General features: G+C 44.0%; 5 protein-coding genes across 7 annotated transcripts; 3 read left to right on the top strand and 2 right to left on the bottom strand.

The window, feature by feature from the left end:
- Positions 1 to 3,383: 3,383 nt before the first annotated feature.
- Positions 3,384 to 90,327, bottom strand: RGSL1 (regulator of G protein signaling like 1). Its single transcript, XM_074322193.1, has 24 exons — positions 90,216 to 90,327; positions 78,085 to 78,227; positions 46,976 to 47,102; positions 42,803 to 42,885; positions 40,520 to 40,594; positions 39,137 to 39,266; positions 36,171 to 36,275; positions 35,012 to 35,173; positions 33,004 to 33,971; positions 30,333 to 30,395; positions 29,687 to 29,909; positions 26,626 to 26,733; positions 23,917 to 24,022; positions 21,017 to 21,210; positions 19,502 to 19,619; positions 18,967 to 19,084; positions 16,407 to 16,536; positions 14,727 to 14,901; positions 11,925 to 12,063; positions 11,560 to 11,684; positions 9,219 to 9,334; positions 7,430 to 7,522; positions 6,314 to 6,380; positions 3,384 to 5,413 (listed from the first exon to the last, which is right to left on the bottom strand). The coding sequence occupies exons 3-24, from the start codon at positions 46,995 to 46,997 to the stop codon at positions 5,377 to 5,379; spliced, it is 3,357 nt and encodes a 1,118-aa protein (XP_074178294.1). The 5' UTR covers positions 46,998 to 47,102; positions 78,085 to 78,227; positions 90,216 to 90,327; the 3' UTR covers positions 3,384 to 5,376.
- LOC109449451 (transmembrane epididymal protein 1) lies at positions 52,690 to 53,448 on the bottom strand. The gene is given in 1 exon segment (XM_019735758.2): positions 52,690 to 53,448. A coding segment is annotated over 1 exon segment (759 nt).
- Positions 71,900 to 74,232, top strand: LOC109449389 (transmembrane epididymal protein 1). The gene has a single exon (XM_074322199.1). It carries the CDS (start codon positions 73,152 to 73,154, stop codon positions 74,055 to 74,057), a length of 906 nt encoding a protein of 301 aa, XP_074178300.1. The 5' UTR covers positions 71,900 to 73,151; the 3' UTR covers positions 74,058 to 74,232.
- Positions 81,457 to 83,062, top strand: LOC141569351 (transmembrane epididymal protein 1A-like). Its single transcript, XM_074322252.1, has one exon. It carries the CDS (start codon positions 82,007 to 82,009, stop codon positions 82,910 to 82,912), a length of 906 nt encoding a protein of 301 aa, XP_074178353.1. The 5' UTR covers positions 81,457 to 82,006; the 3' UTR covers positions 82,913 to 83,062.
- GLUL (glutamate-ammonia ligase) lies at positions 89,783 to 99,093 on the top strand. Of its 3 annotated transcripts, XM_019735502.2 has the most exons (8): positions 89,921 to 90,066; positions 90,990 to 91,131; positions 92,557 to 92,735; positions 94,056 to 94,217; positions 95,791 to 95,937; positions 96,336 to 96,463; positions 96,643 to 96,842; positions 97,386 to 99,093. In XM_019735502.2, the coding sequence occupies exons 3-8, from the start codon at positions 92,570 to 92,572 to the stop codon at positions 97,702 to 97,704; spliced, it is 1,122 nt and encodes a 373-aa protein (XP_019591061.1). In that variant the 5' UTR covers positions 89,921 to 90,066; positions 90,990 to 91,131; positions 92,557 to 92,569; the 3' UTR covers positions 97,705 to 99,093. The 3 variants fall into 3 exon arrangements, with proteins under 3 accessions (XP_019590979.1, XP_019591061.1, XP_074178293.1); XM_019735420.2 differs by lacking the exon at positions 90,990 to 91,131 and having other exon boundaries at positions 89,783 to 90,066; XM_074322192.1 differs by lacking the exons at positions 89,921 to 90,066; positions 90,990 to 91,131 and adding an exon at positions 91,775 to 91,993.
- Positions 99,094 to 112,884: the final 13,791 nt, after the last annotated feature.

Below are 112,884 nucleotides of genomic sequence, written 5' to 3'. Positions count from 1 at the left end.
CCAATATTCGCAAATGAGAGAATAGACAATATAAATAGGTCTATATCTGCTAAAGAGATTGAATCAATAATTAATAACCTTTCAAAACAGAAATCATAGGCCCAGATGGATTCCCTGTTGAATTCTACCAATCATTTAAGGAATGTGGTTTTCTTTTCTTGTTATATCTTTGCCTGGCTTTGGTATTAGGGTAATGCTGGCCTCATAGAATGAGTTAAGAAACATTCCCTCTGATTTTATCCTCTGAAAGAGATCGTAGAGAACTGGTATACTCTCTTCCTTAAATGTTTGGTAGAATTCAACAGTGAACAACTCTGGGCCTGGATGATTTCTGGAAGGTTATTAATTATTGGGAAAACCAGAAAGAGAGGAAAGGAAGAAAAGAATTATTTGACACAATAATGACTGGGAATTTCCCCCAAATTAATGCTAGACACCAAACCATAGATCCGGGACGCTTAGAAAACACCAAAAAGAATAACTGCCACATCTATTCAAACCGCAGAATATTACATTAAAATTACAACTAAATTATAGAACAATCAACCTGGAGAATCGTCTGAAGTCTACCTGAACAGGAGTTTTATAACTAAGGATATAAAGAAGAAGCCACGTGGAGCCTGGTAGAAGCGGCAGAGATGCTAAACAGGCTGGCCCTAAACCTCCGTGTGCTGGTTGAGAATTGGGAGGGATATCTCAGCCACAGATGTTCCCCGGAGGAACAGGGGACCACAGCCACAAACCGGTCTCCCAGTCTGGAGTACTGGTGCCGGGAAGAGGAGCCCCCACAACTGGCTGTGAAAAACAGTGGGGATTCCGACCAGCCTGGTGGGACAGAAGGCTACGGGAAACCAAGGCATCCTCTTAAATGGCCCGCACACAGACTCTCTCACTTGCAGGCACTTACCTTGGGCTCCAGCAGCAGGACAGTCACTCAGGGGGTGTCAGAGACATACAGGGGGCAGACTGAGGTGTGTGGCTTTGAAGCGAGACCGGGAGGACTATTGCCATTTTCCCTGTGAGAGGTCCTCTTGTGTGGTAGGCAGGCAGGCAGGCGCCATCTTTCCTGTGTTGGGCCCTCCCCCACGTGGCCTAATCTGAATCCGATTGGCCTGGTGAGCTCTGCTTCCTGCTGACTCACTGGGACCCCATCCAACATTAGAAGCACATTCTCTGAGAGCAGCCAGCCCCTACGTATACATAAGGAATTAAATAGATGTGTGGCTATCCTGGCCACTATCCCCCTCCTCCACACACATACACATGAATCATTTATCTTGTTGGGAGACATTCGTTCAGAATTTCCTCAGGAATTAACTGTTCAACTATACCACACCTGGTCTGGCACTTCCTTCATGGTTTAGGAAGTTTAGGGGAAAGGTAGACAGAAGGGCAGCAACTAATGTTCCCGCCCCCAACTCTGTGCCTGGCCCTGTGCCATGCACTTGGCCCACATTGTCTCAAGTTAGTCTCCAAACAACCCTACGAGTGCGATATTCTCGTGTCTATGTCACACACAAGGGTGTTGGGACTCAGCCAGGTTAAGTCGTTTGCTGATGCTCACCGAGTTACTAAAGAGTAGAGAGGGGATTTAACAGCAGCCTGTGTCATGGAAAAACTTGGCAGCTTGGCCTGGTCAGGCGAGGGCCCACGTGTCAGAGCCTCTGCATGAGACCAACTTGTCCTTGGTCTTCTTCCAGGAAGGGAAGTATGACTTCCACTAATCTCTTAAATTGGAAAGTCAAGAGATTAGGAACTCTTTGGGAGCCACATATTGTGTCCCTGTGCCTTTTTCTTTAAGAAGAAAACAGGAGGCTCGGGAATTGTGAATATGGACATCCTTTATTCTAGCTAATGACCTGCAGGCCTCGCTGAGGTGTAGGGATGGGAACTGGTGCCCTGAGGTGCTACACATGATCCAACCCCTCCTCTGTGGTGACACTGGATCAGTCGGAGGCACTCACGAGGGACAGACATCTTTTCATACTTCTGTAGAAAAGAGGGGAGATTTCATGTCACTCCCTGACATACGTAACTGGAAAAGTTCCTGAAGGTGGAAGGCAGAGCTCTCTGTCTCTCTTGGTCTGTTTTCCTCTGCCTCTCTATAGCACTCTTTAGTCTGAATGGGTTGTATGAGCTTCCTGAAAAAAAAAAAAAAAAAGAAAAGAAAAGTTCTTAAAGTGTCAAGCGTTATTGGAACATAAAAGAGTTTCATACGAAAAAATTTGCTGTTTCTTCTTTATTGCGCTAATCACAATTGTAATTGATGACCGATTTGATTTTCTGGTAAACAGCACTGTCTACTCGAATTGACTGTAAAGTCAGCATAACTGATTGTAAGGTCAGTGTAGTAGGCATACAATGCAAATTCTGTTTTCCCTAGCACCTAGCAGACTTCATTTACTCATGCATTCAAGGTGTATTTATGGGGCAACTCTTATCTGCATGGCACTGTGGTTGGTGTTGGAGGTACAAGAAAACTAGGACACGATCTCTGCCCTACAAAAGTATATAGTCTGGTAGGTGAGGCACATACACAAACAGGTATCTCCAAAGTGGGGAGAAAATGTGTTGCAGAAACAAAAAGGAGAGGGTGAGAGGAGAGAGAAGACAACCAAGAGGTATCTCCATTGTAATGTCTCATCACCAGGTGGAGAAGAAAGGGAAGGACATTTTAGACAATTGTGTTGCTAATACAGGGAGAGGTAAGCGATGAATCTGGAAAACCAGACATGGGGCAAATTGTCAGTGGTCTTGTATATGCCACTAAGGAGTTGAGGCTTTTTGCAATCAGGCAAAAAAAGGCTGACAGCTGGCAAGGAAACCAGACCTCAGCCCTTTGACTGTAAAGACTGAATTCCGCCAACAACCTGAATGAGCAAGGAAACGGACCCACCCTAGAGCCTCCAGAAAGGGATGTGGTCCTGCCAACACCTTGACATTAACCCGATACATCCCAGGTCAGACTTCTGACCCTCACAACTGTAAGTATTTTTGTGTTAGTCTAAGCCACTCAGTTTCTGGTCATTGTTTATAGTAGCAATAGAAAACTACTGCAGGGACCAGAGATGATCGACTTCCTTACCTGGCCCTTCTCCCTTGGTCTTTTCCTTAGATGTCAGTGGCCCCTATGGGTCTATTGTGGGGATTTCTCTTGCTCCCCTCTTGTATTTTCTGTCTAAGATAGACTCAGGACCCAAATATAAATTCAAGGGAAAAGAAAAAGCTTAAAGCAAAGATTGCAAGTTTTGTTTGACCTGCATGGTATTACAGAACTTTTTCACTTCCTCATTGTTTTTTCTTTTTCCCTTTTTTCCCCCCTTTTCCTCCCTCCCTCCTTCCTTTCTTCCCTCCTTCCTTCTTTTCCTTCCTTTTTTTTTTTTTTTTTTTACCCCAAGTAAGCAGCTCTGGCAACCCTGGGTTGACTGGCTGCCTGGAGCTAACTGTTGCTGTCCCCTCTGAGATGTGTTTTCAAATTCACCAGTCTCTACCACGCCCTTCTCCCTCACGGGTTGCTTTCCTCATTTATATTACCCGCCTGCATTTTATAGGTGATTGGTTTTGGTGACACTAGCCTAAATCTGGTGTTGGAACATCCTAGACCTGGGATCTCTGAGGTGAGAGGGTATAGGAAACCAAAGGAAGAAATCAGCAAGACTCAATAAAAGAACAGAGCTTTTATCCTATTCAGTGTGGTCCTATTAAGTATCGCGAGGCTTTTAAAATAACATGTTTGCATTGTGCTTGCATATCTGCCCATGAATCCATCCAAGGGTGAGTGTGCAGAGAGAGAACTAAGAAAGGAGCAACGATCACAGCTCCAAATGAGTCCGTTGAATGATCTTTCTTTCCCTTCAGGGGGACCCACCTACGGCAAGTCTGTAGGTCACCTTGCCTCAGTCCAAGGTGAGGGTGTTTAGGCACGAGACTCTGAGTATGTTCCTAGATCCTCACCAATCACCTTGTTGCTGGCCTAACACACTCTCTGGTCTACATGTGGGCTCTTGACCTGTTCCTTTTTGACCAAGCTCATGTTTGGTCCTTCCAGTCCAGTAATAGGGCTCTTTTCTACTCTTTTCCTGGCATCTCACGCTAGTTCCTTGCCTGGGTTTTAGGTGCTGGAATTCTGTCGCATGCCCTCTGCTCCGCCAGTTAGCTGAAGCCGTTCTGGAACCCTAGCCTCCCTACCTACTTTTGGGCCCTTCTTGTGCTGAATGCTTGCCTTGCTGGGCCTTCTCCCAGTGGCCTGAGAGGGTCCCCACACCTCATTTAAAGCCAGATTTCCTCTAGTCACCACCTTCTATGGTCATGATGGACGGGTCCCAATCACAGCCCCACCCTCATGATCTCAGAGTCCCTCATTGTGAGCCCTGGCTTAACATCACATTTTTCATTCTTTGAGAAGAGTCTAGGAAATAAAGGACATCAGCATAGCAGGAAATGGTGGCTGGAAATTTGAAAGGATTCTCCAATAAGCTTTCCAGTCTTTCCTTGTTCTGCACGCCATGGAGTCCGGGAACCAACCTCTCCTCAATTCTCTCAGGTGGAGGGTTCGTTTAGGATATTCTGACTGACTATCATTTTACTCCTGGTTTTCTTCAAAGGACAGAAAATGGGGCTAGTCATTCCAAAACTATAACACGAATTTAGGCTTTTAGGTCAAAAATGTTTCCAAAGAGTCTCTTTATCTATGAATTGGCAAATGAACGGCACTCCAGAGAACAATGATTCCTTTTGTGCATGAAAAATTGCATAGATGGTGGCCACAGAGAGAAGTAGCCAACGATTCAGAAGTGGTATATTCTAGTCCAAACTCTGCTAGCATTCTTGGGAAAGTCACTTACCTTCCGTGTGTGTCAGTCCTTCAGCTGGTTAAAAATAAACAATTTCTGACATGGTGACTCACAGGGGTCTGAGGATTTGCTGAGACAATGTATGTGAGTCATTGTCCAAATGGGAGATCCCAACATGAAGAGACCCCATCTGTCACTGCTGATAAAAAGAGCACCTTGCTTCCTAGTTTGTTTAATGCCATCTACGTACACTTGTCATAGGATTCTTTCACAACCTTGAGTCAGGGGTTCTCAAGGCCATGCTGTTACAGAGTAAGACTAGAACCAAGTCTCCTGACATGGCCACTGTGGAAAGACCATCTCTGATAGGACCCCCAGGATTGGGGAGGGCAGAGGTGTTCCCTTCATGCTTGCCACCCACATCTTACCCACTGTAGTCTGGTCCTGCCGTGTCTGGGCTGTCACCCCACTCATCTTTCCAGGGCAGATGGCACCAGAGCATTTCATTTCTGACCAGAAAAGCTTCTGACAGCGTTAGGAGGCTTCTGAGAGATGACGTGCCTCTCTTGGGGGCCTGACCAGATTACTTCTTCTCCCTTTTGGTGCTGGAGAATTTTTGTCTGAAGGAAGCGAGTAGTGGTCAGTTACCACCATGGCAAAGAGGTAACTGATGTTATACTCTCTGCTGGTGTGTTGCTGTCATTCACGTTAGGAATGGCAACAACCAAAACCAAAACCCTTTGCCTTCAGGGCAGGGTCCTTCCCATTCTTAGTCTCATCTTCTTCCCCCAAGAGCTTGTATCTTCTGAAGCTATGCATTGCCTTTCCCTACAAAGAGCTCCAAAGTACCTGGCTTGTCTTCCAGGCATCAACACTGGCCAATGATGCCTGGAAAGCTCCAAAATCCTCGGAATTACAGCAGGTCTGAGAAGGGGGGATGGCTGGTGAGGAAACCAGGCCCGCCATTCACAGAGTTTGTGATCTATAACCTTGATCTCAGCTCTTCAACCCTGCTCAGCTGTAGTTTCCATGACTCCCTAAGGATTCCCCCAGAGCCCTGACGTAACACCAGTCCTACTTTGATGCTTGTGCAGAAGTGAGTTAGGCTGAAATCAGGTTTGGACAGGCTCAAGTCCTTTCTGTTCTTAATGCCAATATCCTACCCAGCAGAAGGATACCTCTTCATTTTTCTCCATCTTATGCATCTGACCCAGAAGGCTGGAGGATTAGGGAAGCCATCAATGAAAGACCATCTGAGACACTCTTCCCCCAGCAAGAGTGTTCTACTGGAAGGTGGGTCAGGGGGCTTCAACTTCCTAAAAATGCCTGTCCTAATGGAGGTGGGTGGGGACACCCCTAGAGAAAACACCCCGACTACAGGCCTCTCTGGAAGCAGCAAGCTCAACTTCTTGGGTCTATATGCCAGGAGTGTCAGGAGGGGGAGCTAGGTCTCTGGGAAGTTTCTCCCCCCTCTCCCACTGTATGCTTGGATGAAGACGAGACTTCCAGCTCATGCCTACCCCGGGACAGGACTCAGCTGCACAGTGGAGAGGGAATGTCTTAGCTGGGTCAGGTTGCTCGATGAAGCTAAAGACAAATACAGAGAAAAACTCCATCACAACTCAGGGCACAGACACTTACCGGAGGACCTCCAGCCCAGGGAGGCCCACCCCAAGACAGCTTTCAGGGAAGGAATTGGGAAAGTGAAGGTCAAACAGAGATGCTCCAGGAAGAGGAAGGAGGCCTGGTTTGTATGCTGTAAAATTTTTGTCCTAGGAGACATTTTGTCTGGATGCAAATGTCATGACACCAACTCCATTGACCCAGGGGAGTAAAATAAGGAAATTAGGCCAGATGAACGCTAGAATCACCAGACTTTAGGGCTGTTTGGGCCCTATGGGTCAATGTTCCAGAATGGCCTCTGCATTAAGCCACAAGGGGATATATGCAAATGGGCAGGCCAGGCAAGCTGGTATTTCAGAGAAGGAGTATCCCAACATGGAAATAGAAGCTGACAAGGGGACAGAAAGGAAAGGCTTGTTGGGCGCGACCAGGAGGAAACAAGGGAACGGAATTGACTCTTAGAGGCTGAAGATGGGGAAGAAAAAGGATATAACACGTCCCCAACACGGTGTTCTAGCACCAGAGTGCTTATGACAGGCGTAAGGAGATCAGCAGCAGGACCTTCCAGGAAGCAGGAAGTACGGGTTGGAGGTCCTGTGCAATCCCGCAGGTGCCCTCATGGGGGAGGGGGAGGGGGGGAGGAAACTAACAACAGGGATATTATGATCGTCTCTTAATAAATCTCACACACCACACCTGGAAATGGGCAGAGGAGGCAGCAGAAACACAGAGAAGTTTAAGGTACCCACCTTCAAGGGGCTATAAGAGAATCAAGAAGATATGGTTATTCTAATGAGAGCTGCGCACCGACCCCTGCGAAGACAGTCAGGAGACCCGCTTTCCACCCCATCCCTGCCATTCACAAGCTGTGTGATTCTGAGCAAGTCACTTCACGTTTTGGGGATCTCAGTCTCCTCCTGGCCAATAAGGAGATTGGCTAAGCTGGCCTTAAGGTCACTCTCTAATTGAGTAGTGGGCTTTTAATATCAGTGGGGTTCCCAACTCCAACTCACAATTCTGGGCTGGACTTGCTATTACATCCCGCTGTTGAGGCTGCAGCCATTCCATACCTTTGAGCAAGGTGAATCTTAAGACGGTATAGTCTCCTGGGGAAGAAAGAAGGGGGAGCATTGAAAGCCCTTACAGCAATACTCGACAAAATAAATCTTTCTAAGTAAGCAAAGAAGGCTCCTGTTCCACACGCCTTGGATTACAGAATGCTAATGAAAGAATATTATCTAAATCCAAACCTCTGTATCTGAGATCAGGGGTCTGAGGCTGCAGAAGGGGAAGCAAGATGCTTAAGGTCCCTCAGTTCACACACGAACATAACTCTCCAGGCCTAGAACCCGAGTGGCCTGGCTTCTTAATTCAGAGTGTCCTGCGGCCTGTTTGCAACTTCTGAGACCAGAAAAGACTCGGGGTTTTACCTCCCTGGAGCTCAGCACAGGAAATGAACCAAAGGTTGGGCGTTCTTTAGCTACCACGAGGGGCATTTTCTTGCTCCTTGGAGCAAGTATCATGTGTCTGCCCTGAATGTCCACTTTCCTCTTTCTCCTCTTATTGCTCCCTCCCTCTCCCCCTACCCCTCCCTCCTAAATAAGCCCTTGCACCTGTGGCCCACATCCTTAAAGATTGCTGACGTCAGTCTGCTGATGTGACATGTCACAAGTCAGAGACAAGGATAATAAGCCATGTTGCTTGATCACAGGGGTGGCTGCTGCCAGGGAGGTGGGTGAGTTGTTTCCTACTGAGGTGAGGACCCTCTCAGAGGGGCAGGAGCTGGGCTCTACAGCCAGAGATGGATTTAGGTCTCCAGGGCCCTCATTTGTGCTCCGAGAAGGGGGTGGCATCTTTGTTTGTGAGGGATGGAGTGGGGGCAGGGGTGACCATCTGGGGACATGGACGTGAGGGTTAGGCCAGTTATGAGCTAACACAACAGAACGCTCTGCTGCATCATGGGACAGTGAGCTGCCGTTTTTAAGACTCCTGTCCTAACTCTATGTTTTATTCTGATGCCGGTTCTGTTCCCAGGTTCACAGACCTGTGCTCTTTGGTTCCCAGAACTTTCCTCTGCAGAGACCCAGGCTTACGCTCCCCAGACACTGCCCCATGCACTCTCCTCCCTCTCTTTAAATTCCTTTTCGCTCAAGTACTGATCTCAGTGTGGGTATTGGGAAAGGGCCTGGGTTTAACTGCCCTGTGCTACGAAGACATGTATGTGTTCTCAAACACACATTTATTCATTTATAAACAGTATAACGTATGATTAATAATACATTAGTAATATAAATTTCATGTAAATATAATATAAATTTCTCATAGCCACACCAACCAGAGATAGTCCTATTAACACTTTATTTTTATTTCTAAGCTTATCCTATGGTTGCATTAAAAATATATATATTTATTTACCACATTAAAATTATACTCTACATCCACTTTTTAATTTTCTCCCTTAACACTATAACACAGATGGTTTTCAAATGGTAGGGAGACAATTGGAGCAGGATCTTCCTAAAGAGCAATAAAGCAGGTCACCACCTCCATTTCCCCACCATATCCAGAGGCATCCTGGGAGGTACTGCCAGCAAGCTGTCCATGGGTGGGGCACCCTTTTGCCAGCACTGGTAGCCACAGATAAAATATACCTAATGTTTCTCTGAGGCCAAGTTAACATGATGCCCACCGCTCCAGCAAACACCCTCTGGGAAGCCTTACAGCCGGGCCTGCAGGCCCTTGCTTTCCCTTCATGAGTCTCATTTGCTAGAGAATGGGGCGGTGGGTCGTGGTGGAGCTTACCTCCGTTCCAAGGTGGGTACTTGTTTACCAGTCCAGACTTAGGAGGAGTTTTTCTGTCCTTGGACTTCTTCCCCCTGTACTGGAAGTAAGAGCGGGTTGCCTTCCAGGAGCAAAACCTGTGAGAAGAATGGCTTTTGTCACAGGCAGAAACCACCGCTGAGGGGGCTGGAACACTGAGTACAGGGAAACGGGGTCCGGACCAGCCCTCACAGAGAGTGGGGTGTCCAGCAGAGAAGACGAGAGCCCCTGGCCGCAGAATGCTGCCTGTCAGAAGCCCTTCTTCGGTGGCCTCCTCTTTATCCAGGCATGGCTCCAGGGAGGGCCTGGCACGGGCAGTACGTTGGGGCTTCCTTCGGGAATCACCAGTGAATGGAGTCTGTAAAGAATCTACCCTGGGGTGCTTGCTTGAGCATCAGACTCTGAGCTCCCTATCGAACCCCACTTGGTGCAGCCAGCGTGTCTGACTGGCCCCCTCAGGACCCAGTCTCTGGTTTCCACCCTGTCCCTTACTGAGAACATTGACCCCTTCACCTCCTTCCCATCGGCCCTCTCCTTGGAGTAGACCTGGCTCCTTACATGAACTCGCATACTTACTGCAGCCTGAGCACTGTTATACAACACTCTCCATCTCTTCCTCCCTAGTCCCTAACCCCCTGCTCCCTCAGCCTGCCCTTGGCTTGGACCCCTTGGAGGCTGGTCTTGGTTAAGACTGGATTTGTTTTCTATCCAGCCTTGGCTCTGGTGGTCTTGACTGCTGCCTTCCTTCTTCCTCCCCAAGGGGCATTCTATCAGATCACAGTTGGTTTCTCCTATTCTATTCACTGACCTGGGTCTCCCTCCTGTCACTGACCTCCCAATATGCCATGGATTCATTCTTAATGATGCTTAAGAGACCAAGAGACCTGGTATCTAATCCTGGTTTTACGACTTACGAAGTGGTACCACTTACCTAGGCAAGTCCCTTAACCACTCTGAACCTCAGTTTCCTCATCTACAAAATGGGGATAATAATACTTTGAGTCACCCACTCATAGGGTTGTTGAGAGGTTCATTTGCGGTCATAGATGTAGACATAGTTTGCACAATATAAAACTCTCTCTAAACATATAGGAGAGCAAGTCAAGAACCAGCTGCATGAGGATTAGAATTCAAAGCCTCTGTGAAGGACCCTTACACTTCCTAAACAGAGATGAGACAGAGCTGAGCGTGACTCAAGCCAGAAGCAGCATATACGTATTTCCCAGGGGTTTCTGGTCCTCCAGGAAGTTTCAGGATGAAATTCTATTTAGGTCTGGTTAGCAGAACTAGAATCAAGTCTAGAAGAAAGTGCTAGATAACATTGGGTGCTCAAAAGGCTCAACTGGTTATCTTGAACTTAGATTTTTTTTTTCATTTCTTCCAATCCTGTATTAAATAACTTATTATCTTAGGGATTTAAAAATATAGGTTGCTAATTGGTAGGCAACCTTTACACTTCTATTTAATAATAATTTTTTTGTGTGTGTGGGAGCAGGAAACCACCAAGAGCTGGAATCACAGTAATAATCTAACCTCCCCCATTAGCCTGGTCTGGGCCCATCTCAGCCAGTCATCCTGTCGTCATTATTACCCAGGGCTCTGCCATTCACCGTGTGGAGGGTCTGAGCCGGAGCCGCAGCAGACGGCAGGAGTGAATAGCCTCATGAGTCAGCTGGGAGGACCTAGGCCAGTCTCTGAGCCCAAACACTGACAGGACAGGTTAGGAATCAGTGGGCACCACTGCATTTGTCCTGCAGGTATTTTGTTTCATTTTTGGTTTTTGGCCTTGACAGTTTCCTCACCATGTTTCAGTTTGGAGTTAGTTGCCCCATTTGCTACTTTAACCTTGGGAGATATGATATAAACATCTGAATTTCTAGTGCCTCTTGAAAATCGAAATATCCAGCAACTGTGCCCTTACTGGTAATTATGGGCTCTAGGCATAACACAGCGAACCTCCTCTGGCTCACAGCCCCCACGAGGTTCCTTAAGCATGAGCGCCATTGCGTAAGCCTTGACAGAATTTCTCCCAAATGGCTGGGGTCCACCAGGACCCTTGCAGGGGAACCTACAAAAACCTAACTAGCACCTTTGTTCCTAGCAAGCCCGGGGGAGAGAGAGGTGGGAGCCAGGCATTCTGTTCCCCAGTCTTACGTGGCCTTCCACCCTAAGATTGAGTGTTCCGTGTGGGAGTGTGAGGATGGAGTACCAGTGGAACGACACACCACGGACCTGGAAACAGTGAAACCGAGGGCTGCAGGAAGGCAGAAAACTCTCTACAAAGTCCAAGGACCTCCCGGTCCTCAGGTGAGGGGAGAGTTACCTTTTCCAGAAGTACATGATGACGGGGAAGAGGGACATGATCGCCCCGTGGAAGATGCTGCGATCTAGGTTGCCCTCTGTAATGGCAGCAAGAATGGCATCCTTGTGGGACTCCGAGATGTTCACCTACCCACAGAGGGGGAGCCTGTCACTGGCAGAGGCTCCAGGGAAAGCAGAACACCACTTTGGCCCCCAAGGACCTTCAAAACCACCCCCTCCCCAGAAGGCAGAAGCTTTTTGGGGGCTGCTAGGGAAAGGACATCTGGCTGACCCAGGACTTAGGAGGTACCTGGCAACTAGCTTTCAGGGTTCTTGTGGGGGATGCTTCTTGGCACAAGGCCAGAGAGGAGCAGATGTCGCCCTTACCCTTAACTTTGGAGGGATCTCCGAGTTCAGGAAGAGCTTCAGGATGATGTTGATTTTGGCCTTCATCAGGATCACGTCATTCTCGTTGTAGGCCCGGTTGATTTGCAGCACATGAGCTGAACTCACCAAATTGTTAAATCTAAAAAGAGGCAGTGAGTAGGAAGACAGCAAAGATGAAAGCGGTGACTAAAGAGAGCAGCCAGCCCAGACCTAGTTCTGGCCTAAAAAAAAAAAAAAAAAAAAAAAAGCCAGGGCCCAATCCTGGGCCAGGTTGTTCTATTGGCAAATACGAATTGAGCCCCTAGCACGTCAGATAATATGCGAAACGTGTGTTCAAGTGTAGTTCTTCACCCCAAACTCTCTAATTTACCCCATCCTCCCTTCCTTACCCATCCTGGCCCCTGCACCAGTTTCCGGGGCTAAGGGCTGTCTTGTTCTTCCTTTCCCCTCCTGTGCGGCCTGCTCACAATTCCCACCTCTCTGCAAAGCCACACATTCCTTTTCTTCATTGATTTTCACTGTAGTGAACTGTACATGACATAACATTGACCAGTGTCACCGTTTTTAATTGTGCAGTTCAGCAGCCTTCGGTACATCCGCACTGTTGTATGATCAAAACCACGTCCTCTCCAGACCTTTCTTCATCTTCCCAAACTAAAATTCCATTAAACACTAACTCCCATTCTCCACTTCCCCCAGCCCCTGGCAACTGCCATTCTACAGTCTGTCTCCTAGCAACATATTATTTTACTAGCCATTAAATATCTGTCCATTATACCTTATCTTCATTTAAGTACACAGTTCCCTTCTCTCAGGCCATTTTAAATCTTAACCATTCAAAGTCTTCCTAATAGTGGGATACCAAGCTTTTCCTATTAAGCTCGTTTTGTATGTCCACTCGTTTATTCAATCAGCAAATATTTATTTATTAAGGGTTTACTCTGTGCAAGGCACAGTCCCAAGAGTAGGGATTCAGCAGTGAACAAAGTAAACAGTCCTGCTTTCCAGGAGCTCGCAATCAATGAGGGGAAGAGGACATATAAGTAAATAAGTGAACAATTAAATAACCGGTAGTGCTATGACGATAACAAAAGGACATGATGTAATTGGGAAGGGGGCGGGCACTGAGACTGGGAACAATGAGAAAGGACAGTCATTTGAAGACCTGAGTCCAGGGGCATCTTCCCACAAAGGCAGCAGTGAGTGCAAAATCAGTGGGCACAGGGGGAGCAGAGCCCCATAGCTGGAGCTGGGGCAAGTGGCCAGCGGCAGGAAGCGAGCTCCGAGATGCAGGTAGGGCTGCTCCTAGAGCGAGTTAGGCAACTGGAGAAAGTTTGGACTTGAATCCAGTGGCCGTGGGAAGCCACTGGAACATTTTAGGCAGGAGAGTGCTATTACCAGGTTGACACTATTAAAAGGCTGTCTGGCCGCTGTGCAGAGAACGGTTCGTAGGGGCAAGTGAGAACGTAGAGACGATGGCGACAGACTTGGAGCAGCAGGGGAGGCTGTTCATTCTGACTGGTATTGCTTTCTGCTCCCCACATGCCTCTCTTGCATTCATTTTCTTTTTTTACATCTCACTAAGCCCTACTCATTCTTCAAAATTCAGCTTAGGTTACCTGTCTCCCAAGAAGCCATACGTGAGGGCTCAGTTGTCTACATGCACTTCCTGGGCCGGACTCCACCATACCACATATCATCCCACGTCCTAATTTTATTTGTGTCTTTTCTGCTACCCCCATTTCTGCGGGATCTTGGAGGACAGAGAGCATGTCTTGGTGGTTTTTGATATCTCCAATACCAAATCCAGTGCCTGAGAATGATCCAGCAATTCGTAAGTGTTTGCGGAACTGAGCGAAGTCCTTACTTGGGCTCTTAACCCAATGCCCCTAATTGATGTGCTGAGTTACCAGGTGGTCTGCACTTCCACGAAACGCACTGACAGATGCCCCTGACTGACTGATGTTGACGCTATATATTGTGGTACCTTCTCTAGAACACGCTGACATTTCTCCAATTCCTTGGGGCAGACATTTACTGAGAGCTATTCATGTTTCTTCCCAAATATTTTTGCCTGCGGCACTTATTACTGTAATTTGTAACTTATGAAAATTGACAAAATATGAATAAGGAAAGAAAGGTATTTGTTGTTTCTGTGAAAACAAATTGGAATGCTTTGGAATGTTCCAACAAAGGCAAGTTGCTTTTTTAAAAAATTGCTGTTGAGTTAGGTGTGACAAGGCAATTTAAAAAATTGCAAAGACAAGTATAAAAATCCAGAAGGATTAAGTTGCTTTGCAGTAATCTTTACATTCTTGTTCCACTGTAGTAGATAGCATTTTGGGGATTGGTATATACAAAAAAAAATATGGGACTTCCAATTAGAGGAATGGCTTTGGCTTTACATCAAAAGTTTGACAGGTGAGTAAACGTACATTAATATCTTTCAACCTTAAAATATCTGTTTAATGTCATGCACAAACACAAAAGCTTTATTATTATAATTCTTTGCTTTAACTAAAGAACTTTGGTCCAATGATGCTACTTAAGAGGGCTTAATGAAAAATAGAAAAAAAGGATTCTATTTCCTGGGTATAAATAAGTAAGTGCATTTCAATATTGGGGATTCCAGAATACTGAAGATCTTTTAGGACCCAAAGGAAAGAATGGTGGAAACTGATACAATGATAGCATTCAGTGAGATTTTTCAGAAATCACTGTGCCACTTATAGGGCACTCCAGTCTTTGCTGGGAGGTATTAAGCATGGAAAGCCCCAAGGGGAAGGAATGATGGGAACTTACTTCTCCATTTCAGAAAAGAAATATAAATCATTGACTGCAAAATTGACAATGACAATCCTGTGGCCAAATATGCGTCGCTTTGTAAGGATTATATCTCCATTCTCCTGGTCTGCACTCCCGACATTTGAGTGACATGGGGTTTGGCGTCCTGGTATGTTTGGGGGTGCAGACATATCTGAAAGAGAAAGAGGAAGGAATTACCATCTAGCTAGGTCAGGTCACTCAAGCCTGAAGCCTTTGACTTGGGCATAACTAAAATGAAGAAAAGAAACTGTGGACCCACCTTGGGGCCTATTAAAATAGTGATTCCCCACCATTGGACTCAACCTTTCCCTTAGACTTGAAGGGCTGCTGAAAAAGCCATCTTCTCAGATGGTATGGAAACAGACATTCCAAAAAAAAAAATTGAATATTGAAAGGTGTTTTCCTGGTGCTTATCTAATAGAAATAAATGCTCGTTGTAGTTAACATAGTTGTTGCAACATTGTTGACTATATTCCTTATGCTGTACTTTATATCCGTGACTATTTTGTACCTACCAATTCGTATTTCTTAATCCCCTCACCTTTTCACCTGGCTCCCCAACCCCCCTCCCCTCTGGCAACCGTCATTTTGTTCTCTGTATCTATGAGTCTGCGTCTGGTTTGCTTATTTATTTTGTTCTTTAGATTCCACATGTGAGATCTCAAAGTGAAAGTTGGAATAACTCAAAAGTCATCAAGAGAGACGCGATTTGTCACTATCGATCCCTCCGGTCTGTCTCAGACACTTCCGTGTCTCATTAGTCTCTAGTCCACTTGGCCCTGCAGTTCCTGAATTGTACCATCCTCTTTCTTATTTTAGGGTTCTACGCAGACCTAGAAATTACTCCCCTCCTATTTTGCCCGCCTAACTTGCTTGTTCCTGAAAACTCAACTTTATGTCATTTTCTGGGAGAATTCCTCCCTGATCCTCTCCCTTGACTAACTAGGGTCTCCCTGCAACTATACTTGGGATCCTTCCTCACAATCATATAGGAACAGCAAGAACACTCGCTAATCCTATAGCACTTACTATTGCCAAGAGTAATTCTAAGACGCTTTACATGTATTAACTTGCTTAATCCTCACAACAACCCTAGGGGATAGGCACAATTATTATTTCCATTCAACAGATGAGGAAACTGAGGTACAAAGTCACTTTCAAAAGGCTCTTCAGTTAGAAAGGGGCAGATTCGAACCCAAGCACTCTGGCTGTAACATCTCTTGCACTTCTTTTGTCTTGCTCTCAAAACTGTAGGTGCCTTGATGGCAGATCCTATGCTGCATATTCACTACTGCATTCCCAGCACCCCACAAAGTGCCTGCCACATTCTCAAAAAGGGTGTTGGAATGAATGAATGAAGTAATTTAATAAATCTCTGCCATGAACAAACAACATAAGGAAAGAGTTTTGTGTAATGTGAGCTCTCACAGTGCTTTAGACTAGTCATTCCCCACCCTTTCTGGTTCCCTGAGAAGCCAGTAGGGGTCCCACCCTCTCTTGGCAGGTCTGGACTTGACTTTGCACCCAGGACCTAGGGTTCTTGCTAGACCCCAGGCGAACAGGGGCATGGCTCAAAGCAATAGCTCTGCATATCTGGGCTAATCCTTGTGACTGAAATAGCAACAGGTAAGGGGAGTAAATAGAGAAGTGACTCACTTTCTTTGTTATTGTGTAATTCCTGGTGAAGATATGCTTCAAATTCCTGGCGCTTATTGACATTAGACACAAATCTGCGGTACTTGCAAAAGCTCTTGATGAAGCTGATCATTTTCAGCCAGCCTCTCTTCTGGGGAAAGAGGGAGGGGTATGACATATTCATTAGTATAGCTGCTGTCCACTGAGAGTCCACTCTGTGCCCTAAACTTGACATTCATTACATGCAATCCTCACAACACCTCCTTTCTAAGCAAGACTTTTTAGCACCAATTTAAAGGGGAGGAAAACTCAGGTCAGAGAACTTATATAACCTTCCCCAGATTAAGCAGTTGGTGGGTAGAAGATTCCGGCTTCAACCAGGCGTGTCTGGGGCCATTGGCAATGATCTTGGTACCACGGTCTTTCAACAGTGAAGATTTGAGATGCCGTGGTTGGGAGAGGGAATGTGAGCGCTAAAAACAGGAAGAAACAGAGGGCAGAGGTAAGCGTGACTCACGAGAAGGAAATAATGGCTCAGACAGATTTTGAAATGTTGAAGAAATAAGGAAATGAGTAAAACGATTTCTAAGCATGAAAAAAAAGAAACATCATTATATGCAGACATTCATACATCACATACAAATGCATTTTATAAGTTTCTTCATCCATTTCTGCATAGATACCCAGTCACCATTCTCCAGTTTATTGACCCCTGGAGAAACCAATACTGAGAACCAGAAAGAAGCTTGTTGATCAACTAGTTTAGTTGTCTCATTCTACAGAGAGCGACCTTCAATGTGAGCGCGGCTTTAGAGAGCCAGTGGCGAAGGACAAAACCCACTGGATTCAGGATCAGACATTTTGAGTCTGAAGTTTTCAGCGAGTGCTTTAAGACATAAGATTCATTTGAAAGCATGCAGGATTTTCACTCCTCCCAAGGTGGCAAAAATTAGCTGCAGTGGCATAATTGTCATTTAACCAGATACATTTACCTGTCACACCTGAATGTCAACACATATAGCAATTTTTGTGAAAATGTAGCTGATGAAGCCTGTCATTGTCTGTAATTTTGAATACTGTTCTAACAACAAAATCATATAATATGGAACTAGTGAGATTTTGCAAGAAGAGCTCTTACAACAGAACTCACAGACTTTGCCTCATCTCCTTTAGCAATTTAGTATCTGGAGCCATTAATAATTTGGGGTGTTTTTTAATCCAGAAGGTATATAGAAACTTTTCCAGGTATTTCATCTGATTTGTTCATGCAGATGGAGTCCTATCAAAATACCTTATTTTACCTTAAGATATTTGTTGCACAGGCAGACACTGCTGGATTTAGAAATTTCGATTTCAGTTCATTAAAAACTGCAAAACCGATCTGCATCGTGTATCACTGATTCAAAATAAATCTACATGTTTATTGAAAAAAGAATAAAAAGAAACTTTGAGTCGGGAGCCTAGCTTCACCCTAATTGTGCAATTTGGGTCCATTTACTTAAGCTGTGTCTCAATGTTTCCACGTGTAAGATAGAAAAAATAGCCTTTGGGTGGTGGTGAGGGTGAGTGATGATATGTGAGAACTCATGCAGTGCTTGTCACAAAGTAGGCATTATATACATGTTGGTTTCTTTTGATCTTTTCTTACCTAAGAACAGGGAGACCTGAAATTAAAACAAAGCATCCTGGTTCTGGATGCAGTATTTTTTTTAATATGCTACATGATCATTCGTGGTACCCTGACATGGAGTTGATTTGTGCACAGAGTAAATAAAAAGGAGAAAGGACAGAGCAGCCCATTTCCCTATCTGGAGTATTGGACCAATGAGCATAATAAGTGCTATTATCAGAGATACCCGAGCAAGAGTCTTAAGAGTCAGAGCTGGGCTCAAATTTTTCTGATGGGAAGTAACTCTACAACATACTGAGCAAGGGGTTATCTAAGTGAAGCATGGCTTTTTTTCCTCAAGTCACATGAAAAGACTTTCCTGAATAACAGAGTCTTCTCTTTCTTCCCTTTCCTCTTCTCCCATGGGAGAAAGAATGAGAGCTAACCGATGAGTGTGGAAGAAAGAAATGGCCTGCTCGTAACCCTTTGCATTCTCTCTCTAACAGTTGCTTGTCTGCAGGACACATGTGCAAGGCCTGCTCTTGGTCATACAGTGAGGGGCTCACCAGGGTACATGGAGGCTAAATTGTTCCATTATGCCAGTGTCTGGGCAGGTAAATTAGTTTAATTTACATGTTAAATTAGTTTAATTTATATGTGAGGCTCATCAAACCTATTTGCCTTCAAGGCCCATCCATGTCCTCCAAACTAAGTTTCAGCGGTAAAAAAAAATCCTGACATTTTGGTCCTCCTGGGCCTGTCACACAGATAGTGAAGAGAGGGACTTCCTGAAATTCCCACTGTAACCATTTCTCTGAGACTCACGCTCCTCCTTTGTACAATGGGGTTTTAAAACCCTACCCCAAAGGGTAGTTGTTTTGGTGATTGCATAAGCTACCAGCGTTAACGATTCTGTAGGATCTACAATGCCCGCCCAGGCAATGGCTGTCTGGCCCCGTCTTCCTCACCAACCTGGGATTGCTGTAAGTGCGTGGCTGCCGCCTTCGAGAGATTCCTGGGCAAAGCTTGTGCTTCAGGCTGAGCCTCCTGAGTGGAAGAAGCTGGGAACAGTGCCTGGTAATCTTTAAACCTGCCGGAAGGAGACCAAGAGCATCAAACAAGGCAAACACCTGGCACATAAAAAGGAACAGTCCCAGCAAACCTAGCTTGGCTTTTGGAGGAAGTGGAAGTGGGACTTGGGGAATGGGGAGATACTCAAAAACACCCTGCTTACCATTTCAATCCTTTGCGAATGTCAGCCTAGCCTTCCTGATCAATATCGTATTGTTCCTTGTTCAGGCAAATGAACAGAAGTGTGTGTGTGTGCACGCGCGTGTGCATATATGGTAGGTAGGTAAGAAGGTTCAAGATAAGTGGCTTTTCTTTTGTCGGGAAGCTCTGGCAATAAACTCGGTGGATGAATTATGAGCCTCCTGGAATAACGTGGCTTTCGGGGGCCAGTGAGCAGCTCTGGAAAGACCTACCGCCTTTTCCAGGCAATACTCACCACTTTGCCTCCAGAGATTTCATTACACAGCCCTGGAGCACTACCAGGGAGGGCATGCTGATACGATGGAGCTGACCAATTTCTTTGATAATAGGGGCATCGCACTGCAGCACTTCTTCTAAGAAACATGAGAGAGAGAGAGAAAGCTATCATCTCCTTGTCAACCATTTCTGAGGCAGCTGGTGGTTTTTGTTTTGTGTTTTTTTCATTTTAGAGTTTTACAGTCCCTTATTCTCAATCTGGTTAGATTCTGAGCTTGCCACAATTTGTTTCACATGGTTTCCTTTAGTTCAATCTCAAAAGCATCTTTGGCATGTTATATGCAAGTTTATCTGTAGAGTAAATACCGTCCTGGTTTACTTCCACTGAAATTTCAAGGATAAGTGTGTAAAAAGGGGAAGAAATGTTTAAGAGATTCATTTCTGCGCGACTTTCAAGTTTTGGGTTTAGGAAGAGAACAATAGAACAAAGGATTTAAGTTAAATTGCTGGGAGAGATGGGGAATCCAAGATTACAAATGAGGATTGTAAAGAGACTATGACTCTCCAGGTGTTCAAAGACTATTGTTTTCATTCATAAGACTTGAAAACTTATCCAGGATCTGCATACTCTTTTTTCTCTTCCAGCTCATTCAAAACAATGTACACAACTTGATATTCCGAGACTTAACAAATCAATATTTCTTACAAATAAAGATTTGCCAATTTTCGCTCTTTTTATATTTTTATAAAATCTATAACCTGATCTTGGTTTACCACAAGCCAAAAACCACTCCCTCTGGTCATCTGGGCCAAAATAGGAGGTTTTATCTTCAGTACTTTGCTACAGATGTGTTTACCCCCAGGATGGGATCGTGCCCACCCCCTTTTGTTTCCCTCTAGGCTGATAGGTCAGTACTTTAGGGCACCATCTGCTTCTGGCCAAGATGAATTTACAAGGGTCAGATTGACCCTCCTACCTTAGGCAAGAAAACAAGACAAAGTTTATGAGGATTTTCAGGGAGACAGTTCTCCTTCCTGGTACAGCTCTCTTTATATCTGATGGGTGATGGACACTCCAGTTTTGCACACAGCTAGCTCGATTTTGATCTAACTCCAGTCTAGTTGATTTGAAGGTCAAATGACCTGAGTTTAAATTCAACTTCCACCAGTCGGATAAGTTAGTTAGCCTCTGTTTCACCTTCGTCATTAGTAAAATAGAGCTATTGATCCATACCTTATAAAGATGAAATAAAATCCTATTTTTAGGGTTGAGTAAAGCTAAATGAGAGGATAGACGGGCGTATTTCACATACAAGTGCAAATGTCTTGCACTCGGCTTCTTTTACTAGTAATACACGTGGGACTTATTGTTCTCTATTTCATGGTTCCCCTTCATTTCTGTCTCAATACTGCCTCGTGTGGCCATTGCTCTGTTCTGCTCTCTCAGGGGGCTCACATTAAGACCGGCTCTTGTCCAGACGCGAGAAGATAGTCAAGGGAGAAGCCAACAGTACCAGGAGAAGACGATGCATACCGGGAGAGACTTTGCCATGGAAGAAAGTCTTGATCATATTTTCAAAGAGAGACTTGTAATTCTTTTCATTTGTCTCAGTGCTAATCTTCTGTAAGGCTATCAGGAATTGCAGTGGGCTATCGGCCTTCCGTTCTTTGAGGAACTCCTTGAAAAACTCCAAGTGTTGAGGATTTAGGAGGACTTCTGCCAAGTTTCTGGAAAACAAAACAGCATCATTGGTGGAGAGAATGGGATGGTGACCATGGGCTCTGCTGCTATTAGGGCAAGGGGGAGGGCTTCTCCCACGCTGGGGGCCTTCATCGTGTGTGTGAAGATCAAGATGAAGGAATTGATTACTCTGTTTCCTTGGAGATAAACTTTTATGGATCCATCCTAAGCTTGGTCCAATCATTGGATAACCCCAATAGAGGAGAAAGAGAGGTATTTTAAAGGGGAATTTTAAAGGGGATAGTTTATTTCCCCGCAAGGAAACACTCTTTTTACATTGTGGATTCAACCCACCCCCCCCAATTGGCAGTCTTTCAGTGTCATTATACTTTCCTTTAATTTTTTAAACATGGTTTCCTTTAGTTTATTGAACATATTATGTGGAAGTCTTTAGTGAGTCCAATATCTGAATCACATCGGAGACAGTTTCTAATAACTGCTTTTTTTCCTCTGTGTACGAGCCATACTTTCCTGTGGGTATTCTTGTTTTCTTTGGGGGTGTAGGGGGGGTAAGGTACCATAATATTTTTAACTGAAATTTTAGATAATATAATTTATAGAGTTCTAAAATTTTTTGACAGGTTTGCCCAGTTTTATCATGGTTTTTATGGGGAGACAATTTGGGAGGTTCTTACTCCACCGTTCCAGAAATCTAATTCCTCATCTTCAGTGTTTTCAAAATCTGTATCTTATATACCCATTCCTACCGTTTACTTCAAGCCTTTACGATCACTTGTCCAAAAACTGCAACAACCTTCTATTATTTCTGTCTTCTGTCTCTGAGTCTTTTGACTCCTCATGTGACCATTGCTTTTTCTGCCAGAGTAATATTTTTTAAATCCATATAATAGGTATTTTTGCTACTCCTGTTCCAACAACCCCTATGAATCTTTATTACCATTTAATCAATACAAATTCCTTAATCATTCACTCAAGTCTCAAGAATTCTTTCAGTTATTCTGGTCTCAGTCTAGCTTTCTAATGTTATGCTTTAGGTCCCTTCTCCCCACGCATTCTGCACTTTAATACCACCGAACTATTTTCAGCTCTTTAAATACCACATTCATATTTCTGAGTCTATATTTTTGTGTCACTTCTCCAGTTTGGAAGGTTTAGCCCTACCAACAAAATACTCCCATTTCTTTGCAATTGAATTCTTACATGCCGATCAGAGCTTCTTCTGATGCTCTAACTTTTCCGAATCCTCACTCAAAGCTTCCTCTTTCCACTATATTCTCATAGTAATTAATTAATATTTTACAATAGTATTTAAAGGTGAGCTTTGTAGTTTATTTAGTATGTATTAGATTAAAGGCAAGGACCATGTCTTATTTTTTTGTGTGTATCATTAGCACCCAAAGAATGTCTGGGACACAGTGTATGGTCAATAACTAACTGTTTGTTACATTGAATGAGGACTAGGGACAAGGTTTAAGAGAGTTGCAACTGTGGTACATCTAGGCCATTCGCTGTGGCTTTAACTCAAGACATGAAACTGGACTATATAATCCTGCAAATTCCTTCTAGCATTTAATGATCTTGTGAATACATGATTTAGAAAAGACTTCTGTGATACTCATACTCAACTAACGTGGAAAATAGGTATTTCTGTAGACATAGTGGAAAGCGATGGGTGGTACAAATTGGAACAGCAAAAGGGATAAATGATTGAACCTCGGGGATTAACGTCAGTTCCTTGAAAGGGTGGAAGACCTATCCAAAGTATTTAGAAGAGACAGAGGACTTATCACTCCCAATGAATATGAATGGTAACTAAAAACATACTTCTGGGAGCTTTCTATATGCAAATATTCTGCGAGTGACCTTGACTACCAAATTTGTATGTGCTAATATTTCTCTATCCTCTAGAAGAGAACTTTCCATACAGTGAGTCATTAATAGATAATTACTGAATAAAAACAAGGAATTACTGAATGAATGGCATGGCTTACAAGAAAATTATAGTCAAGAAGGTAGAAAACATACCTGAAAAATAAAGAACAGTAAAAAATAGTATGTGATAAGTGCTTTGTGCTCTATCTTAGGGATTTAGTGTTTTAGAGGAGAGGGAAGTCATAGAAGACACACGTTTGGAGAACTTTTTACATAGAGGTAGCACTAAGGTAAATGGAAAGAAAGGGGAGTGGGCACTCCTGAAAGAAAGGGCGACAGAATCTTTGCCGAGCAGTGAAACCTTATCAGAGGCTGACTCTACGATTGATTACAAGGCGGGAAACATGAAGTAAGGAACTTACTCCTAATTAGGAAGCTACTACAGAAGCACAGAATCCAGAAAAACACAAATAGGCAAGGATATATGTAAAAAGATTTTTATTGTGGGACTATTGATAGCAATGAAAAATGAAAGTGTGAATGTCCATAAAAAGATGTAGTTAATTAAATCATGCTACATCCATACTATGGAAGGAGGTAGATTCACACATACTGACACGAAAGGATGTTTATGATAGTTTGTTATAAGAAAAAGTTATTGTATAATATACATTGCATGGTGCCAATCCGAGAAGCTAAATAATGATTTAAAATACAAAGTATGCCTGTGCCTGTATGTATGATATATGGAAAAGAGTATGGAAACCTACACACAGAAAAATAAGTTCAGCATTACACATGTTGAGATTAAAGAGAACTTAGGCCAAGAGGTGTTGCTGTGGCCAGCTCCTGTGTCTTACCTGGGTCGTTCTAACGAAGGCTTCCTTGCACCAATCCTTTTCAAAGACATTTGCCTAACAGGGGGTGAAGGCATCTTTGGTTCTCTGAAAATTTTCACTGTAAAATCTAATGGGAAAAAAAATCACACAGTTGGGCAACGCCATGTTACAAAGCACATTGCAGAGACTAAGAAGGAGCAAAGTAGCAAGGACATTTACAAGACGCTGAGGGCAGGTGGGAAAACCACAGTCCCCACAACTGCTGTCATCTCTGGCCATTCATGCTAAGAAGAGACGTAGGGATGATTTTCATCCCTGACACTAATATCAGTCCAGGCTGTGCTATGTAAGTCTGTTGGCAATTAGGCCTGCAGCCTACCTTCCTTAGACGACTGCTGAAACCGAGTCCATCATATTTCTCCCTGTCATTTCAACACCAAATGTCATTTTGGTGCTGATCCCCCAATCAGCCACTTTTACTGGACCATCCTCCACATGACTGTCCTCCTGGATACACCTCTGCTGTCCCATCCTAAACCCTCCCACTTGCCCTCTGGAACTCCTGTTGTGTCATCAGCGAACTCTCACAGATTCTTGACCTCTTTGTTAAGAGTTCCCTCCATCTTCTTGCTTTCATTAAAACTATTCTCTTTCCTGCGGACCCTGATTCCACTGCAGTTTTCTCAAGTGGTATTCTACCACACCACACACAAGTTAGAGTGGGTGTCTGGCTCCCTGTTGCCACTCAGAAACGATTATTTCAAAAAATATATTAAAACATGACTGTTGAAGAATGATAAATTCTAAGGATTTTACTATTTGAAGAGCCCTTTGAGGTTAATATTATAGAAGAAAATATAGACTATCGACTCATTAAGGGAGAGGATGGCATATTACTCATTTCACCTCCAGAAATTAGAACCTGGCCTAGGTATATAGTCAATGCACTAAACTATTTATTAAATAGAATGTACCCCCAAAGGAAATTTTTGTGTGGTTTGGTAATACTTTCAGTAACAGACAGCATACAAAAAGGATTGAAAACAATATACGATAGAGCTCGATAAATGCAATTAAATTGGTGAAAAAATAAAATCCAGACTATGGAAGACTCGACATCAAAAAACCCAAAAGAAACCCAAGAAACCTCCCAATAAAAAAACACCTAGAAATGCTGGATAAAAAATAACACACTTTAAAATTCAGAAGTAAGCCTGTAAGAAATTAATACAAAACAAAATAAAAACACAGCGATTCTAAATAAAGAGAAAGTTAAAAACCAGAAAGGTAAAGGTACCACCAATACTTGATGCTTCCCTTGAGGCATCTGCAGTGTCAGACAGAAGATAAGGCCACAGGCACTTAGAAAATGGGCAAAAAAATCTTTGGGCACTGCTTTTACTTCCAAAGCATTTGACAATGATGATCATTGCTACCGAGAAATACAGCAAATTTGGCACACTCTCAGGGCAGAAGAGGGCAAAAATGCAAAACAATGAAAGAGAAGCACCCCAGCCTTTCAAATCTCTGGATGCTATTAGTTCAGTGTGTGCCAGAAGAAAATGAAACCCTCTCTGGAGGAAAAAACATCACCCAAGCCTCACATTATTTCTACAAATTTGTACCGACAACGTTCACAGATAAAGCTGAAATAACACGGTATTCAAAAAGATTTGACCAAAAACCAAGGCGAAAAAGTATGACATTTGAAATACACACAGGAAATCCAAATGTGAACTTTAAAATTACTATCATTAATATAGGTTAAGGAATTAAAAGAGGAAAAAATATAACAAAGATTGAACTTCATAAAAAGGAAAAACTAGAAATTCCCAAAACAAAAAGTTTAATAACTGAAATGTGGAAAATTAAGAATAAATAAATGGGTAGAATGCCAAACTATACATAGCTGAAGTGAGAACTGCTGAACTAGGAGTAAGAGCCAAAGAGGACAAAATAGAAAATACAGACTAAAGCATATGAGACATATGGCATATGGCTGAAATGTCGAAAATATGTGTAGTAAGATTAACAGAAGGAGGACAGAAATTGAACAGAGCACGACAAATATCTGAAGAGATAATAACGGAAATTTTCCTAAAACTAACAAAGTACATCAAGTCAGCAATGCAAGAAAGAAGTCCTGAAACTCATTCTGGGAGTTGCCTCCATGAAAGGGCACTGCCCTACCCAAGGTTATATCCTGCCTAGGGGCAGCCACATCCCATAAGAGTCAATGTGGAGGTACAAAGGTCCCTTGACTCCATGAGGGACAACTGGAGGGCCACCTGGCTTTAGAGCTTCCTCTGGGAGCTGCTGAGGTCTTCTGCAACTGCCTCGCAGTTCAGCGTCTACCTGTGTGTGTCCAGTCCTACTTTCCTCATTCCCTTACAGGTGTTATAGCTAAGAACACGCCCCAACAAACCTCCTTTCACACATCTCTGACTCCAGGAAACTTCGAAGAAGACAAATTTGCATTATGTAAAACCTCCAAGTAATAACGAGGTAAGAAAGTAGTAATGAACAATTTTCATTATTATCCTCATTTTATAATCGCATCTCATTTTCACGATGCCTTCCTATGGCTTTGTAGGATTGAAAAACAGGCATGGTCTGACTATTCCTCATTTCAAACAAAGCATGGTTCCTCTTTTGCCTTATAACCCATTGAGTTTGGAGATTCTCCCTTAGCCAGTTGTCGCCAATCTTTCTGTGAGTTCAAACACTTACCTATCTTAGGTGCTTTTTCACAATATATTTTGTAGTCATCACTGATCTTCTCTATGGCCATCTTTGGATATTTATAGCAGAGTTCCTCAAAGGTCATTTTCTCTATGTCTATCAAGTAGGGAAAAACGGGGAGATTCTAATTGTCCAGTCTGGGTTCAAAATTCATATACTTTTGTTGAAGGTGTTGCCTTTGAAATGTTAAGTAAGTAGTGTTTTAACAAAATGTTTATACACAAGGAATACAGGTTCCCCAGGCCAAGTATGAAGGAAATACAATGTCCCACGGCCCATGCGAGGATTCTGCCCTTCTTGGGGACACCTGACTCATGGAGATTTTCTGCCTGAGGGGACACTCAGGTAACTGAGATATGTATGACTTATGAAAAAGGCACTGATTGTTAACACATATACAAGAACTAACTAATCCAAATGAATATCAACCTTTTCCAAGCAGCCATCTGTTGTGGGGAGGAGTTGCAAATGTATTTCAAGCATTCTGCTATTGCCTCAAAGAATTTGATGCAAGGAACTTTCTCTTCTCGGCTCTGTCTTTGGGAATTACTTTCAGGATTGACAGCTCATATATCTGAATATGATCAATAGTTGCACATAATTGTCCTTTGAGAGAGAACTCTGTTTTCTAGAAATAGCCACGCATTGTTTCTAGTCATGCACGGTGAATTGAGAAGGAATCGCTTTTCTTTGTGTCCAAAATGAGGTAGGACAGTGAGGCTGACACTGTCAGCAAGAGAAGTTTTAACCAGGTACTGGGAAATAAAAGCAGAGTAGCCGCATTTCACCTCTTACCAAGGTGAAAATGTTCATTTAGGTTGGGAGTTCTATGGTTTCAAGTAAGTTCAGTCACACATGGTTGTTCTGGAACCATCCAGGGCAGTCCAGCGCTTTCTGATGTTATACTGGTGAAGTCCAGAAGGAATGCTAGGGCGTGGACACTCAAATGTCCACTGCCCAGTATGCCAGCATTGTCATTGTCACCACTATTATCTCTCAGCCAAGGGCATCATCTGGCTGTAAGTTGCAAGAGCAGTGGATTATTTCCGCAATGGATCCAGGGTTCTAGTTCTCTCTTGCTGAGCAAACTTGGGCAAGTCTTTTCACCTCCCTGGGACAAATTTTCCCCATGTGAAAGTGGAGAGCATTCTAGAAAGCTCTGTGCTCTGTGAGTCTATGGGGCAGCCTGAGCATAGGCCCCCACCTACCTGGCAGTCAGGGCCCTGGGTTGGGCAAATGCACAGGCGGCACCTTTATCAGGGCACAGTTGCGTTCCGAAAGAGCAGTGGTGGAGAAAGTCATGATGTATGCTGGACGGAGGGGGGCGGTGCTTCCATGGAGGGTGGTTCCCACTATTCCTGGCCATCCCTGACACCCCATGGCCACCAACGGAATGCCTGTTGCCCAGTGGATGTGTGGTGAAATGTACCAGCTACTCTTTCTTCCACTTTTCTCTTGATTTCTGGGAGAGGTTCAGAATTTAGAGAGAAGGTGAAACCCTGACATAAACCAGAGGGCCTGTTCATGATCAATTTAAATAACTCATGCCCAAGCATGGCTCCGAGGGGCAGGCATCCAGGGCACCTCATTCTGTATATGGCGTGTGCGTCAAAGTTTTAAAAGAGTTGAGTGTTACATTTTTTTAGTGGAATCTAACAAGTGCTACTTACTGAGCACCTGCTTTGCTGTGCTTGCTTTACCTCCAGTCCCCTCAACAGGCCTGCAAAGGTAGGGGCCATTATCCCCAATCTGTAGATGATGAAACAAGGCTCAGAGAGATGCGGTACCTTGCCTGGGCTCACAGAGTGAGGCAGTGAGCGGTGGAACTGTAATTTCAAAGCTCTAACCTACTCCTACTCTACCCATGTTTTTCAAAATGTAGGTCATGACTCGATAGTGTGTCAAAAACGAAATGGAATCATTGCCAGCATTTACAAAACGAAATAGAATAGAGAATATTAGAGTGCATCATCTTATGTAGTAAGGACAAGTATTGGTTTGTGAAAATATTTTTCTCAGGGGTGTCCAAACTTTGTTCAACGTTTTTCACCAAAGGCCATATGCAGTAAAATACTCAAACAGCTGGGCCACTCACTCGAGGTGAAGTACGTATTGCGTCACCTGGTTTATTTAAGTAAACTGAATATATTTTTGGAATTTGCTGCGGGCCAATTAACAATGGATCATGGGCCGCAGTTGGCCCGCGGGCCGCAGTTTGGACGCCCCTGCTCTATATGCACACGCATATGTACAGGTATATGTGCCCTGAAGTCAAATGTATTTACTGTGGATTGAAGTTTGAGAAACACGGCATTACTTTGACTGCGTCAGCAAATAGCATTAGCTTGTTCATGTAGAATAATAGTGGCGAATATTTACCGGACTTGTACTATTGCCAAACATTGTGCTCATAGCTTTTCATAGCTGATCTCCAGTCATCTCACAACAAGCCTGTCATTTTTCCCAGTTTGCAGAGGAGAAAACTGGGGCTTAAAAAGAGATTAAATATATTGCTCAAGTTTACACAGACACTAGTAGAGCTAGGATATGACCCAGACCTCTGGGACAGCAGAGCCTGTGCCCCCTCACCACTGCCTGGGGGGCTGGTGTGTTATGTTGGGGGAGGACGGTAGCTGTCAAAAATATATTCACAAAAATGCTTTGGACCCGATTTTGGGGGATGAGTGGTGAGGTGGAACGAGCTTATCGGCTGCACGGAATAAAGTATTCAGTTCAGCTGTGGTGATGCTTTGGTGACCAGAAGTCTGGCCAAACTCGGTGCTCTGGCTCCCTTCACAGCCAGTAGGGGCCTCTGCACTCAGTCTGGATTCAGATCCTGGCTCTGCCACCTACTGTGTGACCTTGGGAAGGTCACTTATCCTCTCTGTCTCAGGCCTTACCTCATAGGTTATTTCGAAGATCAAATGAGGTCATCTTTGCGTTGCATGCAGCTGACACACAGTAGTAAATGATCACACAATGTTAAATATTAATCTTTCTCAGTTGCCTACGTGTAAGGGTCAAAAAAAACGGTGGCGATGGCCCTTACCTGCCAGAAACACTGGAGACTTCATTTCTACCCAGAGAGAGCCACCTTGCCTGAGGTCCTCGGTAGCGATCTTTTGCCACTGCATAGAATCCATTTCCTCCATGTTTGCCAAACCCTGGCTTAACTCCAGCGATTCCTCAAACCTCTTATAAAGAAGAATGTTCTCTTTTTTGCTTATAGACTCTCTTTTATGCCATTTGGTCCTGATGTACTTGGTTTGAGTCTAAGAGAAGTGGGCGGGGGGCAAGCAACATTTGCTACAGGAATTAGACCAGAGGCGAGATTTTTGTCACCACCTCCTCCTGTCACACTGACGTAGGCTGATCATTTTCAATTTGTTCAGAACCATTGCTCCCTGACACACCATTCCCCTGCCTCTTCTAATGAAACCCATTTTCTATGAGGGAGAAATTCTATCTGAACGAAACGTCTTCAAAGTCATCATATGCCCTTGAGTCTTTTTCCTTGAGAGGTTTATATTTAGAACTTCAGGGACCATGTCAACCTCCCCCCCCCCCACCAGGTTGCCTCTAGGGAAAAAACCCCAAATTTCATTTACTTTAACAAATAAAGCGTCTGAAAGAGCAGTTACTCTCTTTTCTCCCCTCAACCTCATGATTCCTCCCCAACTCAAAGCCCGTCCTACTGAAAAACTGAGAAACCAGTAGTCCTCTTCATCCAGGAACCCATCGTACCAGGGGCTGAGCATCTGAAAATCAAAGATGACGCAAGCGTCAGGGGGAGGTGCTCAGCTTGCTGCATCTCTCCTGCTAGTTTTACGGAGGAGAAGAGTAGACTCCGGATTCTGGATTCTCTAATTTGGAAATATAATGGCACAGCAAACATTAGCTATGGCCAACCAGGGGGCGTTCCCTTGCCTTTCTGAATATGGCAGCTCAAGCCACCTCTCTCTGAATCTCAGAGAACAGCGATCGATATTTACTTAAGAAGAATACAACAGTTTACGGAAGGACATCTCTGTTCCCTTCCAAAGTACTGCCTCATTTGATTCTCAACATGGTCCTGAAAACCAACCATCTCCCACTTAATATCTCCCCCTTGAAGACCTTACCCACTTGTGAAGAATATTTCATTCCCTTCAAGCAAACAAACAAACAAACAACAGTAACAATAACAAACCTATGAGTTGGTGCTTAGCTAGGTTTATATATCTGTTCTCTAACCGTCATTCATTGATTGATTTATTTGACAAATAATGTCTCCCACGTGCCAGCCACTGCGCTCATAGTTGGGAATAGACAGATCCATAGGCGACAACCTTGGTTCTCCAGGAGCCCCCTTTCTAGCATGGTGAAAGGCACGATGACACATGCTACCAAAGAGGTGTGAACAAAGTGCTCTGGGAGCAGAGAGGAGGGAAATGAGTTTTCTTTTGAGTTCAGGAAACCCTGACGATGAAGCCAGAGAGGAGAGGTGGAGGACAGGCCATGGAGGACAGGCCGTGGAGGCCTTATCAGTTTTAGCGAGGACTTTGAATTTTACTAGAGACAGAAAGCCATCGGTTTTCAAGGTCCTCCCTGACTTCCTTTTACTAATTTTCAGTTAAATTACACAACTTATGTTTTGGCAGAATCCCTGCGGCCGGAGTGGAAATGAGCCTGCTGAGGGGTAGGGACAGACCCGGATGCATCAGCGAGGCGGCCATTGCAGGAATCAGGCGAGATTCGATTTGGCTTGCACTAGAGTAGTTGTCACAGGCGAGGGGAGGAATGCTAGATTCCGGATGTATTTTTAAGGTTGAACCAACAGGATTCACCAGTAGATTAGACATGGGTGTGAAGCAGAGGCAAGTCACGGATGATACCCAGATTTTTCATCTGTGAAACCGTACGAGGCCAGTCTTATCTATCTACAAATACCTTCACTATCTTTGCTGAAAACCAAGGCCCAGGCACGGGGCTTTGCTGTGCGGATCTGCTCATCCAGGAAGCACAGCCCCAGTCTAAGCTTCTCGCCGCAAATGCCTCCACAGAGGGGTCTTTGGGCTTCCGTTACTCAAGAACTGTGCAAAGAAGAGCTTTGGCTGCAGATCCATTGGACTGATGTGGTCCTAAACCACCCAGATGTCCAAGCCTGGGTAATTATGGTGTAATGGAAATTGTGTTGGACTTAGACCCAAGTACTCCTCGGTTCTGACCCTGGTTCCTCTACTAGTCTGCTGTGTGCCTTTGGGCTAATCCCCTGACCCTCTCTGAGTCTCATTTTCCTCAACTGCATGACAGTAGCAACAACACTACCCTGTCTGCCTCTTGGAGTTGCTAAGACGCCTCAAGGAGATAACGTGTATGAATGTGCTCTATAAGGTAAATATATTATAATGCACTAAATAATTTGCTGTTTATATCCACTTGTCCCTTGACATATACTCTCTACCCTTCTTCACCCTGCTCATGCCTTGGGAGATTAACCTGTGCGGACCACATCGAGAGGTTCTCTTGATCTCTGGTAGGGTTGATCCAGTCAGGAATCTTGACAGAAGATGGAAAGGCAGGAATAGAGTGAGCCTGGGGTATCTATTCCCCCGATCCCGCCCAGCCAGATCACTGTGAACTGGCTGTAACCTTCTACTGACAATTACAGCTCCTGCCAATGTTCCATTCCATACAGCTCTTTCTCTCCTGGTTCTGGCAACTAATCTCTCTCCTTAATTCCTCAGGCCTAGAAATGAAAGAGGTGACCCTCCCATAGTGGCCCTGGGGTATCTGCGCTGTCCTATGTGGTTTCCCTACTGTCATGCCCACTTCCTCGTCTGTAGTCCCTTTTATTGGGCTCTCTCATCTATTACTTGACTCTGCCATTTGTTTTCTGCCAAGATCTTGATACTATAGTCAAGCTAGGGGCCTTACTTCATGCGAGGCTTCAGGATAGTCTCATGCTTTTATCTAATGTGTTGGGATAAGAATAAACACTTTTCAACCGGTTATTTCCTTGATGGCTAGTCTAGGAAAAGAAGACCCTGCATTTCAATGCATAATGTTTAGGACAGAGTTATTGAGACTTCCCTCAATGGAACACTCTGAGGTTCATGGTTTTGGGTGACTCCACATAAGGGGGAATTGAACAAGGAATAAAAGGGGGATACTGACCACTCCCCTACCTCCATTCTACTTTGGAGTTTCGGCTGGTTCTTGGGAATTTGTACAGCTTGCTCCTCAAAGATGAACCAACTCTTCACTATGTGAAGGAGTATATGGATGATTCTATCATTAACTTAGCATAAATGACCAGATAGGATTTGGGGTCAGTCTTAACCTAATCTTCCAGATACTAACCCACTTTTGTGAGGCATCGCCTACCTGGCAGATCTCATTCTGGGCTCTGGGAATCCAGGGGTTCATAACCCCCAAAGGCAGCAGTGCCTTCAGGCCTTCAGTGGTTTGGGGTTTGAGTGGTAGGCAGGAACCCATCTGCTCATTCAGGTAGAGCTCACAGATTCGGTTGCCCATTATGTGCCGAAAGACGGCATTCCCACTCGTCTTATTAGCCACCAGGACTCTGAGGAAACGGTGCAGGTCCTGCCAGAGGTCCAGGAGTCGGATCTCCACTTTCAAATTCAGCTTCTTCAGGTGGTCCCGGAAGGGGCGGCCGGCACAGATGTCCGCACACAAGGCCCAGTGGGTGTGCCCCAAGGAAAGGTTTTGCTTGAGGGCCTTCTTGATTGTCATCTGGGGGGGGTGACTGATGATGGGGGTCGCAGTCCTGAGGTGGGTAGAGAGCTTTGTCTCAAAGAGGCCCTCCATGTGGAGGTGGCTCTTGGCTTTCATCTTCACGTCGGACTTCCTGGCACAGAAAATATCCTTTTCCAGGGAATCGATTATTCTGTCCTTCGAAGAGGCCTCTTTCAGGGAAGCCATTTGTATAACCACCTTCTCCTGAGGACACATCTCCTGGGGGGACATAGTGTTGGCGTCTGGCTTGGTATCCAACTCTAGAGACCGAGAGTCATGATCTATCAACTGCCACATCTTCCATTTGCTCTTCCTGCTCGAGTACTGTTTCTGGGGGTGGTGGCATTTCTCGATGCTCATGTTCAGAGGGAGCCCCCCTACGTGGGTACAGCAAACACTGCACAGGCGAGTCTCGTATTCCTGCATCAGACCCTGGCATGACTCCTCCTTAGCTAAAGTCGTCTTGGCGTGGGTGTAAAAGTTGGGGAGCCAATAGCTCTGGAGTTTGAACACAGCCACTTTCTGCATGTTTTTCAGGGTCTCCCTCCTGGTGGTTGACTTGTTGGGATGCCAGGTGGTGAGGTTCAGGAGGGTCTCTGGAAAGAATACAGACAGATGAAGATGCAAATGATGTGGTGAGGCTTTTTTAATACTTCCAAATGTTTTTGTGGATTGCATTTCCTTCATGCCTCATGCAATCCAGGGGTGTGAACAGGTCAAATATATCATGTTTTTAGGGTTTGTTCAGCACAGAGTGACCCCCTTTTCTGATTACTTTCCTTCTTCCCCATAAAAATAAGTCATTTTATGGGATTCTTCAAGTTAGTCTATAGATTATTGAATGTGATTATAAAGAAAAGCAAAAGGCACAAGAAAATGTGTTTAAGAACAGGACACGGGGAGCTCTGACTGGGATTTCTCAGGGTCAGATATGACAGGAGGAAAGGGTTTGGACTGGATAAAGGAGTCCTTACTAGCCTTGATTTTAATGTCATCAGTACTCAATGAGCTCTATGAATAGAGGAGAGTGTGACTGCTTCCAAAGAGCAAATCTTCTGGAACACATTTGTGTTTGGGTTAGCAATGCCTCCTCAGTAAATAATAAACAAACAAACAAACAAACAAATAAATAAATTTGGATGAACCTGATGCTCTAGAGAAGAGGTCGGCAGGCCTTTTCTGTAAAGGGCCACCTAATAAATACTTTAAGCCTTATGGGCCACAGTCTCTGTTGCACAGTCCCCTTTAAAAATATAAAAAACATTCTTAGTTCATAGGCTACATGGACTTCAATTAGCCTGTGAGCTATGGTTTTTTCTAGAAAAATCTCCCAAAAAGACAAGCCCAGAAGATGGAGAGCTGTTTAATTACCTTGTCCTAATTCCTCTTCATTCCATCCAGCCAACCATCCCTGGCAAGTAATCTCTCAGGAAGAGGCCCATACCAGCCTAAGGACAACTGGTCTCTCTCCTCCCTCCCCGGGTAGGGGTTGGGGTTCCCACTGGCATCCTTGATACATAGAAGATGGCAAGGGTGGCAGTTTGCAAAGCAAGCGACTGAGGGTTATCAGACACCGGATTGTGTTTCTGGTTCCATGTCCCCGGGGCCCATCTCAGACACGCTGTACGGTTCTTACTGATATTCATGTTGCATAAAGTTGCCACCCGTGAGCCCTCCTGAAGATGGGTGGCCTTCAGCATGAGGAGGAGGGACAGGTAGTGGTCTCTGAGTTCCAGGTCCATCTCATCGATGCTCAGCATCTCCTCAGTGAGGATCCAGAAACCCACCAGCTCTTCACCTACAGATCGGACAGAGGAGGCACAGAGCTGCACCCCAAACCTTGCTCCTTCAGTGGTTGCGCCTGAGTGTAGCAGCTGATCCCCCCACCCCAGCAGCCTGTGTTACTGCTTCAAACATCACCATTCGTCACTCCTGTGGGTGAAAGCACCGTCTCCAGAAATGTCCTAATGTGGGGGCAGATGGGAGGCCTGGGGAGAAAGGACAGAATGGATAGGAATCTTTTGTGACTTTTTTGGTTGCTGGAAAAGCTGTCACTTAAGGGGAAACTGCCAGACTCTGAGGATGGATCATGATACATTTGAGTTTTGTCCAAGAAATAAAGACCAGAGGAAAAAGAATGTTTCCTAGATCATGGACCCAGAGCAACCTGCAGAAAGACGCTGGAGCCAAAAGGTGCCAAAGCCTACATTCTCTGTGTCCCAACTTTGCCAGAGCTGAAGTCTTTGTGACAAACTGAAAGCTAGTTTGTCTAGTTCTTCCCTACCGGCTCCCTGGAGATCCAGGATTTCACCCTTAAACTTGGGCTTGTCTCTGGGTAAAACTTAATGTTGCCAAACTGGAGTGTCAACCAGTGCCGGCTGCTGGCCTCCCCGCACTCCTCATATACAGGGCCCAACAGAACAGAAAGCAGTGCATTCCAACCCTTTTGCTACAGGGATTTATTTATTGACTTGTTCCTCGTCTGTCTCCCCACCATCGTGGCAGCTTTGTGAAGTGGGGATGTAGGGCTCCTGTTCACCTTTGCATCCCCACCTACCAGCACAGTGGCTGCCAATAAACATTGTTGAATGAATGAATGATGAATGAATGAATGGGACTCTGACTGCTTGTGCCCTAACTTATACTATGGATCCCAGTTTTCAAGACTCTACCCAAATTGCATTATAAAATATTTTTATAGTATTCGCCATAGACATACATAACTGTCAATCAATGCTCAGGGGCACCCTGGAAGCTAAGAACTTGCAAAGGCCCCAGGAACTCTAAGAACCCACCTGCAGTGCCCTTGAGGTAGGTGCAGAAGCGCCACATCCCTCTGACCCCGCCAATGCATTTCTGGAGGAGCCACTGGTCTGCCTTTACCCATCTCATCATCTTGGCTGCCAGGAAAAGTCCATGGTAAGAGAGAGACAGTGAGCTCTACCTCTCAGCATTGCATACAGTCAGACCCCTATTCGCTCGGTGTGAGCGAGGAAACTGGTGTCCAGTTAGATGAGTTGGGTCCTGATTGTGCGGTACTTTTTATTATTATTATCATCATCATCATCATCATCATTATTATTAGTTTCAGGTGTACAAAGCTATGTAATAGACGTTTACACCCCTTACAAAGTGATAACCCCCCTAATCTACTACCCCTCTGACGTCATATATAACTGGTACAATACAATCGACTCTATTCCCTATGCTGTACTTCACATCCCATGACCATGTATATATATAAAATATATATATGTATATATATATATATTTAATTATAGTTGACATTCAACATATTCAACATTATTCTACTTCAGCTTCATGTGTACAGTGCAGTGGTCAGGCATCTACAGTCTATGAAGTGATCCCTCTGATAAGTCCAGTACCCATCTGACACCCTACAAAATCTTTACATTATTGATTATATTCCCCATACTGTATTTCACATCCCCGTGACTATTTTGTGACTACCAAATTTGTACTTTCTAATCCCTTCACCTTCTCCCCAATCCCCCAACCCTCTCCCATCTAGCAACCATCAGTTTTTTTTTCTCTATATCTCTGAGTCTAATTTGTTTTGTTCATTCATTTAGTGTTCTTTAGAGTCCACATATAAGTGAGATCATATGGTATTTGTCTTTCTCAGTCTGCCTTATTTCATTTAATGTAATATTCTCTAGGTTCATCCATGTTGTTGCAAATAGTAAGATTTCATTATTTTTATGGCCGAGTAATACTCCATTGTATAAATGTACCACACTTTCTTTATCCAGTCATCTATTGATGGGCATTTCAGTTGTTTCCATATCTTGGCTATCATGAATAGCACTGTAATAAACATAGGGGTGCACATATTTTTTCGAATTAGTGTTTTGGATTTCTTTGGGTAAATACCCAGGAATGGAATTTCTGTGTCATAAGGTGGTTCTATTTTTCATTTTTTGAGGAACCTCCATACTGTTTTCCATAGTGGTCGCACCAATCTGCAATCCTACCAACAGTGTATGAGGGTTCCCTTTTCTCCACATCCTCGTCAACACTTGTTGTTTGTTGATTTATTGATGATAGCCAGTCTGACAGGGGTGAGGTGGTATCTCATTGTCGTTCTTATTTGCATTTCTCTAATGATTAGTGATGTTGAGCATCTTCTCATATGTCTGTTTGCCATATGTATGTCCTCTTTAGAGAAATGTCGCTTCATGTCCTCTGCCCATTTTTTAATTTTTTTTTTTTATATTGAGTTGTATGAGCTTTTTATGAATTTTGGATATTGACCCCTTATCTGATGTATCATTGGCAAATGTCTTCTCCCATTAAATAGGATATCTTTTTGTTTTATTGCTGGTTTCCTTTGCTGTGAACAAACTTTTTAGTTTGATGTAATAGTGTGGTACTTTTGAAGCTAGGCACCGGGCTCTCTAGTGACATGCAGCAAATGACATGCGAGGGACCCACAAGCACACGTACAATCCCCAGGTGAAAAACACCCTCCCACCAAGGCCTCTTGCCTTCTACAGTCCCCACATGACAGTGATTTTGCCAATCCAATGTTCCCAACACATATATTGCAGGTGGAGGACAAGCAGCGGGTGATTTGTTATCACATTTCATTCAGTGGGATCTCCTGAATCTTAACTTTCCCTGGGCGGAACACATTTAGTTTCCTTTGGTTGGTTGAGCTGAAAGTCAAATTATCAATTTAACTCTAGACGGAAATTTTATTCACTCATTCTTTCAACAAATATTTATTACACGCCTACTAATTGTCAAGTACCATTGTAAGTGTTTGAGATACATCAGCAAACAGAACAAAAATCCCTGCCCTCAAGGAGCTAATATTCTAGTGAAGAAAACACACAATAAACAATAAGCATAATAATTACACTATCTAGTAAAGTTGAAGGTTATAAGCACTATAGAAAATAGTGAAAAAATAGAGTAGGGTAAACGGGGTTGGGAGTATGAGGGCAGTGGTTGGACGAGTGGGCATTAGGGTCATCAGGGTAGGCTTCATGGAAGAGGTGAGGTCTTCACAGCGATTTGAGGGGATGAGAGAGGGAGCCAATGTGGATATATGGAGAAAGAGCCTTCCAGGCAGAGCAAACAGCCAGTACAAAGCCTTGGAATGGGAATGTGTCCAGTATGTCTGAGGAAGTCAAGAAGGCCAGTGTGGCTGGAATGGAGTGAGCCAAGAGGGAAGTAGGAGAAGAGGAGGTCAGAAAGGAAATGGAGCCAGGTCTCTAGGACCTTGAAGGCCATTGCAGGGGTGCTGGATTTCCCACTGAGATAGGAGCCATTGGTGTGGGGGTTGAGGGCCGTGAGCAGAGTATTGACATATCTGACTTAAATTTTAAAGGGCTCACATGGCTGCTATGAGCAGCAGAACCAGAACAGAAGCAAGGAGTCTAAGAGATGATTTCAGTAGCCAGGTGAGAAATGACAGTGGCTTAGACCAGGTGGTAGTAATGATGGTGGAGCGATATGTTTGATTCTGGATCTGTGTCAGGCAATTTTCTCAGGTGCTATGGCCACCATTAACTCTCTCATTTCTGGCTGCAATGAGACAAATAGCCAGCCCTTCTGACTCTTGCTTATTGATCTAGGTATCAATATTTCAGCCTAAGATGCCACCTATTGACACAACACAGGCTGAACCACCTGCGTGTCTAAGGCTACAAAGATGGCGAGTCTTTGTACCTTACTGTATTGCTATGCAACCTGGCTTCCCATATTTCTCCACAGGTACAACCCCCATGCTTACCTCCTTCTGGGGAATTAACGAAACTGAGGAGCTCCTGACAGAGAATGTAATGGAAACACAAGTTGGTTTTACAGAAGAAAGGTAACCGGTATTTTTCCAACCAGGTCAACAATCCTTTGTACTTTGCAATCTAGAGTCCAAAGAAAATAGGAAAAGAAAACAGAAATGGAACTGAACTGCTAAGAAATTCAACTGAGCAAGAGGCAGTAAATAACCTCACACTCACAGGACCTGGCCCAGAGGAGAAATGTGTTGATTGAAAATAGTACGTAAGGGGAGTGGAGACAGGCTGAGTCTCCCAAAGGAGTGAATGGATTGGTAGGAAAGAACAGCATTGGTCTTTTGTCAAAAACAATCTTCCTTATTCCTGGGTGAAATTTTTTTTAAAAAGACCTAAGTCTTGCATCATAGAAGAGAAGCAGAAAAGGTTTGGGTCTGTGGTGTCAAGTGATAACTCTATGAGACTTGCTTCTTTGTGAGCACACATCATTTTTCACAGGCTCCCACATCAACTACACAACATGTACAAAAACCCACACATAACATCCTTTAGAATATGGGATGGATCCCTGAGAGATTGAAACCACCAGAGAAGGGAGGGGGAAAAAATAAAATTCCTAAGTTCCAGAGTTCTCCTCGGGAAACCAGATATAAGAATCAGAGTGGAGTGTCTTTCTCAGCTTTCCAGATTCCAGAGAAAAACAAAGCCTTGTTGTGAGCAGGGCTTACGGTGATCTTTCTGATGCCATATGACATGGGTAGGGAATGTGGAAGCCATTTGTAAATCTCAGGTCTACACAGTGGCCAAGGAGAACAGGAAAGGGGAGAAGGAGAGGAGAAAGACAATCAATGGACACAGACAAGGAAGAAACATTTAAAGAGAAAGACAGTGTCTGGAGGAGAATGGTCGAGTAATCATTAGGAATTGCAGAGTGGCATCTTACTTTGAGCTATACCTTACAAGACAAAATAATCACTACGTGGCCCAGGGGCTGCCACTTCCGATGCCACCGCCATGGCAGGCGTTGCCAATCCATTCCCAGACTCTTTCTGGTTTAGGCGTGGCATCAGAGTTCTTTTCAACACAATGCTCCAAGCATCTACTACCCAACAGTCACAGTGGGCATGAGAAATGAATCCCATTTGCTAACTGTGGATTAGAATATAAAGGGAAGAATTCACGAGCATTGCTTGCCCAAGTGGTAAAAATGCAAAAAGGAGACATGTCTACCTGGCTTGATACTGTTTGTTCTATGTGCTCCGTTTATAGTTTCTTCCATCGTCCTCCTCTGGGCCTCTCCTCCTCCCTCTCCCAATCTCACTTCAAATTCAGCTCCCTCTTCCTCTACCCCAAACCCTCTGCCATTCAAGAATCTTACTCACCATGTCATGAGGTATTTCTGGCCACAAGCTCCACTGTGCATTTTCAACTGTGTAAAATGGTGTCTGACCAAAGACCTGAAAAACAAAGCTAGGAAACAGCTGAAGGGGTAGAGCTTCCCTTCACAAACATGTCACGTTCCATCTGCAGCCACAGGGGAAGAAAGGTTCCGTGGCTTTCCTAGTTCAAGTGACATCAATTCTTAAATTTATTCCACTGAATCAACTTGCTTTGCTTAAAAACACCCAAAATAGACTAAATTGCAAGATTCATTTTATTTGGCTCTGCCCTGTCCTGACCTGGGCGTTACCTTGCCTGTGCGTGCAAAGGCCAAAGCCGATGATATTATAAGGTGTTTACTTCGTGTGTTGCATTATTCATTTCTCCGTGGACTTAGAGAGCCAGAGTAAAGGCCTAAAACCCTTTCATAAAGAGAAATAGCTCTGGATTTGTCTACACTCTTGAGGTGGAGAAAGCAGAGAAGACTGAGGATATGAAGATTAGGGGTACAAATTACTTATGGGGGCATTAAGTCGGTCCAACACTGATAGATAATTCTAGGCTACTGTTCTCTTCTGTCATGGAGGCCTCTTCCTCCTTCCTTTTCTGACCATGTTGCTGGCACCACTATCTACCCAGGCACTCAAGCCTGTTACCCCAGTCCCCTCCCTTTTTGTTACCACCTCTCCCCAGCATTCGAACAGTGACAAGGTCCTGTATTTTGCTTTGTAAAAAACTCTCTTATTTGTCTCCTCCTCGTCACCTTTTCCCATTAGATCCTTATCACCTCCCACTTGGACTGTTGAGACAATCTCCTAACGGGTCTCCCTGCCTCCACCGTGGTCCCCTGACAGCCACACTCACCGCCAGACTCCTGCATAAATGAATTTCCTCAAATGAAAGTCCAATCATGAAGGGTATGTAAAACCCTTCATTGGTTCTCTGTCGCCTTCAGGATGACATCCAAACGCCTAAGCAGCCTGCCTGCTGCTCTCCAAGGCCTGGCTTAGCCTGCCTGTGCAGCCTTGTTTCTTGCTCTCGCAACAGTTGTCTGCCTCTCACAGTTTTCTTCAGCCTTACAGAGTTATGTACGGTTTCCCCCAAAGTGCCATAGGATTGGATTCCTTGCTGCCTTGACCTGGTCTGTTCTATCTGTAATGCTTTTGCTTCTCTTGCTACCCAACTCCTCAGTCTTTCCCGCCTACTTCTTAACCCACATTCTTGCCCCTCTTCTCAAATACCTAGTCTTCCTTCAAGACTTGGCTTCTGTCACCTCTTCTCTGAAGCCTTCCCTGACTCTTTCAGGTAGGAGTGGCCTCTCCCTCCAAGCCTGCTAGAGACTTCTGTCATGTCACTCTTAAATATTGGTCTCTGGTATTTGACTGGCAGTTCCTTGAGGACAAAGATGATATCATTAATATTCGTGTCCCAGTGCTAAACCCAGTGGCTGGCACAAAGTGACTACTCAAAGAGTGTTTGTGGGATAATAGAGTGTTTTTCGTCAGTTGTAGAAAATGACACCTTTTGACAGGTGGCATTCCATGGAAAAGGGTGCCCTGAAATGAGCCACAATTTATAAGGCACTCATGTTAAGATATAACCAAAGATGTAATAAAAAAATATACATGATTAGTCTAGATTTGGGTTTAAAGAATATTTTTGATGTTTTTTGGGTTATTTTCGCTGTATATATAGAGAAAATATATCGGTTTGGTTCCAGGGAATAACTCAGTAATTGCTATGTGCTAAACACTTGGTGAGAGGGGCTAGAGCACGCTGAATAACCCACAGTCCCTGTGCAGCAGGAATTTACGATCTTACCCTCCAGTGGGGGAGACACACACGTAAAGAAGAGCTGCAAAGTGCTAAGGGGCACAGACGGAGGGAGAAGTAAGCTTGATTGGGAGGACCTAGGAATTCCTCAGGAGAACAGGATTTAAGGAGAAAAATGGTTAAAACATTAGTAGGTGGAACTGTGGAAACTAAGAACACTGCCAAGGAGAGGTGCAGAGGTGGGAGGATGCCAGGTGTACCCGCCAGGTGGGGCGCTGGGTCCCAGCAGAGGGGGCGATGGGCCCGCAAAGGCAGTTTAAGAGGCTGGGGATTTGGGATAATGGCAAGTTCCTAGAGATTTTAGAGGAGACTCAGAGTCATGTTTGCTCAGATTGAAATAGTTTTGATTTGGTGAGGAGTTTATTTATTTATTTCTAAAAGGCGCTCAGCTCAGTGAGAGTCACGATTCAGCTATTGATGAAACATGTACATTTAAGTCTGAGAATGCTTACCGGGAGAGAAAGAAATGTGTTGAAAAAATCGGCAAAGATTTCATCCTCTAGCAGAATTATGAGATTTGTAGATCTGATTATCTCTATATGAGGAGGGGGGGAAACACACAAAAAACTCTCATGAACCAGGATTGCACTCAGAACGAGAAAATGAAGCAATTGAGCGGGTCATTTCCCATGGCCAAATCTCAGCATGGGTCATGTATCTCGATTTCTCCCCCTCTCCAGAACTCTCCTTTGCAATATCACTCTGCATACACACCCTCAGCTGTGGGGGGCTCACTGTCTCACGGGGTGGCCCATCCCATTTATGAAGATATGCAATGTTTAGAAAGATTTTTCCTACTATGAACTGCCTTCCTTTTTCTTCTTTCCATTTATAGAAATTCTTCCCTCTGAAGCTTGACAGAATTCTTCTAAGTCCTCCTAAGTGGGACAACGCTCCCGTATTTATAAAGACATCACAGCCTTTTGCTTACCTCCAACTCCTCTGGCTAATTAATCACTAAGCAATTCTTTAACCACTCCTCGCATGGCCTCCCTGCCAGCTGGTTCCTCTCTTGTTGGCTGGAGTGGCACCCACAACTCAAACACTCTGCACGCTCCCCAGGGAAGAGACCAACCTACTACTGCCTGTATTTTCTTGTGGCCAGAAATGGGGTTAGCTTTGGGTAGTCTCTCATTGTCCTATTAATTCCATCATCCTTTATTTATGCAGTCCCTTTTCAGAATCCAAGGGCAGGCATCTACATGTATTCCGATCATATTTCAACTTGTTGGTTTGGGCCCAATATTAAAGCCCAACAACAGCTTTTCTGAATATTGATTTGGTCCTGCAACGCATTTTTTATTCCCCTCAGGCTTGATTGCTGTGCTACTTGAGTTTTTCTGAGGAAATAAATGTTGGATGTCACAAAGCCAAGCATGGAGACCACAGGTAGACTAGGTGGACACCTCTAAATTAAGTCTAATTCACTGTCCACGCTGTTAGAGCACAATGTTCAATTAGTGAATAATAAGCTAATTGTTTTATCAATGGCCCAACATTTTCCCAACATACCCAGGGTTATAATAAAAGACTTACGAAATAAGCAACCTAAATACTACACATTAGTCCTATCTGTCAGTCTAGTCAAACATCGGATGTGACTAATAAGTGCCACTCACAGGTCATTATGATAATATAAGACAACTAAGCAAGTCTCCTTCACTTTTCCTGATGACACCTGGTGGTGACTGTCTTTGTGTAAAAGAAATAGAAACCCAGACAATCAAACACAGTTGTAACAGAGCTGATATCAGTTCTTGCCGTCTGTTCCACAGATATCTGCTTTTTTTTTTTCCTGCTGTCTATAGTTATACATTTTTCTGTGTTTTTCTGTTTGTTTGTTTTTCTGTCTCCCTCCTCAGCCTTTTGCTCTTCTTGTTATAAGCATTCCCTGGTTTTATGCCTCATGGATGATCCCAAAATCTCTTTTTAGTCCAGACATCTTTCCTTGGTTCCAGTTCTAAATATCCAAGGAGCTCTGGGACATCTCCATATAGATATCCACCAGCACTTTCATCTCAGCATTTTCAAAGCTGATCTGATCTTTTTTTTTTCTTTCCAACCTGCTCCTTTTCCTGTATCCCCAAGTTCAGTTCATGGGACCACAACTCATTCGATTATTACACCAGAAACCAGAAAGTCGTCTCTGATTCCTCTCTTTCTCTCTGGTCCTCTCTCTCGCCAATACTCCCATGTGCAACGGAGGGCTGTGCTCCTGTGGTTTCTCCTTCTACACACCTCTGGACTCTGTCCTCTCTTCCCCATCCATAAGTCACTCCCTTATCTCAGACCTCTGTCATCTCTCATCTGACTATTACATCAGTGTCTTAAAATGGCCTCCCTAGCTCCAGCCTCTTTCCTTCCCAAGCACTCTCCACTCACGGCCACCATAATCTTTTGATGCTATTATTGTTAAAAACCCTTTAAAGACTTTTCAAGGTCCATCGAAGTCCAAACGCCTTAGTACAGTACCTGCGGCTTCGCCAGATCTGGCTTTTGAGTTCCCTGCCAGGCTCATTTCCCAGCACCCCACGCTGTGCTGGTTCCTGTTTACCAGCCAAGACACTGCCCGCTCTTACTCAAGTTATATACTCTCATTTCCAACCTCCATGGCTTTGTTCTTGCATTTCCACTGCCTGAAATGTCCTCTCAACCCCAGTCAGCTTCACAAATTACTAGTCAACCATCAAGAACCAATTTACATAAAATCTTCAAGGGGAACCAAGCGTGGTAGAATCTACGGCAATGGTAAAATTGATCACTCTCCCCCCCTCCCCCACACTATCATGTACATCTCCCATCATTATAACTACAAGTCACTGTTTTCATCCATCGATGTATCTGTCTTCCCCACCAGACTGAACTCTCTGACAGGAGGAACCTGGCCTTTTCATCGTTCTTCCTCTAGGCACTAAAAGGGTTTGTACAATGTCTAAGTTCCATAGATGTTGAATGAATTGTTCTTTCAAGAGAAGATCTTCAATCTTTAGGGCTTTTGTTGGTTGGTCATTCACAGAGCCTGGCATGGATTTGTTTAATAAGATGATTAAGACATCTGAGTACAGGAAAGTAGAATTTGGCAGAAATTTCCCAATTGATTGTGTTCAATAGCTACACACACTGCTGGTAATAAAGGGCTCAACTCTGACAGGGCTTGCCATTAACGATTCAGTCTTCAGTCTTCAATGGGGTCTAGGAACAAGGCTCTCCACTACCTCCCTTTCCTCATCCTACTGGTTCTTCATTCCTATTTTTCCATTCCCATCTGTTCTGCCTTCAAACTTCCCAATAAGTTGGGAAGGCTTTCAACACTCTTTCCACACAATAATAATACTGACTTGGGAACAAAAGAAATCCTTGGATAACCCCAAACCTCTCACTAGCCTTCTCCCTGAACGAGGTGTGGCACGCGATGATGTGAGCTGCATTCTACTTCCTCCCTCTTAGTTGCCCTTAGTTGTCGTATGAGCGGGGTCCTATCTTATCCTCATAGATATGGCGGCATAAGGTGGGGGTGGAGGTGGGGACAAGAAGAGACAAGGAAAACAAAGGGCATGAGTCACAGAAGAGCCACATGTGGTGTCCCCAAATGACTCACTGGGAAGATGGGTGGTCTGCCTTGTTTGGGAGGCTCAAAGCCTCCGAGCCCCCTCTCAGACTCACCGACATCGTTCATATTGCCGTGCTCTTCCTGCCACTGTGACTGATTTGGGGCAGAATTACCCGCAGTCAACAGAACCCCATTCCTTGTGAATGCGCAGTGACACCTCCTCTAAGGGGTTCCAGATTCCATCAGTCTTTACATTCCCTGATCTCCTGGATCCCTTTCAACCTACCAGACTCTTCCTATACTTAGGCCCGTAGTCCATACTATTTTATGTGCATTGACAGGTTCTTTATAATTGTTGTCCAAATATAAATCCCAAGTTTAAGTTCTGTCTCTTTAATTTGACTTTATGCTTTGGGAAATGAGGGATCTGTTCATTTCTTTCTAATGTGTCTTTTGGAGGTAATATCCTTCTAGAAAGTTAACTAGTACTCAATGAATATTTAATAACTTGACTTTTCTTTCAGATAAGCTGGTAAAGTCAACCTAAAATCCAATTTTGTTTTCCACCCCTTCTCTTCCATCCCAGATAGTTTCCTCTGGTTGGCTGTGGATTACTTCATTTTCCATTGACTTTGAAAAGGGGCAGAATAAACAATAGCTGAGTGCCTTCAATGAAATTAGAGTAGGTGTTTATACTTTGTGCTCATTCAATTCATCCCTGCAAAATAGAAGTTACTATTACCTCCTTTCCACTGAAAGATAGTAAATGCAACATAGATTCGCCCCTGCCTATTTGATTCAAGAGCCCATGTCATTTCAAATATGCCAGTAAATCACATGAAAAACTTTCTTTTCACATGAAAAGAGCATTTTAATGGACTTAACATTTAAATCTCTTGGACTTCCTCACAATAATCTAATTTTCTCTGTAATTCCTCCCACCACTTCTTGTGTGTATCCTTATATGTTTAATTATACTTACTTTCCCACAGATGTTATAAAAGAAGAAATAAACAATATCTATATGGAAAGGAACTATTTAAAAAAAGGTATCCCACATATCTAAGAATTTTACCTGAAGACAGAAACAAAGCCATTTAATATTTTCATCAAATCATAGGATATATAACTGGAGATTTTCTGTGACCAATTCTGACCAAAATTTTTCTAATCCAGGTCAGGCCTCCATTCTTCTAGTCACTCTAGAAAAAATAGAAGCAATTATAGGAAAGAAGTTATATATGTCTTCCATTTTAATTTTTCTCAAGATGATACAGTGTTAGTTAACTGGGCCAGGATTAGTTAATGCGTTATCATGACCAGCTCAAAGAAAAGACCTGAAAATGTCTTATCCACAGAGAAATAGTCCTAGGAATGAAGAACAACCATAAATGACAAGGAGACAACATTTTGCAGAATATTTCCAATTTACCAAGGCCTAAAACACCTGTTGAAAGCTGGAAATTTGGAACTCAGCATGAGTGGCTCACAGAGCATGACTTGTGGCAAGATGTTCAGAATATTTTAACATGGAAATTAACTTCTGTTATTCATTTTTTATTAACTTAAACAGTCTTGAAGATTAAGTTCTTGTTCACTTCAAAAATAGGTCCATCGTTTTTGGTTAGTCCAGGCTTTGGGTCTGATATACCACATTTGGGTCCCTTCTTGCAATGTCACAGGATGTATGTAAATGAGACCAAAGAGGGAGCTGGACACTGATTACGTAAGGGTTAAGTGCCCTCAGTGGGGTTTTGTGTTGTTTTATATTGTCTTGGTGTCTCTAACCACCCTTCCTATTTGGGGTAAAATATTATTGTGTGAGTCTCCCAACTATGGATGCCAGAGGGGGCCAGGCAGTCCCTCTCCCTGCCCTGGCAGCAGGGACATGGACACCTGTCCTAGACTCAGCAAGCAGACCCTCCCCAGAACTTTTCGTCTTGAAAGGGTGACTGAAAGCTCAGGGGAAATGAGAGATTATACACAGTGGTGTCTATGACGACACATAGTCAGTGATGGTGGTACCAGCAGTAGTGACACAGCAGCAGGGACAGCCACAGTGCTGAAAGAAGATGCTGTCATTGAACACAAGCATGATTTCAAAGGGAGGTGGTACTAACTACCAAAGACAAAGTCTATGTAGCTATCACAATAGCAGCTATGGTAATGTAGATATCAGGATGACCCATTCCACATCCTGTGCTGTGGCTATTCATTACAAGCTCCCTTGGAAAAAGAATGTGTGGACAGTCCACTAAGAGTCTACTTGAGAATAGAAGCTCTATGGTGGCTGGGATTGTTGAGTATTTTATTCAGTGACACAGCCTGAAATTCTAGAGCAGTTTCTGTCCCATGGAAGTGCTCGATCAATATTTGTTAAGTGAATGAATAAACACGAATAGGAGGCTATAATGAGCCATCATGGGAGAATATCAGGTCCTTCACCCTATTTTCAGTCCTGAGTCTCACCTAGAAGCTCTTAAATAAAGTTTTAAAAAAATTAAAATTAAAAAAAAAAAAAAAAGCATTTTGCCCTTTAGGAGTACCTTGCAGTATTTTTGCAAGTATTTATTGTGACTCTTCTTCCTAATCTTTGTCAAAGAGATCTGGTGCCAATTCCAGGGTAATTGGGATAAGGGAGATGCCCAGAGTTTTGGGAAATCATTGGGTGCTGGATCTGATGCAACACGTAGTAAGCATCAGAGCTGACATGTGAACTCAGGTCTAATTCAAACACCATTTTAAGTCCTTACGAGAATTTTCATTAGGTTTGTAAATATGCCTTGTTAGGTATTTAAAGTATTTAAAAGAATCATATCTTAAATTCATAATATCCAATGTCTAAGGAATTTTAATTCACAAAATATGGAAAACTTGATTTATCAAATGTATGATTTCATTCAAAAATAATGAACAAGTGGAACAACTTTAAACAAAATTGCTACATTATCAATAATTCTATGTGTCAAGTTTAAAAGCTCAATAATTAGTTTTTTAAATGTCTGCCATGATATATTGAATATTGATTATAATCCAAACAACCGCAAGCATTTTTGTTGTTGTTGGCAGAAGGTTCCCCCTCAATTAATAAGAGACCATTAATAATCCTCAGCCTTCAAAATGAAAAGAAAATGATCAAACTTTCCATAAAACAATTTTGAGTACAGGAACTTATAAGATTTCAGAATGCCTGCTCTGAGCTCCTCTAACAAACTCTTATTATCCTGCAAAACCCAGATCAGAATTTAACCTACATTTCATCTGTGCTTCACCTATAATAGATTCTTTATTTACTCATTCACGAACCATTTACTGCCTGCTTATTATGTGATGCGCTAAAAAGAGCTTTTTGATAATTTTCATAAAATTACTAAAAAGCAACCATTTTAGCTCAAGAGGCATTTTGACACTGTTGTGTTTTTGATATACACACACATATCTACCTACCTATCTATTTATCTATTATATGTACTATACATAGGTATAATATAGATCTATATATGTGTCTGTGTATATAGATCTATAAATATAATCTGTATCTATCAATTGAATCCTGTACTTATTCATGTGTAAACATCTAAGTTGAACAGGAAACAAACGGACCTTCATTATGTTTACTGGATGCTTGGGCAATACTTGCTTCTGTATTTTTCTGCCCTCCTTGTCATCCCTCCTCCATTTCTATTAAATTAATACGTAGTTCAATATCAAATAGAGAGCAAGTGCCTTTTTCATGGCTCATGTTGAGATGGTGCCCTCTGGTGGATAATGGTGAAGATTACACCTTTCTCTCCAAAACTCTACGTGGTTTTTTTAGTTTTTGTTTTTCCCCCAGTTTATCTTCAGCTGGTTTTACATTTCAAAGTTTAGGATTGCTATCAGAGTGCTCATCCATACTGTGAAGTAGGAATACGGAAAGGGCCGTGTCATCTAAACAGCAAGCCTGTCCAAGGCCTCAGTAATAATCCTTTGTGGCTTTGTAGGCCCCTGTTAATATTTATTAATTTACCTGAAAGATGCATGTTGTGAGATATAATACTACCTGGAGGCATTAATTTACTACAAGACTGAGTTCATTAGTATCTAACAGAACCTCAAAAGTACTCTGAAATGGGACAGATCTGTCAGAGCAGCTTTGGTAACTTCCATTTTTACCTTTGGTAGAGAGAGAATATCTTGAAATGTGAATATTTGGCTTTGTTTTCCTGCCCTTGCATAAAACGTCCTCTAATTAATGAAAGATATTGCCCCCAGATGCAAAAAATTATCAATTTTTCGGTTCAAAGAATAAAAAAATATGTTCTTAGTATCAAAGAGGAGGCCTGAGTGAAGTAGAAAAACAGTTTTGCCATAGCGCTAAAAAAGGATGTAGGAAAAAAACAGATTCCCTACCGCCCCAACTTCAGGACAGTAGAGGAGGTTCAACTAGTCTACAGGAAGGGGGAGTTGCAAGGCGGGGCAAGGCCTGGGAAGATCTCCAAGGTTGTGGGGGAGAAGCAAGGAGATGGGACCCAGGAGGGACAACCAGGAACAGAGCAGAACCTGCAGGGGAAACCGCTGAGTTCTTCTGGTCACCAGGACCAAGGTGAAGCACAGATGTTAAACTAAGGGTCTGAACTCCACAGGCTTGGGGGCCCCAGCTTCCCAGGGTTGGCAGACAAGGTACATACTGTGCATGCGAGGGCCGAGCAGCTCAAGGTAGGTAGGGACCAGAAGCAGGGCAAGTGTCTGGGTCACAGGGGTGGGCTCTTGTGGGTACCTGGAATCTCCTAATTCCAAGCCCTTACCTATACAAATAAACACATTCCCACTGAAGGCAGAGCTGGAGACATCTGGACTACGTTGCAAGGGAAGGGCCAGGAAGGCTGGCCAGGGTTTCTTCCAATAAGAGATAACTGGGAGCCTTGATTGCTGGAGAATCCTGGGACCCTATCAGGCAGCAAGTTCAAATGGGGACTGAATGCCACTATTTTACAGCTGCAACCTCAGAACGATTTTCAATGGGTGGGCTCCCTCCACACTAGAGGCTCTGCAGATGATTAGGGGCCTGAGGAATATTTCATTTCCATCCCAGAGACCACAGCTCATCTCCAGGGAAGAGCAGCATTGCTATCTGATTGCCTCACTGCTACAAAGCGTAAGCCTTCCATGGAGCGTTGCCTGCTGGTCACACACTGGATGCCCACCACATGCATGGCACCCCACGTTCTGAGACATGGCTGAGCCCCATCTAAATGACACGGGAAGCACCTCTTGCCTTTGCAATAACTCAGAACGCTCACCAGCCCCCCAAACCAGAGGGTAGCAGCCCCAGACAATAATTCACCCCTCCTGCACTTAACTCTTGAACCAGAAAACTAACAAGGAAGAGTCGGGCCTGAATCAAAGGAAGAGGGATACATAGAGTTCTCCTAAGAAACAGACGCAAGAGGAGAACTAGAGGGATGATGATCTTCTAGAATTCCTGCCCCAGCCTCTCTCTGTCCTAAGCCCAGATATTTCAGCCGTGACCAGGAGTAAGGGAAGCCTGTCAGATTTTCCATCTCCTGGGGGCAGCAGGGAGAGAAGCAGAATGGGTAACAGAGACCTTCTTTTGCAAGTCCCCCACAATTTAACTCCACTCCAGAATTCCACCTCCCTTGACACCCAGCTATAGCATTACGTGACATAGCAAAATGTCCAGCTACTTTAAACCAGCTTCTTATCCTTTTTGAGTTTTAGATTATCATCTATACACCAACCTGAAGGGGTAGTTGTATGAATAAAAAGAAAGTATATGGAATAAACAAGCCATTGGATTTTATTATACATGAGAACTGGAAAGAGTCCGGGTGAGATTACTACTTAGAAATTGATTGAGGTGTGTACAGAGCAACGGGCTGAGCTACCCAGATAGAAGAACGTGACAGGCTGTACTCGGGGACTCAGAGACAGACATTCTGGAAGCAGATGAGCCCTTTTGAGCCCCATTATGTGCAGGGTGTTGCTCTGTTCTAGTGGCCCCTGCAGAGGAAATTGTCTCTAAGGATCGTGGTGATGCTATCACAGTATCACACAGGTCCAAACTCATCAAAAGGTGTACATTAAATATGTGCAATGTTTTGTATATTAAATGTACCTCAATAAAGCGGGGAAAAAAGGATCTGACTTGTCTTTGGATAAATCATAAAATAACCAACAGAAAGAACTCAGTCACTGTTCTATGAGTTCCATATATTCAAAATAGCAGCTCAGGTTTAGGATGAGTATTGAAGAGACCTAGAAAGAGCAAGGAGGAGGGGCTGGTGGTTACGACAGGTAAATCATTGTGATGCACTAAAGCATGCAAACGTGTGTGATGTACTAAACGTGATTAGTTGGTATTCCATGGTGCATGAGGGGTATTTATAAAGACCCAAAGGTGCGATATAGTACATTGAGTTTACATTCTCCTGAAGGGAAGTCAGCAGTGCAGAGAGGAGCTGGGTGAGCAGATTGCCTTGGCTGGAGTTGAGGAGAGTGAGGGAGGGAGGGAAATACCTGGGGAGCTGAGAGTGAAGGTCATAGTCACACGCCTCTTGTGTGTCATTCAGCTTTCCTCTGCACTCTGCTCCACACATGACACTGAGAGAAGCCAGAAGGGGAGAGGGGGACATGCCTGCCCCAGCAGAGGCTGCTGTTTCAGGTGGGACCTCTGAAGGAAAGTCGCCCGCTCCTCCTCTGACAGCTCCACCTCCCTCGATTTCTCCACCAGGTGTTCCCAAATGTGCAGGTGACAGGGACCCTTCCGGGCTCACTCAGGTTCAGACATCAACAAATGTAACAATACCACAGAAAGGAGAAGCCATAGATCCATACCATCAACATGGCAATGAAAGCCACATGCCAGCAGAAGAAGGTGGTGACAAACATAATGTCATTTTTGTCATCATCCATCCACTTATGGCCCGAGATAGGTTTGTACAGCATAAAGCCTGTCTGTATCAGCCAGGAGCCTATTGTCATATAACAAAAGGCCTTCATCACACCGAGCTATGGTGTGTCGGGAGCCCACTGCTCTGCAGTGACCACCAGTGTCAGCAGGAAGATGGCCTGGCTGAGCAGGAGGTGAGACTGCAGTTCCACGCCTTCTGAGTCCTGTACATGAGACACCATCAGGGTGAGAAGCAGAAACATGCCCAAGGCTTGGGCGCCTCGCTCCAGAGCTGCACACCTCCAGGACAGCAGGTTCTGGCTCACCACATCCACACACCCACTCAGGAAGATGGTCACGTAGAGAGTGAGATGCTGCCACTGTTTGCGGTACAAAAAGTTTCTCTGATGGTATATCTTGCTAATAAGCACTAACTGTCCATGAATGGCATACAGCTCTTGGGCTACCATAACGCAGGCGCTCAGTATCTTCACCAACCCAACACAGTGTATTTGCCGCAGCCTGGCCCAGGTATGGTGTGGTCGGGACTGGACGGGGCCGTTGCAGATCAAGGCCCTAAAAACGAGTTGTGCGTGATAAAGTCCGTAGAAGAAGAAAGACAGGCCTGGGTACAGATGACCCTCAAAGCCTCCCATGGAACTGAAGGTAGGTCTGCCCAAAGGTGGAGGCAAGAGCCCCGGGAAGGGTTACCTCAGGCTCTAGATGTGGAGAGCGCTTCCTGAAGCCGACTTATATCCTCTATCCAGCTCACAGCATCCACATAGAGAAGAGAAATGGTTTTGGAGGAAACCCAAACTTATGGTGGGGTGGGTGTCATGGTTTCCGTTCTGGTCTTCGGCTCTGCTTCATTGATAACTAACCAACTGTTGCCAAATAATGAAATATTCTCCAGCACAATGCCTGGGCATCTGCCATCCTCACAGACTATGCTGCAGGCCCCCCTTCCTCTCCTCCGACTCGTCCTTGACAACAATGCTACCTTTCTTACTTCCCTCCCAAATTCACAGAACATAAGGAAGAAATCGGAGAAAGCATGGAGAACACACAGGGTAGGGTGCCTCCCTGACGATTCCTCACATATAACCTCATACAAACACAAGGTACAAATAAATGTATTCTCCTGGGTATAAACAGGCTTAAGAGCCACAAGTAAACAAACCTACACAGTGCCCAATTTTCTGAGGATTGCCAGAAAAATGTTCACTCCTGAGAAGCCCAGATTTAACAATATTTCTGGGTGTATCGGTGAGGTTAGCACTTGAATCGATGCATTTAGTAGGTTACCCACACCAATATGAGTGGTTGCATCCAATCTATTGAGGGTCTGAATGGAACAAAAGGCATAAGAAGAAGGAATTGGACCCTCTTTCTTCTGGCCTGTCTACTGAGCTGGGACACAGGTCTGCTCCTGCCCTTGCACTGGGATTTACACCGTCAGCTCCCTGGTTCTCGGGTCTTTAGCCTCAGAGTGCAATGATAGCACCAGGTCTCTAGCTTGAGACAGCGGATGGTGGGGCTTCTGTGTCTCCATAATCACATGAACCATTTCCTCCTAATAGATCACATAAGTCCTACTGGTTCTGTTTCTCTGAAGAACTCTGACAACTACAAACACAGCACTTCAAAAATATAATTGTAGCTGGAAAGAGAATGTCACAAAATAATAATACACTGCATGATTCCATATAGGGAAAATTCAAACACACACAAGCGAACAGCGTGAACATATATGTGGCACTACAAACAAAACTCAGGAAAATGGTGACCTTTGAGAGGGGAAGGACAGATCTGAGAGGGACTCACAAGACATTGAAAATAATGACAATGTTTTTTCTGTTCTTACAGTTGGTGGGGAGCACAGGAAGAAGTGTTGATTGTATACCAACTCTGTATAGTTTACATGCATTCTATAAATGTTATTTTGTATCTACTCAACATTAAGTTGTTAAGAAATAAGAAATAAAGAAATAAGAAGAGGAAGCGGAAGTGTTGCGTGGGTGAGTGAGACAATATCTGACAAGTGTACTTTGGAGTAAGAAGGTGGAAAGGCAGCTGATTGCAAAGGGGCTCCCCCAAATGCCACAATGAGTTGTGCTTTAAGACATCAACACTGTATATATCATTCTACAACTGGCTTTTTTTCACTCAGTCAGAGAATGTGTTGGAGACAGACCCATTTTGTTACATAGAGGAGCTGCTCACTCCTTTTAATGTTCTATACTTTATCGATGGACATGTTGGTGCATCTGACTTTTTGAAACCAACAATGCCAAACAAATATTCTTCTTTAGGGTAGGCAACCATACATGACATTTCTGAGTCATAAGACTATTCCTTTTTTTTTTTTTTTAGTTTTAATAGATAGTAGATATAATAGATATCCCTTTTTTAAGAATAATAGATATTCTTTTTTTAAGTTTACAGATAGTGATAAATCTCCCTTCCAGATGGTGATACCGATTTTCACTCATCCCCACAGCCTGTGAACCAACTAGGTCTCTGGACTCCCCTTCCCTACCCACTGCCCTTGTCCAGGAATCACCAACTTGCATCGCTGTAACATCTCTTAACTGGGTTCCAGTCCTCAACTATTCCTATCCACACTGCTGTCGATAGAGAGCGAATCAATTCTCTAGTGGAATCCCATTGCCCTTAAATGCCTCTTGCTTTGGCTCAACCTCATTTCCAGTCCCTTCCCACATGTACCATTGTCTCCAGACATATCAGAAGCTTCCAGTTTGGTCTGCGATGGTCTTCCTGTTCCACGTTCTTTCTCTATCTGGGAAACTCGTTTCTCCTTCAAGGCTCAGCTCAAGCACTGCCTCCTCCCAAAGATGTGCAACTTATATACATCTTGATTGTCACACTTGTCACCCTGTTTCACCATTCTTTAGTTTACTGAGAAGTCTTTGAAGTTGGAGACCATATCCTGTATTCTTTGTCTCTTTAGAATCTAGCCCCAGGCCGAGAGATGCTCAATGAATGATTGATGGGTGAATGAATACATAAATGGACTATCAAATGAATGTGTGGTCTCTATCCTAAAATGCTTTATAATCTAGTTATGCAGACAGAACAGACACATACAAATGATGCAAGGTCACTAATGCTAAGAGCTAAAGTTAAATGAGGGGAACAAATGATCAGAGCTATGCAGTTAGAGAATTTTATCTTTGACTCCTTTGTCCTTGGACACAGGAGAGGAAGCGTGAAAGGACGTGGATGACTTGGCATCATGTAACTTCTCAGCCAGAGAGACACAGATTCCTTTGCATAAACCGGTGTTTCTCAATCCCTTTCTAGTTTCTGTCCTCCCTAAGAAACTTTTTCAGCATGTGTTGTTCCCTTATTACCTTCCCCCATGAAAATTTAACACCATAGATATACTGCCCTTTGGAGGGCCACAAACCATTGTAATATCTAAAATCACATTTTTTTCACCCTCTTGGGAGTGAAATTGTCCCCATTGAGGCACACGGTGTAAAACCAAGGGCAGAGCGTCATACTGGCAAACAGCTTGGTGATGCAGCACAGAGCTTATCTTCAAAGAATGTCTGTCTTTTAATAATCGGCAAGAAGGATTCATTAGTGTGGGGTAGACTAGATGGCCTCAAAGATTCTACCAAATTCTGCATGTGTGGTCGTCAGACCCCACAGAGCTCATGGGGGAAAGTCCTGGAACTTAATTTAATTAAACTAAGGAGGAAACTCATATTCTATTAGAGGCATTGAGTGAAAATTGCTTTCCTCTTAGTCCTCTCCAGCCAATAACAGGGGGTGACAACTGTGTAAGAGCAGGAAGTGTCATTTAAAAGGATGAAAGAGATGGACATATTTCTGGTTTGGGGACTCATAGTCAAAAATAGATGGAATGCACATCAGAAGAGTCTGCTTGCCCAAATGTGACGGAAGCAAGGAGCTCCCCCTATTGGGTCAGACATACCACTATAGGGTTGTCCACCTAGGATGGGGAAGGAGCAGGTGTTAAACAATGTTCCCTGACCTGCAAGGAAGGCCTCCTCCACCAGAGGCCACCCTCCTGGTACCACTGTGGCCACTTGGCCACGCACTGGCTCACCCCGAGGGACAGGGCCTGTGAGCACAGGTCCCAACAGTAAGGTATGTACCTTACTACTCCTCATTATTATCTCAGGAGAGCTTTTCAAAATGACACAGCACTAAGTTTTGACCCTGACCCTACTGAATAAAGTCTCTGGGTTGCGGCCCAGGAATCTGCATTTTGAATCATACTTGTCTCCCACCACTGGTGATTCCAGTGCAAGCCATCCTTCACCTGACGCTTGCAAACTCCTGCAGTAGACTAGGAAACACCACCCTGGTCATTAGGCCACCCCTGGACACCATCTTCCTGCCCTCACCAGGAGTTTCACCACAGATTCACCCAGGAATATGGGGCGACATTTTTATAAAAGCAGAAAGGACCCAGAAATGTTTACCAAGAGAGGCTGGTATGCAGGAAGAGGGCAGCGGAGGGAGAAAACTAAGAGGGATGAATAGCGGAGGGAGAGGGAAGGAAAGAAAGGTAAAAGAGAAAAGAGATTGAGAAGCCTGAGAGAACATGGAAAACTCAGCAGAAAGAAGATAAAGCAACCCAGACCCGGTGAAGGCAGAGGAAGGAAAGGGAAAAGCCAGGGAGCCCAATAAGTAAAACATCCACCTTGTCTGGTCCCCAAGAGACATTGTCAGTCAGTGACTAAAAAAATGAGGCGTCTGGCCTGTGTTTGAAACCTAGTTTGGCCATTTGCTAGGTAGAGGTTCAAGGACAAGGCGTTCATCTTCTCTAAGATTCATTCTCCTCCTGGGTAAATGTGGAGTTGTGGGGGTTTTAACTCAACGAATGTGTACGAATATTCACCACCTACAATCAGCCAGACACTGTACTACAAGCTGGCATTTAAAAGATGAGTAAGACGTGGCAACTACCCGTAAGCGACTCAAAAGCAGTACCTTGCACTCAAAGTGTGGCCCGCAGGCCAAGAGCGTCAGCATCTCCTGGGAGCTTGTTAGAAATGCAGACTCCCATGCGGGACCATCTGAATCTGAATCTCTGGTTTACTAAGTAATATAATCTGGTTTACTAAGATCTCCAGGTGATTTGTATGCATTTCAAGTTTGAGAAGCACTGATCTAGTAGAAAAGACCCAACTAAAGCCATCTCGAATTAAATGTTATGATGACTTAATAGACCAAGTATGGTGGGAACAGAGAAAAGGGGTGTAGTTAATTCTGATTTGGGAGGGGGAGCTAAACATTTGCACTGAAATTTAAACTGCACTGGCCAACAATTTTGGGTTGTTGAGATGAGAATAGCTAGGAGCATCCAGGTATGGAAAATAACCCAGACAAAGCTGTGAGTGTGTATGATGTGCAGGTGGGGTGAGAGGAAGGGAGGAAAGGCCATGTGCGGAGCCAGACTGGGACAGACTGGAGTTCCCAAATCTCTCCCTGGGATGGACGGAGCCAGGGCCGCTCAGACGAGGTGCTATGCTCTCCTTTGCACTGGCCCCCATGGGGAGTCCCCCATTACCATTGTGACAGGCCCTCCACACGAATTGCTAATCAGTGTGTGGACATGGAGAGGCCGCTTTCCAACTCCTGGCCTTTAGTGTCCCTTCAGAGATGAGGGGCTGATGTTTGCAGCCAACAAAGGGTGCCGAGTCTCAGGTCTCATGCCAGGCCACCCGGTCCCTGGCAGCAGCTCTGCAGAATGACCTTGCGAGGAAGGAGGAACAGATTCGCATGGATTCCCATGGATTCCCAGCAGCCCAAACAGCCTCAGGGGAGAGGGCTTCCCCTTTACTCAGGTTATAAGGGAAGTTGACTCTGGAGAAAGTCGAGAGAGAGGGATGACCAATAAAGGAAAGGGATGGAGGCAGGAGGCTGGCGCCTGCATTGCACGCCTGGCCTGGTCTCTAGCTCTGGGACCACGAGGAAGTCTCTGGGCCTCAGTTGTGAAATGAAGATGCACCAGATGATTCCCAGGTCCTTTCCAGCCCCGATAGCCTGGGATTCTGGTACCTTCCAGTTTTAGAAAGGTCTGCCATTTTCCCCTTTTTCAAACTACTTAGGTTAGAGTCTCTTGGCATTCACCTTCCAATAACAAAATGAAACATTTTTTCTTGGGGACACAGTCTCCACCCAAATCACAAGGACATCTGGGTTAGATTGTCCATTAGGGGTTACATTTAGGGAATATGTATACATATATATATATAAATTATGAAATCAATATTTAATATCTACTATGCATTTTGCTTGACAAGTGAGTTGGGCACCAAAGAAACAGAAGGTTGGGTTCTGGCCAAAAATGTTCTCATATATATTTGGAGAAATATGACACATATTAGTAAAGAAGAAAGTCAAGTATAATTCCATAATAAAGTGTCCTATTAACGGTAATTGTTAACATTTCACAGTGTTTAAACGCTTTATAGGAATTGCCTCATTTATTCCACATAAATCTATCAGGTAATAAATCATTTAGGATGTTTTGGGCTGCAAATAGAAAACTGATTCCACTGGCTTAGCAGTAAGAAATTTATTCTCTCACTTCACAAGAACTCCAGAGGTAGCGCAGCCCCAGAGCTGGTTAATACAGAGCTTGAATGAAGTCATCAAGAATCCAGATTATTTCTAGTTTTCCTCTCTGTCCTTCTTGTTGGCCTTGCCCTCAGATGAGCAACCAGTATGGTTTCAAGATGCTGCCACACTTCCGGATACATCTTATTTATTTTAGCCCTTCCCTCCAGCTTCCGAGGGGAAGCTCCAGGCTCTGGTGCTGCAGCTCAGTGAGGTAAAGACACTGCCACAGCCGAATTCCTGCTCAAACCAGCAGAGGCTTTAGGCGGAGGGCCACTCTAAGCCACCACACTCAATCTGTGCGACCTCAGACACCAGTGCTCCTTGCATTGGTCCCAGGATGTTTTCCCTCCCATTCAATCCTATCAGACCCCTGCTGTCCCCTCTGAGGTCCTGCTCAGAAGGAGTGATTGCATCTACTCCCAGCCAAACCCCAAGTCTCATGCTCGTCCCAATCCCTGGGATTTGCTGCCAGGCTGGTCTATCCTGGCCCCTTCTGCTTCAATAGTCGGAGCATCATCAGAAAGGATCTGCATTTATAGGGCAACAAGAGAGCTGCCCACCCTCCTGAAAGACCAAGAAGATGCAAACTTCAGGAACCAAAAGCCTAGTTGCCACCCTGGCAGTGTTGTTAGGACAATACCTTTCATTCCCAGTCAGACCCACCTCCTTACAGGCCACGTTGAATTTCTATGACTCCCCATGTGTGGCTGGCACTATAACATTTCCATGGTGGAGTAGAGGAAACAAGGCTCTATCACCTATGGAAACATACCTGGTGTCTCCATCATCCCAGCCAGCAACTGATCACCTAATAGAAAGCGCCAGTTATGAGTATGCATAGAGCCCAAAGTGACCAGTTAACAAACATTTTCTTTGCTGCTCATTGCCTCTAGCTATGCACCTGCCCACTTTCTCTACGAAAAGCCCCAGGATCACAAAGGCTATTGAGTCATAATCTAATAAGCTACAGAATTCAGAAACGATTGCAATCTCCTGTTAGAGCTTTCTGAATAACCTGGACCATGTGACAAAAACAGGATTACCAAAGAATGGACAATAATCTGGGGCTAAGAGGGGCTTAATGAGCTGAACTGTCACATTCCAGCCGGAACAAATTGCTGCTTCTCTCCCATAGTTCTCCATTTACACCACCATTTACTAATGAGCCAGAATGATTACATTTATACAAACTAAAGATAGTAATAATAAACATTTTTCTTGTACAACAAACTCTATAGCTAGGGAACCCTCACAACAAACCTCATCTCCACTTGACAGAGAAGTAATGGAGGTTCGGGGACTTGTCAAAGGTCACATAGCCAGGAGATGAAAGGTCAGGATTCAAACCCAGGTCCAGCTGGGCCAAAGCCTGGTGTTTGCCCTCTCGGCCCCACCCTCACCACTCTTTTCACTGGGTACCCAGAATGCACCAACCGTGCCTGGTCAGAATCTCAATACCATATGTGACAAGATGAATCACACCAACTCTAAAATTACCCAGCCAGGTCACTGTTTTGTCACTCTGATTCATGGAAATGGGAGAGGGGTGTTTAAGGCTTCAAGGCCCTTGCCTGACAAATCAGCCTGCTGCTAACAGCCAGCTGAGGGAGCAGTACCTACCTGGCTTTCTGCAGAAACAGCCTTTTCAAGCCAGCGTCCAGGGCACTCACTCAGGAGGGCCCCCTTTTCCTCACCCCTCCTTAAACCCCTCACGTGGGTTCTGATTTCCCATTAATCTTTATCCCTCAAATTTTGTTGCGAGGATTGTCCTAAGTCAGGGAAGAAACTGAAGGTTGGAGTTAGTATAAAAACATATGCTTCTCATTAGATTGTCTGGAGCGTGAGCTGTAACCAGCCCAACTTCAACACTTGGCACAGAAGCACAGCACATAGCTTGAAAAATACAATTCATGCTACGCTCCCAATAAGTTCTGCTGGCTCAAGATTTCTGGCTCCCTATTGAGTCATCAGGCCCAAAATAAATGCCACGGTCTGGCACTCGAGGTCTTCTGTCAGCCTTGTCTCTCTATTCAAGCCTGGCTTCTCCCCAAAAGCTCCCAAGCTTGGCGGGCAGGCCGCCCCTCCCCCATCTTCGTGCCCTGGTTCTTGCCTGAAACACCCTCTCACCTGAGTGTTCCTGCTCTAACTCCATCATTTATGACTCAAAAAAGACTCCAAGAAGCCCTTCCTACACCGTCCCTGAAGTGGTTTCCCTAATAAGACAAGTGTCCATCGGATACCCTACAAAATCTTTCCAACATTATTGATGATATGCGCCAAAATGTCTTTCGTATCCTCGTGGCAATCTTGTGGTTACCGATTGTGCTTTCTAATCCCCTCACCCTCTCCCTCATCCCCACCCTCCTCCCATCTAGCAACCTTCAGTTTTGTCTCTATATCTCTGAGACTGTTTCTGATTTACACCTGAAGCTGAAGCTGAATAATAATGAATGCCAACTATAATTATATATATATATATATATATATAAATGGCCACAGTATGTGGAGCACAGCATAAGGAATAGAGTCAATGCAATTCTAACAGTTACCCTGTTTCCCTGAAAGTAAGACCTAGCCGGACCATCAGCTCTAATGCGTCTTTTGGAGCAAAAATTCATATAAGACCTGGTCTTATTTTACTATAATATAAGACCAGAATATAATATAATATAATATAATATAATATAATATAATATAATATAATATAATATAATATAATATAATATAATATAATATAAATACCGAGTCTTATATTAATTTTTGCTCCAAAAGACGCATTAGAGCTGATGGTCCGGCTAGGTCTTATTTTCGGGGAAACACGGTATACACAATGTCAGAAGGGTAGCAGTTGCGTGAGGGGGATTATCCCTTTGTGAGAGGTAGTACATTGTTTTGTACACCTGAAACGAATAATAATTTCAATAAATAAATAAATAAGTTTATTTAAAAAAACAGAAGCCCTTCCTGACCAGCCCCGACGCCTACGTTTCTTCTGTATTCCGTAGACCAGCATTTACTGAGCACCCTCCATGAGTCACCAAGCCCTTCTTTGGCCAACATTTATTGAGCCCTTTCTATGGGCTTGGCATCCGTTTTCAGTGATTTGCATGTCCCCCTATTGTTCTGCTCCCCCTGTGGGATATCTTCTCAAAAGAGTTGTTGATGCTCATGTTGCAATTCCTTGTCCTTTCATGCTCTTTTGAGCCAACTTCAAAGAGACTCTTGTCCCCACCTTTTGACTGAACCTTTTCTTTTTTCAAGGTCATTAATGACTTATCTCTGTGCTGCTAAATCAAACGGTCAATTTCCAATCCTCTTCTTCATTGACATTTCAACAGTACTTGGTATAAACATCTGACTATATCATATTTTCTTATAATGAGTAAATTGCATTTAAGATAAGTTAGGTAATTACAAAAAAGGTTGTGGTATTTGACCTTATGAAATAAAGGCTGAAAAAATACACACACGTGCACACACACACACACACACACACATACACAATCACTATAATTGTGTCAGCTACAACTATAGTCTGATTTAAGTGCGGCAATTCAAACAACTGGTACTGTTGCTAGCAATATAATCCCCCCCAGATGGTGAGTAATTTTTCATAGAATTCTGAGCATAGCACAGTACAATGTTCCTTTGATTTAAATGATTAAATATTAAGCATATATTGTGCTTAATATACACTTAACTAAGTGCATATTATGCTGAACTAAAAGTATTTTGTAAAGCAGCGATAGTCTAGGCTCAAATAATTCAAATAATGTTAATTTGCTTTTTCACTGAAGTGAATGCCAGATGGGACATTAAAAGTTGTATGGGACATGAGATAATTCTTTTTATGTGAGACTGTCCCATACCTTGCAGCATATCTAATATCCCTGGCTCCTGCCTATGAAATGACAGTAGCACCCAATCACTGTAAAATCATAAATGCCCTTTAATTTTCCACAGTACTTCTTAGGGGGTGATAGATAGAACGTGGGGAGACAATTCTCTGTGGCCTCTTGCATTTCTGCCCTGCTCATGAGCTGAGATGCTGACTGGCTTTATTCTGGAGTCTTTTCAAGGATGTTTATGTAGCAAACAGCTTGCAATGCAGAGATAGTGTTCCCTTCAGAACAAAGGGTTGGCATGCTTATTGCCCATTACAAAAGATTCAGGTTTCCTCAGCTTGGGGTTCCTTTCCTGTCATGTAACCACTGCGTGTGCAGGCATCTCCAGCCTGCTCCACGTTGCCCTGGGGAACTGAGACTCAGGGAACTATGGCAGGAAAAGGCAGGTAGTCTGGCTACTGCTACTGCTGTGAATAATAAAGGCCTCTGTCTATGACCCCAGATTCTCACGTCTTCTGCCAGCATCCATGAGGCTGCAGTAGGTGACTTGTTAGCTTGTAAATAGGGTAAAACTCAGATCCCTCACAGTTCTTAACAACCACTAAAACTATATGCTCACTCCCAAGTCTATATTCAAGTCTTAACCTCTCTCCTCGATCCCCAGACATGTATAACCAATTGCCATCCATACTCAAATGTCAAATAGGCATTTCAAACTTTAAAAAGTGCCCCAAAGAATCCCCTGGCCTTCCCCCCACATCCTTTTCCTCCTGAAGCCTTTGCCATCTCATTAAAATGGAAACTCATTTTTCCAGTTCCTCAGGCTAAAAATCTTGGTGTTATTTTTGATCCCTCTCTTTCTCTCAGACCACACATCTCATGGATCCCTCAATCCTTGTGACACTACCTTCAAAAAACAAAAAAACACACAACCTCTGTCCACTTCTCACCATCTTCACCTCTCTCATCCTGCTCCACACCATCATTAAGTCCCACCTGCATAACTGCCATGGTCTTAACTGGTCTCTTCCCCAGATATCTGCATGACTCACCAACTCACTTCACTTCTTTCAGGCCTCGATTTAAATGTCACCACAATAACACAGACCTTCACTGATGACACTATAGAAAAGAGCAACCCCTCACAGCCCAGGCATATCTTATTTCCCTTTCTCTGTTTTATTTTTCTCTCTAGTCTTTACCAGCATCTAACATATACACACATTGCTTGCTTACTTTTATTATCTATCTCTTCCCACTAAATGTAATCATGTGTTGAATCAATCAATCGAGATAATCTTCACAACATGCCCCCATAATTCCAAAAGTAAAATATGAAATCGTTTCTAGAACTCAACTGCTCATAACCTGTGTGGAGGGACAGGATTAAATGCCATGAAACAACTAACAAACAAAACTTGAAACCAGGCCCCCTGGGTTCAGATCCTAGTTATATCATTGGCTAGACCAGTACTCCTTGGTAAGATAAAAACACTGATCCATAGTTATTTCATCTGTTAAACAAGTATTAAGAGCACATTCACTGCCTATTTCATGGGTTATGGTAACTGTCAAGTGAAGTATCCAAAAGAGCTTTGCAAACGGTAAAACATTGTGAGAATTTAAGTTGTATAGTTTTTATCTTTAAAACATACTCATTTTTTAATTTCCACTGCCATAGCCACAGCCTATATGATCTTTATCTCCAGGCATACCTGTACGTTCTTGTATACCTGTCTGGTCTCAAGCAGTCTGTCTGAATTATATGCCTTTGCCCTGCTCGTGCCATTTGCCGCAGCCCCTTCTCCAAAGGGTCCCAGGCCCTAAGATGGAATTGCTTTCCCATTTCCCTATATTCCGTTTGAATGCTACTGTCAGGCCTTGCAGGTATGTCTTTTATTAACGGTGTTATTGTTCATTAGCAGCTCCTAGTTTGCAGGTATTGGGCTGAATGCACCTTTGTGGCTGCCACAGCTCCTAACATAGCATGGTTATAGCACTGAGGGGAGAGCTGTGTCCGAGTCTTCAACCAGAAGACTGGGGAAGCAGTGGAGAAAATGTCTTTGAAAGAGGAGCTCTTTGCTGATGTGGATGTGACAGGATGCTTGGAAAGATGGCCACACCATCCAGGAGTTTGTAACAAGGACGGAAACTGTGGGACAGTCAGTCCAGGACTGACGAGGGCCCTTTTAAGCCAGGAGGGAGCTGGCTCTGCTGAGAACTGCCTGGGGCAAGCCTGCACTTCCTTATTTAAACAGCACTATTGACCTGCCACTCCCTTTGGTTGCCTTTGAACTCTATATTCCAGTAGAAGTTCCTAGGAATCTGCTTGCATCAGTTTAGGGCCTGGAATAAAGGGAAGAAACAGAAACAGGCATGAGGGACACTACCGCCCATTTTTCAATCACATACAATGATCTATACACCCTTGCCTATTATAATACAAGTCATTTCATCTTTGCAGTTATTCTGAGGAATAGATAAAGCTAGCCCCACGGGGAAACTGAGCTCAAGTTGATTAAGAGACTTTCCCATGAAAACACAGATAGAAGACACAGGGTAGGTACAACTTGCTATTTCCAGAATATACCCTGGACTTCCCTGCCAGGGTTCACACCGTGTGCTCCACCGGAAAGAGCACTGCTCACCTCTACCCGTCCAGATCCCACTATTCTTAAAAGGACAGCTCCGATCTAACTCCCAGCATGCAACAGTCTTGGTTCCTTCCAAGGTGGAAGCAATTTGCTCCTTTCTTGAGCTGACAGAACTTTGTACCTCTTCTATGACACGTCTCAGTCCCCCTCCGACGGTGGCTGTTTGTGCCCATCTTACTGCCTCTACCAGAACATAAAATCCTTGACGGCACTGCAGGTGTCTTAACCACCTTGGTATTCCTCAAAGCCTACAATAAAAGCATGAGAGCAAGTTTCTTGCTCATAGTAGGTGTTGAACATGTTTGTTGAAGGAAGAACACAGGGACATCGCAAACGATGAAATCTCAGGTATCTGGTACCAGAGCCTCTGGTTTGCAGCTCAAATGAACAAGATCTGAGGGTGAGTGTCATCAAAAGCAAACACTGGCATGTCTTCGGAGGGCACCTACCCCATCCTGGCTTCTGCTTCCAAGGTCTCCTTAAATCCCAGTCACAGACCCCTTGATCTTTCTCTGTTTGCTCATTAACGTTCATTGGAAACATGAAAAGACGCGGGACTGATTATTTCATTAAAGGCCAGGTCTTCTTCATGCAGGAACTTCAGACAAAACGCAAAAGTAGGGGAAAGGTTGCCAGTACAAAGCCCTACGCGTAGCACCTGTTTAAACCCCTGACGTCAGTTCATGGACTGACATCTACATTCAGCTTCGGGGATGATAAGAGTATCAGGAGAAGTAAATTATGTCTCTTCTGAGAGATATCACAAGCCTTCAAGGAGCTCTACAGCCCTCCTTCTGGGGGGGATTAAGGGAACCATGATTTGTGTGAAAAGTCTTGTCTAGAGTGCTGGGTGTGGACTGAGATAATTGTTAACTTTATCAGCTACCATTTCCTGAGTTCTCACTGTGTGCCAAGGATTACGCTGAGTGTTTTCACATGGGTATCTCTTCTCATCCTCACAGTAACCCTCTGAGGTGACACATTTATTGACCTCATATTGCTTATGAGGAAAATGGCGCTTAGAGAAGTTACTGGACTCAGCTCTTACAACTACTGAATGGGGCAGAAGGTGAGCAAGCTGAGATTCCAACCGGAGTATTCCAGAGTCTGTACTATTAGCCCCCTCACTCTGTTGTTTCTTAGGATAGCTCAAAATATTCTAGTCTTTCTTAGCAGGCAGAAAACACACTGATGACCAACTGTTGCATTAGATGGCGTTGCTCTGAATGAGGTACCAGTGAGGGAAGGCCTTGATTTTTATTACGTTTCATATATAAAAATTCATTCATTTGAGGAACAAAAGAACACAGGTTGTCACTTAAACTATGAGAACCCAAGGATAAGTTTGCCTGTGTGACATGCCAATGTGGCAATTCAAGATGCCAAGATTTGGCAGGGTTGTTTGTAAAGTTTTACAAAGCTGGAGCCCAGGAATGAGGAAAGTTGGAGAATGTAGAAACACAGTACATGTGTTTCTACATTCACCAATGTGTCACCAATCTCAAGTTCCCATAACCTTCAATTCTAACAGACATTTCTTTGTTTGGGTGGAAATTTTAATTCCAGTAAATGAAGTTACTCATTCCTATGGAAATATTTTTTTAAAAGGAACTGGAGACACAGGGCCAAAAAGGGAACATGGAAGCATAAAATAAAATGTTAAAAATCAGTCCAAATATATCAAAGATCACAATAAATTTAAGCATCTTAAATTCCCCTGTCAAAGTAACACAGATTTTCCAAACATGTGAAAATACAAAGTCAAGTTGTATGCTGATTGCAGGACATATGTTTAAACAACTGGGCACAGAAAGATGAAAACATAGGCATAAAAGTATAATACAAAAGTAATAACCGAAAGCAGATATTATAGTGCTGATATCAGATAAAAGAACACTAAAGATGAGAATCATTAACAATTAACCGGGACAAATATATTTTCTTCTTTCTATTACATCAAATTTACCAAGAAGATATAACAACTGTGAATTTAAATGCACTAACATCGTGGCATCTACATTCATAGAATAAAAATTGATAGAAATAAAAAGAAATGAACAAATCGGAGTCATAGTTAGAGAATATAACACCTCTATTTCATAAATCATATCATATAAAATTAATAGGAATATTTGAATACTTCTCACGGAACATTTATGAAAGAAAACAACATACTTTTAAAAAGCAGAAAAAAATATCAACATAAAAAGGATAATAGAAGAAAAAGGATACAATTTATTTGGAACATAAAAGATGTTCTCCTAGATGATTTTCGGGGTAAAGAGAAAATAAAAATAGAAATGGAAAAAATTACTCAAAAGTGAATGACAACGAGAGTGCCGTATTTTGCCGTGTATAATGTGCACCCATGTTTTTGGCTCAAACTTTCAGGAAAAAAAATCTTTTGTTTTAATTTTTTAATTCAAATTTTTTATTTGTTTACATTTAGGTACTTGTTTTTTGTATTATAAAGGAATTTCGGCATTTATTTTTTAACATTATGGTACAAGAAACTTTATGTAACAAATAATTACAAAACACAAGAACAGATACAAGGTACAAGAAAGTTTATGTACCGGTTAGAAATTCACGATATTCACGATGAAGAACTCTTCATCATTGAAAGTTTGTCTAAGTTCAACAAAACTGATTATCATATTCCAGGGAATTATGTTGTATACGGATATCGTTATTGATTTCTAGAGTTACACTTTTAACTCATAAGCATAAATGAAAGAATTAAAAACATTTATATAGATCTGGAATTAGTACTACCGCGTATAATGCACATCCTTATTTTTCCTTTACAAATTTAGGCAAAAAAGTGTGCATTATACATGGCAAAATACGCTACTTCCTGTATTAAAACCTGAGGGAGGCAGCCAATGTAGACTCAGATAAAAAACAATGTCTCCTCGCCATTCCCTGAAGCTTTAGACTCCTTACACTACAGCTGCACCATTCAATACAATGGCCACTATCCATATGTGGTTAATTAAATTTAAATTTATTAAAATTACCAATTCAGTTCCCTACTTGCATGGCCACATTTGAAGTGCTCCGGAGCCACAGGTGGCTAGAACTTACTGTATTGGACAGCAGATTATAAAACATTCCTGTCTTTGCAGAAAGTTCTATTGGCAGTGCTTCTCCAGAGTTTGCCAGGGAAATTCCAAAATGTCAACTTCATTGACTGTATGCCATCATTGAGTCCAGGTTTCAACTGGCCAACCTAGCAGACTATTTACACCATTCCCAGATGCTCAAGCCACATATTAAACCTAGAATTAAATAAATTCATATGGATATATTCATATGGCTCAAGCAACTCTTCCACTTCGCTTTAGAATTCATTCACATCCATGCTCCCCACACTCTTGTCAATACTGATCAATGAGGTCTTGTAATTCTTTTCAGGCATTGATTTCCTCTCTCACCTCAGACCAGGTCTCGTACATACTTGTCTGGGTTATACTGGGATCCATTCTTGTTATGGACATACAAGTAATAAGGGTTGTGGGAGTGGGTCCTACAAAGACTGGCATCCCCTCCCCGGTGATGGAACTTTCCCAGGTACAGTCATCAAAAGGTGAAAGGTGTTTATGCAGAGGAAGACTTTTCCTCTCAGGTGGGAAGAGGTGTTTCTTCTAGCACAAAGGGAGGTCCTATGGATTTGAGCAGTTCACGGTTCTCAGTGTCACCTGTTTCCCCATTCCAAATCTCAGGGTCTCCCACAAGTGCCCTTGTTTTAGCATTAGAACCTGGTGGGAGAAGCATTTAACTGGCCCTGTCAGTCTACAATCCCAATACAGCCCTGGACTCTTAGCGATATACGTCTGCCCTGGAACAATAAGAAACAAAGGATTCCTTTACAGTTGGTATAAAGGCTTTTGAAAGAACCAGACACGAAAACCTTCCCTGAGTTACTAGCAGTTTTGTGGGACATATCTAGGGATGATTGTGACTAATCTTGAACCTCACCCATGAACAACTCCTGTCATTGAAATCTAATATGTACTCTACACATCACTCAACATGACATTCTCCAATTCAAAATAATTCTCTAATTATCATATATGTTTATTTCATGTGTGTATACTATGCTTTTAACTATATTGTTAGCTTTGTGAGGACAAGATAATCTCACACAACTTGGTAAATTTATGTTTACTAAATTCCTAAGGACATTCTTGCTTATTCTAGGATATCAAGCCAGACAAGTGGCAGTGGCTGTGCCTGGGACCCCTCAAGAATGTAGGGATGGGGAGACAGGTCTGAGGGGAGTCTCACCATGGAGCAATAGGCCATGAAGGACCTCCATGGGCTCCCTGAGTTTTCCTCATCAAACAGCTTCCGAGGCAATCAGTGTCCACAGACTCGGGGGCTGTCTGACAGTTCTGCTAATCATTCACCCCCTTTGGCTTCCTTCTCGGCGACTTGTGGGTAGTGTCTGGTTTGGGATGGGTGATTCCTATCTTCAAAGTCAAGACCAGGATGTTCATGTTTCAATGAACAACATGTAGCGTTGGTGCCAAGGAGGGGGCCTGAGCATCCCAGATGGGACCTTAAGTGGGACTACTTGTCCTCATCCATGCCACTTTCAACCCCGCATGGCAGCTGGGTCAGTGCTGCCGCTCTCTCTCCTCTGGCCACCAGCAACCAGCTCATGGCTGCCAGGCATGGCCAAGAGGCAGAGATAAAGGCAGTGGTCAGGAGATAAGTAGTATCTGCTTATCCCTCAATATCGACTGTGTCCCTTAGACTCACAGCTCTAAGTGCTGGAGATAACATTACTAGCGACCCCAAACAGCCATTCTGATACCTGCAGTCCATTCTAGATAGAACTGGGCTACTCAGAAACATGCACTGACTCTTTGTGATGGTAAATACTTAGTGAGCAATGGACTTTGCTGCACAGACAGCCACTTCCCCTCTGAGTAGCTCAGTGGTTTCCCAGAACAAAGGCAAACCCCAAAGAGAGTACCAGAGATTTCTCATCCATGGTCTACTCCATCACGGTGTCACACTCACGGCTTCCCTTTGTACCTTCGTTCCCTGAGCAGTCAACTCTTTGAAGTTTCCTTGGTATTTTGACCACTAGCTAAAAAGGAAAAATTGTGGGGTAACAAAATCACTCCCTTCTGTGCAATAACCCCCTTGTTTTCCTCCCTTCCTGTTCCCCTTCTTTCTCCTCTTTTTCCCCTTCCCTCCTCTTTTTTCTCCTCTTCCGTCTTGTTTCTTCCCTCCACCTCTCTCTTTAGAGAATACAAATGCCAAAGCTCTTTTTCTTCTATAATAGAGAAATTGAAGCTCTGGTGATTAGGGGGTAATTTGGACTGGAATCCTGGTCTCTCAATTTCCAGTCTTTTTTTTTTTTTTTTTTTTTTTCCATTTCACAACCCTGTCTTCCTAAAGCTGAGGTTCTACCACTGAATGTTAATAGTGGTTATTGTCATGTTTGGAATTATAGGTGCTTATTTTTCTCTAAATTTTTGTTTACAGATTTTTCCAAACATTTCTACAAAGGCTATATATTGGTTTTGCCTTAGGTTGGGTGAAGTAGCTGATATAATATACAAATGTAAAAATTTCCATTGCTTAACCAAGAAGAGTTTCTTTCTTGACCACATATAGTCCAAAGTGAGTGTTCCTGAACAGTGTAATCCAGGAAACCTGTTCCTTCCATCTTAGAGTTCCTCCATCCTCAACAACATATGACTTTCAAACAAGCTGTGATGTCCTGTATGAAGCCAGAGGAAAGGAAAATAACACAAAAGAGCACGTGAGGGACACTTTTATGCGGGAGGCCAGAAACTAATATATGTATATCACTTCCATTCACACTCCACTGGCTAGAAGTCAGTTGCAAGGCTGCAGCTCACTATAAGGCATGGCGGGAAATGTAATTTATCAGCATACAAAGGAAGAAAAAGAAATGAATACTGTGACTTGCTAGCCGATCTCTGCCATACTTGTGTAAGAAAAAGCAAGGGAAGTTGAAGTGAAAATGGAATAATGAAGGCAAGTCCCTCTGTAAAGCAATCTTAAGCTTTTCACACTCAAATTTACACTGTCCTACTGGTAAGAAATGGCCTTCATTCTCAAGGGAATTAACAGATTGAATTTTTCTAATATAAATGGCTGTAGGAAAGGGAGATGTGTGGATGAGACTCAGGACGCAGAGAAAGTGCTGTGACCTGGATGTCATATCTCCTCCTCTCCAGTGGGGGCGCTGTCAGCATATGGATGCTGCCTCTCTGCCCCACAGCATTGCTTGTATTGTGAGGACTGGTGATTATGCAGAAGACTGTGATGTCAGCACGGTTCATGTTGAGTGATGAACTGCCTCTCCCCTCAGCACAATTATCACTTCCAGAGAAACTCCTATCCATGTACCTCCTGGAATTCACCCAGAAGCATTTGTGGGCCCAGATCATGCCTCACCTTCCTTGTACCTTGTTTTCTACCATCCCCACCCCCTCAAAATGGAAACTCTTGCCTTAGATACAGTCCCTCAGAGGCAACTGGTTGTCATCTACTGCTTAGAATGCTTTCTACCTACCTAGCAAATGATAACTAAAGAGAGAACAAAGTTGACAAGCTAATTCACATTAAATATAACTAGCCCACTGAATCTACTTCTCTCAACATATCTGCATTTTAATCAGAAATTACACGTTAACATCCCAAAATTGATCTCATAACGTGGCTTTTCAGGTTCATCTACTGTCCAGTGGAAAGAGACTTGGGGGCAGGTGAAGGGCTTTCTTGGTGGTCACAGAAAAATGAAGTGGACAGGTAGGTGCTCAATATGTATATATGTGAACTCACCCCCAAATGTGGATGAATTTTTGTGTTCAGGAAAAATATATTTGCTTTCTGGATAATGTCCATGTTCATGAAACATCTCAAAGGCCCAAACACAGAGCTCATGAGAACATACATTCTTACAGGTGCATGCCAGGAAATAGTTATCTTCCTTCCTCGGCAGAAGTCAGTTAGTTCCCAGTGTACTAGAATGGAATGTAAAAATGAGACCCACTTCATCAACAGTGTCGGCTCCCATCCAGAACTTTCCATTCTGTCTGGGAGCAGTGGGCAGAGGGAGATGATAAAAGGAAGTAGACGTTAGCTCTGTCTAGGCCGCCCAAAACTTGAGGAGTCTGCAAAAGAGAGGAGGGCAGAGAGGTTCTGAGTTCTGTTCTTCACTCCTTAGTCAGACACACCTGTAATTTCATGGGAAAGTTCAATGGCCATTTTTACCCGGGGCTGTATCTTTTCTCTTATGGACTCTATCAGGCAATGGTGGTCTTTAAGGCCATGATAGTCAATGACTCTCTTCTATATCCCGCATGTCCTCCTAGGAACAAAGGAAGATGGGCCAGGCTGTGCAAAATATCCTATGGAGGTTTGATAAAGATGGTGACTGGCTCCATCTTAACTGTTTACGTAGTCTTCTGTCTTGATGATGGAATGGTGTTCATGAGCAGGGAGCTGCCCCCGAGATTTATGTACCCCAAAGAGTGGCAGCACCTCACCATGTTCGTCCTCCTCGCCCTCAATGGCTGCGTAGAGGTCATGAGCAACAATGTGCTGCCTCAGAGGTGTGCGCTCCTAGAAAAAGGCACCGTGGCCCTGACCTACTACGTGCTCCTGATGCTGTTGGTGTCACATGTCCAGGGCTCAGCAGGGGTGGAGCTACAGACTCATTCTCTGCTCATCTTGGTGACGTTCCTGCTGATGCTGGTGTTGACCATACAGCTGTGGGCTCCCGACGCAGTTCACCTCTCACTGATCGAGACCTTTCTGTTCCTGATGATGGGCTCCTGGCTGGTGCAGGCGGGCTTTATTCTGTACAGACCAGTGTCCGGCTACCCATGGCAGGACGATGACATCAGCGACATCATGTTTATCACCACCTTCTTCTGCTGGCATGTGATGATCAATGCTTTGTGCCTGTTGGGAATCTACAGCATGGCTTCCTTTTGGCATCGTTGCCATAGTCCCAGCTGGAAGCTGACGGGGTCCACAGAAGCTCCATATTACATGAGCCCTAAAGGGCCCATCTACGAATTGCTGCCGGAAGTGGAGCAGTCAGAGAAAGATGAGCAGGCTCTTCTCCTTTCAGAGAGCGCACCCTGAGACAGGGCGTAGGATACCTGGCACACGGTCCACCCTGTCTTCCTCCTTGTGGGTTCTCTCGGGCATGTGCACTGTACCCTCTTTGGTCCCCAGTAAAGGTAATGGCCGTGAGATAGAGCAATTGGTCTCCATCTGCTGGTACATGTCCTGTCCTTGAACTTCTAAGTGCTGAGGAGAGGAGGAGAGAGGGGCCTGAGAAAGGGATGCTGATGGGAGGGGGGTAGTGGGTGGGGGGGAGAGAACCATGGGAATGGGTAAGCGTGCAAGAAAAGCCATGGGGTTAGAGAATGCAGTAGAAGGGAGGCCTCTGAAATGAAGAGGAGAGGCCAGCAGTCATGCTGTGACCAGCTGCTTCTCCAGGCTTTTACTCAAAGAATAAAGACTTCTTTCTTATAAATCAAAACTGTAATGGTAGGTGTTTCTGTTTGCCAACCAAAGTGACGCCCCCACATGGAAACAGATAAGGTGCAATTCACTTACCCCACCTGGTTGAAGTAATAAGAATCTCATATATATTTTTTTCATTTGGGTAGATTAGCATTGTTTCAAATTTTGCACATAAAGTGAGAATTAATAATTTTATATCATAGGTTTACAAGGTCCCATAAACCAAATTTTCATTAAGTGCTATCACATTTCTTATTCTTGACTTCTAATCCAGCCAAAGCTAGGTTTAGCTACTTGTTTAACCACCACCAGCCCCACCAGCAATTTACTAGAGCCTAATTTACTGTATCCTATACTCCTGCCTTTGCCGAATGATGCTCTGTACAATTTGGAAAAAGCCACCACCAGGCACATATTTACTATACAGTGTTATTTTCCACCTGGCATTAAATCTCCTTATACTACTGCCACCAAGAATTCTTCCTCCAGAAAATTCTCATATACTCTTTTGATCTGGAACATTCCAGCAACTCATCTAAATCTGCCTTGTTATTTGCCCATGCGGTTGATACACTCTTTGTCATATTGTTTGTTTCTCATGGGGAGGTTTTGTCTCACTAGCTAAAAGGTAGTCTCCTTAAGAGCAGGGAGTTTGTCTTATCCTAGTCACCTAATTTTCTCTGCATGTTCCAGGAGAATATAACATTGTCCTTTATACATGAGGAATAAATTGCTTCAGCAGCTTTCATAATACATTGTAAATATTCAGTAATTAAAATCGTGGTGTAGGAGTAAGCAAGTACCATTGGCCCATAAATCCACATAGTGTAATGTAATACAGACTCCAGATACAGAAATGTAGCGTGAGAATGCAGTACATGTTAAGGAGGGGCAACTCAATTAATGTGAAGAATAACTGACTCTCCCTTTTAGGGATGGGGGAACCCTTTAGTTTCTACCTCATACAACACACAAAGAAAGAATTACAGATGGACTGAAAAATTAGACATGAGCAACAAGGCTACAAAAATGGTTTGAAAGAAATAAAGGAAGATGCTTTATAATGAAAGATATGAAAAACTTTCTTGAGCAAGAAAAAAATTCTGACAAGATTACCCATTTTATTTAGCTTTCCCGTAACTAAAAGATACAAGAAAAAGAGAGGAAAGAGACACTATGAAGAACAATTTTCAACATGTAACAGACCAAAAAAAAAAAAAAAAAATCAATACCCAAAATATACAGAGATGTTCAAACATTAATAAACAAAAAAGCAACCTAATATAAAAAATGGGCAGAAGATTTACAAGTAAGTGACTATGTCACAGAAGAACAAATGGCTAATAAACAAACAAACAACAACAAATACATACATATATATATATATGCTAACTGAAACAATTTTGAGAAAAAGCAGAATTAAGTAGGATCTTTTGTTTTCACTGTCAAGTTGTCAAAAATTGTCGAAAGTATTAAAGAAATGTTATCCATTGCCAGAGAAGATGTAGGGAAAAAGGAATTATCATACAAAAGGCAATGTCAATTGGTCTACATTTTCTTGAAGTCAGATTGGCAGCGTATGCCATAATTTAAATTCATAGATCCTTCAAGCAACCAATTCCACTTCTCGCTACCTGCAGTGGACACATGAGACTAACAAGATCTTTAAAACAGCCTCCCAACATTTTGATCAGTTTCCACATTGTCAGTCTTGCCTTCCTGGTAAATTTTTGTTTTTATTCTCTGGCCTCCCTTGTAGCTCCTAGGGTACAGGCATGTTACCAATTAGACATGCCACTTAAGACTGCAACTCAGAAGCCAATGGAATGAAATTGGCTCTGCCTGGGGTTTCTATTATGTAGCAAGAGATGGCAACCTCTGTTTTTCTTCATCAGGCTGGTTTGCCCCACAGTTCTGGAGTCAGTGCCAGAAGCAGCAACCTAAGCCCATTTTCACAGTGAAGTTCTGGGCATTGGTCTTTCAAACTTAACCTGGAGCCTCTTTCTCCAGCCCTCCTAATGATTCTGGGAACTAACCCATATATTTTAAGAAATTCCTTTCTCTTAAACTAGCCAGAATGGATTCTAATTGTCTGTAGCTAAGAACTCTTAATACAGTATCAAGAATTTCTGTCCCATGTCCGTTGGGGTCTAGAGGTAGTACCAGCTCCAACTGTTACTCAACCATCTCTCGTGGTCTCCTGATACCTTGCCCACATCTATATAAGGAGCATCTTTATTAAGCCCTCCTTGAACCACTCCACTTTGGGTTGCCATCTCTTTCCTATTGGGATCCTATATGAAACATTAGTAGAATAATTGCACAGGAGGCCAGAAGCCTTCAACAGAATTCACCCCCACAAATTTGGAACAATGACAAGAGAAAAACTTTTACAGCTGGATTTCACAAAAGTGAACATATGATGAAGGAGACTCATTTGTAAACATGTGGGTCATAAATGAAGGGGATCTTCTAAATTAAACCAAGATGACCAGAGGATTAACCCATTTTATTCAGAAATCCTAAACAGCTACTATTTTCCAGGTACTGCGCAGGGATTGGCAATACAATCATGAGTAAGATACAAACAAAGACATACGCTATTATATTGCAACTTGAACGAAAAGGAGAACCGGATGGTATGGTAAGCAGAATTCTAAGATGGCGCCCAAGATTCCTGCCCCTGGTATAGACAGATGATCTATATAATCCCTTCTTGAGTGTGAGCAGCACCAGTGAATATAATTAGTTACTAATCGGTTGAGTTTGACTTAGTGAAAAGGGAGATTGTCCTGAGTGGATCTGACCTAATCAGGTGACATCTTTACAAGAAGGTGAATCATCAGGGAGATGCACTCTTGTCAGCCATGTCATGAACTTTTTATGGAGGGGGTGGCACATGGCAACGAACTGCGAGCCACTTCTAGTTGCTGAGAGACGTCCCTGACTCACAGGCAGCAAGCAAAGGGGAGCTTCTGTCCGAGAACTGCACGGAGCTGAATTTTGTCAACAGCCAGTGAGCTTGCAAAAGGACCTGAGGCTCGATTGAGAATCACAGCCCTAGCCAACACCTTGATTTCAGCTTGGTGAGATTCTGAGCAGAGATAAACCCTTAAATCTTCTTAGCTAAACACAGCAGAAGGTTAATTCTCCCACACTCATAAAGTCAAAAGGCAGCATTCTTCCTAGTTAGTATGCGGCCTTCTACCTGGTCTTTCAGAACACAGACTCTTCCCATCTTGTGACCCTGTCCTTTCCTAGGAAATAGGTATTGACAGAGGTAAGGTGAGTCTGCTTCTCCCTTGCCAAAAGTTTTCAGAAGAACAATTTGCAGCTATTGAAATGTGATCATTGAAAAGTATTTGAAATCAATTATATAAATGGTGAAACCTAAGCCATGGTTATACAATGAAGTATAAAGCTTACATTATAGAAAATTTCAGAGGAAAATTATGAGCTGGTGTGCCAGGAGAAACAAAGCATATACGTCCTTGCAAGTTAAGAAATTAGAATGTTGTTTTCCATCTCTTGTGAGCCTTTTTTTTTTTTTTGGCAAGACAGTGACAAACCCCAAGGCTTAGTAACCCTCACTTGAAATGAGATAAGAGTTTGACGCATGAACACGTGGGCTGTCTCTGACCTTGTGTCGACATCCATGGACGTACTCCCTCTGGGGTTCTGCTTGAGCCCCCAGCCTCTGGCTTTCTCTCTTCCTGTGCTGTATTTCTGCCTTGCAGTAAGGAGAGTTGCAATCATTTTCTGATGATGATGACTATGGCTTTCCTAAACAAAAAAGAGGTAAATTAAAGCATCATACTGAAATCCCCCAGCCATTGACAAATTTATAATGTGGCTCTCTAGATACCCTTTCTGACCAAATATCCACCTCCTCCATAAACTGTTCTTTTCACTAAAAGTTTAAAAGTCACTTGACATGTCATTCTATACTGTCTAAATCTACGCAATCCAATATGGCAGCCACTAATCACATGTAGCTATGGAGCACCTGTAATATGTCTTGTGTGAATTGAAACGTGCTGTAAGTGTAAAATGCATACTGGAGTTGGAAGACTCAATAGGAAACAAGGAATCTAAAATGCTTCATTTACAATTTTTATATTAATACCGTGTTGAAATAACATTTTGGATATATTGGTTTAAATGTAATATCTCATAATTCATTTCAACTTTCTATGCTTTTTTAATGTTGCTGTTATAAAATTTGAAATTACACACATGACATTTGATTTCAATGGAACAGAGGTAGTCTAAATAGTTCTCTAATGTCTGTGGTGTGTGTGTGTGTGTGTGTGTGCGTGTGTGTAGAGATGTGTGCCTTCAACTAAATTGCAAGCTCTTTGAGGATAAGAACGAACTATGTCATATACTTTGTATATGCCCTGCTGCACTCAGTAGAATTCACAGCAGTCAGTGAATTCATATTTACTGAATTTTTGAAGACCTTCTTCCTTATTCTGGAATATCAAGCCAGACAAGTGGCAGTGGCTGTGCCTGGAGCCCCTCAAGAATGTAGGGGGGGAGACAGATCTGAGGGGAGTCTCCCCATAGAGCACTAGGTCCTGAAGGACCTCCATGGGCTCCCAAGGTCAGACTGAGTTTTCCTCATGAAACAACTTTCTAGGCAATCGGTGTCCACAGACTCGGGGGCTGTCTGACAGTTCTGCTAATCATTCACCCCCTTTGGCTTCCTTCTCAGCGACTTGTGGGCAGTGTCTGGTTTGGGATGGGTGATTCCTATCTTCAAAGTCAAGATCAGGATGTTCATGTTTCAATGAACAACATGTAGCATTGGTGCCAAGGTGGGGGCCTGAGCATCCCAGATGGGACCTTAAGTGGGACTACTTGTCCTCATCCACGCCACTTTCAACCCCGCATTTCAGTTGGGTTGGTGCTGCTGCTCTGTCTCCTCTGGCCACCAGCAACCAGCTCATGGCTGCCAGGAACAAGTGGGAGATGAGTGCGGGAGCTGGAGTAGGTTCTGCTTCTCCCACCTCACTGGGACCACAGGCTCGATGGATTAGAGGCAACACTAAGAGAGATCAAACGCAGCCCCTCTCAAGGCCTGCAGATCACTTGCTTTCTGCCCCAGCCCTGCTGAACTTGGAGGAGAAATGGACCCTGTGCTTCTCTCAAAGCAAATCTAAGAATCAAAGAGAATCCCTGGAGTTCTCTTCCCTGACTCACAAAATCTGCCACTTTGATTCTCCTTCCTCTGACCCTTGAGCGCTACAGTATTCTCCAAGTGTTTTGAAAATTCACCAAAAGGGAAAAACAGGCAGGAGATAAATATGCTCACTTCTGTGTAGCAATATTCATGTCCTTTTGTTTTCACTTTAACAGAAAGTTCAACACTCAAGTTTTTCAGATAAGGGGTATGCCATTCAGTAAATCAAGAGAGAACTGGAGCTAGACTCCATATTGCTGACTTCCAGTCAATGTGTTTTCCACTTCCTCATGCTGCCTTCTTCAACTGTGTTTCTATCCCTCAATGGTGACAATGGTCACCTCCATATTAGGGGATTACAGCTGATTTTTAATGTTCTTTTTGCTTATTTCATCTGATTTTTCTACAGTGCCTATACATTAACTGAATAAAAACACCTAAAATTAAAATTTGAAATAAGCAAATTCCTTCAGAAAGCAGAATTAAGCTTTGTTTTTCCAACTTCCCTTCACACTCAAATCCCCAGCCCCACCAAATCTCTCACTAGCAAGAAGCCATCTAAATTACTGCCATCCTTGGGGGTGATTTAATTTTTCTGTAATTAAGTAGACTTGAGAAACAGCAGGTATTTGGATAGGAGTGAGGGTCAGAGCCAGCGCTGTGACCTGGATGTAACCTCTCTTCCTCTCCACTAGGGGCGCTGCCAGCATACAGGTGCTGCCTCTCTGCCCCACAGCATTGCTTGTACTGTGAGGACAGATGTTATAGACAGAAGACTGATGTTAAGCTTGGATGGTGCTGAGTGATGAACTTCCTCTCCTCTCAGGACTCCCAGAGAAAATCCTATTCCATGTACCTCCTGAACCATCTGTGGGCCCAGGGCATGCCTTACATTTCCTGTACTTTGTTTTCCTCCTTCCTGTCTTATACTCAGCTGGCTGTTACCCAATACCTAGGACTCCGTCTTCGAAGAACATTAGACACAACTAGAGTAATAAATAAATGAAGCTGATGGGCTAATTCACATTAAAATACAAATGGCCAACACCAGCTCACTGGTCACTCTTCTCAACAGTGTCTGCATTTTAAGGATTATGTCTTAATCCCTTGGATCAGTTAGGGATGGCACATGGGAGCAGAGTGATATGGAATATGGATGCCTTACGGATATTAGACCTTCTACTACGTGTAGTGAAGAAGCCTATGGAAGGCTGTTGCCTCTGCTATGTGATGGGCCTGAGGTCATTTCAGGTCAATGTGACAACACCCAGGAAGAAGTATATGACATTAAGGAAGAGCAAGGACAAACCGAAACCTATAAGGACAAAATGGAGCCCATGTCTCTCTCTCACTACCTCATACTTCAGTGGCAGGTGACCTGCAGAAGCTGGTACGCGTCACACTAAGAGAAGCTAAGGGAGCGACAGGCTTGGCTGCTGGTCATGCCAAGGAGGTGAGCCAGCAGATCAGTAACGGAATTCACAAGCCACAGTGGCGCTTGGCGTCGATACCTTCAGAGTGTGCTTAGGTGTGCTTCACTTCTACCTTCAGATTCTGCAGTAAATTTCTCTTGTAGCCAACTCAACCTGGATCCATACAGGGGAGGCAATTCTGGAAAGCAGGGCTAAAGCTTAATTAGGTTTACACACTACAAAACCACCACCATTCCTAAAATCATATCAAAAAGTAGCTTTTCGGATCTATTTACTGCCCAGTAGAGACGTTCAAGTGGCAGTAGGGGTGGGGCAAGGAGGGGAAGAGGTGAGGGGAAGAGGTGAAAGGAGCTTTCTTGATCGTCTTCAGAATGTGTCTATAAGAAGAGAAAAGCCAGACAGAGGATAAGTATGGATGATGTGGTTATATATCCAGATGTTTATAAATCTATGTGTCCAGAAAGAAAACTTTACCATTGAACCAAAGTTATGCTTGAGAGGTACTGAAGGATACTCAAGGGTTTGTGAGTGCCCTGGCTTCCTCTGGATGTCACCCCATCCCTTGCTTCTCTCTCCTCTCCTTTTCTGAGTGCTGGGCAGCAAAGGGGGAGGAAGCCATGGGAGAAAGGGACAAGTGTCACCAGAAGCACCTCCAAGGCCATAGAGGGAAGCCCCTAAAAAGCACAGTCACCAGCTTTCTTCTTTGGCAGAAGTCAGTTGCCAATGTACCAGACTGGAATGGAACACTGACGCTTTATACCACCAAAGGCGTAGGTTTGATTCAACAAACATTTCCTCTCTGTGGGGGAGCAGTGGGTGGGGTGAGATGATAAAAGTTGGTGCAAGGCAATTCTTTCCAAAGCCCAGACCTTGAATTGGCCCCAGGAGGTGTGGATGTGCCTGAGTGTCACTCTTCTCTCCTTGTTAGACAGATCTGTAGTCCAATGGGAACCTTTATCGGCCATGTGTACCCGGGGCTATTCCTAGTCTCATACGGACTGTATCAGGCACTAGTGGTCTCCAAAGCTGTGATAGTCAGTGACTCTCTCCCGAATCCTTCCTGTCCTCCCAGGAATAAGGGAAGATGGGCCAGGCTGTGGGGAATATCCTACAGAGGTTTGCTGAAGATGGTGACTGGCTCCATCCTGGTAGTTTATGAGATCAGCTGCATTAAAGGAGGGCTCATACTGATGGACAGGGAGCTGCCCCCGAGATTTATGTACCCCAAAGAGTGGCAGCACCTCACCATGTTCGTCCTCCTTGCCCTCAATGGCTGCGTAGAGGTCATGAGCAACAATGTGCTGCCTCAGAGGTGTGTGCTCCTAGAAAAAGGCACCGTGGCCCTGACCTACTACGTGCTCCTGATGCTGTTGGTGTCACACGTCCAGGGCTCAGCAGGGGTGGAGCTACAGACTCATTCTCTGCTCATCTTGGTGACGTTCCTGCTGATGCTGGTGTTGACCATACAGCTGTGGGCTCCCGACGCAGTTCACCTCTCACTGATCGAGACCTTTCTGTTCCTGATGATGGGCTCCTGGCTGGTGCAGGCGGGCTTTATTCTGTACAGACCAGTGTCCGGCTACCCATGGCAGGACGATGACATCAGCGACATCATGTTTATCACCACCTTCTTCTGCTGGCATGTGATGCTCAATGCTTTGTGCCTGTTGGGAATCTACAGCATGGCTTCCTTTTGGCATCGTTGCCATAGTCCCAACTGGAAGCTGACGGGGTCCACAGAAGCTCCATATTACACGAGCCCTGAAGGGCCCGTCTATGAATTGCTGCCGGAAGTGGAGCAGTCAGAGAAAGATGAGCAGGCTCTTCTCCTTTCAGAGAGCGCACCCTGAGACAGGGCCTAGGATGCCCGGCACACGGTCCACCCCGTCTTCCTCCTTGTGGGTTCTCTCGGGCATGTGCACTGTACCCTCTTTGGTCCCCAGTGAAGGTAATGGCTGTGAAAGAGAGCAATTGGTCTCCATCTGCTGGTACATGTCCTGTCCTTGAACTTCTAAGTGCTGAGGAGATGAGGGGAGACGGGCCTGAGAAAGGGATGCTGATGGGAGGGGTGTAGTGGGTGGGGGGAGAGAACCATGGGAATGGGTAAGCGTGCAAGAAAAGCCATGGGGTTAGAGAATGCAGTAGAAGGGAGGCCTCTGAAATGAAGAGGAGAGGCCAGCAGTCATGCTGTGACCAGCTGCTTCTACAGGCACAAGTGATTGCCTTTTTCCTGAGGGAATAACGATTTCTCACAATTCAAAACTGGAATCATTCAAGTTTCATCCCGATAAAGGAAAGTGGGTACCTGTTTGTACACCAAAGTGGTGTCACCACGTGGAAGTAGCCTAAATAGAATTTATAATTGATTTATAAAGGTTGAAATTATGCTGTTTTTTTTCTACCCCCAAATTTTTAAGGATTGGCTTAATTTTAAATTCAGATTAATAAAGTGAGTCTTTATTAATGCTTTAATATAGTAACATTTCAAAACTGAAATGTTTATGGACTCCAAATGTTCAGTACTTCCCCCAAGTTCATATGTTATTACTCCTATTTCAGCCAAAGCTTACCTATTTCACCACTTTGGCACATGTAATTTACTAGATACTATCCAGTAAATGTGGGTCTTTGCAAATTTCACTCCCTTGTGTCTCACAGAAAGCCATTCACAAGCATATTTTTATCCTGGTATATGGTACCCAGTATGAAACCCACCTTCACCCCCACCCCACTGAGCACTCCCAAGGAGGCCATCTCCAAGAACTCTTACTGACTCCTTTTCTCCAGAACAATTAGGCACTTATACTAAACCCACCTTGTTAATTTGCTCATACAGCTGATACACTTTGCTTTGTTCTGTTTCTGAAATCATTTCCCTTGGGGAGTCCTTTCCTCACCACCTAAACTGTAGGTGCTGAAAGGACAAGGTCTTTGCCAGATCCAAGTTACACAATTTCCTATGTATGCGCCAACTACGTAGCACAGGTGGTGCTTAATAAAGGCTTATTTGCTTCCAGAATCTCCACCTACCCCTATTTCTTCTAAATGTGTTGCCAGACAGGTCCAAGGTTCCGTGAAACTCTGCAAGATGCCAATCGTTCTAAAGCCTCAGTCATCTCCTTCGTTCGTCATGGGTCCACTCTTCCTCATTCTTGGGATAACAAAATCCACTACTCTGTTTCTGAATTATTTACTGTTAATTGTTTTTTAATCCTCACAAGAATTTCTATAAGGAACCATCAGAAAACAGACTCAGCAGGTTGACTTGCCCAAGTCTTAGAGCTGGTGTGAGGCAAGACAGAAAGAAAGTAAAAAGGTCAGCCAGAAGGCCCAGCTGAAGCAAGCAGCATGGTGTAAATACTCCAGACCGCCCTCCAGAGAGTGTGTCTATGTCACACTTTCTGTCCATCTGTCCACCACCCAGCCCTTCTCCCTCTGCGCCCCCAGCCCCTCCAGCCTTCTCTCTTCCCCTCGCCCCCCCCCACCCCCCCAGTATCCCTTGGGACTGAAAGTCTGGCAGATTCTCAACTTCTGGCTGGGTCTTAAATTTCTGGGCTCAGAGCCGAGTGAGGGCTAAGGATAAGACTTGTTTGTGACCAAGTTTTCTGATCCTTGCCATGCTCCTTTAACCCTTGGTTCCTAGACGCTTTTTCATTACCTTTCTTTTCTCCTCTGGTACACCCTGATGGGAGAAGATGGAAAAGCACAGATGCTGCTAGCCACCCATTTCTAGTCATTTGAGGCCTATCTTGATAAGGATAAAGAAACTTCTGGTAATCAATTGATACCTCCAAGATAATATCTCTTAAATACCCAGTATAGGTAATAAACTTGCGTGTTATTAATTCACTATATTTGAGCTATAACAGAGAGGCTCTCTCCCCTGGAAGGCCTGTCAAGAAAACAACTTCCCACTCTTAAGCTTCTGGGGAGATGTAAGTCTCCCAAAATTCCACCAGAGGGCACTAGGTTCACACCACCCCAGCCAAGCCTCTTTTATCTCCATCCCGGTAAACAAGTCTCCAGAACCGGTTTAAAAATGGGGGAGGGGAAAGGAGGTCAGGAAAAATACAGAACCAGAATAAGTATTGCCCAAGTATCCAGAAAACATACCCCAGGGCTATTTGTTTCCCGTTAAAATTTGGCATGTGAACGTGAAATCCACAAGGATTCAAATCAACTAACGGGATGGGAGTGAAAGAGGAAGAAAGGCCGTGGACGCAGTTGAGGATATCTTTGGGAAAAGTACCAACTAAAGAACACACTCCTATCTAAATAATTTTTTGACTGCAGTGCTAAATCTCCTAAACTTTTTTATAAGCTTCAAGGATGTCCCCATCAATCTAGGGAATAAAGACAGATCCATACATACATTGAGACTAAGAAACAAAGTTTTTTATGTATGAAAATCCCAGATTCATAAAAGAATGAAACTAGGGGATTATTAAATATGCAAAATGATCTCCAAAGATTCTTCTAAATAAACCCTGCCATAAAGCAGTTTTGTTTCTGGTAATCTAGTTGTTCACAAATATATTGAACGTCTACTATATGTAAGGTGCTGGGTAAGCCACAATATAGGAGTCAGAGGTGAACTGGCCGGCCCCTGCACCATCTATTTAAGTGGGTACAGTAGGGATTTCAGTGTTTTAGAGGTGGTAACCAAGGACAGCATCGTCCACAGCCTGAGACTAAAGGAAAGGAAAGAGCATAATGTTCTCAAGGGAGTGACACCTTGGAAGCACACTAGGGCTGGGAAATACTGCACCAAGTTTCCTTGTTTTTAAGATAGACTAATGTGAAGATCTAATTCTAGAATGGCACGGCTTTAATTTTCTCAAAAGGACTTATTTGCCCATGTTATTAGCTAAGATGAACTTAATTCTTCCCAACCCTGCAAGCAGTTTCCTACTGGAGACAAGATTTAGGGTAGGGTTCGAACAGACCCAAAACGTCAGCCACAACGTGCAGTTTGGGATATGGAATATTCCCTGTAGTCAAGTGATTTCCGGGGACCTTCAACAAAACTTAAATCAGGCTGATAAAACATAGCTGAGACTTGACCTTCTAATTTCCTAACCTGAGTTTAAGGATATCAAACAATCAGAAAGGATATAAAGAACAATGTCACTGTGTTCGGGGTTAGATACTGAATTGAGGTAAAAGCTGGACTGCTTTAATTGTGAATTCCGAAAGCTTGGTCAACTGCAGCTTCTTCCTTAAATCTGGCTTAAGAGGAATGATATTAACTTCCAAAGCTGTTTATTTTCTTCTTTTTTGTTTTCTTTCTGTTTCAAGATTATATGATAGTCTATTCTTTTGGAAAGAACTGGTGATGGTTTATTTAAAACCAAAAATAGTTTACAATTTGGGGTTGGGTTTCTAGGGTATTTCTCAAGCATGGGTCTCAGCTATGTCTCTTTAGCCCAATGAAAGGGTTTTTCTGTTGAATGCCTATTGAAATCATGCAGATATGGGGAAAACGCCATTTCCCAAACTGCATGTTATAGCTGAACGTTTGGGTCTGTTTGGGCCCTACCCCATATCTTGTCTCTAAGGAGTGCAAGGCAAACCATGAGAGCCCTGGGAAGGCACCTGAGATTGCCAGATTAAGGTCTTTCAGGCCACAGAATGAGAATATGTCCTTCACAAAAGAGAGAAAGAAACTGAGAGGTGAACTGACAGGTAAAGCCCACCCAAGACAAGGCCTTTATTTCAGATAACAGAACAACATTGAAGAAATGCTTTCAGTCCCTGGACATTTCTTAGATTTGGAACAAAATCTTGACCTGTAATATTGCTCTCCCACTCCTTGGGCATAGATACTCTATGCTAGGTTAGAAAAGCCTGACTTCAAAGCACGTGTAATAGAATCCCCTGTGGGCTTTGATACTGAGTGTACCAAGAGATAGAAGGGTTCATGGGTTCAAGCATTCTAATGTTCTTTTCCTGGAGGGGGTGGGGAATGGGGGTGGGTGGCAATTTAGGGAAGAAAAGGAAGGAGAACAAAGCTCAGCAGACACAGCAAAGTCAAACTGGATGAAACAAGCTGTTTCATTTTTAACTTCTCCAAAAGCACAGTCTGGGTTCCTGGGGGCAAACCAATTAGTTACAGGCCTTTTTTTTTTTTCCTGTTTCTTCTTCCCTCATACACTTTTAAGCTTCCCTGATCAGTCTTTGGACTCGTTTGGACCCTGTTTCTGCTGGTTTAAGTAACAAGGAGGACAGGGCCTCTTGTTCCCTCCTGAAAGACTCTGCAGTCACATATTATGTCGCTAACCCTCACAAAGTATGTCCCTGGTCACATGAATGGATCAAAGCAAATCTATTTCCATTCTTGGAAAAGCAGCTCAAAGCACATGTTCTCTTGATGGTGTCGCTGTCATTTCGGTGTGGTCAACAATCACTACTGAACACTCACCCTGGATGCTATTGGGCGATACAAGACGAAGAAGCTGCTCAAGGAGGTTAAGATACCTAACAAGGGAAGCAGGACTCACAGGGCAAAATATACCATATGCTTTAAAAACTGCACTTGCTTCTACTATTCCATTGTTTAGTATGTTTGCCATCCCTACCTCAGGTGCTGGAGGCGATAAGCGTAAGTAGGAGGCTCTGGTTTATGCTGAGGCCTTTTGGCAGCTGGAAATCAACATCCTTTTTAAACAAGGACACTCCTCAATTCCCCTCCTCAACCACTTAAACTCAAGACTTTACAGAAAGAAATGGAATGAAGACACTTTACTCAGTTACCAGGTCTAAGCCCACTCTCATAAAACTGAGAGGAACATTACACTGAGTTAGAAAGTTGTCCGTAACGGGTTGTCATGGGGAAAGAAAGAATCCATTCCACCATGTGAGAACACAGCAAGGAAACACCACCCCTGAACAAAGAAGTGGTTCTTCACCAGACACTGAATCTGCTAGCGCCTTGATCTTGGACTTCCAGCCTCCAGAACCATGAGAAATAAATTTCTGTTGTCTCTGAACTAAATAGAAAGAAAGAATCCAATCTCTTCATATTATCTTAGCCTACAATAATATTACTGTTTTCTAAACTATGTTCCAGGTACAAGCCTCATTCATTTGCATATGCTGTCCCAATTAATCCCTACAATATTTTGGAAGGAAACTGAGTCTTCCTGTGGCTGAGTAACTAAGCCAACACAAAGCTGGAAGGAGGAAAAGCCCAGATTTGAACCTAGGTTTGGCTGACCTGAAGCCTAGCTTCTAACAAGCACATCATAACACTCCAACACGCAGCACTGAAACCCAACATGGAATCCCTTACACTGGGTAAGGTGCCTTCGCCAGTCCAGAATGGCACCTGTCTGAAACATACCAAAAAGCCATTTGAGATGAATACTGCATCTGTCATTTTAAAGCACTACAGTGTTAGAACACACTCTGAAAGGGAAAGGATGTTGACCGAAGAAGCCAAGTTATGTGTGTGTGGTCACAAGCAACATTTCTTTTCCATATTTGTGGTACAAAAAATAACCAGAAGAACAAATTTCCTCCCTTCTTCTTCCAAAAGCACTGGAAGCATGACTTCTTGGTCTTCGAACAGAAAAATCTCAAAGTCTCAAATACTGAGGCTCCTGAAAGATGCACTAAAGGCTAGACACTGTCAGGTGGTTTTCAGGGAATAAAAACAGAATAATTAATAGAACTGGTATAATAATTATTGTGCACTTGTTGACAAGTATCTATTTCAAGATTGTGTTCACTTGTACATTTTCACAGCAAGGCTGAGAGGAGGAAGGGGTACCGATTCTCACTTTTCAGATTAAAAAGAAGGTGCAATAAATTACCTGAAAAGCAATACCTGAGAGTATCTGCTTAAGGAATCCTAAATTTTCTAAGTACCCTGGGCTTTGAAGGGGGCATGCAAAGCCCTCCCTTTCCTTTCAGCTGCCCTTGGGGAAGTTTGCACACAGAATTTCAAATCTCCTGGGGGACTCTAAAGGTCCTCTTTTTGAAGACCTTTACCTGCAGACCAGCCAACTTGGGCCCAGAGAGGCTGAGAGACTTGCCTTTAGGTGTGACAGAGGAGGAATCACACAGATCTCTTGACTGTTTCTACAGCACCCAGGATCCTCTGTATGGATGATATACACAGCACTTTGATTATAAATGTGAGATCGCGGACTTCTGGTCACTTCCCCAAACCCACTGAGAGCGGGCTCTTCCAGTCCTAACCCGGGCAGCCTCCAACCTGCGCTGCCCTCTGCGCAGGCCCGCGGTCCTCCAGCGCCCAGGCAGGCCCAGAGCTGCCCGGCTCCTGCGCCCCGCGCCTCTCTCAACTTGACAGGAGCATAGAAAAGGGGATCGGGGGAGGGGGATGTCGTCTAACAAGCAAAGGCAAATTTATGTTTCCGTGGCTCAGAATTTTCTCAGGGAGTTGTAGGGTCTGCAATAAGACCTACTGAAAAAGAGCACTCTTTGGCAAAACGATTCAACCTGAGGGCTGCAGGGGCGGAGGCCAAGGGCGGTTTGTTGGGGAGCTGCCAGACCCGGGTCAGGGCTGCGGGGACGCCCCGCCGCGGCGAGCGGCAGCTCGGGGAGGCCGGTGCTTCCTTGCAGGAAATCGCCTCTCGGTACGCAGCCCGCCTCCTTTCCGTCCCTCCCCTCCTCTCCCCACCAGCGCCCCCTCCCCTCTCCCAGCGCCCCTCCCCCACGGCCCTTTCCCTTTCTTTCTTTCCCAGCCGGCTCGCCCCCTCCCGGGCGGCGCCCGCTCGGCCGCTCGCCCAATGGTTGCGGGGCCCCGGCGCGCGTCAGCCGATCCACCCTGGCTCCCGGCCGCTGGGAGCCAATCAAGGCGCCGGGGGCGGCTCCGGCCGCGGATAAAGGGTGCCGGGCGGCGAGCAGCCCTGCAGAGCCGAGGATGGAAGAAGAGCGGAGCGCCTGAGTAGCACACCCGGCCTCCTCTCCTCTCCTCTCCTCTCCTTTCCGCACCTCGCTCTCGCGGCCTGCCCGCCCTGACGCCTGCTCGCCCTCCCAGGTAAGCGGCCCGCCAGCCAAGGGCACCCGGAGGTGACGTGTGCCGCCCCCGCCGCCTCCCGAGCCGCACCGCGGGGCCTTGGAGTTCGGCCCTTTCCAAGGAACATTCCCGCCCTGGTCTGCGGCTTGGCCCGCGCAGGCTTTCACCACCTTGGTTCCCGGCGGGTCTCGGTTGGCGATGGTGGGGTGCGCCGGTCGCCAGGCATTGAGGAAGGCGGGGACTTGTTTTGATCTTCTTTTGGCCGCTTGCGGCTCAAAGCGCCGCCCCTGGAGGTCGCTCGGTGGCGTGCTGTGCGTGGTGGATGGAGTGGCCTGGTGGTAGGAGCGCGCCCTCTTCCTCGCGGTGGCAGGCCTTGGCGATCGTCGTGGTCTTGATGACCTTTCAGATACCTCTTTTGAGGCGAGTGGCTAGTGGTGCGGTCAACTCTGGCCGCGCGGTCTCGGGGGCCTGCCACTGTGACTGAACAATGGGGACCCCGGGTTGCAGCGTGGCGGCGGGCGCGGCCAGTGGAGAGGTCTGGCCGGGTAGAGACGGCCGCGGCGCACTGTCCTTCCCGCGACGCCCCCGTCCCCCACCCCCTCCCCCAGCCTAGGCCCTAGGAGGTATATGGCCCCCTTGGCCAGGCCCTGAGATCCCGACCGGGGCCCGACGGGCTGTTCTCAAAGTGGATAATCCCAACTGCCCCAGGGACGGCGCGGGGGGATTCTCCCCGGGCCGCAAGAGCTTGAAGAGGACAGTGAAAGAACGTGAAGACGACCTGGAATCAGGGTCCTCGGAGTCCTGCTCCAACAGCTATGGCTTCATTGCCTATTCAGTGAACTCGGGAGAGAAATCTCGAATCAAGATTAAGACCTTCAGCCACCCATCTGCGTCTTCCTGCGCGTCCGGGTCCGACCCGGATCGCTCTGCGTCTTCCTCTTCAGGTCCGTCTCCCTCGCCCCGAAAGCACCGGTGCGTGGACCAGCGAGAATCAGACAAGGAGGACAGGCTCGAACCCCACTCCAAAAAGAGAAGGGCCAAAGAGGGCAATTCCAACGATACAGTTAAACACCTTCAGTGGCTGGGGTGAGTGAAGAGGCAGGAAAGAGGGCCCAGCCGGTGGCAGCTGCAGAAACAGCCCAAAATTTCAGAATCTCATTTTTCTCCCCACCGAGTCAACTAGGCACGCGTTGGCACCAGTTGATAACAGTAAACAACTAGGCTGTTGGCACCAACTCGTCTCACGGAAAACAGCACAAGATCCGAAACCAAGAGGCTTAAGGGAGAAAGTGTGGCTGGATGTTGGGGGTGTAACACGCTGGGGATGAAAGCTGGAAACTGGGTTGTCGCTTTAAGTGGGAGCTGGAGGGATCAGGGAATTGTTGCTTCTGGACTTAATAGGCAGAGACAGGAGTGGGGTTTGACATAACAAGTCTTATAGCTGCTTGTAGGCAAAGGTATTTGTTCTCTAATAGGATGACTAGACAGGTGAGGTCCTCTCCCCTTGTGGAAGGGTGAGGCTGTTATAAGCAGAAGCAGTTATGTTTTCTGCTGGGCAAACATGGATGGTTGCCCATAGAAACTTTGTCACTGTACTTCAGAGAGTTGCCCAAGTTGTTGCAGAACAATGTGTTCCCTCTCCAGCCACCCTGGGCCATTGAGGGAGTGGGGGGAGGAAGGGGCAGAACCGCTTCCTCTTGGGTTGAGGCTGGTTTCTTGGCTTCAGAGTTTGCCTTTCAGAGGTTCTGTGGTGGCTTGCAGCTTCTAGCATGCCTCAGCTTTTGAAACTCCAGATCTTTTTGATTTAGAAGTGGGAATTTCCCTCCTTGGGAAGTTCTCAGAATGTCTTTCTCAACGTACCTTCTGAAGCGAGATCTTTGCCTCTGACTGATGGAAATTAAGGCAGCGTGCATCGTAGAAAGCTTGAATCAGCTATTTCTACATCTTGGTGATATGATGACTGCAGTGCTTTTAGGAAGCTACCAGCCTTTTAAATCTTCTAGCTAGCCCACTTGTTGTATCCTACCAGCAAAATGTGTGGGGTTTTGTCTGAGGGGTGAAGGAGTCTTCAAAAGGTTTTTTATTGAGATGCCCATTTGGATGCAAGACAAAAGGGAGAGCCAAGCCTTTCTGTGGCTAGATTTTACTTGTGTTAGGAGACCATATCTGTTCCGAAAACTTCTGAATGTTTGTATCTTCTTTTTTGGTGTTCTTTATTGGGTTTTTCCCCCTAGAACAATTCCCCTACCTCCACTACACTGAGAAAATAGAGCTTAGCCCTCACAAATGTAGATTCTAGCTTGAGGAAGCTTATAAGGAGATTTTTGTAGAATAGAAAACTTGAATGCTCCTAAAAGCAGAGTAAATAAATACACCTTTGAGTGTGTGACTTCTAAAGAGAGGGATCACCACTCCCACTGTTGATTTCATTGTCATTCTTATTGAGTTCATTGCTACAGAGGATCTGTTTGGAATTCGTGTTCTTAATTTTTTTTTTTTCTCTCTCTCTAGAACATCTTCCACCATGGCCACCTCGGCGAGTTCCCAATTGAACAAAGGCATCAAGCAGGTGTACATGTCCCTGCCTCAGGGTGATAAAGTCCAAGCTATGTATATCTGGATTGACGGTACGGGAGAAGGTCTGCGCTGTAAGACCCGGACCCTGGACAGTGAGCCCAAGAGTATAGAAGGTGAGATGACCAGGTGGGGGGCTGCATAGGGGTGGGCCGCAGCCTGAGACCAAGCCACTAGATTTGGCCTCTTTACTGTTCTGTTTGGAAAGCTTTTCTAAGGCAGGGCTTTGCAGACTTCATTCAGTCAAAATTAAGCTCCTACACTGCCTCAAGGCAGGGCAACAATGGATCCCTTTATTTAAATGGAATCTTGCGTGTAAGCCAGTATATAGGAGACAGAAGATTAAAAGTCTGGTTTGGGAGGGAGAGGGGAGCTGACTTTGGGTATCCCTACTTAGTTGGCTCTAAAGCACCTCAAGGAACCCAGTTTTAAAACCCCTGCTCTTACCAGACTGTACCTCCGACTTTACAAACTCTGAATACTGTTTCATACTCATGTATCACTGGGATTCTAGATGCCAAGCAAATACCCTAACACCCTAAAGTAGTTTCTAAATAGGACTAGCCATCATATGTTTTCAGTTGATGCCGCTTTGGGAAATTGTGAAATCATCTGATTGCTTATCCCACGAGTTGTGACCTTCATTTTTTGGTCTAGAACAAGCCATAGACCTCTTCCTTCTGGAAAGGGATCAGAATAGAAAAACTACCACCTTTAGGATAGCTTCCTCTTCTAATAGCGTTCACATTTGAGTGAATGAATGAATGACCATGATATAAAGCATATATTGTACACCTGCTATGTGGCAGGTATTGGACAGGGACTGGGGCTACAAGGTAAGAGTTTGGTCTCTGCCTTCGGAGGACTCATAGTCAGCTGGAGAGAGGAAGAAACTGATCTTTAAAACATAGTGGGAAGTGGGAAGTGATGTGAGAGCATCCCTGAATAAGTCATCTTGCCAGTTGTCTGTTTCCTCATCTATAAAATAAGGACACAGCTTAAGCTAGCATAGTCCATAGACATAGTGGGGGTTTGAATTAGAGAAAGGAGCAACACAGATGGCCTAGTGAGGAAACCGAGAGTCTTTGTTTCTCCTATTTCAACATTTTAAGTGATGACCGACTCACTGCTGATGTCAGAATCTTTCTGTTTATCTCCATGGTGTCCGAAAGACATAGTTAGGGATGAAACGCCACTCCTAGGTTGTTATTTCTTTTAAGGAAGGGATGCAACAATCTTGTTAGAATTCAGGACTGTAGGGCTACATGCAGATGTCAGGGTGTCAGATGTCATATTAATAGTGGCAGTCATGCCTCACTGACTTTCTGGAAAAGAGTGTAGATCTTTAGAAATGAAAAGGTGAGTGAGGGGCTGTGTTCTTGCCTGGAAAACTGCTGTACCTCTTAACGTAATTTTCCCCTCTCTCTTAACCCCAGAATTGCCTGAGTGGAATTTTGATGGCTCTAGTACTTTTCAGTCTGAAGGCTCCAACAGTGACATGTATCTCGTTCCTGCTGCCATGTTTCGGGATCCTTTCCGCAAGGACCCCAACAAGCTGGTGTTCTGTGAAGTCTTCAAGTACAACCGAAAGCCTGCAGGTGCGTATAGGATAGGTATGGAGGCTCCCACCCTCATCCGTGAGTGCTGTAAATGAGAAGTAGAGGGGATTCCAAAATCAGGGATGGGAAGGCTATACTATTTCAGGAGTCTGGGGGATTGGAGTTGCATCTCTACCTTGAACTTCCTCATTCAAGGAGGTAATGTGGGCCGTTCTCCCACGGTCCCCCGTTTTGCATAAAATGACATTGATTTCTAAATCTGTTTGCTGGTGGAGTCCCCCGTGACACAGCCCCTCCTGCCTGCCTGTAGATTTAAGAACATGGATTCTGAAGTTAGAATGTTGGGTTTGAATTCTGGATCTGCAATTTACTGGCTACGAACTTTGGGAAGTTATTTACCCCCTATACTTCAATTTCCCCAAATTTAAAATGAGGAAAATAATAAAATCCATTTCATAAAGCTGTTCGGAGGGTTACATGAGTTTAATATGGGCAAATAATCAAGAACAGTATTACATACGTGATCAGTTGCCACTTCATTCCAGACAGCTTATTTTCTTCTCTGTCTGTCCACTGACTAAAATGTGAGCATCTTCGTTCACTGATAACACCTGTTTACCTCAAGGTTTGCTGTAACTGCACCTTTGGGTTTTGTCAGTCAGGCCTGCCTGTTGCTCCTAATTCTCGGCTATTCATCTTTTTAAACTTAGCTGAAGTCTGCCTTCTGGGAAGTCTCTTGCTGCACTTTGCCAGTGAGGCTTTTTGGCGAGTCACTTAGTGACTCTGGAACTTAATTCTTAATTGTCTTTGTTTTAAGGGGCAGTATCATAGTGTGGTAAAGGACGTGAGCTCTGTAGCCAAAATAGTCAAGAGTGTCCTAGCTGCTCGACTACTTGTCCTATAACCTGGGTGGGCCTCCTAACATCACTGGGCCTCATTTTCTCACTTGTAAAAATGGAGACTGGTAATACCCACCCCAGGGTTGTTAATGAACACTCAGTTGTGGGTTTTCTTTAACATAAGGGCCTTAAAATGGTTTCTGGGACATAGCTAAGCAGTCAGTAATAAGTCTGTATTATTTTAAAGTTCCCTTCTGGCTTGGAAATTGTTTCCAGTTGAGCTCATCTCGTTTTAATGTTTTTCTTTTCCACCAGCCAATACTATGTAACTCAGCACTTAATCTTCTCACCTGGAATGTAAGGCTCCTAATACACACGATTCTCTCAATAAAAATTGGTAGATTTGGCTCTAAATGCCCAAGAAAGTGGAATAAGTCTCACATCTAGAAGCAACTGTCGTGTGAAGAGAGGGTTTCAGTGCTTAACCCTTGGTACTTGAGAGGTGGCCAGGGTGCCGAGAAGGTGAAAATTTGCTCTGTTCTAGATCCACTGTCATGTGACTTGGGTGTAACGAAAGTGTTTGGGGAATCTCCCTACATACGTTTAATTACAGCTTCTCCCATTTTCCCCTCATACGTTGATGGGACACAGAAAGGTTTTACACTGGGTCAGTTGTGCTTATAATCAACACTTAAGCTGCGCAGACTCTAAAGACCTCCCCATCAGTGTATTTGTCCATATGTCTCTAAAGGCGTGCTGATTCTTTTTTTTAGAGACCAACTTAAGGCATACCTGTAAACGCATAATGGACATGGTGAGCAATCAACACCCCTGGTTTGGAATGGAGCAGGAATACACTCTCATGGGCACAGACGGGCACCCTTTTGGCTGGCCTTCCAACGGCTTCCCTGGGCCTCAAGGTAAGTCCCCTTGGTGAGAGATGACTTATCGCAGTTGCTTAATTAATTGATGACGGAAGTCTCTCTTGCCAGAGATGGCAGTGACTCCTTGTGGATCAAACAGCTGTGGGAGTATCCCTAAGACTGGCTGAAATAGTACTGGCCCTCACGTTACCCAAATCCAAACATGGATGTTTAGATATTAACATTGAGGGAAAACGTTGGGCTCCACTGAGGCTACAGCTAAGAGGAGCCCCCCTGCCCCACTGTCTTGCCCCATTTCTGGGTAAAGGCAGGTACAGTGATTCTAGAGAGCCAGCATTAAGAGCTTTCTGATCTCTGACTTTGGGCCGTGCATCTTAGGTGGAAAGGGATGTGCTGAATTTCCCTCTTGACATTTCGTCTTGATGCCTCTGCAGGTCCATACTACTGTGGCGTGGGAACGGACAAAGCCTACGGCAGGGATATCGTGGAGGCTCACTACCGGGCCTGCTTGTATGCCGGCATCAAGGTCGCGGGGACGAACGCCGAGGTCATGCCCGCCCAGGTAAATGGCTCTAGTCCACTGTTTTCCCCACCTGTGGGCAAGTGGGGGACTTTTGCTAACAAGGGCTGCAGATGTTCCTTCCATTCCTTAACCCAAAACCCACGAGGTGAGAAAGGAGCCAGCTTCAGAGTGGGGTGAGCAGTTGTCTTTATTTTAAAGGCCACCCTTCTTGTCTCTAGTGGGAATTCCAGGTAGGACCCTGTGAAGGAATTGACATGGGAGATCACCTCTGGGTGGCCCGTTTCATCCTGCATCGAGTGTGTGAAGACTTTGGAGTCATAGCAACCTTTGATCCTAAGCCTATTCCTGGGAACTGGAATGGTGCCGGCTGCCACACCAACTTCAGCACCAAGGCCATGCGAGAGGAAAACGGTCTGAAGTGAGTACCTTCTCCTGCTGGGGCCAGCTTACTCACCGTGCAAGAATACAGGAATACTTGCCAAGGATTTGATGTGTTGGGATGAGGACGCTCGTACCTTAGCTCTTGTCAGTTGGCTTCAAAAGTTGTCTTCTAATCCTATCGTGTTGTTGCTGTCTGAAAAGTGCCCCCAAATTCTCTAGGAATAGAATGGAAGGGTGGTGACAGAAAAGGTGACATAGATGAAGGGCATTGGAAAATCTTTATTAGAGGACTAAATTAGTAACAGTACCTAATTGATGCTCATGGGTCAGAGAAAGTCTTTGATTAGGATCTTTTCATTCAACAAATGTTATCGACTGTGTGTCCCGCACCATTCTGAGCCCTGGGACACACAGGTAACAAGGTATGATGCTCTCCTGGGGATATATTGAGGTGAACTGGAAACTGGGAAAAGACTGATAGATAAATCACTCCATTCTTGCATCCATACCTGCTCCTCTGCCCTTGTAGGGCAGAGTTCCTGGCAGCAGGTCGGACCCCCATCTTTTCTGTTGCCTTTAGGTACATTGAGGAGTCCATCGAGAGACTGAGCAAGAGGCACCAGTACCACATCCGAGCCTACGATCCCAAGGGGGGCCTGGACAATGCCCGCCGCCTGACTGGATTCAACGAGACCTCCAACATCAACGACTTTTCTGCCGGCGTGGCCAACCGGAGCGCCAGCATCCGCATTCCCCGGACTGTCGGCCAGGAGAAGAAGGGTTACTTTGAAGACCGTCGTCCTTCTGCCAACTGTGACCCGTTTGCGGTGACAGAAGCCCTCATCCGCACATGTCTTCTCAACGAAACTGGCGACGAGCCCTTCCAGTACAAAAACTAAGTGGACTAGCCTGGCAGCCATGGAACCCCTTCTAATTCCTCATCCCGCTCCCACTCTCACCCACTCTCGATTGTCATAATAGCTGTAACTCAAAGGGCGGAACATCAAGGTCTTTTTCTTATTCCTCATGCCCAGTTAATATCTCTTGCTTTCTTTGGCCAGGATAGAGGGGTCAGGTTCTTAATTTCTTCACACACACATACACCCTTTTCCCCCCCATCACTGAAGCTTTCTAGTGTGTTAGTGGGGAGGTGGGGTGGGGAAACATAACCACTGCTTCCATTTAATCAGGTGTGTTTGTCCAATAGGCGTAGCTATCCGGACAGTGAGCATAGTATTTGTGAAGGGAGGGGAAGGACTTTTTCTTCAGGTAGCTAAAGGGGATGGGGGAGCTAGGCTTACTCCCAGGTGAGGTTAGATGTCCCCTCTCTCAGTGGGAAGTTCCAGTTCTTAAAAGATAACCAGCTTTCTAATAAAAGTGAGAATTAGGAGAGAGGAAAGGGTGGGAGTCAGGCAGGCAGGAAAATGCCCTTACCCTGGTGTGCTTCCCTTGCCTGGAGCTGAATGCCCTCACTTGAAGACAAGCTCAGCATAAAAGGCTGGGATGGATAGCCCTACCTTAGAAGAAAAAGTTCTCATTGCTTGGTTCTCCATTTATAACAAAGCAGAGTAGTATTTTTATATTTAAATGCAAAAACAAAAAAATGATATATATGGGTGTGCAGATAGGTGTGGTTTTAGAAAAAAACCATTCTGGTCACCGGGAGCCAAATTTGAGGGGAGTTGTCTGATTAGAAACAAGGATCTCCTTTTGAATGGGGGTGAGGGTGGCGGTGCTTGAAAAGGTGGCTATTTGGAGCTGTTACTCCCTCACTACCACTGAAGGGTTTCTCTGTGCCCTGTCCACCCTTCTGGAGGGGGTGGACATTGGTCAGTTAACAGGTGGAAGCACGTTAACAGCAGCAGCAGTCACCCGAGCCCCGTGGCTTTGATTTAAAAGGTACACATGTACACACAGGGGTGTAGAAATATGAGTTGGCTGGTCAACTTGAGCATGTTATTGACAAGGGGGTATTGGGGTTATTTTCTGGTGGGAGTAGCATGTCACTAAAGCAGGCCTTTTGATATATTAAAAATTTTTTAAAAGCAAAACAGGATTTTAATCATATTTGTAGGGATTTTAAGTCTTTGTTTTACAGAATTGCTTGTTTGCTTCAGTTGTCTCCTTCCCATCTCTGCTCTTTGGGGAGATGGGGACAGGACTGGAGTCAAAACACTTGTAATTTTGTATCCTGGTGTCTGTTCTGAGTGTGAAATACTTTTTTCCTTTGTTAAGATTTCCCGAGGAGTTATTTTTTCTTTTATAATAAAAAGCAAACCCCACCTTCATCCCTATGTTTTCCCTACTGTTCCTGGCTGTTTTGGTGTTGGCTGCGGCAGGCTGGCTGTGGTTTTTTTCTTGCCATGACGACTTCTAATTGCCACGTACAGTATGTTCAGAGTTAGATAACTCCTCATTATAAACAAACTGTCCAGAGCAGCTCTGAAACAACCAAACGTAAGATCTCACATGATTCTTTTAAATCCCTATGTGCCATTTCATTCCCTTCTTTTCTACCAAAGAGTTTTTCTTAAGAGGCAAACTAAGCTCAGATTTACCTGGTTTTAGAATTAAAAAAAACAAAACCTTGGAGTCACGTTGCCAACCAGCTCTTCCCTGTACTTGGGTTATTTGGGATGTCTGCGTTAAGACGTATCCCAGCCCTGGAGTTTTTACTAGGGTGTAAATCCCACCACCCCTGTGCTCCAGAAACTAGCTTACTGTAATATTTGGCCTACCGTGCTATAACAGTGTTTTGAACACCCCTCTGGCTTAATTTTATAGCTGCCTGAAGTATTTGTGTTATTAACTGGTCTCACTATCCCTACTGGTCTTCATTTCATCCTCTGTGCAGCTGCCACTGATTCATCTAAATATCAAATATTGACCGCGTTGCTACCCTGGTTAAACCCTTCTCAGGCTGGATGTGCTGGGGGCCAGCCAACCAGATATGCCCTGGATATGCCTTTTCTTGCACTAGGACCAGTGAGCTGCTTAAGATTCACCCCAAAGCTCCATGGTGGCACCTCTGTGCCCTGGCTCTTGGTCCCTTTACCTGAAAGTTCTTACACCTTCTCCTGGCTTATCCCTTCCTTAGTCCATTTCCACACCAGGCTGGGGAGGAGCTTCCTCCTGCTCCATGGTGCTGTATACATAATGTCTAGCAAAAGCACTTCCTCATCCAACATTTGAACCTAAGTTGCCAGGTATTGTGGGCAATAGTAATTACTGTTTTGAAAAGGTAGTGTCCTCTCACTTTGGAGGTAGCTGGGGCCTGTTCCAGCAAACATACAAATGACAGTTTTCTTTGGGCGCGTGCATGATGTGTTCTGGTCTTAGCTATTTTTAGATTTTCCTAGGACGGTTGGCTCCTCACATCACTTGATTTTCAAGCAGGATCATCTTAACTACTGGTTTGCACCTGTTGTTTCAACATGATTATTAAGAGTAGCCCCTATCACTCAGCGTTTTCCTGGTTTTGCTGATAAATTAGGTGGTGGTTCTTATTTCAACAGATGCTCTTCACCCCTCTCCCCAGCCGAAGTTGTCTGCCCTTCACGGTCAGCCCTATAGTTTTTGGTGGGGTGTTTTCTGCACGGCGCAAGCACTAGATTGAGGCAGCAACTTGAGCACTTTTTTTTTTCTCCTTGTAACCCTGACATGAAAAGGAATTCAAAATCAATACGATCAGAATATGGATAGAAATAACCAGTGTATTTCCTTCTCTGCCTTCTTACCTAGAATTAATTTTGACCTACAGGTCACAGTGCAATCCCCTTGTATTTCTAAGGTGTTTTTTATAGCTCATTTAACAGACACTGGGTTACATGATAACTTTATCAGTGAGAGATTAAGTAGCATGACAGCCAAGCCTCAGCCTTAAAGAGACAGAGGCCAATATTCACAAAAGGAGTTCTCCATTTTAAACATGAGTTCCCTTAATGTCATCCTGCCAGTCATTGGATAAGAGCTAAACGGCAGCACAAGCTAATAGAAGAATGTTGGAGCTAAAAGGATTCCAGGGCGTTCCTTGGATGGTTATGCTTAGGGCCATTTAACAAGCCAGATCTGTGCTGTTGGGTAGAATGGTACTTAGTCGATAAAAGCAGTTCCTAAGCAAACGCTTGGTGCTGGGGCGCCCACTACCTCTCACTAAAGGTGCACTTAGGTAATTCCAGTTACTGCTTCGCTCTTACACCAATGAGGTGCAAAGTCTGGAAAGTAACTTGCTATCCCAAAGAAAACGCATCACTCCGCAGAACTTTCTGATTGTCAACTTCATGACAGCAGGGATCCTGTTTTTCTGTCTCAGGATGGTCTCCCCAAACCTGTCACCGTGCCTGTAGCACTTGTTTAATGAATTATTTTCAAGTAGCAGTTTTGTGAGCTCTAAGCCTACAACTTCATTGGGTGGTGTCAAACCCCTGAAAACTTGGTGGTTTGGCTGGTCACTAAGGCAAAGCTCTGTTTTACTGAGCTTTTAATGACTGCTGGCTTGGTTGGCTCTGGCTGCAGTCAGGCTGCCAAGAGCCTCATGTTGCTTTATGAGTTATAATTAATATAAAGTGGCAATTCATCATGCAATTCCAGAGGCTTCAGGGAAATTGTGACTGTAAACAGTTCGGACTGATTAGAACCCTGCCATTTTATAGCCTTTATTTAACTCAATCACCACTCATTTGAAAAAATGTCATACTTGATTTTCCAATATTCAGACAGACGCACATACACATATGTACAATATAGACATATATTTGGGCATATACATATATTTACATGTTCTCATCAGGTACACAAAACAGGTATTCTGCATGAATCTTTTGTCAAAGATATAGTATTTTATAAAGGAGACAGGAACTTATGAATATCTTCTAGAAGCAGTACACACTCAAAGAGAATTCACTGGACTGAGAAGCTGTCACTAAGAGCAGAAAGGTAGGACATAGAAACTTTAATTATTGTTAAAACATGGCAGTGCTACTGCCAACTCTTCCTAATTCTGCCCTCTCTTGTGCTTTATAGACGCGGTTCTCGGGCACTGCTGACTATTTGTCCATGATTCATTGCCCAGACCCCTCTGATATAAAGATGTGGGTGGTGTCCTAGTTCCATGTTACAAAGGAAGTGTCCATGCCGTTCCTATTATCGTTTGATGAGTTGCTTTTTGAGGACCTTGGACCCAGCAAGTTGTCCCCTTTCTCATGGATTTCAGATTAAGTTACTTGCATGGCAACTTGTCTCAGCTTCCTCAACTCCTCTACCATGTGGTGTAGTCAGCAGATCTGCTGACTTACCTCCAGTGGGCACACACTCACTAAATTGAAACTTTGTGGATGCCTTTCCGTATTTGCCTTTCAATAAAGGTGCAGAATAACTGCTCCCGTGTGACTATTATACTGCTCTATTGATATTAAATGGAAGAGGTGTTCGAGATACACCCAGAATTTAATAAAATAAGGGCCAACCAGGCACTATGTTTGGTGTTTTGGTGAAGCCTATGAATGAGGGGGTCATGTGAGTGGAAATTCTTACTTCCTCTTCATGCCTCTCTTGCAGCTAAAGGACTGTCATTGGCCTCACCAAGCTGTATAGGACTTCCGGTCCTATTGCTATGTATGCTAGCTTATCCTCAAATGATGTTGTGAGCTGTTTTGGTAACTCTATTCAAATAATGCTATATAGTACAGTATTGTATTGATGGAGGGGAGGGAAGAGGGGAAGAGGATTTTTTTATTTTTTTTTGGAAGAAGTGAACCCTTGTCGGGTCTCCCTCTGGGAAGGAATCTGTGAGATGTTGAGAAAGTACAGTAGGAGAATCCACTTCCCAGGACTTCCTTTACAAGAGAGGATCATAAAATGAATGTGTTGGGTTTCTCCTCTGCAAACAACCTATCACCAGACTCTAGGTGGGCTTATGAGCCAGAAACTGCCAACCTATTAACATTTTTATATAAACACATTACAGCCTAGCTCACTTAAGGCACTTAGCCAAGTGCCTTAAGTGAGACTTCAGTAAATGTTTGTTGAATTAAATTGTCAGAGAAAGGTCACTTACCAGTATCACTGGCTAAAGGAAGTGGGTAGAATTCTGGGGTGAGGGACAGTTTATTCACAAGCATTAATCTTAGATGTTAATGACTAGTGTATGCGCTGCCCCATTCCTGCAGTTAATCCAAAATTCTCTGGTCCAGAAATGGCCCCTTCTTCCTGATCCCAAATGCAGGGCATTTGGGTGTGATTATCCCAATTGCTATAACCTGGAAGTAGCTGAGTCTTCCAGTTACTCCCTTCCCTTGGGAGGGAACAGTTGGGAACATACTTGGACTTATTGGCACTAAAGGATTTTTACTTCTATAGAAATTGACACCATCCTTACAGAATCAGCCTGAGATAAACTATGGACATCGCTGAAATTTCTTCCAGATTTAGAATTCTGTGCTGTGAACCATCATCTCCCACAGTGAAAGGAAGCTGTTCAGGGTTGAGTTTGCTTTCTTGGAGGATAGTACTCTTCTAATTTATGATGACATATTTGTCACCCAGGTTCACAGCTGAATTCAGAGAGTCAGATATGTTTGAGAAGTCTGAATGAAATGGATAAGCCATATCTTAATGCAGCATTTCGTTGGGGGAAGAAAGAAAACTGATGTGCAATATTTTAGTATGAGTAGTAATAGGAATATTTAATCATAAAATGATTGATGTTGGTTATTTCTTTCCCTTTTTCCAGCCCCCAAAGCAGGAGGGTGCTCTGGAAGCTATCCAGGGAGCCTGGAGCAGGCAAGAAGAAAGAGGCAATGTCTACAGGGACCAAAAAAGTCCCAAACTGTGTGTTTACGCAGATGAAGTTAGTTCCCAGAGTGGACTCCAATGGGCCTTCCAAAGCCATTTGCAACGTCTGAATTCACATTAGCCCACTACAAGATCGAGCCTGTGTGCTCCTCTGTGAGACATCTGCTTCCCATCAAAGGTGCTTTTGATAGTCATTATAACCACATTTCACCGGGATTAAAATGTCTGGAGAAGACATATACATACAATTTGATTGAGTCCATTCTCACCCTAGGCTAAACTTTCTCTAATCTTAAAAAAAAAATAAAAATATGACTTTATGGATCAGTCCTTCTTCTGCTACTTAAGAAAGACAGACACATCCTCTGCCGAAGTAATATAAACCCAGAAACCCGCAAAGGCTTCTATGTTCTTTCCACAGCATTCCCAGGAGGACCCCTAAGGGGGCGGCATTAATATTTCTGCCTGAATAATCAGGATCTGGGAGCCAGGGACATCACCAGGGGGACAAGATTATTACTAGTCACTTCTAGAAGCTTGAAAACATTGGTATGGCCCTGCCTTTTTGTCTACACAACCACTAAAAAACCAGTAAACACTTCCAGGAGCTACTAAACGAATGCAAATTATGCAAACTTTTTAGGAGAGATGCTGACTGAGAATTCCAGAGGTAGTGACAGAGAGTGGAAACAATGGAAGATTCTTGCTCAAGTCCTTACATTATATAATCACCGAGTCTCTCTTTACCAAGACCCACTCCCTCCCTGTCTCTGACATGTTCTTGCTTCTTGCTTTGCCTCTTCACAGATTGGGAAGCTCCAAGACCTGAGTTGTCTCAAGAGAAATTTAGATACACTTGGTACACTGGTAACATGTAAGCCCTCTCCTGCTGGTCCCCCTTGCAAAGAGGCCAAGAAAGCCAAGAAGTGCCAACCACCAGGTGTTTACTTTTTACTCTGGGTTTTGCTCAGCCTGGCATGGCAGGCAGCAGAGTTATTTTGCTTTCATAAGCCGTATTATGTAACTAAGATCTTGAACAGTGATGCTGAGCCAACACAGAGGTCACCACAGAAGGGGAGGGAAAGAACAATCAAAGAAATGAAGAGAAAAAAAGGAAAGAAAGCAAGAAGGGAGAAGGAGAAGAGAGAAAAAGAAAATGGAGGGGGCAGTGGAGACAGACCAAGACCACTTAATTGACCACACAGTGTTCCTGCCTGTGTTCTTGGCCTCTAGTGACAGGATATGCTATCGGAAAAATTCTTCTTCCCTCATTTTTCTTAGGCAGGAAGCCTCCTTTAGTTTACAATCTGCAGAGGAGCTTGCTGAGTGCCAGCTGCCTGCAGACATCACCCCAGGGCCCACTGGTGTCCCTGCTGGAGGCTGCAGCAGCCCGGCATGGTGTAGTACTGAGTGTTCCCGATGGGAAGAAAACAAGCATGACATTGCCTCCATTCACCCAGCCTCCATCCCACTGTCACGCTGACTACCTTAGTCAGGGGGTTGTTGCGTGGGGAAGTCCCAAAGGGTCCTGGAGATCTGAAGCCTTTTTCTTCTTCTGTGTTTCAGAAGATGACAGCCCACTGTAAAACACTTCTGGGAAGTTGGATAGACATCAAGAGCAGATGTCAAAGATAGGTGTTTTGTTTTTGTTTTGTTTTGTTTCGTTTTGTTTTGTTTTGGGGAAGCAGCAAAAGTTATGCTCAGTCACTGAGTTGGTATTTGCCAGTAATTTATTTAGCACAGATTCGCTGTGGGAATTTCACAAGCCAATAATACATCGGATAACATTTGTTAATAAGCATAATAAAGAAATATACTCCAAACAAATGACAGATTAATCACTCTATCGTTCTAGGAAAGGGGAGGTGAAGAAATAGAATCCAAATTAACTCCGATGTGTACCTTTTTATGCGAGGCGGCACTCAGGAGAGTCAGTGTCCAACCCAGAAGGGATTTCCAGCTGCTGGTGTAAAAGTAGCTGCTAGTGTAAAAGTAAAAGTCCTCTGTAGCTAGAGCACGTTGCTAGGGAACAAAGACTCCAATGTTGGTAGGCAGGTTGATCTCTTTCACGGGTTTCACTTGTGGTTTATCTCTGCTATCCAGGCCTTGCCAAGACAGGAGGGAATGCCCCCAAAGATCCTTGGAGAGTTTTTAGGTTAGGAAAGAGTCCCCTCGCCCAAACTGAAAGTCTCAAATAGTCCTTACAAACTCTCAGTATTTGTAGCCTAAATGTCCTCTTGCCATAGTTGCTTCTCCACGTGTTCTTACAGATAAGCCCCCAGTGGACCCGTCAGCAGCTGGACTGCTAACTGCTTATCAATAACAGCAGATGGAGAATGATGACATCCTGACATGACTTACTTCATTCTTACATAACAGCAATATGGGATAATGACATCCTGACACGACTTACTTCTTCTCACTTATGTTAGAGCAACACTGGCGTCTGCATTCCCTAGCAACGTGCTCCTTCAACAGAGAACTTTCGCTTTTGTGTTGGCAGCTGGAAATCAGCTCCTAATTGGGCCCTGACTCTCCTGAATGCCTCCTCCTATACGCAGTATGGACCCCGGGAAGAAAGATTCGTTTGACCCAGGAATGGATCTGCTGAGATGGACTTCTCAACTGAGAGTCTCAATTTTACAAATAGTAAGAGTCTACTGGCCACATGCTGACAGGAGCTCCTCATAAGCTTTATACTGGGAAGAACCTCAGACTCAGCTCTGAGCTTCAACCCCTATCACCTGCCTGTTTACGCACCTGAACCACTAGTGCAGGGCAGCCCCAGTTTTGTGTTTGGATCGTGACCTGCCCCGTCCAATCAGAACTGCACGACTCTATCCTTATTTGCATCTATACCAACCAATCAGAACTGCTTTAAAATGACCAATCGGAGCTGCATGATTTGGACCAATTAGGACTGCCTGAATTTGGTATTTGCATAAAATCGGACCAATTAGGAACTTGGGTGGGCGGGAACTTTATAACAAAAAGGCGGCCTCCATTTTGCTCGGTGAAGCGCGCTTTTGGTTTTTATGGGCGGCTTGGTTTGCTGGTTCGAGAACTGTTTCAACTTCATAAGGTTTCACCTTTTCTACACTAATTATAAGAGTAACAGAGCCATTATTATTATTATTTTTTTTAACTTTTTCTGACGTGGCCTCAGCTTTATTCTAGAATCTGTGTTCTTCCTGCCTGCTCCTTTGCTTCGTGTTAGATTTCTACCTCAGGGAAGCCATTTCTAGCTCAGAGATGGTGCTTCTCCCTCACTCAGAGAAGCTGTTTCTTTCTACCTCGCTCAGGGAAGGTGTTTCTACCTCAGGGAAGCCGATTGTTTCTACCTCACTCAGGGCGGCAATTTGACTTCCTGGCACCTAGCTCTTCTGCCTTACAAAGTGGAATCTCCAAGATTATTTTTAATTGCCACTGACTGGGAAGAGACTTTATACTGGGGTGGGAAGGGGAAAAAAGGGAGGAAGATCCTGAAGGGAATATGTCATATCCGTATAGCTTCCCTTTGTGATGTTAAAAGCCAAGTGTAAGGAAGATGATTCTATTCTGAAGGCGCTGCAACAGGGACTACAATGATTAAGAAGGAAAACAGCCTGAATTTTCCATTATGATTGTTTCCTGGGCCTCTCACATCTTAAGTACTAGGAGCTAGAAGCCAATCTCTTGCATTTTCAAGAAGTCCCTAAAAAGTAGGTGACGAGGAAGTTCAAGTGAAGAAAGGACATGAAAACTTTCTTTACTTTTTCAGAAAAACGCTTTCTAGGCCTGGAAGTGGCAACTGCTATGCAACTAGTGTGTTCCTGGACTAGGGAAGTTTTGATTTTCAAGAGGCAAGGACTTAGTTGTGTGTTACTTAGTTTTAATTGGCAGGGAGACGTTAGATTAAGCTAAAACTAAGCTTTCACCTCCCCTCCACCTTTTCCTCAAACATCCCTACTAGATGAAAGAAGGGCCTCTAAAATTCCTAACTAAGGAGTTCTGTGTTCCTAGGACTACTTTCTTCCCACAAGTCAGTAAGGGGAAAAGTGAAACTTCCAGAATCGGGTACCCCACCGTAGACCTCACTACCTAATAATCTCCAGAGGAGGGAGAGAGGGAGTATGTATGGCGGTTAAGAACCGTCTCAGATGATTGTTCCTAACCAAGTTCAAGAAATGCCTATTGGCTTCAGAGTGCCGAGCAAAGCCCTGATGTTGTATTCTAAGGACCTGGGTTCTCTCTCCATCGGTCATCAACTTAAACTCATTACGAGTAATTTTCCGTACTTGGAGAGTAAGGACTCTATTACCTCAAGCTGTGCAAGGGAACCTGTTCCTGCAAAGCCTAGTCTCCTTGCTGAGGCATGAAGAGTATTCTGGACCATACTTTGAATTGATTTATTAGCCAGCAATAATTCCATCAAGCCCCCCTCCCTATTTTTTTCAATCCAGCTGGAGCTTCAAACCCCAGCCTTTTTAGCACAGGTGTCCCATAGCTATGCTGCTCTGCAGATCCCCTAATGGGGACCAATTTATTCCTTCCCCACACCTGACCCTTGCACTGTGCTCTCTGGAACTCCAGGCCTGCAATTGGCAGACTCTCTGTCGTTCTAACTTACTCCTTCCATGTCATTGCCTTGACCAGCACCTTCATGACTAGGATTTCCCTCACGGCCAGCTGAGTATGAGTCCAGAGCACTTGGGTTCCGATATCTGAGTTCTCGGGCCCTCAGTGCTTCCCACATCTCACCTGGTCTCTCCTTTGCAATCTCTTTCACTGGCTTCTCCTCCTTCTCCCTTGACTGGCTCCAACCTCTACATTTTGGAGTTTCTAGGGCTCCATCCTAGACTTTTTTTAATGTACATTTCTCCCTGAGTAACTCTCAGTCTTTATGTCCCGATTATTATTTCCAGGCGAGGTGTCTCCCTTGAGCTCTAGACTTCTACATACAACTACATACTTGATAACCCCATCTAGCTGTCTAATAGGAATCTAAAACTTAAATATGGCCAATAGAGCCTTTTATTTCAGAGTACCTTTTCTAAGATTCTTCCTCCCCATCTCTCTGGCTTGGTCCACTGTTGCCCCAAACCTAGCAACTAATCTTGATTCTTCCTTTTCATTCGGGGCAGGGCGCAGGGTAGGCAGCCCCAAGATATCCTTTAGGGCCAGTTGGATATGACTGCAGAGCACGTAGGTTCTCAGCTGTCTCTGAGTTCTTGGCCCCTCTGTACCTCCCACATTTCACCTGGTCTCTCCTTTTCAATCTCTTTCACTGGCTCCTCCTCTTCAATAATATGTTGTTTATTTTGAAATTAAATCACCTGAGAAGCTGCAGGAGTGGAGGAGCTCTCTGACTCCATCTCTAAATGCAGGAAATAAATTTCCCTGTGAAAAGTGCCCTCCCTGCTCCTGAGGGCTAAGAGACAGCCTAATCACAAGAATTATAAAATCCGGAGTTGAAAAAACATGTGTAAACAAGCCTTGTAATGCCTTTACTAATTTACTACCTAAGCCCAAACCTTGCTTAGATTCTTTTCTAATGAGCACTAACTTTCTTTGTCCTGTCAATTTCTCACAAATTTGTTTGTCTAAAAAGTATAAAAAGATGCCTAGTTCCATCATTTCTTTGAGCCTCATTTTATGATCTCAGCATCATATTGTGATTCTCCCATGAGCATGTATTCAATTGCGATTTTTCTCCTATTAATCCAGTCTTGTGTCAAATTTATTTTCTAACTAGTCTAGCCATAAGAACTAAAGAAGGGTAGGGGGGAATTTTCCCTGAGAGCATGCTCTCGCCCCATCTGGTTCGTTCATCAGCAAATCCTGTGTTTTATTTACAAATGTATTTTGAATCCTTCTATTTTAATCTTCATCATATTACTAGTCCAAGTGACTGTCATCTCTCACTTGTACTTCTACTTCTGCCTTGCAAATGTTTTTTCTCCTTCAACCCTGAGCTCTAATGAATGTCTTTCCCAACAGTAGCAAGAGCAATGTTTCAAAAACCTATATTGGATTGTGTCCCATCTCTTTTAAAACTTTTTAATGGTTTCCCATTGTTGTAATGAAATTCAAGCGTCTTTTTTTTTTTTGGTCTATTAAGCCCAGCATTGATCTAGACACTTCCTGTTTTTTTACAACTTAATCTCAGACCTGAGTGCCCTTAAGATGGTGACCTTTGAGTATTCTGTTTCTTCAGTGGAAAAAGGATCTTCTTCAAGTTCCAAGCAGAGCTGTCTAATTCTTATAGGTCTCAGCTCACCTGTCACCTTCTCAGAGAAGCCTTCCCTTAACCCTCTATTCTGTCCTCTATTCTGTCACATCAATTTTAGGATTTCTTTCATCACAGGTATCATAATTAGCATAACATTACCATGCTAATCTCTTTATTGTGTGTTATGTATATTCCTTATAATTGTAACTTTTATTATGTACTAGAAAGAGTTTGTGATATAGAATTAGATGGAAGGCCTAGGTTAATTTCAGGTCCCGTTACTTATCTAGTATGGGATCTTGGCAATTTATTTTGTCTCCATGCCTAATTTTTGTCAGCAGTAGAATGGGATTAACATAGCATTATATTATTAAGAGTAATGAGATAACTTCCATAAAGTGCTAAGCAGAGTTTTTCCTGCTACTACGTGTTGGGCATGCCACTTGTAAAGATGTTCATGTTCACAGAATTCCATGCCAAGTAAAATCATTTTAAGAATTATTTAAGAAGTCTTTGTAGGAAGGTGTTTTCCTGCAGTTCCCCTTCTATTTTTATGGCATGAATTAACAAAATGCTCTGGGAACCTTCTTCATCTTGCAAACCAGTATGGTGAATGGACACAAAGTCCCTTTCTCTTGGAGAACAGACTTTAGGGAAGGCAGGCAAAGCTTCCTGAACCCACAGAGTGAAACACTGCCAGCCAGACAGTCCCAGCCAGGGAGGGCACTGAGGAAATCCGATGGAGAGAAAGTAACATTTTAAAGTAGCTCCATGCAAGCCCTGGACTTGTGAGGCTCAAAAATGGGGCTGGTCTTTGGAGTCTGGGTTGTTCAGTGATTTGGTCAAATGTTTCTATTGCTTTCTTTATTCCTAGGAGCTAAGTTGCAAAGATAAAGACACTATCTATTTCATTTAAATTCTTTCTCCCACCCCCTTTAGACCATGTCTATGTAGAAGGTAACTTTTGCATAAAAGGAAAAATAAACAAATACTGGACTTAAACAGAAGTCCTGGGTGTGGGCGCTGGTTCTGTCAGATACAGCACAGAAAGATTCTGAGGCTTTCTGGCATCATGCAATCACTGTCAGACCACATCAGTGGAAGTGTCAATTGGGGTCCTTTTGGGAGGGCAATTTGGCAAATCATTATTTCCAAGGCACAAATCCTTTTGTCCTAGCAAACCTCCTGGTAGGAATGTATATGCTTGCATCTGTGGATAAAAACATGTGCAGGAAATATCATTGTCCCATTGTTTATATTAGCAAATTATTGGAACCAATGGGTTAGATAAGTATGGCCCATAATCTGTATTATGCAGCTATTAACAATAATGAAGGCGTGTACTGATTGGGAAATTGGAGCTATCTTGTTAAGGGGCAAAAGAATTGTATTTTAGCATAAATACATATAAATGCTTATATGGTTATATTCATAGACTATTCCTAGAAATGCTTACAAGTACTGAAAGTAGTCACTTATTGGAGACATGGATAGGAGGGAATTATTTGATTGTTTTTCTCTATAGTTTGGAGTTTTAAAAAAAATCATGCATTTATGAACATTTCCGAAAGACAGCCTATACTTTTTAGCACCATGGCACTGTCTATGATGGCACCTCGTCAATGAAGGAAAGATGCCTAATCCTATCACCTTTGGGCAAATCACTTAATCTTGCTGAGCTGTTTCATCACCTGTAACGTGGTTATAATGATGTACAGCCTTCAGGACTAAGGAAGGCCGTCATGTGGACGTGCCAAAGCACATGAGTCGGGAACAAAGCCGATGTCTAACGAATGCTTGTGAGACTCCCTTTCTGTCCCTGCCACCATGGAGCGCCATCAGCACGTCATCCTTCATGGCTTGGGTTTCCTTTCTCAGGCCAGGAAAGTCGCTGTGGATGCCACGGCTATTTACATCCACTGACCTTTCCTGCTACGGCTCTAGGACACCTCTATCTTAGGCCGGGCATGACTAAGGTTGCTGATGACACAAGTTGGGAGGTGGGGCGGGGGTGGAGCCCTGCCTTCGTCAAACCCATATGACCTATTGGCTCTCATGCTCTGCTAATTTCTCTTGATAGAGATGCCTGCCAGCCAGATTGTTAATCTCTGAGAAGATAGAAATAGCAGGGCTCATGGCTCTAACTCACATCCTCTCCTTTGCCTGAAGTCTTTCTCCACTGGCCAGAGTTTTAATTTCCTTCATTGCCTTGGCCGCCTGAAGCCTCACCCGAGGGTGATGGAACTTGGTCAGTATCAGAGTTCGGCTGGCAGGCTTTCCAGAGGACCTGATCTAGAGAAACACAGAAGAATATCTTATTATCTCCTTAAGAGGTACAGTCAGGATGTCATTGACCCACCTGGTTCCTTCAAGTCATGTGACCCCACCAAAGGAAGTCATGATTTAACCCCTCACCACAGTCTCCATCTGCAATACTTGCCCCCATTCCCATCATATCATCTACACAAAAGCTGCGTGCTTGCTAACTCCAGAGAGTAAATCTGCTCCACACACACTGCTACAAACTAGTAGAAAAACCCCTCCTAGGGTTAAGCTAACCTTGCTCAAGGTTGAGTACCTGAAATGGTTTCCACAAAGCTTTATACAAATGCTGCTAATACATGAGAAGCAACTTATTCAGAGCCCTATTTGCTCCTCATAGCTTTCATTTATAAAAAGCTTTTACAAAGTGTTAATTTTTTGCATCAACTAGGCCAGACCACGTGCTTAGATATTGGGTCAAATGTTTCTGTGGAGGAGTTTTTGGGTGCGGTTAACATTTAAATTGGTGGATTTTGAGTAAATCATTTTACCCTTAATGATGTAGGTTGGCCTTAATCTGTTGAAGGCCTTAAAGATTACTTCCCCTGAGCAAGAAGGAATTCTGCTGTGGCTCAAACGGCAACTCTTCCTTGAATCTCCAGCCTGCTGGCCTATCCCGTCAGATTCTGACTCACCAGACTTCCCCAATCATGTGAGTCAATTCCTTCAAATAAATCAAAGTCTCTCCCTCTATATATATATAGATATCTATAGATAGGTCTATAGATATCTATGTATATAATTTGTATTTACA

This window comes from Rhinolophus sinicus, linkage group LG17 (genome assembly GCF_036562045.2).
Source record: "Rhinolophus sinicus isolate RSC01 linkage group LG17, ASM3656204v1, whole genome shotgun sequence".
NCBI lineage: Eukaryota > Metazoa > Chordata > Mammalia > Chiroptera > Rhinolophidae > Rhinolophus > Rhinolophus sinicus.
Note: the sequence above shows the minus strand (reverse complement) of the source record. Positions and strands in the feature narration are given on the sequence as shown.

Bases quoted from the DNA above. Each gene is read 5' to 3' on its own strand.
- LOC141569351 (XM_074322252.1), top strand. From the start codon at position 82,007: ATGGGAACCTTTATCGGCCATGTGTACCCGGGGCTATTCCTAGTCTCA.
- GLUL (XM_019735420.2), top strand. From the start codon at position 92,570: ATGGCCACCTCGGCGAGTTCCCAATTGAACAAAGGCATCAAGCAGGTG. The intron at 94,218-95,790 runs GTGCGTATAGGA...TCTTTTTTTTAG, and splicing joins GTACAACCGAAAGCCTGCAG to AGACCAACTTAAGGCATACC. The intron at 96,843-97,385 runs GTGAGTACCTTC...TGTTGCCTTTAG, and splicing joins CGAGAGGAAAACGGTCTGAA to GTACATTGAGGAGTCCATCG.
- RGSL1 (XM_074322193.1), bottom strand. From the start codon at position 46,997: ATGGCTTTGTTTCTGTCTTCAG. The intron at 19,620-21,016 runs GTATGCATCGTC...CATGTTTCTTAG, and splicing joins CCATGGCAAAGTCTCTCCCG to AAGAAGTGCTGCAGTGCGAT. The intron at 11,685-11,924 runs GTAAGGGCGACA...CTCTGTGGGTAG, and splicing joins AGATCCCTCCAAAGTTAAGG to GTGAACATCTCGGAGTCCCA.
- LOC109449389 (XM_074322199.1), top strand. From the start codon at position 73,152: ATGGGAAAGTTCAATGGCCATTTTTACCCGGGGCTGTATCTTTTCTCT.